At 42.9% G+C, this 144179-nt stretch overlaps 1 protein-coding gene and 1 pseudogene across 4 annotated transcripts; both read left to right on the forward strand.

The window, feature by feature from the left end:
• Nucleotides 1-1108: 1108 nt before the first annotated feature.
• Nucleotides 1109-53215, forward strand: LOC147446736 (methyltransferase FFUJ_09178-like). Of its 4 annotated transcripts, none has more exons than XM_086525911.1 (7): nt 1113-1442; nt 1539-1649; nt 1734-1874; nt 49413-49505; nt 51910-52038; nt 52121-52237; nt 52354-53215. In XM_086525911.1, exons 1-7 carry the CDS (start codon nt 1143-1145, stop codon nt 52489-52491), a joined length of 1029 nt encoding a protein of 342 aa, XP_086382037.1. In that variant the 5' UTR covers nt 1113-1142; the 3' UTR covers nt 52492-53215. The 4 variants fall into 4 exon arrangements, with proteins under 4 accessions (XP_086382039.1, XP_086382040.1, XP_086382037.1 ...); XM_086525912.1 differs by having other exon boundaries at nt 1114-1442; nt 51913-52038; XM_086525913.1 differs by lacking the exon at nt 52121-52237 and having other exon boundaries at nt 1109-1442.
• A 28958-nt stretch (nt 53216-82173) lies between these two features.
• On the forward strand, nt 82174-85395 carry LOC147446737 (uncharacterized; annotated as a pseudogene).
• Nucleotides 85396-144179: the final 58784 nt, after the last annotated feature.

The following is a 144179-nucleotide window of genomic DNA, read 5'->3' on the forward strand; positions in this document are numbered from 1 at the left end:
CAAAGAAACTATACAATATGGAAATTTGAAGGTCCTCAAGTGCCCCCCTATCAATTCAAATATTCATGAATGCGCTTATGCTTAACATATTACCTTGTATGATTGAGATTCCAATACCTAGGGCCACGATAAGCTCTCTAGTTTGAGGCATTAATTTTTTTATCATATTACCAATCCATAGCTTATTTGGAGGTCTCATAATTTTAACAAATCGTTAAAAAGTAAGGCAAGTAATATCTCATGTTGAAACTTTATTGGTTCGATGCCACTACCTAGCTGAGTTGGCTAAAGCTCAATCCTCACCAGTGCAAAGGCAAGGGGTCGAGGCTGCCTAAAATCTCGGGTATGGAGCTTTTTTTCGCAACCAGTGGTTTGGGTGTGTGCGTGCCGTTATTTCAAAGTTGTAGGTGATTCTCTTTTAAAAAAAAAAGTGAGACGTGGCAAAAGTTTGAGCTTTGCATCAAAAGGCTCATAAATTACGCAAGTAGGTGTTACACATTGTGAAAAAGAAATGAGAGAGAGAATCTTCAAAGATGCTCTCAGCTCTCTGAGTTAGAGAACTGCAACTCGTGCATGAGGACTACATCGAGTTCCTTGTAGCACGCGCTCTTTCGCTCCTCGATGGAGAGGGTTTCGTTGTTGAAGTGCGACACGAGGAGGATGGGCCAAAGAAGGAAGGAAGATTTCTCTCTCTCTCATGCAGGGCTGTTCGCCTCTTTCTCTCTCGTGCGCATAGGCTGTTCGTCCCTCTCTCAATCCGTATGTGGAACAAAAATCGCAAGCAAGAAGAAAGTGTGGGCAGGCATGATAGGAGGTGAGGCTATGTAGAGACAGTGGAGGAGAGTGATGGAGGCTAGGGGTTGAGACGCTGCGGAACAATGGAGGCAGGGTAGTGCGGCGACACAGGGGGAGGGAGGTACAAAGGAGTTTTGTTTAGGAACTCGCCGCGTGAGGGGAGCCGAATAATCAGCGTTAATCAATAATTTTTTAAAAGTAGAGCGAGTAGGGAGTAGTAAATGCGGACAATTTGGTCTCGCTCCACTTTTTTCTTTTTTTCTTTGGGGGAAAAATGGCCGCCCACTACAAATTACAACGGATAAAGTTTATTCTCGAGTAGAAGTCTCCTGGCAAAACAAGCACGTATGAGATTGCATTACCTACAACGCAGCGATCCTTCCCAAGCACTCGAAAGCGATTCTGTGATGGAAGCTGCTACTATTCCTGGAAGCCTGTCTCCAATGAGCATTGCAACTGGCGCTGTCAATGCGCTCTTTCGCTTCAAGCCTTTCTTCAACTTTGCAGCAAGTCAGGCTAAAAGTATGATTGTGAAGCGTGGCACAGAAATTGGATATCCTTGGGCTCCTGAGCTTGCTCGCCTGCAGCTCCACGACTGGCCTTCAGAGCTTGAAGCTGTTCAAAATCAAGCCCTCACTTATCCAGACGTAAGTGGCCCTGCAATGCTCTAGTACATAAACCCCCTTTTTTCTCTTCTGCATGTAATGCCATTGCATGGTTTCTTCTCTCAATCATGTTTCCAGTATTATTTGAAACCTTTTCACGCATATGAGACGGGAAATCTGTCATGGGATGCAGCTCTGGAGGTGGAACTAGCAGCCAAATCTGTTCATGCTAATGTTTTTGATCCAGAGGTCTGTGCGTAAATCTCATCATGCTTTTGCTGAATAGAGAAACAGGGAGTGATCTTTATGCATGTGCTTTGCCTACTTGTGCAGAGGAAAAAGCTTGATCCAAATGGTGATGTCAGATTACGAGATGGTTATCACGAAAAATTGCTCTCAATGCTAAAAATAAGGCCAACAAATATTCTTGACATTGGATGTGCAACGGGTCTTAGCACCTTTGGTCTGTACGAGGTTAGTAATGCTCTTATTGTCTTACAATAAGTATATGTAATGCTCTTGTTGGTTTTTGTATCATATGGTGAGTATATGCAATCTTGTGAAGGGAGTGATTTTAATGCAGTTTGATCAAACCATCTGGGCCTTTAAATGTTAAACAATTGGCTTAAAGCCTAGGCAAATGAACATTTTATATTCCTGTGAGCGTGCAGAAGTGGAGGGAGTTAAGTGCAGGTAAAGATTTTTATAGGCTGGCCAGTCATGTCAAACAGATTTTGTTAAGGACCGTGTTCTAATGGTGCACAAAAAAGAGAGACGAAAAAGTACATTTTACGTGTGGACTTCGTCGTTCTCTTCCAGAAAATTCACGGACAGCTTGTGGAAAATCTTTCAATAATGTCAAAGAAAGGAGGCACAACAAGGATCCATGGGGTGAAGGCTCATATTTGAAGGGTGACCTCAATCCTTCATTTGAAGCATTAATGTCACTCTACCTGTCATTAAACTGTATTGAAGCTAAATTTAGAAGGTTACCTGAAGATATTTCACGACCTTACCCTTCTTTTGAAGTTTGATATTTCTTCTACTCTTCCTGTAGGGTAAAAGTACCAGACAAGGGCAGTGGGAGCCTTCAAAAACTAGCCGTACATGGAGTCAGTTGATGCACGAAATGTGACTTATTGACCTTATTGATAATGTAGGCAAGAGATTTTCATGCTTGGGCTTTCATTTTGTTGCGACATTGATTGTTTTGCCATACTTTTGCACCATTGGTCTTGCACATAAGTTTTCTTTGCTCTCATACAGGCCAATAATACATGGCATGATACCCCTCCATAGTGGTTCATGCTCCATTCATCCTTTGTGCCACCTTGTTGTACGTGTATTAGTCTTGATCACCCACAGCCATTTGTGCCTTTCTTTAGTCAGTGACTTGGTCTCTTTAGCAATGGCCTCATGTGATTTCCTTTTAGTTCTGTTTTAGAATGCTTATGTGAGGCTTTCACTTATTTTACATAACCCGAACATCTCTGATCCTCAAATTGCATGATCGGCTGTAGTGCCCCAAAACCCTCCCAAAACAAGCATTGGTATCTCCCTTCGATGTCATAGTACACCATACATGTATGTTGTGCCTATGTAATGCTTCTCCGATTGTGGTTCTCTCTCTTATATTTGGCTTATTTGATTCGATGTATCTATACTCCCATCTATAGCTAAAGTTTGTAGCATCTCAAGTGAATAGCCCAACGTGATCCAAATATTTATTTTGGCTTTAGGTATCTTTTTTACTTATTTGTCAAATCTTGGGTAGGGTATATTCTCCACCTCACAGGAGATTGGCTTGTGATTCGACCCAGCTACATGGATACACTTATGTCTCATGGTTTGCAGTGTGCCATTGGTCAGATACGCACATCCTCACATCAGCTGGAGATTGAGAGTCGGACCAGCAGACAACAGGATATGCCGCTTATGCTAGCTAGAGCCAGAGACAGAGCTACATTGAATATGTCATTGCTGTACTATGAGATTCGGGGCCGTTTCCACTGCTTATTCAGAGAGGGGTTTGGTCCTTTCTCTAGGGTCATGAGTTATGAGGATTAGAGATGTCTTGGGCTTTATCTACTTGAGTTACACAGATATAGAGACACTGTACTGGGGAGAGCTAGAGAGAGACAGTCCCAGAGACAGATTACAGATTTCTTTTCACTAGATATGGGACAGCCAGAGGAGCAGCCATCACTGCAAAGCTTGGCCCACACTCATTCGACCACTACCGGCACTCTCATTGACCGAGCACTGGAGCTACGGAGATCCAGACGGCCACGATTGAGGAGAGGGGCTACACAGCATCGACGGAGACTACAACAGAGGATTCGAGCCATACTCTCTCAACATCCAGAGTGCAGATGAGGATGGATTCTAGTAGTAGTAGTACTTTTGTTCTAGTCTTTTTGTACCCCTACATGGTATTAGATTCACAATTTTGTAACAGTTTGGTCTCATAGGTCATTTTGGCCTTTTGAAGACGTTAATATAATAGTTCATTTCATCTCTCTCTCTCTCTCTCTCTCTCTCTCTCTCTCTCTCCCCTTGGTTCAATGCTTTTGCATCGTCAACTTTGACCTGATATCAGAGCCTTGGACGAGATAAGCCAGCGTTCAAAAGAGAAGGCACTCCTCTGAAACCGGCCCGTTTAATCCAAAAAGGGCGGTAGACTTTAAACTTAAACCTTATTTGCTTTCACCCATTTAATTTGTCGTCCACTTTACCTGTACTTTCAAGACACAACAAAGGGGAGAGGGATATAGGCTGCTAGATTGCACCTGTATGCATAGACCGACACCAGATTGGCCCCTTGGCCCCTAACTTAGGCTCCCCTTTCGGTATTTCTTTATTGTTCAAAAGAGGGAATAAATGCTGTGGTTCTTTCCAAGCTGCCCCGCACAACCTTGGCTGAATTTTGACTGTTCTGGCCTGATTTCGGCAGCATAACTGTGCCTGATTTCGGCAGCATAACTGTACTAGAACCCTTCACGGTCAGTATTCCCACGCATTAAATGACTTTCCCGACGCATACGGGCACTTTGCAAAACCTGACGAGAATCTGCAGCACGCTGAATTCTCTGTTTTCAGCCCTGAAAATGCGCCAGATCGCCTGTACAACGGTCCCCTTGCGTCCCTGAACGTCCTGGGGGTATTAGGGTCCGTTTAGGGCCAAAACCCTAAACCTGCAAAAATACATAGCAGGCTGTAATTCACTGTTTTGGGCTCCGTTTCGCGTGCCGGTCGCATCCGTAGCAAGTCCTCGAGCTCCCGCACCTATAGGGCTACTTGCCCTTTGAATCGGACGAGATTTCTGGCGTGAAACCTCTCCGAATTCACCTGTACCTGCGGGGGGATTAGCCGCTAGCTAATCCAGTACCTGTGCAAGAGGCTCTTGCCTCGGCAATCGCGCATGAACCCACACAACTGTACATTGGTCAAATGAAGAGCCCACTAGAGGGGCATAACATACTGCCAAAGGGGAGAGAGAGGGCAGTGCCTAGCGTGCAGGGCATCACTCCTGGCACCGCATTGTACATAGGAGGGAAAGCAAGCACTCCATAGCTCTTAACCTGTGACAAAAGCTGAAAACTGAGCCCTCCCTCTCTAAATTCAGCGCCACTTCTTGTTGCATGAGGAAAGTGCACCAAACTGTGCCACTTGGCACATTTACAAGCATTTTCCCGTTTCGGGGTTGCCGCCTAAAAATCTCCCAACCGGTTGCCCAGTTGACTTCACGGCAGAGTAAGAAAATGTTCCCGTTGTCATTCCGGAGGTAATGACGCAAACACATTTTCAGGTCCCAAAATAGCAGTTCCCTAAATTTTAGAAGATGCTGCCATTGTATCTTTCTAGGTCATCCGACCCTCTTTGTACACTACGGCCACATCCAGAACTGAAATGTAGCCTCTGTAGCAAAGGATTCCACTTTGGCTAGTCAATGACCCCACTTGGCTAACCATAGTCCTTGTCCAACCTTAGTGCTCTCTTGCCCTCAGGCCTGGACTCCCTCTGAACAGTTCCACACTAGCTATGCAATGCAGGGCAGTTAGATTTCCCGAGGGGTGTTTCCAAAAAGTGAAAGTAAATAGATAATAAGAAAGAAATCAACAAAGAGGATAGATAATAGTCACACGCTGGTGACATACCCCCCTCTTGAAATCTCAAACGTCCTCGTTTGCATCTATGTCGTTCATGCTCCTAGTCAACACTGATGTATTCAACACCTGGCAACACATGTACGACACATACATGCTCATTGTCAACCCTGGTGTATTCAACACCTCGTCGACTCATGTATTGCCTGCGTGTGAACCCTGTCCCAATGACATAGTGGTAGCTTCGCACTGTGCCATTGCTTTGAGTCACTAACTTTCCAATGACAAAATGGTAGCTGCACATTTTGCCACTGTCTTATAGTACACGTTGGATCCCGTAACACTTTCAAGCATACCCAAACCGACAGTTTAAGAATGCAGTTACACATGTACTCATTAATAGAAGCAATTACTGTATCCTTGACAATCTGACAAGAAATACTCACTTCTATAGCACTAACCAAACTTTTGGACATTCCATAAGAGCAATTGCCAAACTGACAATCTGTACAGCTCTAACATTCATGTAACATGTATTTTATTTGAGCTCACTTTAAATACCATGTACATCATTTGTTTCAAAGGCCATTGTCACACTGACAATCCATGTAGCTCTGAAACTCAAGGGGTCAAGGTAGGTTGCAAATCGAAGGCTTCAAGGTAAAGTGATAACACAGTTGGTGACTCTGCAAGTTCACCTTCTTCCATCCACTTAGCATCCATTGGTGGATAGTTTCTGAACTTTACCAAGTAACGCCTAGCAACCTTGCCTTTCACTTTCCTTTCTTTGTGTGCCAAAATCTGTTCAGGGACCAAGATCTCGTCAAGTTCTTTGACTTCCGGTTGATCTTCAACTTGCATATCTTCTGGCACATCACCCACATAGGGTCTGAGAAGACTCACATGAAACGCATTGTGAATCTTCCAACTGTCAGGCAATTTCAGCCTATATGCAACATCACTGATTATGTCGCACACTTGAAAAGGCCCATAATAACGCATGCTGAGCTTTAAAAACACTCTTTCCTTGCCCTTCATCTTCTTTAACCTTGCCTTTTCAAAGCGTAAAAGCACCCAATCACCAAGTGAATATACCACTTCACGACGGTGACGATCAGCTGCTTTCTTTTGCTTTGCCTGAGTCCTTTCCAAGGCCACTTTGACCTTCTTGTACATTTCAGCCATGTCCTGAACATACTTATCTGCTTCAAATATCTTGTCTTTTGTATGCAGTATGGGAGGAACTTTCTTGCCACCTTCAACTATCTCAAAAGGTGCCTTGCCAGTTGATGAATGCACTGTATTATTGTATGCATACTCCACCAATGGCAAATACTGCTCCCACTTTCCTTTATGCTCTGACACATAACACTTTAGCAGATCTAGGACAGTAGAATTTGCCTCTTCTGACTGCCCATCTGTTTGAGGATGAAATGAAGAAGAGAATTTGAGCGTGGTGCCCATATTCTCAAACAAGCGTCTCCAGAATAAACTTGTCATGCGTGGATCACAGTCGCTAACAATCGACTGTGGCATGCCATGATACTTGAAAATATTGCTCATAAACAAGCGTGCCATCAGATCTGGCTTTATCTTCTTCCTGACAGGAATAAAATGAGCCTGTTTGCTGAATCTGCAAATAATGGTCCAAATACCATCATTTCCTGTCTGCGTTCTCGGAAGATCAAAGATAAAATCCATAGCAATACTTTCCCATGGTTTGTCTGGAATAGGTAGTGGTTGCAATAACCCAGGTGCCTTTTGTGATAGTAGCACCAATGCTACTACCACAGGCATCACACTGGACCACAAATGACTTCCTAAGATCTGGCAACACAATGACTGGATCTGAAGTCATCTTTTCCTATAAGAGATTAAAAGCTGCAATCTCTTTCTGTGTCCATCTAAAGGTGACTGCCTTCTTTTGAAGAGCATGTAAAGGTGAAGCAATCTCAGCGAAATTTCGGGTAAACCTTCTGTAAGAGGAGCATAGTCCCAAGAAGCTTTGGACATCATGCACCGTCTTCAAATCTGGCCATGACTTGATCGCTTCAACTTTTGCAGGATCCATTCTGACATCATCCTTTGAGACAATGTGTCCCAGAAAGTGAATCTCTTCCAGAAAAATCTCACTTTTCTTTGCATTGATGAGCAACCTATGACTGAGTAGCTCTTTGAACACAATGGCCATGTGATGCCTATGCTCCTCTTCATTCTTTGAGTAGACTATATGTCATCAAAGAATGTACCAACAAACTGCTGGTGTGGACGGAAAATTCTGTCCATCATCCTATTGAATGTAGCAGGAGCATTTGTGAGACCAAAGGGCATCACTAAAAATTCGTGAAGGCCAAACGTCGTTCTAAAAGCAGTCTTGTGCACATCATCTGATCTAATGCGGATCTGATGGTACCCACTCTTTATATCTATTCTGCTAAACATAGCTGCTCCTTCTAATTTGTCCATAATATCATCAATTCTAGGTATAGGGAACCTATTCTTGATGGTATTCTTGTTCAGTGCACGGTAGTCGATGCACATACGCCATGAGCCATCCTTTTTTTGCACCAACAACACTGGAGAACAGAATGGAGATGAACTGGGCTGAATCAGCCCCTTTTCTAGTAGCTCCTGTACTTGGCCCATTATCTCTTTCTGCTGAGCCGCACTAACCCTGTACGGAGGCTTATTTGGTGGGCTACTGCCTCGCACCAAATCTATCGCATGGTCCTCGGGTCTCTCTGGCGGTAATTGAGACGGTAATGAATCGGAAAAACAGTCACTATACTGTTGTAAAAACATTGACCTTTTTTTATCTAGCACAGATGAATTTGACTCATCACAATCTGACACTTCACGTGCAAAAACCAAGTACGCAGAAAGATGCTTTTTCATTACAAAAGTAATAGCAGAAGCTGATACAGTGGGAATAGACTCTCCTTTAAGCTTTACATTCAGAATGTGAGTCTTTCCCCTGCTCTGTACAGTGTTCTTTTTGTTGTAGGCATCCATGATTCCCTGTACACGAAATAACCAAGGAATACCTAACAACACATCACATCCATCCAGTGGCATGATGTAAAATTCTTCAACATCTACATAGGACTGGATATGCAGACGCAACTTTCCAATGATGGGTGTCACAGCCTCTGTATGGCCAAGACATGCCAAACCTGCCTCTGCTGTATACCCCATCTCTTCAGGTCTGATTCCCAACTTTGAAGCCAATTCTGGGGAAATGAAGTTGGCTTTGGCCCCTGGGTCAAAGAAGATAAGCACTGTTTGATCCCTGACCTTTCCCCATGCTCTGCAAAGCTCACTTGCATCTGAATTTGGCTTGTCGCCCACCATATCTGGCACTAGACTAGCCATGGGCTTCTTTCCTTTCTTGTCTTCCTTGTCATAAGAATCAGCTGGCCTTTTCTTTGTAGGACAGTTGTAAGCAATGTGGCCAGGCTGCTCACATATAAAGCATTTCTTCTCTGTCCTCAGGACCTTCTTTTGCTCTTCTGACTTGCGAGGAAAACGTCTTTTCCATTTCTTTGCTGGTCTCTTTTCTGATTCAGCCGTAGCTTTATCTTTCCCTGCGTAAGCTGACTCTCGAGTCCCTCTAGGAGCCTCATTGGGAACGTGCTTCTTGGCTGAATTTTTCTTGCCTGATCTTGCCTTGACGCCAGTGTTAAATTCACAATCTTCTCCCTTGAGCAAACCATTGCCAGTGTTTGCTACCTCGATGAGCTGCGTCAAAGTAGTGACTTTTGTCTGCGTACAGTACTTTCTCAATCCTTTAGGTAGGCCACAACAATATTTTTCAATCCGTTCTGTCAATGGCACAAACCTATAGGAAGTTACTGGAAGTAGAGCTTTCCAAACCTTCCGATTGTAATCATCCAGATTTTTGCAAGTGGCAGCATTAAGCTGGTGCCATTCTGTCATGACATCTGCTTCAAAGTCATCAGATAACCATGCTGCTGCAAAAATCTGCTTGAAGTAAATCCATGTGGACGGAGCTTGCCCTTGAAGCAATAAAGTTGTCCACCATTGTCCCGCATTCCCTGTCAAGAAAGTGGCTGCCTTGCGGACCTTTGAAGCCTCTATAAAGTTTCCCCCTGCATAGGCCTTGTCAAACTGCTGGAGGAATGAGAGAGCCTTCTTCCTGTCATCAAACCCTTTAAAGGTCGTGAAAGACATACCTTTGCCACCTTCTTTGTATGGAGTTGGCCTCTCCAGCGGGGTTAAATTGTCATATGGAAGTGACTGAAACATGGGAACATTGTTAGGGTTTATTTGTGTTCCCTGACCGCAATTAAGTGGACCTTGAAATGCCATACTTGGCTGCTGATTTGTAATTCCAGCCATACCAAAATTTGCCTGTGGCATCCCAAATTGGCCCTGAGTGCTCTGAAGCCCTGGTTGCATACCCATGACACTGTACATGGGGTTAGGCATTATCGTTTGAGCACCCCCAAACACTGTTCCTAGCGTGTAAAACTGATTTCCAGGTGCATGACTAGCCATCCTCTGGAATACCGATCCACCTCCAAAATAGCCAGGGTGTACTGAAGGTGGTGGGAAGACCTGTTTCATAGCGTGTAGGTTGCTTCCCTGCCCTTTAGAACCAGCTATAGACTGCTGAAAGGTGGTGGGCTGAACTGGTACAACTTGAAAGACTGGCATCTCAGCCACGTGTTCTTGCACCTTAGGCACAGGTTGTGGAGACTGCATGTTCTCCGTAAAGTGTACAGGTGTTTCCATTGACTGTGCAGTATGAATTACATGTGCTCGAGCCTTAACAGGCTTTTGAATATGATCCAATGACCCAACTTGCTGAGACGGAAGAGGAGGTTGCAGAAAGGCTAAAAACCTCGGGTTCTGCATTACTTGTGTGAACATAGCCACTGCAGTAGCCAACTGGGTCCTGAATATATCATCATCCGTCTGTGGTGGTCTTGAATACTCACCCACTTCATGTGTTTGTTGACCCTGTGAAGAGGAAACCTCTTCAGTCACATCATTTGGTCTGTCAGCCATAATTGCAATTCCCTGTGTCTGCTCTATGATCCCCTGTGTCTTCAAGCCCAAACTGACCAAGGCTCACTTCTATGGGAAAAAGTGATTTAATCCTGTCGATGGAACCATGAAACCGGCCTGTTCAATCCAAAAAGGGCGGTAGACTTTAAACTTTAACCTTATTTGCTTTCACCCATTTAATTTGTCATCCACTTTACCTGTACTTTCAAGACACAACAAAGGGGACAGGAATACAGGCTGCTAGATTGCACCTGTATGCGTAGACCGACACCATATTGGCCCCTAACTTAGGCGCCCCTTTCGGTATTTCTTTATTGTTCAAAAGAGGGAATAAACGCTATGGTTCTTTCCAAGCTGCCCCGCACAACCTTGGCTGAATTTTGACTGTTCTGGCCTGATTTCGGCAGCATAACTGTACTAGAACCCTTCACGGTCAGTATTCCCATGCATTAAATGACTTTCCCGACGCATACGGGGACTTTGCAAAACCTGGCGAGAATCTGCAGCACGCTGAAATCTCTGTTTTCAGCCCTGAAAATGCGCCAGATCGCCTATACAGCGGTCCCCTTGCGTCCTCGAACCTCCTGGGGGTATTAGGGTCCGTTTAGGGCCAAAACCCTAAACCTGCAAAAATACACAGCAAGCTGTAATTCACTGTTTTGGGCTCCGTTTCGCGTGCCGGTCGCATCCTTAGCAAGTCCTCGAGCTCCCGCACCTGTAGGGCTACTTGCCCTTTGAATCGGACGAGATTTCTGGCGTGAAACCTCTCCGAATTCACCTGTACCTGTGGGGGGATTAGCCGCTAGCTAATCCAGTACCTGTGCAAGAGGCTCTTGCCTCGGCAATCGCGCATGAACCCACACAATTGTACATTGGTCAAATGAAGAGCCCACTAGTGGGGCATAACATACTGCCAAAGGGGAGAGAGAGGGCAGTGCGTAGCGTGCGGGGCATCACTCCTGGCACCGCACTGTGCATAAGAGGGAAAGCAAGCACTCCATAGCTCTTAACCTGTGACAAATTCTGCAAAACAGTCCCTCCTCTCTTCAAATTCAGCGCCAACTCTTCCTTGCATTGGAAACTGCACCAGAATGTGCCACTTGGCGCATTTACAAGCATTTTCCCGTTTTAGGGTTGCTGCCTAGAAATCTCCCAACCGGTTGCCCAGTTGACTTCACGGCAGAGTAAGAAAATGTTCCCCTTGTCATTCCGGAGGTAATGACGCAAACACATTTTCAGGTCCCAAAATAGCAGTTCCCTAAATTTTAGGAGATGCTGCCATTGTATCTTTCTAGGTCATCCGACCCTCTTTGTACACTGCGGCCACATCCAGAACTGAAATGTAGCCTCTGTAGCAAAGGATTCCACTTTGGCTAGTCAATGACCCCAATTTGGCTAACCATAGTCCTTGTCCAACCTTAGTGCTCTCTTGCCCTTAGGCCTGGACTCTCTCTGGACAGTTCCACACTAGCTATGCAATGCAGGGCAGTTAGATTTCCCGAGGGGTGTTTCCAAAAAGTGAAAGTAAATAGATAATAAGAAAGAAATCAACAAAAAGGATAGATAGTAGTCACACGCTGGTGACACTCCTCTCCCCTCTTTGCCCGCGGCGGTCCTCTCCCCCCGCCTATGGTGGCGTTTTAAAACGTTGCGCGTGTGGTGTTCTTTTGCCTCTTTCCCGTTGCTGCCTATCTGTAAGGTGCAGCGGAATGAATGTTGTATTTTCTCAAGATTAGTGATCTTTATTGCTCAAGGTTCCTTTTAGTTCTTAGGGAAGGAGAGAGCCTTCCCTCTATATGGAGTGCTATGATCACGAACAAAGTGAGTGGATATTGTGCGTGCAAGTGAATGCGACTGAGAGAAGGAGAGAGAAGATATACGACACCGAGAGGTTGTAGAACCCTCCTCCGAAGGCCCCACTCTCGTCGGCGAGAGTGGTCTACTTTGAATGCACAAAGGTGTACAATGCGTATGCAATGGATTGATGCAACTTGGACTATGCCGATGACGACGACGGTGATGACGACGATGACTTAGGCTGAAATCTGTGGTCTTTTATTTGCTGAATTTCATGGCTGTTTCGGGGCTGAAATTGACTGTTTTTGTCGATGGTTCTTGGCTGAATATAAACGCTGATGTCAAGGGGATCAGGCTGCGTTTTTATATGGCTGTTGCAGGCTGAAAACGCTGCAGATCTGCAAGTCAAGGCTGCGTTTTAATGGGCTGATTACCTGCTGCAAAAACGCTACCAAAGGCTGATGTCTGCTGGCGTTTTTGGCTGATATCTCTAATGCTCTGATGAGGTTGAAAAACGCTGGACTGCAGGCTTTTCCAATGCTAAAAACGCTGAAATTGCTGATGGTGATGGCGATGGTCTGCAAATGAGGAAACGCCAAGGATGGGAACTTGCCCGGCGAGGATGGGGATCCAAAACGCTGGGGGTGCTGGGGGATACTGCTGAGACGTTGCTTGTTGAGCGGGAAGCTTCTGCTGCCTCTTCTGCCAAAAAGTGCTAACTTGGGTTTGCTTATATATTAACTTAGCAAAATTTCCCTACCTACTTTTGTTGGAAAGTCACTTAAAGATAATAGTTGAAAATAACCAAAAATAGGAAAATAGGCTAAATGCACTCGAAAATTCCCCTGACTGAATCTGATGGATTCTGAAGGGAATACTGATGATCATGCTATGTGCAACCGGAGGATATGAATCTATGCTAAGTGACTGGGCATGCACGGTCTACGAATAGACTCACAAAAGTGCCAGATCACTGCTAATCTAGACTTGACTGAACTGACTGAACCTTGCTATGGTGTAGCTTGTCCACGGACACATAGGGTTGGGATGTGTCACGTGACACTATCTCCTTTTCAAAGTGAGGTACTGGTACCGAACTATATGGCGTCGAGGGAGATCGCCAACAGTATCCGGAATCCTGGAAGGGACTCTTCGCCGGTCCACTCTGCTGTGGGGGTCGAGCGGTACTTGAAGTTCATAAAGGTCTGCAACGCTTGCTTCTATGGGCCGCACCGAAAGCGACACAAAGTCTTCTGTGGCTCCTTTGATGCGTCAACTTTGTGTAGAGTCCTGCTTCTTTCGTCTTCAAGAATCTCCATGGCTGAAAATTCCTGACACCATCTCCAACACAAAACCATGAACATACCCATTCCATGTAAAGTGAAGGAAACAAATCTTGTCTTCTCTAAAGACTGTGTATGCAATGTAAATGAACATAGAGACGGAGTGACAACCCGTTCATCAAACACATGCAAACAATGCGCTTGAATCTTTTCTGTTTGATCGAAATCAATCAACTGTGGCAAATCACAATGGAAATGCCCATGCTTGGTGCTCATACTATCATGTGCTCTTTCGAAAAATGTGTCATGCCAAGGAAGAGACATGGAATGTGACTTCCTTACATACAAACTTTTCAGCTTTTCACGAAAAATCCGTATATATTCGTGCTTATCCATGAGAGAAACGTGCTCAACATACAATATGTCATGTCTAGGAAAAGGGATCACATAACGATGTTGACTGAAATACAGGAAACCGTCACGAATGAAACACTCAAACAATGTGTGCGTATCAATCATGCGAACACATAATACTTCCTGTGATGGTTTCTTGGACCAAGGCTCGAGAGCCAAGATCACTTCTTTCTGAATGATCGAATCGTCTTGTGGGGGTTCTTTGGACCTCGACTCGAAAGCCAAGATCGGTTCTTCGTGATTGATCGAATCTACAACAAGGTTAGCTTCGCTAGGAAAAGCATCCACTAACACATCATCCTTGTGAACAATCACATCATCTTCATGCAATTTATCATGCTGGTTCTTTTTATCCTAATCATTATGCAAATCATTATCATTCAAATCATCATGCTTGTCATAATCATGCAAATTCTGTGTGTCATGCTGTGGAGAAAAAGAGATTGAGAGAATCTCCTTATCCCGAATCCTTTCAACCTTGTCCTGCATATTAGCAATGAGAGATAGAGAAGGAGCAATGTCCACTCCATGAAAGACACTAGGAGAATCACTTTTGGCATTGAGAGTTAAAGTGTTAGCCTCAAAATCAATGAGAGCGTTAGTCTCACGAAACCATCGAATCCCCAAAATCATATCACATCCTGAGAGAGGAAAAACAACAAATATTCTAGTGAAGGCAGTCTGTTGAATTGCAAACAACACATCAAGGCACTCCTCCGTAATGAGAGCGTCCATACCAGGACGAAAGCCAGAGACCTCGATAGGAGATCTCAGACTAACTTCGAGGCGGGCTCTCTCAACAAGAGAAGAACTGATCACATCATGCATACTACCTGGGTCAAACAATATGACAAAACGGTGCCCTGACGTATGACCATAACATTTAACGTTCATCAATGGGAGGGTCCTGCGAAACTTGGCGCACACTCGTGTTATCATTCATTGCATTGACAGATGTAGTGGGTGCTCTGGGTTCTTTAGATTCATTCGATTCAAGCTTAGGACATGTTCTTTTTATGTGACCCTTAATGTGACAATGAAAACAACGACCTTCCTTAGAATAAGTGCTTTGTTCTTCCGAAGTGATGTATCCTCCTACAATTCCTTGTGCTACCTTTTCATCTGGAGTAAGCTTAGGTTTAGCAGTTGTGTTAGCCTTACCCTTAGATCCATTGGAAGAATTCTTTGATGAGAGACTGTTGGAAGATTGGTTATAAGAGTTATCATTCTTACCATTCTTACCGTTCTGAGAAGTCTGTGAGGTACTTGTGGAAGCCTTGTTCTCCTTAGGCTTTCCCTTGTTGTGCTTCATCTCTTGTGTGAGAGCAATCGCTACCGCCTTGTTGAGATTGATTGGATCAAGTACCTCGACATCGTACTTGATATACTCGTCCAATCCAAAGAGAAAAGCTTCTTTGCACTCATCATCCGACATGCGTAGTTGTGCGAGGTACTAAGGTGGCATAAACCGCGCCTTGAGCTTGTCTTGGAAATCAGCCCAACTAAAAGAGAGGGGCGTGAAATCGTCGGCTGCCTCTAGGTGCGCAGCTAGCTGTGCCTCTTGCCATGCGTGTACCAATTGATGGCATCACCGGCAAGGTACATAGCTGCCGTCAAAACTTTGCTATTTCCTGTCTTCTTAGTTGTCGCAAAATAAGCATTAAATTGATGCAACCAGGAATGAATAACCTTAGCATCCATCTTACCGTCATACTTACTGAAAGTCAACTTTTCTGTGACTGGATGTTTGGAATCCAGTCTTGGGCAAGCAATTCTTGAGTGCGTAGCTCTCGTCGAGCTTCACGCTCAGCCTCCAAGGCTGCAGCTCGTGCTGCCGCTTCCTTCTTTCGTAGTTCTTTTCTTTCTTTTCTTGCGTCGCGTTCGCGGTCTAAAGCAATGCGATTTTCTTCTTGTTGTGCGACAAATCTTGCATTTCTGTCGTCGCGCTCGCGGTCCTTGGCTGCTTGGTCTGCGGCCATTCATGCAATTCTGTTGTCGCGCTCACGGGCTCTTTCGGCGTGCTCATGGTCCTGAGCAAGGCAATTTGCTTCTTGTCTATCCATCATGGCCATCATCTGCTTGACCATTGCCTCCATAGGGTTTGGTGCACTTGGTGGCGTAGATGGCGAAGGGGGAGGGAAATCATCTCCGGGTGGGGAAGAGTCTTCGTCGCCTCTCTCATGCTCATCACCTGTATGCGAAGTATCCATTCCGCTTCGGGTGACGACCATGCACTATGATCTTTGGTTCTTAAGTTCACGAGGAACTTGGGTTCTTGAGGGTCTTGGTTCTTGGGTTCTTGAGGTGTTCTTTCGCTTGCAAATCGCGTTGGAGAAGGATCTTCTCTTCACCCGAGTTCTACTCCTTTCTGCGGGCGCTCCCCTTGGCGGCCTTGCGCTCACACCAAGGTTGCTTTTTCCCACCTCACGTCGATTGGCCGGCCGCTAAGTGCACGGTCCGCTCTCAATGAGTGAAAAGAGACACAAGGGGAGGCTGGACAAGCCCTTCTTTCTTGGGATTCCTGTCACTCTTCAACAAAACATGATTAGGGATCGCCACGCCCAAGCGAAGTTGGGTTCGTGCGACCGCAACAAGCAAAAAAAAATTCTTGTGGTTCCTCCCTTGAGTAATGCAGAACACTTCCAAAGCTCTGATACCAATGTAAGGTGCAGCGGAATGAATGTTGTATTTTCTAAAGATTAGTGATCTTTATTGCTCAAGGTTCCTTTTAGTTCTTAGGGAAGGAGAGAGCCTTCCGTCTTTATGGAGTGCTATGATCACGAACAAAGTGAGTGGATATTGTGCGTGCAAGTGAATGAGACTCAGAGAAGGAGCGAGAAGATATACGACACCGAGAGGTTGTAAAACCCTCCTCCGAAGGCCCCACTCTCGTCGGCGAGAGTGGTCTACTTTGATTGCACAAAGGTGTACAATACGTATGCAATGGACTGATGCAACTTGGACTATGCCGATGACGACGACGGTGATGACGACGACGACTTAGGCTGAAATCTGTGGTCTTTTATTTGCTGAATTTCATGGCTGTTTCGGGGCTGAAATTGACTGTTTTTGTCGATGGTTCTTGGCTGAATAAAAACGCTGATGTCAAGGGGGTCAGGCTGCGTTTTTATATGGCTGTTGCAGGCTGAAAACGCTGCAGATCTGCAAGTCAAGGCTGCGTTTTAATGGGCTGATTACCTGCTGCAAAAACGCTACCAAAGGCTGATGTCTGCTGGCGTTTTTGGCTGATATTGCTAATGCTCTGATGAGGTTGAAAAACGCTGGACTGCAGGCTTTTCCAATGCTAAAAACGCTGAAATTGCTGATGGTGATGGTCTGCAAATGAGGAAACGCCAAGGATGGGAACTTGCCCGGCGAGGATGGGGATCCAAAACGCTGGGGGTGCTGGGGGATACTGTTGAGAAGTTGCTTGTTGAGCGGGAAGCTCCTGCTGCCTCTTCTGCCAGAAAGTGCTAACTTGGGTTTGCTTATATATTAACTTAGCAAAATTGCCCTACCTACTTTTGTTGGAAAGTCACTTAAAAATAATAAGTGAAAATAACCAAAAATAGGAAAATAGGCTAAATGCACTCGAAAATTCCCCTGACTGAATCTGATGGATTCTGAAGGGAATACTGATGATCATGCTATGTGCAACCGGAGGATATGCATCTATGGTAAGTGACTGGGCATGCACGGTCTATGAATAGACTCACAAAAGTGCCATATCACTGCTAATCTAGACTTGACTGAACTGACTGAACCCTGCTGTGGTGTACCTTGTCCACGGACACATAGGGTTGGGATGTGTCACGTGACACTATCTCTTGCTGGAATCTTGGGCGCTTGAAACGCTAGGGTTTGCAAGTGCGACGATGACAGCTAGGCGACTCTCCCTTGTGTTTCGAAACGCTACCCGAGCTCCGCTTGACGGCGGTGGATCTCCCCCCCCGTTTTGTCTTAGCGTTTTTAAATGTTTTATGTAGAGAATGGTTCGTGCCTTAGGGAAGCGAATAGGTTGAAAGTCAACAAAGTCTAAAGTCAACAAAGTCTTGGTGATTTGGAAGTAAGGATTTTGGAGCCCCTTTTTTAGCAGAATCTTTTGGAGTGGCTTGGGAATGAGGTCTTTTGAAGTGCAAGAAGAAGATGGTTTTTTCTCCAGGTCTTGTACCTGCAACATGTCCCTCCCTTGCTTGAGCGCAAATAAAACGGCGATAATTACGCTCATTGGAATTTGATACTGCGACTCTTGTTCGCGCAGAAAGGCTTATGGGATATAGTCGACAACTCGAAGCTGTGTCATACAAGGAATATTTACAACAGGTACACCCCTCTTTAGGATGAGGAGCATCTAAAATCACGTGTTGATTGGGATGCGAGCAATGCGAAGGCAATGTCGGCCATTGCAGAATCTCCTACAAAGGACATGTTTCCATCTATACAGACTTTGGAGATTCTACGATGTCATATACTAGCAGCACAGAGAGAGGCCCTCCCCGCTGTAGCACGTCATTGGGAGGAGGGTCTCACAGTCGAGTTCTTGGCAGACTTTTGGTAGAGGTTGTGGGACTCCAGACAGCCGAGGCGAGTCACCTTGTTTCAGTGGCTGGTCGCACATAGAGCCACAGCAGTAGGGAGCTGGCTAGTGCATAGTGGTCTCTCGGCCACATGTGCAGCTTGTGACCATTTGGTGGAGAGTCAGCGTCACTGTCTTTGGGACTGTCCCTCAGCCCAGCAGGTGTGGCTACGAGCTCTTCGGCTGATGCCTGCTCTCTCCACGGCTCGACAATACACTTGGGGGGCAACGGCTTGGTCCACCCTCACGGGCCCGGCACTTCAGTTTGAGCTATCTTCCACTAGCAGGATGATAGTGATGCAGGGGGGGCCACCTACACTCCAGCCTGCTTCAGAGCTTACTCCACAGGAGTGGTGCAGTGAGAGAGAGGAGTGTTGGGAGCTCATTAGTGGCCTGACACTTTGGTTCATCTGGCGGGCCCGTTGTTTCCGCATCTTTGAGGCTCGCCCTGTGCCATCAGCAGAGACTGTTCGTGACTTTTGGTTAGAGCTGATCCATACTCTTAGAGGACAGCTTGAGGGACTACAGGGCAGCTCCGACCGCATGCGGGAGCGCCGCGAGGCTATCCTTCGACTCTGGCGCCCTGGGCCTTTCTACCATAGTTACCGGGGAACGCCCCCTAGCCCCCGTTCCGGCGTTCCGGGGGGCAGTTCCCTTCCCGAACGTTCCGGAACGTCCCGGAATGTGTGACGTTCCGGGTGGCCAATGCAAACCGGAACGGCCGTTCCGGAACGTTCCGAAACGCCCCCGGAGCCTGGAACAGCCAACGGCTACAAACAAATTTGGCAAAAATTGAAAAAATTGAAGTAAATGTTTGGGCTTCTTTTGAAAGTGTGCAAGGCCTCAAGGACTCATAAAATGCACCCCCCTCCCCCTTTCTCTTCACAAGCTAATCCTCAAGGCTCAAGCTCTCTCCCTCTCACTCTCAAGATCTCTCCCTCTCAAGACTCACTCTCTCAAGGCTCAAGGCTTCAAGCCTTCAAGCTCTCTTTCTCTCCCTCCCACTCTCTCAAATCTCTCCCTCTCCATCTCACTCTCTCTCTCTCTCTCTCTCTCTCATCATCTAGTCATAGCAAGGTTGAATGGTCTTCAAAACGAGTTTTTTGTGAGTATTAGAGTCAAAGCACTCTAATACTCCTTGTATTTAAACACAAGGAGCTAAAAATTACACTATTTGGGTGTTTTTTATACCTCCCGTTCCGCGACGTTCCCGTTCCGGACCCCTAGCCATTCCCCCGTTCCGCGGGGATCCCGTTGCCGTTCCCGTTCCGCGTTCCGGGTAACTATGCTTTCTACACCATAGTCCAGGGGGTGCTCAGATGGCACTACTGTCCACCTATGTGGCTCTTCCCTCCCCCCATCTCTTGATTTAGCCTCATTGTATATATGCTGTTTTTTCATTGGGAGAGTCTCCCCATCATGCTTGTTGTAGCCCTCTCTTGCAGAGGTGGTTGTAGCCCTATGGGCAGTTTTCATTCACTAATAGAAGGATCTTTTTCTCGGAAAAAAAAAAAAGTGTTCACCCTTCTTGGACAATTATTTATCATCAAGTTTTCAAGCGAAAGTTCCATGGAGGCTAAGGCTATTCATGATCAGCTATTGGTTGCTGGAATTTGATGTTCTCAGCTGTTTTCTCATTGAGGAGGAAGCCATGTTAATCGCTCAAGGCAAAGTTTGAGTTTTTGACAAATGTGGTGAAGCATTTGTTGCTTTGGATTCCAGAAAGAAGTCCACTAGCCGTGTTACAATTGTGGGAAGCGTGGTCATTTGTCTACAGATTACAGATCCAAGGCGAAGCCAAAAGCTCTACAAAGGACAAAGGCAAAGGAAAGCATGATGAGGAAAGTAGTGATAATGACTCAATGAAGGATGATAAGGAGTCTTTTCCTTGACGATAAGGAGTCTGTTGGTGTGACTACACTAGCAAGGACTCCAGCCTTCTAGTTAAGTGGATGCCGTTGCTGCCACTAGCTTCAGCCAAGGAGAAGCTTGTGAGTGGCAGAGAGAGGCAAACAATGCTCCCTACAAATGATTTGGGCCCATGTGTTGGAGTTCAAGTTATCGGTGTTTAAACTCGCGGGTTAGAGTTCAATGCACATGCATTTGGCAAGGAACCAATGCGACGTATCTAAAACACTATGGATGTGCGCGCCAATCCATTGTTGTTGGCTGTATTATGGACAGGATGTGTTTCAAAGTTCGTTATCTAGGATAGTTTGGACGTGATGTGTTCATAGTTCACAAATGGGGATTCTTGGACGTAGAGTGGTCTACGGTTCAATATTCTATGAGGCAACAGGTGCTCAAGATGGCATTCTTCTTAGGTGACATTGTTGGGTGCAACGGAAGTGTGTAAGGATTTAGCTCGGATCTAGTACTCCACACAAACACAAGGGACACTTTACTTCACTAGAAAGAACTGAAAGAAAGAGAGAGACAAAAGAGAGAAAAGAGACGACACAGGGATGTCGGGTCCCAACCCTCAAGGGCCCCCTTGCTTTGTTGTCAGAGCAAGTACTTTCTTTATTCTTGCACAAATGCTCATACAATGATTGGATGTTGAGATGCTAATGCTAATGGGTATTGATGATGTGGTACTTGATGACGACGACAAGCCGGAAACCTGAAAACGCTAGGTACTTCTGCTAGAGATCTGTTACTGCGGCGGTACTGTGGCGAGGATTCGCCACCGTCAATGCATGCGAAGCTGGAACGCAAAAACGCTAGCTGATCTGGGCCGAATCTGCAAAGCATTGGCTGCTTTGGGCGGAAACCGAAAACGCTAGGCTGATCTGGGTGATGATTGTGGATGTGGCGAGGTTCTACAACCGGGAAGGGTGCGATAGGGCGAGGTTCAGGGCTGATCTGAAAACTCTGGTTTTTTGGGCTGCAAACGCTGGGCTGATCCTGGAGAAAACGCTAGAGCTCCTGAGGTGTTCCCGATTGGGCGCGTACCTCCTTGTGTCTCTGCATTCATCTCCTTCTACTGAGCGCCCAATGGGTTTCTTTTATAGTTTCTCTAGCCATTTGCCCTACTACATTCCAACAAGGGTATTAATGAAAAGTCACTTATTACTTGTCGTTCAAACATTGCGGGTGAAGTTGAAAGGTAAGGGTGCTCAGAGAAAAATCCAAGGGTTTCTTGTCGACGGAAGTGGATGCACATTGCACTCTACATGCGAATGTGAATGCGAATGCAGGAGAGGTTAGGGATCCTGTCTCCAACTCCTTCCATATCCGCATAAGAGGCAAGTAGATCTTGGTACTCAAGATCGGAATTCTCGTGTATCCAATGTCGATCTTCCTTCAAAGGCATGGCAATGCTCAGTGGCCAATCATCGAGAGGAAGTACAAAAGTGAGGTAACAATGTGTAGGCTATGTAAACATCAAGGTGGTATGTACGATGAGTGTAAGATGAATTAGTGGGTGGGTGCATAATGTCCTGTGATGTGGGCATGGTCTTTGCTGAAAAGAGCTGATGGTCTCACCCATGTGTGAAGGAAGATGCATCGATGCTGCTGCGTTGCATTGCCGGCTGAAGAATCCCACTGACTGCGAAGAGTATTGAGTAGCTTATGTTGGGGGTAAATGCCCAGAGGTCGCTCCCGACCTCCTCCGGAACGTCGCGTAGCTCTACTCGAGAGCTTCGCAAATATATTTTCAGTATATTTTTAGCTCGCCATTGCCTATATAGGATTTATACTCGTAGTCACAAGGGACGCATTCTGGGATGGGAACGGGGGATGGGGCTCAAATGGATTTTTAGTGTAAAAAAGAGGGCGGGACGGTAAGTGGGGACAGGAAGCCCGAAAAGGGGCGTCCCCTGTTACTATGATTATACTTTATTTATTGGCCTTTGGGCCACTTGGACTATTTTTAAAGGTTTCACATTGTCCAAGTGACCAAATGACACATTTTAATAAAAGAGTCCCAAAAACCTCATCACTTGAGTTTTTGGACTTCACAAACTTACGTAGCATAAATTGGGTGAGTTTTTTGTTTTTTGTGCATAAAAGTGAATGCAGCAGGGCATTCTTTTCTTAAAAGATTGCGATGGTGCATTGCAAGATGCAAAGCCTGCAGCTATGACAGATGAGGTTTGGCTTAATTTAAAGGAACGATAAGATTTTTTGCAAGCTCAGCCTGATTGTTTCTCTGAAGGCTTACCAGGAGAGTTATCTCCTCCGCGTCTTGAAGATTACATGATTGATTTGATTCCAAGCTGTACACCATTGAACCGGCCACCTGACCGAGTTAGCTGAGCCCAGATGAAGAAATTATGAACTAGGTGAGAGAGCTTCTTGAGAAGAGTCTTATCCAGCCCAGTACTTCACCATTTTGTTCGCCTGTGTTGTTGGTTCTTAAGAAAGATGGATCTTGGAGAATGTGCATTGACTATAGAGCTCTCAACAAAATCACCTTCAAGATCAGATTCCCTATTCCGAGGATCGATGATATACTAGACAGGCTTCAGGGTTCTACTTGCTTTAGGAGAATTGATATGAAGATTGGTTATCATCAGATCCGAATTGCTTCTAGGGATGTCTACAAGATATCTTTCAGGATGTCTTTTGGTCTGTATGAGTATTTGGTGATGCCTTCTGGTCTCACGAATGCTCCGGCTGCATTCAACCACATGATGGACATGATTTTCAGAGAGTACAGTTCATTTGTGGGCACTTTTTTTCACGATATCATCATCTTCTCCAAGAGAGGCAGATCACAGAAACCATCTGTTACAGGTCTCCTGTTAGGTGCAACAGAAAGAGTTTTGCTCGGATCTAGTACCCCGCACACAAACACAAGGGTTACTTTACTTCACTTGAAAAGAGAAACTGAATTGAAACTGAACACAATGAATGAGAGAGTCACGAGAGAGAGAGAGAGAGAGAGAGAGAGAGAGAGAGAGAGAGAGAGAGAGAGAGAGAGAGAGAGAGAGAGAGAGAGAGAGAGAGAGAGAGAGAGAGAGAGAGAGAGAGAGAGAGAGAGAATGAAATGTTATATTAACGTCTTCAAAAGGCCAAAGTGACCTATGAGACCAGGAAGTTACAATGCGGTGTATCTGATATCAAGTCAGATTAACAAAATAAATTAAACTAAACTAGGGATAACAAGATATAAATACTGCGGAATCCTAAACTAAGCGGATAGGTATGAAAGCCGAGAGGCGTGAAACGTGTGAACTGAGCTATACAATGTATAGACAATTTGGGAGGGAAGTAGAGATCTATCTGCATAGAGATCCATCTTCATCTGCACTCTGGACGACGAAAAAGTATGGCTCGAATCCTTTGCTGTAGCCTCCTTCGAAACTGTGTAGCTCCTCTTCTCCATCGGTGTCATCTAGATCTCCCTAGGTCCACTGCACGGTCTATGAGAATGCCAGTAGTGCGGGGAGACCACTCCACTGTTGGTTGCTCCTCTGTCTGTTCTTCTGGGTGTTCAGTATCTAGTGTAAAGAAATCTGTGATCTGTCTCTGGGGTTGTCTCTCTTCAGCTCTCCTCAATAAAGTTTCTCTATGCCTGTGTAGCTCAAGTAGATATAGCCCAAGACATCTCTGATCCTCATAACTCATGACCCTAGATAGTGGCCCAAAACCTTCTCTGAATAGACAATGAAAACGGCCTCGTATCTCATAGTACACTGTGCAATGACATATGTAATGTACCTCTGTCTTTGGCTGTAGATGGCATAAGCGGCATATCCTGCTATTTGCTGGTGTCCCTCTGAATCTGCCAGTCTCAATCTCGAGCTGATGTGAGGACGTGCGTATCTGGCCAATGGCACATCGGACACCATGAGAAAGATGCCTGTCCATATAACTAGGTCGAATCACAAACCCATCCCCTGTGAGGTGGAGAAAATGCTCTCTATAGAAAGCCATCTTTGCGCCCAACTCCTGTATCGGCTCTATCCATGTCCTCCTTGTGTCCAGTTGAATCAGATCCTGACGAATGAGTCTATTAATCTCTACCCGCATCAAAGACCTCAAGGGTGCCTGTAGAGAGTATTGAAAAGGAGGCAACCTGTCCATGGTGAAACCATGTGTCTGAAACCATGATGCCATCTGTGCATACCAGCATGATGTATCCCCATTAAGAGCTAATTGTCTGGAGGACTCTAGAGCCACCCTAGCATATCTGTCTTTGGTAGTATCCCACAGACTCTGTACAAAAGAAACTGATCTAGCAAGTGCCTCAATCACCATAGGGGGAGCAACTAATTCCGCTCGAATGATATCATGTGGTACGGAAGCCTTGGCTCTAATCAGCCGAGAGATCATAGATACCAGGGGCTTCTCCATACGCCTCCAACCCTCCTGGCCTACAGAAGGTCCCCAAACCTGCACCCCATATAACATAGTAGAGGCAACCAGAGTATCAAAGAGCCATAACTTTGTCCTAGGTTCCTGGAACTGAACCTGCGAACACATCCTCTCCATTCCTCCCAGAGCCGCACCAGCTTTGGTTAGTCTAGTCTCTGCCGCTCTTCTCAAGGAAAATCTCGGCCCAGTAAAGACTACCCCCAGGTAAGTGTATGCATCTGTATACTCCACAATCTCCTGACCATATTTGAAAGTAGGTACTGATCTCTTGACCCATTGCGGTGTGGTGTTAAACACCATAACCTTGGTTTTACCTAGGTTTACACACAATCCACTATCCTTTGCAAAACTGCGTAGTGCATCCAACTGTCGTTGCATACCTTCTGGTGAGTCGGATATCAGCACAATATCATCAGCATATAGCAACAATGGGATCCACGTCCCTGCCAGCTGTGCACCTCTGTCACCCTCTCTGTCGATGTAATCAGACACCTCATCAACATACATACCAAAAAGAGTAGGAGACAATGAGTAGCCCTGTTTCACTCCAATAGTAGAGTGAACTAGATCAGATACCCCTTCCGGAGTGCGTACATGTCCCATCACTGATCTGTACAAAGCCATAATCCCCCAAATCACCTCTATGGGCACCCCCATCTCCTGTAATCTGCGCATCAATCGAGCTCTTGGTACCATGTCAAATGCTTTACGAAAATCCACAAAGCTATAGTAGATCCGTCTCCCATGTGCTCTGCCCTCCTCAATGATGGCCCTGAGTGTCAGAATATGATCAAGAGTGGAGAAACCCCTCCTGAAGCCGGCTTGACCTTTCGCTCGTACCCCCTCGCCCTCTACCCAATTACTCAAGTGTTGCCCCAGGATAGATGCATACAACCGTGCCAATGTGTGTCCAACCATAATAGTGCGGTAGTTCCCGGGCTCTGTAGGGTCACCAGCCTTGAAGATGGGCACAATATTAGACAACCTCCAAGTCTCAGGTAATCCCTCACACATGGCACGATTGAACAACACTGCGAGAACCTCCATCAGCATATCCCTGGCATGTATAAAGTGCTCCGCTACTAGACCGTCATGATCATATGCCTTTCCGGTCTTCATCCTGTCAATGGCCTTTTGTACCATCTCAGGAGTAAAAGTGCTCGTAGCTGGGCAAGGCTTGGTAGGGTCTGGAAGGGGTTCCTATCCAGGGACCGTATATAATGATGTCGCATATTGGCCCCACACCTCAGGTGAAGTAATCACTGGGGGAGGGGAGTGTTCATGGAAGAGTCTCCATGCCTCTCCTGAGTCCCTGCTCAAGAACATCTGATACAAGTCTCGCTCCATCTAAGCTAGGTAAGCTCGCTTCTTCCGTCGCATAAGGCGTCGGAAAGCAATCCAAGACTGTTTGTAAGTGATGCCTCCTAAAAGAAGATCCCTCTGAAACTGGGCTCTCATCTCTCTGCACTCCTCATCATACCAACTATTCTGGGGCATGCTCCCAGAATGTCGTTTCTTGCCCGGCTGAGTGTGTGGGTATACCACTGATGCAGCCCCATGCAGTGTCTTAGTCAGTAGAGTGGTGCACTCTTCCACGGAGAGGCATGTACCATTTGTGCCAGCTGTGCCTTCCAATAGACGGTCCTAGATCTCCTCTGAATAAACGAAATCAGTCTCTGGTGTAAATGTATAGCGGGTGTGTGACCTGCCTCTTGATGTCTGGGTTGTACTATACTTAAATTTAACGGATAGTGTCAAGAGAGCATGATCTACTGCTATGCCCACTGGCCTGGCTCCCACTGTGAAGTCCTGAATGCAGGGGACAAAGCTCGGTTGTGTCATAACATAATCCACAGTACTGGCCCCATGTCTATGTGGAAAGCATGTGAAACCGGCTGCTCCGGGAAATCGCTGTAAGCCATTAAGTATGGCTAATCCATGTGTAGTCGTCATTTCCATGAGGTATCTCCCATACTCCTTTTGCTCTCTGTCATCTGAGCATCTGTCAAGTCTCAACTCGCCCACATCCAGCTCTCTAAGCATCTCATCTGAAGTGTCGTAGAAGACTGTCTGCAAGTTGCCTGTTCGGGCATTAAAGTCCCCTAGGAGAATGATATCACCATCCCTAGAGAACTCCCAAATGTCATCATCTAGGATAGAGAAAGGCGACTGCCCTCAGGGTGCGGCATACATTGATGTACTGGGAGGAAAATAACATATGGCAACATATAGGAATCGACCTGTGTCAGCTCTCAGTCTCACCCACATATATCTAGCATGATCATCTCTTCGTACAATATGCAGTAATGGTTGTAGTTCCTCTCTGAATAGCACTGCTACTCCTCCTGAGCCTCTACTCCCATGCTCAGATCTCGCATTTGTCCTGTGAGCTGTTTCCCATCTGTATCCCACCACATGTGGCATTACTTGTCCAGGGGCCTGATGAGTCTTTGAGAAGAACACAATATCCTTGTCTTTGAGACTCTCCTCAAATGCACCCACGTCCAATCTCATAGACCCATTACAATTCCAGGTAGCCATCTTCAATGTGGTCCCATATGTCTCGCACCGTCATGCAGTACGCCGCTCTAAAATCACCACCCGTCCATCTCTGTAGAAGGCTATCTTTCCCTTCTCCCTTGCCGTTGTAATCTCTGGCATTACCTCTCTCATATGTGTGAGCCGTGAGAGAGTCAGGTCATCACCGAGGAAAATACCTGTCTTTTTGAGAGTAAGCCTCCTCCTCAAGAATTCCTTCTTCTCTTCCAACGAGGGGAAGCGTAGTATGAGAGCTCTCCCCTTTGAAGACTCTCCCGTGCCATCACTTTTCTTACCTACCCTCCATGCCTTTGTGTGCAAAGGCTTCTCCATCCCCATCATGGATGTAAGGCTTGTGAGCTCTTTCTCCACATTGTTTATGTCCTTGAGACCGGTCACTCTCACATGCAATGCTTGCATCCGCCTTCTTTGTTCCTCTTCGAGAGTCATGTTTATAATCGTCGGTGTACAAGGAGGTTCTTGACCTTTCCCTTTCTTGGCGACCTCAATCCATTTTTCAGCCTCGTCCGCCATTTTCTGTGTCCTGGTTATCATCTCCGCCCATGAAGATGTCTTTCCCACACTCAGTTTCTCTTCCTCTGTGATCATCCTTACTTGTTCCTTAATTTCCTTGATTTCATCTATTACCGAGGGTTGAAATTCGCCTTCCTCTATTCCATTGCTTACTCTATCAGCAAACTCCTGTTTAAGGGCTGAGACTCCTTTTTTGAGTGCTTGTATCTCGGCATTTGGGTTCTCCTCTTTGAGGGCTGAGACTTCTTCTTTGAGTGTCCGTATTTCTGTTTTAAGGCTCTCTTTCTCCTTCTTCCATTGTGCGCCTTCATTGAAGACCATCTGCAGGAGGTTGGCCTTCTCCTTCCACCATCCTTCCATCTCTGTTTTCCACTCCTTCATTTCCCTCTCCATCAGCGCCATCCGCTTATTCGTGAGCATGAAGGTTACCTTTGCTCTTGGCTTGCAAACAGGTGAGACATTGGCGGCTTGCGTGTCCTGTGCAGGGTCTTCTTCAAGTGTGACAGTTTGTGCAACATCCATCAAGCATTCATGACCTTGACGTTGATCCATTACGGTGTGGCTCAAAGAATCATTTTCCATTATAAAATTATAAAATTCAAGCTGACCTGCCGAGGCTGCGCGCTCTGTACGTCCTCAGTCATTGCAGTCCGCCATGTGTTCAAAGATGGGCGCGCTGCTGCACAAAGAGAGGGATTAAAGTCCTGACGATGCTCCTGCTGTATTGCTGCGTGAACAGAGGGAGGCTGGGCTGCTGCTACAGTCCCGCGAGGGAGGTTGGGCTTGCTGCTACAGTCCCGAGAGAGAGAGAGAGAGAGAGAGAGAGAGAGAGAGAGAGAGAGAGAGAGAGAGAGAGAGAGAGAGAGAGAGAGAGAGAGAGAGAGAGAGAGAGAGAGAGAGAGAGAGAGAGAGAGAGAGAGAGAGAGAGAGAGAGAGAGAGAGAGAAATGAAATGAAATGAAATGTTATATTAACGTCTTCAAAAGGCCAAAATGACCTATGAGACCAATCAGTTACAAAATAGTGAATCTAATACCATGTCTGGGTACAAAAGAACTAGAAAAGAACTAGAAGTGGAACAAAATACTACTACTACTACTACAATCTAAAACTACGTGGGTGTAGCAGCTGATACAATAGGTACCCGGTAAACTGGATGTAACAGTGTGTGAAACAATAATGGAAGAAATGGTGCCAGTAGTGGTCGAATGAGTGTGGGACGAGCTCTGCAGTGGTGGCTGCTCCTCTGGCTAACCCATATCTAGTGAAAAGAAATCTGTAATGTGTCTCTGGGACTGCCTCTCTCTAGAGAGAGAGAGAGAGAGAGAGAGAGAGAGAGAGAGAGAGAGAGAGAGAGAGAGAGAGAGAGAGAGAGAGAGAGAGAGAGAGAGAGAGAGAGAGAGAGAGAGAGAGAGAGAGATTAAAGTCCTGACGATGCTCCTGCTGTGGCGCTGCGTGAACAGAGGGAGGCTGGGCTGCTGCTACAGTCCCGCGAGGGAGGTTGGGCTTGCTGCTACAGTCCCGCGAGAGAGAGAGAGAGAGAGAGAGAGAGAGAGAGAGAGAGAGAGAGAGAGAGAGAGAGAGAGAGAGAGAGAGAGAGAGAGAGAGAGAGAGAAAGCAGCCTGGGGGGGGGGGGGGGGCAGAGAGAGAGTGTGAGAGAGAGAGAGAAGCAGTCGGGGGGGGGGGGGGGGGGGGGGGGCGGGAGCGATAGGCGATAGAGTGAGGTGGGGGGGGGGGGGGAGTGGGCAATAGACTAAAGGCAATAAATCAAAACTTAAAAGGCTGAAAATTAGCCCGCGATAGACACAAAGGGGGGGGCGCGCGATAGACAGGGGGATTAACCCGCGATAGACAAAGGGGGGGTGGGTGCGTGATAGACAGAGGGGGGGGGGGGGGGGGGGGGGGGGGGCGGGCGGACAGCGCGAGAGATGAAATGAAATGAAATGTTAGCGGGAGCGCAAGGCAGAGGGGGCGATAGACAAAGCAGGGGGCAGCGCGCGCGAGAGAGAGAGAGAGAGAGAGAGAGAGAGAGAGAGAGAGAGAGAGAGAGAGAGAGAGAGAGAGAGAGTAGAACATGGCATGTTGGGTTTCAACCACCCTCAAGGGCCCCCTTGCTTTGTTGCCAGAGCAAGCACTTGCTTTATTACTTGCACAAAATGCTAATACAATGACTAAATGCTGAGATGCTGAAATGCTAATGGATACTTGATGCTACTGATGCTGGGTATTGTAACAAACTTGGACACCCCAAGTCTAGATTCTGTCGCGACACAATAGAGATTCACTTAAAAACAATTCACAATTCAAGAGAGAATCGACACGGCCCAGCGTGTTTCCGTGCCAAGAGAGATTGGCCCCATAGAGTGACGCCCCTTTCGGTATTTCTTATATTAATCTTTGAGAAAAATACAACCCACGTAAGGGTCCTGTGCTCTCAAACTCTATGTCCATATAATTTGAGAAGTGAGACCCTTAGGGCTCTTTTATTTTTAAAGGAATGCCAAAAGCAGAGCCCCAAAAGCAGTAAACTCAAAAGCAACTTGTTCCAAAAATCTGCCAGAAAAGCAGTCAGCATAATTTGCGAAAATCCGTAAGCCTGCCACATCAACAACTGTCAACGCAAAACGTGGAAATCGGTACTGTCTGCCATGTCAGCAATGAGCATGCAATCGCAAATTCCAAAAATCAGTACTATCAATTGCCACATCATCTATCCGCCCGCGGGTGGTAATGCCACGTCATCAGTTTTGTGACAGGTACTGACGAGGTGTAGTGGTACTGTGAGGCTAAGGACTGGGTAATGCGGGTACTTGGTGCTTGGTACTGTGGGTACTTGGTACTGCGGGTGCTTTGGTACTTGGTACCGTGGGACGGAAGGTACTTGGGTGCTGAGGACACGGAGGTCCTGAAGATCCCTATGCTAAGCTAGGTAGGCGCCAAGCTGTAACAGACTTGGACACTCCAAGTCAAGAATCAATCGCGACAACACCAAATAACCACTTCAAAACAGTTCACAGTTCACAATAGATTTACACTGGCCCGACGGAGTTCCGTGCCCAGAGATATTGGCCCCAAAGGCTTGCGTCCCTTTCGGTATTTCTTTTTGTATTAATCAATGTTCAAAGTACAGGAGTGGTTGGGTCTCACTCTCAGACTCTGCGTCCAGATGCTTTGCAGAGTGGGAGCCCAAATCACTTATTTATCTGTTTACAAGGATGCCAAAAGCAGAGCCCCAAAAGCTCAAAATCAAAAGCCTAAAAATAAAGCAGAGGCTCTTTCTCTCTCACAAGCTCTCTTGAGCTTCAAAAATAAAGCAAAAGTGTCTTTCTCTCATCCATTGCGTAGATAAAAGCAATGTCAAAAGCTGCCGTCGACAGCCCGTAATTTCCGCCGCAAATTCCGCGTTCGTACTGTTGCCACATGGCATTTTTGCCGCAGGGAAATTAGGGTTTCCAGCAAAAATTAGGGTTTCCAGCAGTTAGGGTTTCTGGGAGAAATTAGGGTTTGCAGGTTTTAGGGTTAGGGTTTCCAAAATTAGGGCTTCAGCAGTTAGGGTTTTTGGCAGAAATTAGGGTTAGGGTTGCTGCTCTTGGGCAGCCACGTCATCACTTTGTGACATACCCCCCTCTTGAAAGCATTGTAATCGCCCTCGATTACGCTTGCAAAACAGACAGAGGCTATAAACCGTCTTAGCAGACACTGGCTGTTAGTACCTACGCACTAGGAACACATATCTAGCACATGTACCAATCGACAGTCACATCACACGACATCACGGGACATCACTAGACATCACAGGACATCACATGACATTCAACATTCATTCGGATCTTAGACCATGATTTATTGGCAATGTAGCTAGCAATCGCACCTAGATCCAGTCGGATCCTCATCGATGTCCGATTGGCTAACCCCTATTGCAACCATGTCTAGTCGAGATCAAGTAGACCAAAATTCTGCAGTCATTTTGTCTATCAGTTCCTGCACTTACAAGAAGTCAAGAACAAATCAGTATCATATTCAGGAATTCCATTTCATAAAGTCATACAGCAAAATACTGTCAGCTTTCAGTATCCCTGAAGCTCAAAGAGACATCAGTGACTCTAGTATCAAAATCGAGGCATCTGTTGACAAAGGAGCGGAGTAACTCCCCTCTTGTGCATCCCACTGCACCAGATCTCCGGCCAAGCTGAATTCTGGGTTCCATTTGGAGTAGACTATGCTAAACCAAAAGCCTCGAGGTAAAGTTTCACAATCTGAGGAGTATCTGCTAGGTCCTCCTCCTCCATCCACTTCGCATCCAATGCAGGATAGTTCTTGAACTTAACCAAGAACCGCCTTCTGAGTTTACCTTTATTCTTCGTATCCTTATGTGCCAAAATCTGTTCAGGAACAATGATCCCCTCGTTTTCTTCCACTTCGGGTTGCTCATCAGGCTCCCCATCATCAAGCACATCACCTTTAAAAGGTTTCAAGAGACTCACATGAAATGCATTGTGAATCTTGCAGTTTCAGTCGGAAGGAGACATCATTTATCTTTTCAGAGATCTGGAAAGGCCCGTAGTATCGCATACTAAGCTTTGGAAAAAGCCTCTCCTTTCCCTTTTTCTTTCTCAGGCGTGCCTTTTCAAAACGTAAGAGCACCCAATTATCGTCCTTCAATTTCAAATCGCGACGATGGCGATCCGCTTCCTTTTTTTGTCGTTCTTGAGATTTCTGCAAAGCCTCATGGACCTTGGCAAAAGCCGTGTCTAAGTCTCACGTATACGCATTCGCTTCAAAAATCTTATCTTTCGTGCTTAGGAAGGGTGGAACCTTCGCAGCACCTTCAACAATCTCAAATGGCGCCTTCCCCGTCGAAGAGTGTATCGTGTTATTGTAGGCAAATTCCACCAAAGGTAGGTACTTTTCCCGTTGAGTCTTTTGATCAGACTTCAATAAATCTAGAACCACTGAATTGGCAATCTCAGATTGCCCGTCAGTCTGCGGGTGGAAAGATGACGAGAACTACAACCGCGTGCCAATGTTCTCCCAAATTGTCTTCCAAAACAAACTCGTAAATCTGGGGTCTCTGTCGGAGACAATCGTCTCAGGCATGCCATGTAATCTGAAGATCTGGGCCACAAATAGTCTCGCTAAGTGATTTGGCTTGATTGTTTTCTTTACTGGAATGAAATGAGCCTGCTTGCTAAATCTGTCAATAACAGTCCAAATACCATCGTGACCACTCTATGTTCTCGGGAGATCAAAAGTGAAATCCATTGCAATACTTTCCGAGGGGCGGGTGGGTATGTGTAAAGGCTGTAACAATCCCTGTGCTTTATGCCTGTCAAACTTGACTTTTTGGCATACCAAGCAACTGCGCACAAACTCTTCCACATCCTTCTTGAGTCTCGGCCAAAAGAAGTATATCTCTACCCCTTTCATGGTGGTAGCAATGCCGCGGTGACTCGTAAAAGGTGGATAGTGGCATTCAGTCATAACCTTTTCCCTCAACGGCTGTGTAACGCACAACATGGTTTTTCCATCAAGTAGCCATCGCGAATGGAATATCCCGCTACTCTCTCCCCATCCCGTATCCGTGTGAAAACGTCTGCAAAATCTGTATCTGTGGCATACTGGTCGACCATATCCTTGAAGCTCCTATGATGTATCGCAGAAAATAGCCAGAACCAACGGCTTCTGAGACAAAGCATTTGCCACCACATTCTTCTGTCCCTGCACATGGACAATCTGGAAGTGAAACTGTGACAGGATGTTCGCCCACCGCATCTGCTTTTCCGAAAACTGCTTCTGTGACAAGAAGTAGCGCAAACTCTGATGGTCTGTAAAGACAGTAAAATCCGCTCCGAGTAGGTAATGCCGCCACTGAGTAAGAGCATGGATAACCGCCAAAAGCTCTTTCTCATAAATCTGTGCTGTCATTTTCGGCCTTGAGAACAATCGGCTCTCGTAAGCAATGACATGGCCTTCTTGCATTAAGACCGCACCCAGACTACGACCACAAGCATCACAATATACTTCAAATGACTTCTGCAAGTCTTGCAAAGTCAAAACTGGTCCCGTAGTCGATCTCTCTTTCAATGTCTGAAAGGCAATCACCTCTGTGGGTCCCCACGAGAAAGGGACTCCTTTCTGTGTGAAGATATGCAAAGGGGAAGCAACCTCTGCAAACTTTTGAATGAACCGCCCGTGGTACGAACACAGTTCCAAGAAGCTTCTAACTTCATGGACATTCCTCAAATCGGGCCAATCACGGATAGTCTCCATCTTGGCCGGATCCATTTGCACTCCCGCTGCTGAGACAATGTGTCCCAAAAAGTGTATCTCTGGTAGGAAAAATTCACTTTTCTTTGCATTAATCACTAACTTGTGATCTCGTAATGCCTAAAAGACCTGAATCAGATGATCTCTGTGTTTTGCCTCATTCTTGGAGAAAACAATGATATCGTCAAAGAAAGTGCCAACAAATAGCTTGTACTCTCGAAAAATCCAGTCCATCATCCGGTTAAATGTCGCAGGAGCATTGGTTAAGCCAAAAGGCATCACCAAAAACTCAAATAACCCAAAAGTCGTCCGAAAAGCTGTCTTGTAGACGTCTCCCGACGCGATTCTGATATGATGATATCCACTCTTCAAATCCATCCTGCTAAGGAACGAGGATCCCTGTAATCTGTTGAGTATATCATTGATCCTAGGAATCGGAAATCTGTTCTTGATGGTGATTTTGTTGAGAGCTCTATAATCGATGCACATTCTCCAAGATCCGCCTTTCAAAACCAACAACACTGGAGAGCAATACGGTGAAGTGTTGGACAAGACCCTTTTCCAAGAGGTCTTTCACTTGGTTCATAATCTCTTCATTCTGTGCTCGGCTCACGCGGTAAGGTGGCCGGTTCGGTGGTGTGCTTCCCGGTATCAAATCAATGGTAAGATCTTCAGGAAGAGCAAGTGGTAACTCGCCTGGTAGGCCCTCTGAGAAGCAATCGGCGTGAGAGTGGAGAAAATCTAAATCTTGGCGTTCTTTATCAAGTTTAGACATATTTGTCCTATCCTTATCACTCAGTTCTTTCATAAAGATCGAGTAAACAAACAGACTGGATTTCTTTAATTTAGAAATGGCCGAAGCCGATATAATAGGGACAGACTCGCCCTTCAGTTTAATGTCAAGTACAATGGTTCTGCCCTTCTCTGTAGTCAATGTCGCTTTCCTCGCCCGATAATCGACCACGGCGTTGTTCTTGTGGTACCAGGGAATCCCCAAGAGAACATCACAACCTTCCAAAGGCATTATGAAAAAATCCTCATGCCCCAACTACCCCTGACAATGCAACCAAAGTTTGCCAATGAGAGGTGTAATGCTTACGTCCCTGCCGGGTGCCTCTAGAACAGCCTCCGCAAGTGGTCCCATCCGATCGGGAGTAATCTCGAGCCGCGCCGCCAATTCTGGTGAAATGAAGTTGGCCTTGGCTCCTCCATCAGAGAAGATCAGGGCCTCTTGGTCTTTCACTTTGCCCCAAGCTCGGCAAAGTTCTGTACTCTCGTCCATGGTGTTGGGATCGGTACCCACACAATCTGGAACCAATCCTGTTTTCATCTTGCCTTTTCTTCCACGTTCCTCAACTGCTCTCGAACTCTCAAGCCTTTCGTCGTCCTTGTCATTCTGTGTCTTTTTAGGGCACTTCGCGGAGATATGTCCATGTTCCCCGCATCCAAAGCACTTCCCCTCCCTGATGAAGCGAGCTCTCTCCTAAGGAGTAAGCTTGGGTTGTGCATGCTTCTTTTCTAGGTCGCTCTTTCACTTTCTACTTTCATTCGCTGAAGTCTGTTCGGCTCGTTGTGTCATGACCTCATTGGTGGGGTAGGTCAGACTGCTAGAGTGAATGACAAAGCCCCGTTTCGCACGACTCATCAACTACTGAATAGAAGCTGACTTCTGTTCTAAACAGTGATCTCGGATCTCTGTAGGTAGACCCAAGGTAAACTGCTCAATCTGTTCTCTGAACGAAATCTTCTTGAATGAAGAGGCGGGTAGAAAAGAGCTCCAGAATCTCTCGCAATAAGTGTCCACTGTATCTCTCTTGGTCATCCGAAGATGGTTCCAAGCAGCTCGTATATCGCGTTCATACTCTTGAGTTAGCCAAGAAGAAATAAAAAGCTTCTTAAATTTCAGCCATTTAACTGGCGCAGTCTTGTTTAAAAGAAGCGTGGACCACCAAGTTCGAGCATTCCCCTTAAAATAAGAGGTAGCTCTCCGAATCTTGGAGTGCTCTAAGTAGCGTCCTCCCGCGAAAGCGATGTCAAACTGTTGTATAAAAGACAAAGCCTTCGAAGCATCTTTATATCCTGAAAACGTGTCAAATTTAATTAACTGTCCACCTCCTTAAACTCTTGGACTTTCTTGCTTTTGTCTTCTAGAAAGTCATACTGGTTGGCTTTATAAAAATTCTTCTTGTTCGCATAAAAGTTGCCGTCGTCAGAGTCTGAACTGTTTGTAGACGAGTCCTCTGCAGAATTGTCACTCACTGGGCGAGATTTAGACTTCCTTGCCTTTTTCTTGCCCTTTCCGAAGCGTTGTTTCTTGCTTCGCTTTTTGCCTTTTCTGTCTTCTTCGCTCGAGTCAGAAGAGCTAGAAGAACTGTCAGAAGAAGAAGAAGAAGAAGAAGAAGAACTGGGTACTCCCTCAAATCGAACACGCTTCTTCTGTTTCTTTGCCTTATCAAATGTCGACTGACGACCCAAATATCCCAAGAAGTCAGTGCCTTTCTTTTGCTTTTTGCCGTGCTTTTTAGCTTTGTTCTGCGCGTCAAAAAGCTGAGCAATCCGTGCATCAACCACCTCTTCTAATTCCTTCTCTGAATATTTCTTGTGAGCAGAAGGTTTCTTGAGAGCGGGTTTCGGGGTTGGTGTTGTGGTTTTCTGCCACTGCTCGTCCACTTCCTGAAAAGAAGTCTCGCTCATATATTTTGCCAATTTTGGGTCCTTCGCAAAACTGAGCATCATCTTTGTTGCATTGCCGATCAATTGACGACGCTTTATCTCTCGTCGCTCCGCCCGAGTAGGCTGATGCGGGCCATACTCTCTGCCGGAATCTTCGTTGTGATCCCTTGCCGCATCTCCGGATGCAGAGGGAGTCGACTTGTTCTTGCGTGAAGCCATAGGTGCCACGGAAAAAAAATAATTTGGGATCGGATTTCTTGCAGAAGAGAAATCGGCCGTGCTCTGATACCACTGTAACAGACTTGGACACTCTTAGTCAAGAATCAATCGCGACAGCACCAAATAACCAATTCAAAACAGTCCACAATTCACAATAGATTTACACTGGGCGGCGGAGTTGCGTGCCTAGAGATATTGGCCCCAAAGACTGGCACTGTCACGTGACACATCCAACCCTATGTGTCCGTGGACAAGCTACAACACGACAAGGGTTCAATCAGTCCAGTTAGTCTAGATTTAGAAGTGTTCTCGCACTTTTGTGAGTCTGTTCGCAGACCGTGCATGTCCAGACACTTAGATTAGATGGAGATCCTCCGGTTGCACACAGCATGACCAGCAGATTCCAGTCAGAACCCCTCATGAGCATTTTTACAGTGCATAGACCTATTTTCCCTATTTTTGACATTTTTCACTTATTATTTTTAAGTGACTTTTGTTGGAAAGTAGGTAGGGAAAATTGAGTAAGTTTGTATATAAGCAAACCTAGGCTAGCACTAATTGGCAGAAGAGGCAGCAGGAGCACCTTGCTCAACAAGCAACTTCTCAGCAAGACCAACACCCGCAGCAGCCTAGCGTTTTCTCTCCACAGAAGACCTAGCGTTTTTGCATCACATCAGCCCCGGCGTTTTGTGCATAGCAAATCAGCCCCGACGTCATCACGACACAGTAGATCAGCTTAGCGTTTTGCATCTGCAGAACAACCGGCGACAACAAAAGACAATTTCAGCCCTTGTGTTTTTGGTTTGCATCACAACCTCAGCGTTTTTGCAGATCATCGCGACTGAACATCAAGAACCACCAGCGTTTTCAGTTTTCAGCGCGGCGTTGTCGCATCGTCGCCATCGACATCGTCACCGACATAGAGGTAGAATTCAGCAGATACAAGATTTGCAGATTTCAGCCCTTAGCATTTTCAGTTTTCAGCCCGTCTCGTCCTCGTCCTCATCGTCGTCGACATCATCGGCAAGTCCAAGCATTGTAGAGATTTGAGCAATCATAGGTAGACCGCTCTCGCCATAGAGAGTGGGGCCTTCGGAGGAGGGTTTTACAACGTCTCTGGTGTCGTATTTCTCTTCTCTCTCTATCTCTTAGTCTCATACACTCTCATGCATAGTGTCCATTCACTTTGTTTGTGATCATTGCACTCTCTCATTAAGAACGGAAGGCTCTCCCTTCCATAAGAACAAAAAGGAACCTTGAGCACAGTTCGGAGCACTCATCTTGAGCAAAGTTCAAACATTCATTCCGCTGGACCTTACGTTGGTATCAGAGCTTTGGCAGTGTTCTGTATTACTCAAGGAAAGAACCACAAGAACCACAGATTTTTTTTTTCTTGTTGCAGTCGCACGAAACCCAAGTCCTCTTGGGCGTGTCGATTCCTAATCGTGTTTTTGAAGAGTGATAGGAAACCCAAGGAAGAAGGGCTTGTCCAGCCTCCCCTTGTGCCTCTTTTCACTCATTGAGAGCGGATCGTGCACTTAGCGGCCGGCCAATCGACGTGAGGTGGGAAAAAGCAACCTTGGTGTGAGCGCAAGGCCGCCGAGGGGTGCGCCCGCGGAAAAGAGTAGAACTCGGGTGAAGAGAAGATCCTTCTCTAACACATATTGCAAGCTAAAGAAGAACCTCAATAACCTCAAGACCCTCAAGACTCCCAAGAACCCAAGTTCCTCGTGAACTTAAGAACCCAAGACCACAAGAACCTACAAGAACCGAAGACTTCAGTGGATGGTCATCACTCGAAGCGGAATGGATACTTCGCTTGGAGTTGATGAGCATGAGAGAGGCGAAGAAGAATTTTTCGCACTAGGAGGTTTTTCCGACCCTACCCCTTCTCCATCTACGACAAAGATTGCACTAACTCCTATGGAGGCTTTCGACAAGATGATGATGGACAGTAAGCTAGAAAGCGACGAAAAAATGTTCGAAGCTTTTTGGGTTTGTGCTCTTATTACAAGCAGTTTATTCGAAAGTTTGCAGAGATAGCTTCTCCATTGCATGTGTTGATTGGGAAAGGGGCTCCCTTTTCTTGGGGACCGTCAGAAATTGCAGCCTTTCGGACTCTCAAGGAAAAGTTGACAACGGGTCCAGTGTTGGCTTTGCCAGACTTGCAAAAGCCCTTTGAGGTTTACTGTGATGCTCGTGGTCACAGTTTGAGAGCAGTCTTGATGCAGGATGACCATGTTATAGCTTACGCGAGCAAGATTTTCTCACGTCTTGAATAGGTTGCACAGATTTATGAGAAAGAGCTTTTGGCAGTTATTCATGCTCTTACATAGTGGCGACATTTTCTATTCGGAGCCGATTTTACTGTGGTCACTGACCATCAGAGTTTATGCTACTTTCTATCTGAGAAGCAGCTTTCGGACAAGTAGATGCAGTGGGCTAATATTCTGTCACAGTTTCACTTCTAGATTGTCCATGTTCAGGGACAGAAGGATTTAGTGGCAGACGCGTTGTCTCCCAAGCCATTGGTTTTGGCTATTTCGGTGATTCATCATAGAAGCCTCGAGGATATGCTAGATCAGTACGCCACCAATCTTGATTTTGCAGACATCTTTAACCAGTTACTGAGTGGGGAGACAGTTGTAGGCTATTCTATACGGGAAGGCTATTTGATGCGGAAAACGATATTGTGTGTTACACAACCGTTGAGGGAAAAGGTTATGACAAAGTGCCACTGTCCACCTTTTCTGGGCCACCGCGACATAGGTACCACCTTGAAAGGTGTCAAGCGTTACTTCTATTGGCATAGCAATGGACTTTATTTTTGATCTACCCAAGACTCAGAGTGGGCATGATGGCACTTGGACAATCATCGACAGATTCAGTAAGCAGGCTCATTTCATTTAAATAAAGAAGACAGTTAAGCCTGATTATTTGGCTAAATTGTTTGTCTTGCAGATTTTTCCGATTACATGGTATGCTTGAGTATATTGTTTTCGGACAGAGATCCTCGGTTCATAAGTTTGTTTTGGAGGTAAATCTGAAAGAACATTGACGCAGTTCCAGTTCTCGTCCTCGTTCCACCCACAGACTGACAGGCAATTTGAGATAGCCAATTTAGTGGTTTTGGACTTGTTGAAGTCATATATTTCGGATCAAAAGGCTCATTAGAGCATCTGGACGCAGAGTCTGAGAGTGAAACCCTAACCGCTCTCTTGTACTTTGATGATTGATTAATACAAAAACAAATACCGAAAGGGACGCCAGTCTTTGGGGCCAATATCTCTAGGGACGGAACTCCGCCGGGCCAGTGCAAATCTATTGTGATCTGTGAATTGTTTGAAGTGGTTATTTGGTGCTGTCGCGATTGATTCTTGACTTGGGGTGTCCAAGTCTGTTACAGTGGTATCAGAGCACGGCCGATTTCTCTTCTACGGGAAATCCGATCCCCAATTTTTTTTCCGCGGCACCTATGGCTTCACACAAGGATCAGTTGACTCCCTCTGCATCTGGAGATGCGGATAGGGATCACAACGAAGATTCCGACAGAGAGTATGGCCCGCCTCGGCCTACTCAGGCGGAGCAAAGAGAGATGAAGGGTCGTCAATTGATCGGCGATGCAACGAAGATGATGCTCAGTTTTGCGAAGGATCCGAAATTGGCAAAATATATGAGCGAGACTTCTTTTCAGGAAGTGCATACGCAGTGGCAGAAAACCACTACACCACCCCTGAAACCCGCTCTCAAGAAACCTTCTGATCACAAACAATATTCAGAGGAGGAGTTACAAGAGGTGGTTGATGCACGGATTGCTTAGCTTTTTGACGTGCAATAGAAAGCCAAAAAGCACGGCAAAAAGCAGAAGAAAGGAGGCATTCACTTCCCGGGATATTTGGGTCGTCAGTCAACATTCGACAAGGCAAAGAAACAGAAGAAGCGCGTTCACTTTGAAGGAGTACCCAGTTCTTCTTCTTCTTCTTCTTTTGACAGTTCTTCTAGCTCTTCAGATTCGAGCGAAAAAGACAAAAAAGGTATAAAGCGAAGCAAGAAACAAAGCTTCGGAAAGGGCAAGAAAAAGGCAAAGAAGGCTAAATCTCGCCCAGAGACTGACAGTTCTACTGAGGACTCGTCTACAGACAACTCAGTTTTCTATGACGGAAACTTTTATGCGAACAAGAAGAATTTTTACAAAGCCAACCAGTATGACTTTCTCGAAGATAAAAGCAAGAAAGTCCGAGAGTTTAAGGAAGGTGGCCACTCGATCAAGTTTGATACTTTTTCAGGATACTCAGATGCTTCGAAGGCTTTGTCTTTTATACAGCAGTTTGACATCGCTTTCGCGAGAGGACGCTATTCAGAGCACTCCAAGATTCGGAGAGCTGCCTCTTACTTTAAGGGGAATGCTCGTACTTGGTGGTCCACGCTTCTATTAAACAAGACTGCGCCAGTTAAATGGCTGAAATTTAAGAATCTTTTTATTTCTTCTTGGTTGACGCAAGAATATGAACGAGATATACGAGCTGCTTGGAGCTATCTTCGGATGACCAAGAAAGATACAATCAATGCTTACTGTGAAAGATTCTGGAGCTCTTTTCTACCCGCCTCTTCATTCAAGAAGATCTCGTTCAGAGAACAGATTGAGCGGTTTACCTTGGGTCTACCTACAGAGATCCGAGATCACTGCTTGGAACAGAAATCAGCTTCTATTCGGGAGTTGATGAGTCATGCGAAGCGGGGCTTTGCCATTCACTCTGGCAGTCTGACCTGCCTCACAGATGAGGCCATGACACAACGAGCCGAACAGACTTCTGGGAATGAAAGTATAAAGAAAAAGAGCAACCTAGAGAAAAAGGATGCACGACCCAAGCTTACTCCTGAGGATAGAGCTCGCTTCATTAGAGAGGGGGAGTGCTTTGGATGCGGGGAACATGGACATATCTCCGCGAAGTGCCCTAAAAAGGCACCAAAAGAACAGAATGATAAGGACGACGATAGGCCTGAGAGTTCGAGAGCAGCTGAGGAACGTGGCAGAAAAGGCAGATAGAAAAGGAGAACTGGTACCACATGGTGTGAGACCTGCATCGAATCAAATGAATGAAAGTACAAACTTTGCCGCTTTTAGGGCAAAGTGAAGGATCAGGAAGCTCTATTGAAGGAGCCAAGGCAAACTTCTTTTCACTTGAAATTGGCGGCTCGATTTGGAATTACGCCCGACAGACTGACGCCACAGGCCGAGGTAGTTCGACTGGCACGCGGATACGGGATGTTGCCATTACACCGAGCATTGGCAAACTTCGTTTGCAAAGACAGGGGTGTTCAGTGCACGCGAGTGACGTTCTACTCGGAATCCCTTGGTACCACAAGAACTACGCCGTGGTTGACTACTGGGCCGAGAAGCGACTTTGACAAATGAAGGGCTCAGTGATTGTACTTGATGAACTTCAATTTCTTTACTCAATTCTTTTGGGAAAGAAGTGAACGATGGATAAAGGGTGAATATGTTTTGACCTGAACAAAAGAACGCCAAGATTTTTTCCTCCACACTCATGCCGATTGCTTTTTAGAGGGCCTGAAGATCAGACCATTGACCTGATACCTAGAAGCACGTCACCGAACTGGCCACCTTACCGTGTGAGGCGAGTACAGAATGAAAAGATTATGAACCAAGTGAAAGACCTCTAGGAAAAGGGTCTTGTCCAGCCTAGTACTTCAGCGTATTGCTCTCCACTGTTGTTGGATTTGAAGAAAGACGGATCTTGGAGAATGTGCATCGATTATAGAGCTCTCAACAAAATCACCATCAAGAACAGATTTCCAATTCCTAGGATCGATGATATACTCGACAGGTTACAGGGATCCTCGTGCTTTAGCAGGATTGACCTGAAGAGAATGATATCATCAGATCCGAATCGCGCCGGAAGACGTCTGCAAGACAGCCTTTCGGACTACTTTTGGGTTATTTGAGTTTTTGGTGATGCCTTTTGGCTTAACCAATGCTCCTGCGACATTTGACCAAATGATGGACATGATTTTTTCAAGAGTCCAGGCTATTTGGCGGAGACTTTCTTTGATGATATCATTGTTTTCTCCAAGAATGAAGCAGAACACAGAGATCATCTGCTTTAGAGATACATTTTTTTGGGACACTTTGTCTCAGCAGCAGGAGTGCAAATGGATCCGGCCAAGATAGACACTATCTGTGATTGGCCCGATTTGAAGAATGTCCATGAAGTTGGAAGTTTCTTGGGACTGTGTTCGTACTACAGACGGTTCATTCGAAAGTTTGCAGAGGTTGCTTCCCCTTTGCATATCTTGATACAGAAAGGAGTCCCTTTTCTCGTGGGGATCCACACAGGTGACTGCCTTTCAGACATTGAAAGAGAAATTGACTACAGGACCAGATTTGACTTTGCCGGACTTGCAGAAGTCATTTGAAGTATATTGTGATGCTTGTGGTGGTAGCCTGGGTGCGGTCTTAATGCAAGAAGGCCATGTCATTGCTTACGAGAGCCGATTGTTCACTAGGCCGGAGATGACAACACAGATTTATGAGAAAGAGCTTTTGGCGGTTATCCATGCTCTTACTCAGTGGCGGCATTACCTACTCGGAGCAGATTTTACGGTCTTTACAGACCATCAGAGTTTGCGCTACTTCTTGTCACAGAAGCAGTTTTCGGAAAAGCAGATGCGGTGGGCGAACATCTTGTCACAGTTTCACTTCCAGATTGTCCATGAGCAGGGACAGAAGAATGTGGTGGCAGATGTTTTGTCTCGGAAGCCGTTGGTTCTGGCTATTTCCACGATACATTATAGGAGCTTCGAGGATATGGTCGACCAGTATGCCACAGATACAGATTTTGCAGATTTTTTTTCACACGGATACTGGATGGGGCAACAGTAGCAGGATACTCCATTCGGGAAGGCTACTTGATGTGAAAAACCATGTTGTGCGTTACACAGCCGTTGATGGAAAAGGTTATGACTGAATGCCACTGTCCACCTTTTATGGGTCACCACGGCATTGCTACCACCATGAAAGGGGTAGAGGGATACTTCTGTTGCCGAGACTCAAAGAGGATGTGGAAGAGTTTGTGCGCAGTTGCTTAGTATGCCAGAAGGTCAAGTTTGACAGGCATAAGGCACAAGGATTGTTACAGCCTTTACCCATACCCACCTGTCCCTGGGAAAGTATTGAAATGGATTTCAAATTTGATCTCCCGAGAACACAGAATGATCACGATGATTTTCCGATTACATGGCATGTCTGAGGCGATTGTCTCCGACAGAGACCCCAGATTTATGAGTTTGTTTTGGAAGGCAATTTGGGAGAACATTGGCACGCGGTTGCAGTTCTCGTCATCGTTCCACTTGCAGACTGACGGGCAATCTGAGATTGCCAATTCAGTGGTTTTAGATTTCTTGAAGTCTTGTATCTTGGATCAGAAGACTCAATGGGAAAGGAACTTACCTTTGGTGGGATTTGCCTACAATAACACGATACACTCTTCGACGGGGAAGACGCCATTTGAGATTGTTGAAAGTGCTGCGAAGGTTCCATCCTTCCTGAGCACGAAAGATTAGATATTTGAAGCGGATGAATATTCATGAGTTTTGGATATGGCTTTGGCCAAGGTTCGCGAGACTTTGCAGAAGTCTCAAGAACGATAGAAAAGGCAGCGGATCGCCATCGTCGCGACTTGAAATTGAAGGAGGATGATTGGGTGCTCTTACGTTTTGAGAAGGCACGCCTAAGAAAGAAAAAGGGAAAGGAGAGGCTTTTTCAAAAGCTTAGTATGCAATACTACGGACCTTTCTAGATTACTGAAAATGTCTCCTTCCGATTGAAACTTCCAGATACTTGGAGGTGATGTGCCTGATGATGGGGAGCCTGATGAGCAACCTGAAGTGGAAGAAAACGAGGAGACCCTTGTTCCTGAACAAATTTTGGCACATAGCGATACGAAGAAGGTAAAGTCTGAAGGCTGTTCTTGGTTAAGTTCAAGAACTATCCTGCATTTGATGCGAAGTGGATGGAGGAGGAGGACCTAGCAGATACTCCTTTTATTGTGAAACTTCAAACTTTACCTCGATGCTTTGGTTTAGCATAGTCTACTCCAAACGGAACCCAAAAATTCAGCTTGGCCGGAGATCTGGTGCAGTGGGATGCACAAGAGGGGAGTTCCTCCACTCCTTTGTCAACAGATGCCTTGATTTTGATACTAAAGTCACTGATGTCTCTTTGAGCTTCAGGGATACTGAGAGCTGACAGTATTCTGTTGGATGACTTTTTGAAATGGAATTCCTGATTATGATACTGATTTGTTCTTGACTTCTCTTAAGTGCAGGAACTGATAGACGAAATGACTGCAGCATTTTGTGATCTCGAATAGACATGGTTGCAATAGGGGTTAGTCAATCGAACATCGATGAATCATGAGGTCCCGATTGGACCTAGATGTGATTGCTAACTACATTGCCGATAAATCATGCTCTAAGATCCTAATGAATGTTGAATGTCCTGTGATGTTGTTTGATGTGACTGTTGATTTGGTACATGTGCTAGATGTGTGTCCCTAGTACGTAGGTACTAACAGTCAGTGTCTGCTAAGACGATTTATGGCTTTTGTTGGTTTTGTAGGTGTAATCGCGGTCGATTACAATGCTTTCAAGAGGGGGGTATGTCACAAAGTGATGACGTGGCTACCGACAGCAGAAACCCTAATTTCTGCCAGAAACCCTAAAAATCCTGCAAACCCTAATTTCTGCCAAAAACCCTAATTTTGCAGAAACCCTAATTTCTGGAAACCCCTAACTGCTGGCTGAAACCCTAAGTGGCTGGAAAACCTAAAATCTGGCGCCGGTGCCACGTGGCAGTAGGTACGGAATCCCGGAAATTGCATAGGCTGAAAAAAAAAAAAAAAAAGCTAGCGACGCAAATTGAAGCTTTTGGGCTTTTTTTTTTGGCTACGCTTTGGAAGATAGAGAGAGAGAAAGGCATTATTGCTTTATTTTGCTCTCATTGAGAGAGAGAGAGAGAGAGAGAGAGAGAGAGAGAAACTGCTTTTGACTGAAAGCTTTTGGGGCTCTGCTTTTGGGTATCCCTTGTAATCTTTAAATTAGTGGTTTAGGGCTAACTTCTCAGAGCATCTGGACGCAGAGTCTGAGAGTGAAACCCTAACCGCTCTCTTGTACTTTGATGATTGATTAATACAAAAAGAAATACCGAAAGGGGCGCCAGTCTTTGGGGCCAATATCTCTAGGCACGGAACACTGCCGTGCCAGTGGAAATCTATTGTGATCTGTGAATTGTTTGAAGTGGTTATTTGGTGCTGTCGCGATTGATTCTTGACTTGAGTGTCCAAGTCTGTTACAATACTCCTCAGATTTTGGAACTTTACCTTGAGGCTTTTGGTCCAGCTTCGACTATTCCAAGGTTCCCAATGATCAGCGAATTGAATCTGGTGCAGTGGGGACTGCACAAGAGGGGAGTTACTCGGCTCCTTTGTCACAGATTACTCAGATGGAATAAAGTCACTGACTTCCTTTGTGATTTCAGGGATACTGACTGGCTAACAGTATTTTGTTGTATGACTTTATGAAACAAGTACTTCGAAATGGGAATTCTTGAAATGAATCTGTTATATGTGCTCTCTCATGTGTGCATTATTTGAGTGCATTTGAAAGACGAAATGACTGCAACATTTCGGTCTTGTTCACCTAAGAGGTGATGTGGATATGATAGTAACAAGATTTAGTTAATCAAGACATTTGCGAGAGATCGGTGATATCTGGATGTGATTGTTAAATACGTTACAATAGATCATGATTCTCATCCAAGATCTCGACGGGGATAGTGATGTGAATGTGATTGAATGTTCAGTGTTTGTCGTCTTTGTGCAAGTGTTGGATATGTGTTGTCTAGTGTGTCAGTACTAAGAGTCGGTGGTCTACTGAACTAGTTTCTGGCTTATGTTGGTTTTGTAGGCATAATCGAGGGCGATAATAATTCTTTCAAGAGGGGGTTATGTCACAAAGTGATGACTTGGCATGGACAATTGGATACACTGATAGAGGGAGGTCCAAACCCTAGTGAAAGATACAGATAAAGTTATAACAACTTGCAGAACCAATTCTGAGAGGCCAAAAATGAAAGATTCCATTTTATAAGTTGTTCCAACGTATAGGGTCCTGTCCCATGGGGCCCAAGGGACAAATAAAACAAGGATCCCAATTTGCATAAGAATTGATGGCGTGGTAGCGCTGTACGAACATCCTGCAAATCGTGTTGGCTGCTGACGTGGCACCTGTACGGATTTCCGTGATTTGCGTTGGCAGCTTTTGGCGCTAGGCTTTGGGACCATATGCTTTTAGACTTGAAGCTTTTTATGTACACTGCTTTTGAAAGGCACAGACCCTCGGACATTCTACTTTGTGAAGCATCAATAATAAAGAAATACCGAAAGGGACACCAGTCTTTGGGGCCAATCTCTCTACGCGCGGAACTTCGCCGTGCTATGTCGTCTCTCTCTCAGTTTTGTTCAGTTTGTTAAGTTGTTTTCAGTTTCTCTCACGTGTTGCATCAGATTCTCGGCTCGGGGTGCCCAAGTCTATTACAGCTAGCTCCCCTACAAACGTTCATACGGACTGCTACGTGGTAGCATGTAAAACATGGGAAACTTTACTTTTTTTGCATCAGGTTTTTTTTTAATGTTGTGTCCAGCCTCTTTAACCTTAGTGTGCAAGTTGACAACTAGATGGTCATGCCACATCATCACACTCGTGGCAGACCATTGATTTAGCCAATCTATGCAAGCCGCAAAAGGTACCTCTTAAGTTGGGCTTACCCCAACAGGAATCTTACAATCTATGCGTCAATCTCACTTAGGTATCAAAAGCTTTGCGGAATTTCACAAAGCAGCAATAGGTACGGCGTCTATGTGCTCGACCCTCCTCAATGATAGCTCGAAGTGTAAATTTATGATCATGAATCGAACCTCTTGCTGTGCTTGGACACCCCTATGTCTCTGCTCAATGACTGAGCTCATGCTCAAGCAAAAAAGCATAAAACTTGGCCAATGTGTAGCCTATCATGATGGTACAATAGTTACTAGGGAGCATAGGATCCCTAACCTTCAATATCGGAACACTAGTGTTAGTGCTCCAGCACTCTGCAAAGCCCCTTTGCACATGGCTGTTGTAAACGTGTGCTAACAAAGGTGCCAGTCTTATCTCCAGCATGACATAAATTCTCGGTACCTAGCCCATCATGGTCATGTGATCTGCCTGTGTGTACTATTAATAGAATCATGTACTATGCTGACATTGAAGAACGTGGAAGACTCAGGTCCAAACCCTGGCGGCAACGGTAGGGGAGCCTGAGCTGGCACTGTACATAGACTAGCCACATATTGTCCACATGTGTGTGCAGTAGGAATGGGCGTAGGTGGGGGTGGGGTTTTTTTTGGGGCGTGGCGGTCTGATACCTCCCAAGGTGCCCTCAACAGGGTTGTCACCGTATGGTCGCATGCCAAAGTACAGTACAGTTTTGCACAGGAAAATACAGTGTATTACAATCTACAATGTATCATTCAGATTTGTATTGTGTGTTTTCTGAAAACCCTTTAGAACGATTAATTTTACACAGTACGGTCACAGAGGCCGTGTTTGAACTTTGTTTAATATGGGCCTTCGTACACCATACAAAAACTTCATGGCCCTCAATAGGGCAGCCCACGACCTTAAATACTAAAAGGCGGGGCATCGAATAAATCGCGAGGTGAAAGGTTACCACCTAAATGGTTGACTATCTCGTGACTGGGTTCATCCTGGAGATGGTGCATGGTGTCATGCAAGCACATTGCTGGAGGGTCAGCCTTAAAATTTATGAAGGTGTGGTGCCCTATTCTATACAAAGTCAACTATTTGCTGAGTCAGAAAGAGAGAACGATCTGTTTGTCTTTAAGAAGGGCAAAATTGCCTACAAGACCAACTTGGAGCAAAAACCTATCAGATGACGACCAGGTATGAGTGATAAAGAAGGAAGGTATCTAACTGTAGGGATTTTTAAAAATTCTGTTCAAAATGTGTAGCATCCACTCAATGGTGCTGGTGTTCTGAGTTTGAGACATAATAACCAGATATGGACTAAATGTATGGTTTGGAAAAGTTGCTGAATTGAAGTAAACTGATTGATAATAATGCATGCCATAGCATTTCTGGGACTCAAATTGCACATAATCCTGCAGATCTTTCCAGGTGCTCAAGTGGTTGGGGTAGACCTCTCACCTTATTTCTTATCCGTCGCCAATTTCTGGGTCAAAGAAAAGCAGAGTGAGGAGGTACGTTTCTATTGTTTAGTATTGATATTTGCATGATTGTATACTCTCTCTGTTAATCCATGAAATTGCAAGATAGAAATACAATTGCTACCCTACTGGCTAGTTGTGTTTGATTAATTTGATTTTCTTCATAGAAGGAGTGTAAGGGCATCCAGACACAAGTGGTTCAATGGTGCTTAAGCACCTCTGTGTAATGGGAAGAAAATCAGATTGAAGAGTCCAATTACAAGACGGTGATAGGATCTGAAACCACTGGTGACGCAGGCTACCATTATGATGGGCATACTTGACTGTGTTTGAAGAACTCTCTGTTCTTAACAAATGTATAAATTTATCTTGGTCTCTGAGAACCAATCTCCCTCTGCAGGAGCTGTAGTATGCACTTCAAGCTTCTTGTCTTTGGGTTTGGAAGAGTCTGCCTGAGAGTTGAAACACATGTATCAAATTTAGTAAGAAAATCCGTAGTCTCGCAGTGCGTATACGATTGAGGATCTTACATTCACTCTGTTATCCTTGTGGGTCTAGAATGCTAGTGAGTGGCGTTAAGAGAAGTCATTACTGCATTTTAGTTGCGAGTAACAAAGTTCTGGCTCTAATCTTATCCTTGCTTTAAAGAAAGGTGCCTTGGATTCCTCTACCTTGTATGGAAGCTAGGACCTAGGCCCATCTAGGCGCTTCCTTACTACTACTTTTCAAGCTAAAATTGAGTGTGGGTAGGCTCAATCAACATTGTGCAATTTCATTTGCTTCAGTGTCTGTATACGAACTAAAGAGTGGCTAGGCTCAATCAGGGATTGTACAAAGCTCATTGCCACATCATTTTAATCCAAATAGCGTGAATCCTGTATGCCAGGCTATCTTAAGGTCTTTTAGATTGTGTCCATGATGCTTACATGGAGAATACATGAAGTGAATGATTGGAAAAAACGTCTACTGCAATTAAAAACCCCGGATGCCCGCACAACTAAGAATAGGTGACTTGCTTAAATATAAAGAACTAAGCAAAAAAAAGTATGATGGCATAAAAATCTGGTGCAGTTCCCTTTACAAGAAGTCCCTCCACTTTCTGATACGCCAGTTCCAGAGGGAAATACTTCCTTTTCGAACCCTCTCCATAATCAAAGCATGCCATAGGGAAAAGCATTTGCTACATTTTTTCAAGTCGCACATGTTTATGTGGGCGCTTAAAATTTGTGGAGCGCATACGGCCCACTTAGTGCTCAACTTACTGATTCACTCGTTTGTAATTCAACTCTCTTTATTAAATTTGTAAAAACCTCTTACTTGGCATGGTTCCTAGGTTTGTTGGTTTTTTACATTAAGCTCTAAAGAGGGTCCATCCATTACAGAACCTCATTTCAGTTTATAGTTTGTTATAGAAATTACATATTTGCACTTCATCTTGTGTTTAGTGTCGTTGAATCAGTTTAAGTTGAGGAAAGTTTTACAGTCTTGTCCTCGATATAAATTACTTGCAAGGTGATTTTTTTATGAAAGTAGACAAACTTCATTCAAGTAAGTTTCTTCCATTTATTGTGGCCATCTCTTTTAATTAATGCATGTTCAAGTTATCGCTGTCCTTATTGCTTTCTAACTCATTACCGTAAATGGGTGCTTTTGTTTGGTTCAATGTCCTCTCTCTTGTAGGGTTATTTCTATGTCTTGATCGTGTGTTTTGTACTGTTTTGGTCCTCTTATAGTCCATAGTTCAGGACCTTTCTGACTGTACGAAGGTATTTTGTTGAGGTTCATCTTGCCCATATCCTTCACATCTGAAGCAATCCTCACTGCCCTACTAAGCACTCATATTTCTACGTGCCTGTCATCCCTTCGAGATGATACACTATTGATCCTGCCTGAATGACAGGCTCCAAAAGACTGTGATTCTTGTCCTTCTGAAGTTTCTTGTATCTTGGAGTAAAGGCTTGAGAAAGATAAGGCTTTGGTAAGGAAAGCTCTCCCGAAGCCTGAAGGTCATCGGCCGTGCATCTAGTCTAGAAGTCACGTAGCCCTCATGCCAAAGGCTCTCCTTGCACTCATGGATGTTCAACATTGGGTTGAATTTCAACTCCTCCACTCGTAATTATGGACACTTTGTGTCTTGGGATGCTTCAACAACTCTCATATTCATTTAGTGAAACCAGTGGATACGGTTGGAAGCCTTAAATCATCTAAGGCTAGGTCATTGCAAGCGCATTGTTACCTTTATTTAAAGAAATAGTTAAGTTGTAGATTTGATAATATGACTGGCTCCAGAATTCCCGAGACTTGATACACATTGCACTAGTCAGACAATCTGCCAATACTTTTCAATCCTAGTCCTGTGATTGTTTTCAAGGCAGAAGGCATCAATGAGATTTTAAAGGTCACACGGTATGCGATCAAAACTGAAATGTTATTTTAGCAGGAAAGAATAGGAGCAGTAGAGTTCTTGCATGCTGCTGGTGAAGACACGGGGCTTCCAAGTGGATCGTTAGACCTTGTGTCACTCAGTTTGGTTTGCCATGAACTTCCTCGCAGCGCCACGAAACAGGTAAAATTTTCTGCCAGCACTTAAAGATCTTCATATGTGCACAAACTTATCATAATTAGCATTGTTGCATTTGGCTTGAAAGATAATTGAAGAGGCACACCGGCTTCTTAAGCAAGGTGGTGCGCTAGCAATCATGGAGATGAACCCATACTCTCCACTTTTGCAGAAAATGGTCAACAACATCTTTGCATTTACTGCAGTAAGTCTTAAAAGTGATATGCAGGGTTGCACACTTTGTTGGCAAGTCAATTTAAGAGCAGTGTCATATTTAGTGATGTGGGATTGATTGTTTTTTATGACACCATGGATGCGCAGTTCAAGTCGACGGAACCTTATTTTGATGACTACAGAACCTTCTGCATAGAGAAGGCCATAGAAGAACGGGGTTTTCAATATCCTAGCCAATTGGAATGCTCTCCAAGGCACCGGACCATTGTGGCTCATAAAAAATAGTTCCTATATTTCTGGCTATCAAGGAGCTCTGCTCTACCCCACAAGATCGTTGCGGAAAAGACCTCCGTTCAGAGTCCCTTCTCTTCTTCTTAAATTTTGTGAACTTTGAGACAAAGCTGTAAGACAGCCTTGAAAACCCGTAGATAGAAGGGTGCTTGGAAAGACCAGTTTTCTGTTGCCTAGTTGCGTGAGCTCTTTCCAGCATATCATTGGGCAATGGTAATTGATATCCTGAAGGTGATGCTCAAGGGCCAGTTAAGGCAAAGCCCAAGACCCATGAGCTTGCTACTTTTTGCTGCCTTGTTTCAGTGGATGCAGTGCTTTCAAACACAAAACTTTGCTTACATGGCAGCTTTGACAATGTAACATGTATTCTTGGACTTCTTCATGCAAGTTTGGCAAGTAGAAGTAACTGGCTTCAAGTCGGAGATGATCTCAACCATGAAAATCTGTCGCAGCTGGCAAAGAAATACGGCGGGATGGCCCTTGAGATGTGCTATTTCTTTCAGTAGAGAATCTCAACTTTGCAAAAAGCTTGCAGAATCAATATTTTTGTGGAGATGTTTTCCTTTCTTATTCATAAAAGAGTCTCTTACTTAGAAAGGGTTGTTTTAATTGTATTGAAATCTACTATTTCCACGAGTGGTCGAAATACAATGGTATTGAAAGATTTTGTATTATTTTTATTTCCATAAGTGGTGAATTTATGTTAGAGAGAATCAAAGGTTACACCTGATTAGCCACAAAGGGCTAAATTGGATACATAGGGGGTGGGGGATGTAACATGGTGTACTGAAATCTACTATTTCCACGAGTGGTCGAAATACAATGGTATTGAAAGATTTTGTATTATTTTTATTTCCATAAGTGGTGAATTTATGTTAGAGAGAATCAAAGGTTACACCTGATTAGCCACAAAGGGCTAAATTGGATACATAGGGGGTGGGGGATGTAACATGGTGTACTGAAAGATTAGTCCTGTAAGTTTACATTAAAGTAATTAAGATAGTCAAAAGCTGTGCAACTAAAATCCTTGGATAGAAAGCTATTCAGAGGAAAACCCTCCCCTAAAGAGACTAGAAGCATGTTAGCAAAGCTAAAATTGCGAGGAGATAACCCATAATCGAAAGATAGCAGAGAGTGCACCAATTAACTTACCCATAATTGACAGCTTTTGAAAGATAGTAGAGAGTGCACCAATTAACTGAATGCTAGAACATAAAAAGGTCTATCTCTTTGGGCACAAACTTTATTCGTCAGCATTGACCAAACCAAATTGTCTTTTAAAAGGAGTGTAAAGAGGTAGGAACTAGGTAGGGCAAGGACAACTTTGATAGGAGGATTGTTGTTTGTAAACTTAGGATGAAGGCAAAAGCCTATGTTAGCATTGGCAAGGAAACAACACGAACATTTTACATGCAAGAATTGCAATTTTGATTTATTGGCACTACCTTTTGAGAGGAAGGCAGGGATTGTGTAAAAGGTTTTTGAGCTTGTGTTCAATGGACTTAAAGATAGCCAGACATGTGCTTCTCTCTCTCTCTCTCTCATAACGCCATCTCTCTCTCTCTTTACCATGCTTTCGTTTAGGGTTTGTTGTTGTATTTTAGGGTTCGCGACCTGTATTTTAGGGCTCGCGATTTTTTTTTTTTTTTTTGGGGGTTGTTGGACAGATCTGCGTTTTAGGGTTTGCTGCATTTTCTGCACTTCAGAAACATCAATCCTCTCTTCTCTCTCTCTCTCTCTCTCTCTCTCTCTCATGTCATCCCCAACCTCACCTATGGCAACAAGCAAACTCAAATATATGCTTCACTCCAAACGAATTTCCATCATTGAATTGGAAATGAAAGGATGGAGAAAAGAGATGGAAGATTGGAGGAACGCGAAGACCGTTTTCCTCCGAGAAAATGAAGAAAAGGAGAAGAGGTGGAAGGACGAGAAGGATCATCTTCTCAACAAGATCGCCGCCACATGTGGTGGGATACAAATGGGAGACAGTCCACAGAACAGTCACGAGATCTGAGCATGGGAGTAGAGGTTCAGGAGGAGTAGCGGTGTTGTTTAGGGAGGAGCTACAGCCACTACTACATATTGTACGGAGAGATGATCAGGCTAGATACATGTGGGTGAGGCTGAGAGCTGACACAGGTCGATTTCTATATATTGCTATATGTTACTTCCCCCCCAGTACGTCAGTATATGTTGTATCCAGAGGGCAGTCGCCTTTCTCAATTCTAGATGATGATATATGGGAGTTTTCTAGGGATGGTGATATCATCCTCCTAGGAGACTTCAATGCTCGCACGGGCAACTGTCAGACAGTCTTCTACGACACTTCAGATGAGATGCTTAGAGAGTTGGATGTGGGTGAGCTGGGGTTTGACAGATGCTCACATGACAGAGAGCAGACTGAGTATGGGAGATACCTCACGGAGATGACAACTACACATGGGCTAGCCATACTTAATGGCTTACAGCGGTTTCCTGGAGCAGCAGGCTTCACATGCTTTCCACACAGACATGGGGCCAGTACAGTGGACTATGTTATGACACAGCCGAGCTTTATTCCTTGTATTCAGGATTTCACTGTGGGAGCCAGACCAGTGGGCGTAGCAGTGGATCATGCTCTCTTGACACTGTCCGTATCTTTTCAGTTTAGTACAGCCCAGAAATCAGGAGGCAAGTCACACACCCGTTATACATTTACACCAGAGACTGACTCGGTTTATACAGAGGCGACGATCTGGGATCGTCTATGCACAGTTGCTCCAGGCCTCTCAGTAGAGGAGTGCACTACTTTACTGACTGAGACACTACATGATGCAGCATCAGAGGCATACCCACACACTCAACCGGATCGGAGGCGACATTCTGGGAGCATGCCCCAGAATAGTTGGTATGATGAGGAGTGCAGAGAGATGAGAGCCCAGCTTCAGAGGAATCTTCATTTAGGAGTCATCACCTACAGACAGTCGCGGATTGCTTTCCGGCGCCTTGTGCGAAAGAAGAAACGAGCTTACCTGGCCCAGATGGAGCGAGACTTGTATCAGTTGTTCTTGAGTAGAGACTCAGGCGAGGCATGGCGACTCTTCCATGAGCACTCCCCTCCCCCAGTGATTACTTCTCCTGATGTGTGGGGCCAGTATGCGACATCGTTATATACGGTTCCTGGGCAGGATCCCCTTCCAGATCCTACAGAGCCATGTCCACCTACGAGCACCTTCTTTACCACTGAGATGGTAAAGAGAGCCATTGACAGGATGAAGACCAGGAGGGCTTACGATCATGACGGTCTAGTAGCGGCGCACTTTATACATGCTAGGGATATGCTAATGGAGGTTCTTGCAGTGTTGTTCAATCGTGCCATGTGTGAGGGATTACCTGAGACTTGGAGGTTGTCTACTATTGTGCCTATATTCAAGGCAGGTGATCCTACAGATCCTGGAAATTACCGCACTATTATGGTTGGACACACACTGGCACGATTGTATGCATCCATTATTGAGCAGCAGTTGAGTAACTGGGCAGAGGGTGAGGGTGTACGGGCAAAGGGACAGGCAGGTTTCAGGAGGGGTTTCTCCACTCTTGACCATATTCTGACACTCAGAGCTATCATTGAGGAGGGCAGGTCACATGGGAGACGGATTTATTGTAGCTTTGTGGATTTCCGCAAAGCATTTGACATGGTACCGAGAGCTCGACTGATGCGCAGACTGCAGGAGATGGGGGTGCCCACAGTGTTGATTTGGGGGATTATGGCTTCATACAGATCAGTGATGGGACATGTACGCACCCCAGAGGGGATATCTGACTTAGTTCACTCCACTATCGGGGTGAAACAGGGTTGCCCATTGTCTCCTACTCTATTTGGTATGTATGTTGATGAGGTGTCTGATTACATTGACAGAGAGGGTGATAGAGGTGCCCAACTGGCAGGGACGTGGATCCCATTGTTGTTATATGCTGATGATATTGTCTTGATCTCTGACTCACCAGAGGGTATGCAGCGACAGTTGGATGCATTACACAGTTTTGCAGAGGATAGTGGATTGTCTGTAAACCTTGGTAAAACCAAGGTCATGGTGTTTAACACCACACCGCAGTGGATCAGGAGATCGGCACCGACCTTCACGTATGGTCAAGAGATTGTGGAGTATACAGATGCATACACTTACCTTGGGATAGTCTTCACTGGGCCGAGGTTTTCTTTGGGGAGAGCAGCAGAGACTAGACTGACCAGAGCTTATGCGGCCTTGGGAGGCTTGGAGAGGATGTGTTCGCAGGTTCAGTTCCAGGAACCTCGGACAAAGTTATGGCTCTTTGATACTTTAGTAGCCTCAGCTATGATGTATGAGGTACAGGTATGGGGACCTTCTGTAGGCCAGGATGGTTGGAGACGTATGGAGAGGCCCTTGGTATCTATGATCTCCCGATTGATTAGAGCCAAGGCCTCCGTACCTCACGCGATCATTCGAGCAGAGCTAGCTGCCCCCCTCATGGAGATTGAGGCGCTTACGAGATCAGTGTCCTTTGTGCACAGCCTATGGGATACTACTAGAGACAGATATGCTAGACTGGCCCTTGAGTCTTCCAGACAGTTAGCTCTACAGGGGGACACTTCATGCTGGTATGCACAGATGACTTCATGGTTTCAGACGCATGGCTTCACCATGGACAGGTTGCCCCCTTTCCAGTATTCTCTTCAGGCACCCTCGCTGTCTCTTACACGGGTGGAGATCACTAGACTCATTCGTCAGGACCTGATCCAGCTCGACACCAGGAGGACATGGATAGAGCCGCCTCAGGAGTTGAGCACGAAGATGGCTTTCTATAGAGAGCATCTTCTCCACCTCACAGGAGATGGGTTTGTGATTCGACCCAGCTACATGGACACACATATGTCTCATGGTTTGCGTTGTGCCATTGGTCAGATATGCATATCCTCACATCAGCTCGAGATTGAGACTGGTAGATTCAGAGGGATACCAGCAGACAGCAGGATATGCCGATTATGCCAGAGAGAGCCAGAGACAGAGTTGCACTACATATGTCATTGCACAGTGTTCTATGAGATACGGGGGCGTTTCCACTGCTTATTCAGAGAGGGTTTTGGTCCTCTATCTAGGGTCATGAGTTATGAGGATCAGAGATGTCTTGGACTATATCTACTTGAGTTACACAGGTATAGAGACACTTTACTGGGGAGAGCTAGAGAGAGGCAGTCCCAGAGACACATTACAGATTTCTTTTCACTAGATATGGGACAGCCAGAGGAGCAGCCACCACTGCAGAGCTCGTCCCACACTCATTCGACCACTACTGGCACTCTCATCGACCGAGCATTGGAGCTACAGAGATACAGACGACCGCGACTGAGGAGAGGAGCTACACAGCATCGACGGAGACTACAACAGAAGATTCGAGCCATACTCTCTCGACATCCAGAGTGCAGATGAGGATGGATCCTCACCATTTCTTCCATCTTTGTTTCACACACTGTTACATCCAGTTTACCGGGTACCTATTGTATCAGCTGCTACACCCACGTAGTTTTAGATTGTAGTAGTAGTAGTAGTATTTTGTTCCACTTCTAGTTCTTTTCTAGTTCTTTTGTACCCAGACATGGTATTAGATTCACTATTTTGTAACTGATTGGTCTCATAGGTCATTTTGGCCTTTTGAAGACGTTAATATAACATTTCATTTCATTTCATTTCATTTCATTTCTCTCTCTCTCTCTCTCTCTCTCTCTCTCTCTCACACACACACACACACACACACACACACACACACACACACACACACACACACACACACACACACACACACACACACACACACACACACACACACACGTGCGCGCACGGACACACTTTTTTTGTAAAGTTGAATTTAATTTACAAGTGGGAAACTTCAAAATGAGGAAACCCCACAATTAAGAAGAGGTACAAAAGGTATGTTGTTTCCATATGGTCCACATAGCCCAAAATTTGACCCAATTGAAAAAGATCTCAAATGGAGACTCTGGCGGTTGGAGAACTCTAAAAACTAGAACCATCTGTGAAAGATTCCGGAGAGGAAACGAATGCACAAAGGAGAGGAAACTTGCCTGATGAATGTTTAAGAGGAGCGGCAATCCCAAAGGAAATGCACAGCAGACTCGTTAGCTCCATGACATCGGACACAACAAGAGGGGGCAATGCATTGTACATGCAACAAAGTACCAACCGTGGTCCAATTATGATGTTCCTTTCAATAGAGTTCTTATGTTTCCCAAAGGCTAAGATCGCACCCAATTTACATTTTCTTTCTTGTATTACTAATTTGCATTTTCTTTCTAGAGACTTTATACGATGATGTCTTTTTTGCATGCATACATTCTAGGAATAAGATTCTAGACTCCATGGTTTGATGAGATCTCTATATTCTAATGGTTACAACCTTGAGCTTGGGTGAGCCAAGTTGTCTAGGGATATAGTAGATAACTTCTCTTGGATTATGTGGATACTAGATTAGTCTTGAGTAATTGGGAGGTAAAAGGAAACCTTTTCTTGGTTATGTTAAATTTTGGATGCCTGATGGCCCAGCTTCTTGATTACTCTTGAAAGTCCTTTGGTCATCTTTTTTATGGGTACAATTCCTCCTTGGTTATTTGTGTTGTGTTGCAACATTACTCATTTGTTCTAACGGGGATGTTCCTAAATTAAGAAGGCATAATTTAGGCATAATTTGTGTATCATTCATAGTGATTAAGGAAATGATTAATGTTACAGGACACAAGAGATATCCCATTACCAATCGATACTCGAAAGTGGCTACAAGAAGTTCTCTTTAGTAGAGATCAATGGGGTAGTACAACTAGGTAGTACAAACATGTGAGGGTATCCAAGAAGCTTCCAAATTGTGCTTGTTTATGTGTATATCCTTCTCACATTGTCAATGATTAGTATATGACATATGTACGATCTTGACGAATACTTCCGAGTACACTCCTCGGGGTGCTGATTTGGCATTTATATGACATTTTGAGTCTTGAGTCTATACAACCTTTCGTGAGGGTTGTGGTGAGGTTTTTTGAAGCCGAGCATGGGGCCGGGTTACCTAATGTGAGGTGGATTTGGTATTCTAGAGATACCCTTTGTGACTTTGCCATAGGATATGTATAGAGAGGATTAGATGCATTGTACACCCTGTTGTCGAGTCAATTGTGATCAACAATTAGGTCAAGGATAATGCACTTGGTCATATAGACATTGTCTATGTGCATGGTCATTGTATGAAAGTTTTTTTGGACTCTCTATTGGTTGAGATATTTTATTGCATTTATAGAGGAGACGCACTCAAAATTTTGTTAGTTTTTTCATCATAAAATTTGCTTTTGGCTGCAGCTATAGCATCGTCTTTTAAAGATGATATTTATAATATTTGTAAGTTTGATGGTACAAACTTTTCCATCTAGAAGGAGAAAATCCAGCATATTTTGAGTCAAAAGAGCTAGGTAGCACAACTACTTGAATTCCAAGAGGGTGATGGCATGTTTGAGATAGGGTGAAAATCACTTGATGCAAATGCAAGGTCTACCATATGCTTGCATCTTGCAAAGTTGGAATGAGCTTGGTCAGCTAGAGTTAGTTGTGACTAGGTAAAGACTTCAATATCAGATTGAATAGATTGAAATGAAATTCAAATACTGGAATTGAAATGGAGATTGGAATTGGAATATATATTCATATAAGTGTAAACAAAGTACAACAGTATGAGTCAAGTATGCTCTAAGCTTAATGATTAGAGTTACAAGAGTAGAAGAGCATGAAGAGCTCCAAGACACTAGACTATGATAGTGGAACGATGTAACTTGCAAAATCAATAGTGGGTCCTTTTTATAGATGCCAGACTGCGCCTTTCACCAACTATATACGGTGTCAGTTATTAGAGTAACTGGCCTTGGTAATTACTAACCCAATCGTCCATCTAAATCCTTGTCTGGAGGCTGTTCCCACCGTTTATATTTCCTTCCACCTTTTCTTTGAATTTTGGAATATTTCCAAAATTTCGGAAAGTTCCCTATCAAGCAATGTCAGTCCACCTACTGTCTTTCGTTCATCAAGAGCTTTCTTCCTTGGAGGCTTGTAAAGAACTTGTGGTAGTGCACTGAGACTCCCCTTGAGCACCAAATCCAGCGTTCTCTTTCTGAATTAAACGGTAGAGAGCTTCCCACTCCAAGTGGTACTTGCGCACAATCTTCATTTCCATTTCATACGATGTTAAATCATTCCAAGTCTTTGTGTCAGGATCATATAATGTCCTTCTGCCTCTGATCAATCTGGCCCTGCAAGCTTATGAAAGTAGGAGGTTGTATGAATCCATCCTTCAGGGAGCCGCTGATTGACTTTGATTCGGGTCTCAAATAAGATTTCAGCCATCTCTCGAAAATGGGTTCAGAGGCTGCCCTATTTGCCATTTACTTTTATGGAATTTTGAAAGTCTCAACTATTAATTAAAGGAGGTCGTTTGTAATCTTGATGAGCTGTCTAATCTAGACATGCCATTCATCCATCTTTAGACGAAATGTCAGTGTTTGATTATATATGGCAATCTCAACACATGGGAGATGGATGATGTTATGGACTATATTGACCTTCCATTAATTTCAACAACACCAATATCTAGATCAAAAGTATCAACCACCCATTGAATGATCCTAGCATCAAAATTCATCCTAGTGGTCTCCAACACCACCTTTAAATCCCAAAACTTCAGAAGATTTCTTTCTAGTGGTCTCCAGCACCACTGCTAAATCCTAGAGCTTCAGAAGAGTTCCTTTTGCTTGGTGAAATACATACTTCCCTAGGCTGTTATGGGGTACATAACATTCTTGTTGGGCCTGATTGATTTGTTTCTCCATTTGCTATGTAGCTTGATCGATGTCTTTAACAGGTTCTCTCATAGTTTCTTGGTCTTGCCCATGATGGAGTCCTATGAACAGTTGTGTGAGGTCACCTGTAGTAGTTGACGAATAAACATAGGAAACCCTTAAAGTTTCGGGCTTGGTTGCAAACACAATCGAAGTGGAAGGAGAGGGCAAGGATGTTGCATGCCGCTCTGGATGCAAGTTGGCAGGTAAAGGCACAGGGACCTTTGTGGACCAAGGAGAAAGGTGAGCGAGGCGTTAAGGGTAAAGTGCGGGATCGTGCACTCTACACATAGTTATATGTATTCTCGCCATGAATGCTCTACACTCTTGCTGCCTTGGGTTTATGGCCATCATCTGTGATGTGGCACTCATGCATTGGTTGGACCGCCTAATCATTTCTAGCAAGATTTCTCTTATGATTGTGCCCTTCACTTTATACCAATTTACCATTATAGTTTTTAGACTCTACTTGTTTCTCATGTATCGGAGTATGAACTAGAGTTACACCCAAGCAGTCTACTGGTTTTGGAAAATCCAATGGCTTCTCTTGAACTGGTCTGGTGTGGAACATATTCAGTGGTTCTTGATCTAATTTTGAGATGATCTTTGGCATTAGTGTCACTAGTATCTGATCTGATTTTGTGTAGTATAGCTTTATCTTTGCCCCATTGTAAACACTTGGCAACAATAGCCCTAATAGATCTCTCGACCTTACCGTGCCATTGGAAAATACCCAATCTATCCCATAAGGTTCTGACCATGCAATTTTTAGATTAGGCTTATTGGGTCCCAACTTAGACTGATAAAGCAATACGAGATCACCCTTTTTGAACTCCCTAACTTTGATCTTGTTGTCATGCCATTGCTTCCTTTGTTGTTGAACCACTTCTTATTCCAACATGGCTCATTGTGTAATCTCATCTAGGTGCAATAGTCCATTCAATCGTTTCTTTAGATTCTCATTGAAGTCCATGCCATGCTCCACTGCTAATTTGAGACTGATAAAGCAATACCAGATCACCCTTTTTGAACTCCCTGACTTTGATCTTGTTGTCATGCCGGTTGAACCACTTCTTATTCCAACATGGCTCACTGTATAATCTCATCCAAGTGCAATAGTCCATTCAATCCTTTCTTAGATTCTCATTGAAGTCCATGCCATGCTCCACTGCTAATCTGAGACTTGGAATTGCAAACTCCATTGGAACCACTGCCTCTGTGCCATATACCATTACCAAAGGTTTCATGCCACTGGTGACCTTAGGCAGTTCTATAATCCCATAATACTATCTGAATTTTGCATTCCAATGATGTGGCCCTTCCTAGACTATCTTTTTCAAGATTGTCTTGATTGTCTTGTTACTGCTCTCTGCCCATCCATTGCACCTAGGATAGTATGGTATGTATTTTCGGTGCTTTATTGAATTCAAAATATCTCCGTCAGTATCTGAATTATTTCATTCATGAAATGTGACCCCTGAGACTATCTCAATGGGACATCAATATCTGCAAATGATATTTTCATACAGAAATATTGTTGCTGATTTTGCAGTGTTATCTGGAAATGCTTTGGACTCAACTCACGTGCTCACATAGCAAGGAGTCATTATGATGTGTCTGCTTTTCCTAGGAGTGATCTTTTTGAATGGACCCATGAAATCTGTCCAGAGTAGAGGATTGGAGAGAGCTTTTTCAGGGAGCTTTTTTCTTGATTTTTACTTGCAGTATAAAAAATTAAAAAAAAGCTCCCTCCAATTGTTTCAACTGGAGAGAGCTTTAGAGGGAGCTCTCTCTCTCTCTTTCTCTCTCTCTCTCTCTCTCTCCCCCATCTCTCTATCTCCCCGTCTATCTATCTCCATCTCTCTCTCTCTCTCTCTCTCACAGAGAGAGAGAGAGAGAGAGAGAGAGAGAGAGAGAGAGAGAGAGAGAGAGAGAGAGAGAGAGAGAAATTTTTTCAGGGATAATTATGGTTGAATGCATCAAAGTTATCAATAGACTAAGTCCTGTCACACACCTGGGGCATAGGAAGCTTGACACAGCCATGTACCCTTACTCTATAATGATTGAATCACATATATAATAGGAAGGGCCTCATGGGTGGGTTACTTCTCATAAATTGAGCAGTCACTCGGAGCTGTCTAGTAAGATCACATATAGTATTGATATACATGATACACGACATGTCTTTTCATGCTTTGGAAGGGTCAATGAATGGATCATGATTGTTTTGAGTTAGTTATATTCAAACATGGTGCATCGATGCCGGGTTTGTAATTTGGTTTCTTGAAAATATATACCTAACACACAGGAAAATAAAAGGATTTTTTTTCAGTGGTAATTCTGGATGAACGCATCTAATTAAAACATGTTATCTAAACTTTATTTTTTAAGCATAAACGAATATATGGATATTCATGCATCTCATGAATATTTTTGTTTATAGATTGACTTGGCACCTAAACCTGTCAGATACAAGCAAACCGCTAGGATGTCAACAATTACTTGCCCAAAGAAACTCAAGATTTTAAACCAGAAACTAGCAGTTCATCATTCAATTGCAAAATATCCCCCATCGAGAACTAGACCATTTTTGCCTAGGAAAGGTAAAAACCTTGAATTAAGTACACAATATGAAGGAGTGTGTGAGTGAGTGAAAGAGACAACGATAAAAAAGCGGTTGGGGCTTGCCTGGTACCTGTCTTTTCAATAGGGGCATTCCAAGTTCTAACTTGATGTCGTTTTTGGATGGTGACAGGTATAGTTCTCAGTATTCTTCCTCTAGGGACACCGGAACCTCTTCTTCATCCATTGTATCGGTCTTGTTGGTTTGTGGAATATAATAAAAGCAATCTTGGTTTGAGAAGTCTTTGTGTAACAAAAATTGTATACATGATGTCGTTGATAAGTTTTCTTGATAAGGTATTTTTTAGTTATTTTAACTATGCAAATCATATTGATGGGGATAATCAATCATAAAAACACACACACACACACACACACACACACACACACACACACACACACACACACACACACACACACACACACACACACAAACACACAAACTTACCTTCTGCATGCAGTCATAGAAGTATCTCTTTCTTTCTCTCTCTCTCTCTCTCTCTCTCTCTCTCTCTCTCTCTTTGGACTCAACTGCTGCAGTCCATTCCAAATATCTTAATTGAGGGTCTGCGTTCCAATTGACACACACACACACACACACACACACACACACACACACACACACACACACACACACACACACACACACACACACACACACACACACACACACACACACACACACACACACACACACACACACACACACACACAGAGTAGAGAAGACGCCTACTCTGCACCCCTGTGATGAGAGGCAAATCCGGATGAGTTGAAGGGTTGAAAGAGGGTAGGAAGAGAGCCTAGCATATACATGCGGAGGAGGGGCTCTCGACTTGCAAGAAAGTGGTATTGGTGCTCTTTGGTTGTGGGCAACAATGCACTACCTGTCCCCATTGTGAAGCTAGACGCCCCACAACTCAAGGACCCACTGCCCAAAGGAAGGTGAGAGGTTAGTGTTGTTTGAGGGTGGAAACATGATGTTCAACGAGTATCACATGTTGGCGTACCGTTCAAGAGGCAGCACCCCAATGCTTGCAGCCCACGGGATCCCCTTCTCTTCCTCTCAACTAGGCGCTTCGGCACTCGACTGCCAACCCACACAATTTTCACATTGACTATCTTTAAATTTAGTAAGTTTATTTGATTATATCTTTAAATAATTTCATTATTTGACGATTTTCACATTGAATATCTTTAAATTTTGTAAGTTTTCTCACCTTCAAGATTAAAATTCAGTGATAAATCTAAACATTCATAGGTTGAATCACACTAAGCCTAGGTTTGTGCGAGTGTTGGCATATCGAGCTTCTGCCATGCCTGACATTTCTTTCTGAGTTTGTTTGTTTATTACACACCATGGATTTTTGCTATCGGGTCGCTACTAGTGTATTTGTCATGGCCAAGGAAAGCTAGCACAACATGGGAAGTTAACAAGGAGAAAAAGCCCGTGTCCCTTTTTTTTTAGAGAGAGAGAGAGAGAGAGAGAGAGAGAGAGAGAGAGAGAGAGAGAGAGAGAGAGAGAGTCATGTTAACTAAATTTGACTTTGTAAATGCTAGCAAGGAGCGGCCACCTTGCAACAACCACCCTCTCAAACGTAGTGACTACTCTCCACACCTTCAAAGAGTTAACCATTTTTTTAAATTTTGTTCTTTATACAATAGACTAGAAGAGAGAGAGAGAGAGAGAGAGAGAGAGAGAGAGAGAGAGAGAGAGAGAGAGAGAGAGAGAGAGAGAGAGAGAGAGAGAGAGAGAGAGAGAGATTTTATTATCGTACTTGGGAGGTCAAATATGACCTATGGGACCACCGATTCATGTAAAGTACTTAGAGGTCAAATATGACCTACGGGACCAATGATTCGTGTGAAGTACTATGTATGGGGCTAATAAGTGATTCTTGATGCTCCAGGATTGTGCAGATGAGAACTCACACACACACACACACACACACACACACACACACACACACACACACACACACACACACACACACACACACACACACTTCATTACTTGCTTGCAGTTTTTCAGCATAAAATTAGGCTATAATAAACCATAGATTGTTGACACTCTAGCTCTGAAAAGTCCCACACCTTTTTACTAGATGGGTATCCATTGTGGGATAGAACCCTTAAAATGTTATGATAGTTACAAAGCCCTTAGCTGGCAAACAAACGTGGCTAAAATATTACTTACTGCCCTCATTTACTATGCCGTGAGGCGCTATGGTAGCAAGATGGTGGTTATGTTGTGCCGGACCACATCACAGGCGGCTACTCATCCTCGAGTCCCCAGGAGGTGCTCGTTCTACTCAGTACGCTCTGCAAGCAACTAGCCATGAGTGATGGCGTCCTTCCTTCTTGTATTCAAGAGGTGAGGGTGCATTCTGCCCCTCACTTAGCTTTGTGTGTGTTCTACTTGTGTTAAGTGTGAGGCTGTGTGTTTTATCTCTGTTGCACCAAACATGCTACACAACCAACTCAGGTTGGCCACTAAGCGTAGCATTAAGGGTCTCCTTTCTGTCTTTTTTGCCTTGATATAAATGGTAATCACTGTCGCGTAAAAATCTTGATAAAGGTTAATGTTCGGGTTGGCTATACTTAGCAATACATGATAAAATGTGGATGGTTGGTATGGACCACTATGTGGTTAGCTTGATTTGACAGTGAGAAACATTATTGAGGGGTGTTGTTTCTCGTCCCTTAGCCTGGTCAGGCCCACTACGGTGGTCGGCTATGATTGACATCATATGGTAATAGTTGAAAGGGTTTTTTGGGTGCATGACTATGTTCTTGCTACTGGTTTTTAGCTGCTTCGCAAAAACTGTTCATTTTATTGTTCATAACAAGTTGTAGGTACATATTGTTCAAAAAAATCTTGGGGGATAAAGGGGTTTTTTACATGGTATTTTACTGTTTTTTACTTGCTAATGATGACGGTACATAAACACATGGTTGAAACAAGTATTGGGTGGCATAACTTGCCGCTTAGCCTGGTAAGAACCACTGTATGGATGGCTTTGCTTAACAGGTAGTGGCACTACTATGGATTGTTGTTCCTTATTGCTTAGCCGTGTAAGGCCCCCTATGTGGGTAGGCTAGGTTTGATGGTATATATATTAGTTGTATGGGCTAGCAAACATGTGCTAGGATATGATCTTGCTACTGCTTTTGGTGGCTCTGCATAAAATTGACCATTGGTTGGAGGTTATTGAGTACTGCCGCTTGGCTTGTTGGATACTATAACCTGTTATTTCTTTGGAAAAAATACTGGAGCATACTGTATTTTTTTTAAAAAAAAGGGGTTTTCTGTTAACCTATCGCTTACTGGTTTTTTGACTTGATAATGGTACTAGTTGTTTTTCTTTCACTTAGCGCATGAATTATTGGCAAAAAATGGGGGGTTTTTGGCCCGATTGCGTACTGACTTTCTGGACAATAGTTGTTCGATGGAATATGTTGGGTGGGGTCCCCCCGGCTGCATACTGCCGCTAGACTTAGTGGTTTACTGGTTTTTTTGGGGGTAATGATATACTGTTTTAGCATTCATATGGACGGACTTGGAAAAAAGCACATAAAAACATTTATTTCTTTTATTTTTTTGAGCACCCGGTCTGGCTAGATATTGTGTTTATTGTTAAAGTTCTTTGCTACTTGGCTTCCTCAAGAGGTAAGGAAGGTAAGTGACATACAAACTTGAGGAAGGAGAATGGCATAAACCCTAGTTGCGGATAAACTTTATCTTTCGTAAATAATCAAAAATTTGTTTGATAATCTTAAATGGAAATTTTCTTTAGGCTCCTTTTGCTTTATGGTAAGTGAAAATGGAGCTTCATCAAAAAACATAGGGTTAATTGATACAAATGAGGAGATGATTCACTTGGATTAGAAGGTGGAATGGCCTTCTAAACAGAATAAATACCTTAAATTTTGGATGATTAGAATTTTTTTTTGGAATATAAATACTTTGGACAAGGCTTGAAAGTCTTTTTTTAAAAAACTTTTTAAGATGGACATGGATAACAACTGGTGTAGTCCATTTGATACTCGTAAAACACATCCAAGGCTAACATATATGTTGTCTTGTTTGGATGGATGCAGGTAAGGACTTTATCTTATCTTGGAAGGTTTTATTTTGCTTTAAGCAATTGCCCATGATTACAAATACACCTACGGCAAGGGAAATACTTTTGATATCTATAAGGCTTCATTCATATAAACATTGTACAAAGATAATTCTAAGATTGAGTTGTTTTTTTACTTATCATTCCTTCTCTCTGGAGCCAACTGTCTTTTGAATGTAAAAATTCAATTATGTCCTATTATTTATGTTAAAACAGATACACACTTACATGGTACATGATCTCTTATGGGTTAGGTTGACTGGGCCAATGGGTTGGAGCTGTTGCATTGTCAGCAAATGCTGGATAGTCTAAGCTCTTAAAAATTTATGATGATGAAGATCCTCATGCCCCAGATGAAGCACAAGCAAGAAAGCCATAAGGGAGGCATTGCAAGATGTCCATGTTATTAGCCCATGTCAATGAGCTGGTAGAAGCAACCCACACAATCATGTACTGAGTTATAAGTAATGCACAATGGGTGCCTACATTGGGTACATCTCTCGACTATATTGGATACATAGGTTGGGGTGGCATTTCCCACTTTTCTGGCAAGCATGAAATGTTGCATCATTGGTGTGTTATTGTCATGTGTAACAAGTAGGCATGCCAGTAATACTACCTTACCCTACCAAAGATGCTATAGAACATAGGCATTAAAGTTGAACGTGCAACATTGTGTTGTTCCTTATCACTTGCCGGCTTCATGGTATCGCTTTCAATTTGTGCAACAAGGTATTGGCCATTGCTCTTGCAAGGTATTTTCATTTCTGGCATGGTTGGGTTCATCAAGAATATATATGTTGTTAGAGATATTTTTCGTTGCACATTACCAACATTGCTCAAAGGTTATAGATGTATCCAAGTCTATTTGTGCAAACTCTATGACATGTATGTGTTTTGTTCAAAACCTCTCTCAACTAGCCTGACCTCTTTGTCCTTTAGATATTGAGTGATGACATAGCAAAGGCATTGACACTAAGGAGTTGCTTAGAGAAGATATTGCAACATTACCTCAAGTTTAGTATACCTAATGAGACCTATCTTGAGTGCCATCTTGCTACAAATAAAGCCTCTAATTCATGAAACATTTCTCTTTTTTTAACACAAATTTTGCTTTAATGCTATGATGACATTCTTGATGTGATTTTTGCATATGCATCCAATGCATATGTGTGAGACAAAAAGAACAAAAAAGAAATATTCCTTGACATTTAGTCAATTTGATAGTGCGTTTCACAAAGAGAGAGAGAGAGAGAGAGAGAGAGAGAGAGAGAGAGAGAGGAGAAGAGAAATAAAATGAAACTCCTTTAGGGAGTGGCTGATTGAATTTGATTTGCCTCAAATAAGATTTCAACCATCTCTCTGAACTGGGGTTCAGAGGTTGCCCTGTTTGCTAGCTCCTTTTCTAGAATTTTGGAAGCCTCAACATTTAATTGAAGAAGTGAAGGGGATCGGGGAGCACCACAGACGGAGAGGGAGAGAGAGAGAGAAGGAGACACACACACGATGTGGGTGGGGAGACTGTGAAGTGGCAGCTCCCCCTATACAGTATACTCACTATAAGTACAGGGTAACAGTGAGCGGGCGCCCATGACCTGGGCGACCAGTCAAGGCACATAGGCCTTAACCCCAACAACCTCCCACTTAAAGGCCAATGTGCCTTTAAGCAAGATCTACTAGTGTAAAACCAATAGACGGTGAGAGATTCTCTCAACCTATGCCCACTAACTCTTGATGAGCTAGTGCATCCGGCTCTACTGATAGAAAAACATCCCGCTGCGGAAGCCACACAAAGCTAGCTCCAAGCTCTGCAAATAGTCTACAAGAGCTCATGCACTCCTGCAAGTATCGGTCCAATACCTGCAAACCTCCCCTATGCTCTATGCCAAGATCAGTCATCGAACAACTAATCAACCTTGCTGCAAATGCTCCCACTGCAGCTGCTATATCGGGCCTCGAGATCAGCATCTCGTACATGAGGACACCGAACGTTGATGCAACCCTGGCAATCTCTGCCACCTCCAACTCAGAACTCAACTCATGGCAATCCTGTCCCCTATCATAGAGACCATGGCACTCTGACTCTGAGCTCTGGAGTGACTCCTCATGCCCACCACATATCACATGTGTACCAAGAGTATCCATCTGTCCTGAATTTGCATCAAGCTCTGGCATAAGCATATCAAGAAATGACTCCACAATAGCGGACATCTCAGCATCCATGTGAGTCATCTCTGTCATCACCTCTGATGACTCATCCTGCTGTGACTCACTAGAGTTGTCCCGCTCTACCTGTGCATCAGTAGACGCAACCTGCACAACAAGGTCACTGCTCTGCACTCCATGCAAAGCATCATGCAACCCACAAGCAAAAGAGACTCGCCTGCTCTCTCGCTCTCTACCTGGCTGCATGATCACAAAGACAACACCGTCTCTCCCGTGATCCACATGCAATGGGTAACCTGTACCACTCCTCGCACCTCTCGCAATCACTAGCGAACCCAAATGCATCACAAAATCTCACTCTCGTAGCGAAATCTGACATTGGCTGGTGGAGCAGTATCATGGCGTTCTAGATTACAAGATTGTGTTACTCAGTCTACTATAGAGGCTGAATATGTTGCAGCATCAGAGGCATGCAAAGAATCAATTTGGCTTAATCGACTAGTAACAGATTTGGGAATCAAAGAAGAGATGCCTGTGTTTTATTGTGATAGTCAAAGTGCTATACAATTGGCTCGCAATCTAGTTTATCACTCAAAGACAAAGCATGTGGATGTGAAGTATCATTTCATCAGGGAAATGCTCGAGGATAAGCAACTTTAGCTTGTCAAAGTTCACACCACAGAAAATCCTGCTGATCTACTCACAAAAGGACTTTCCTCAGAGAGCTTTGCGCATTTTCGCAAGCAGTTAGGTGTAGGGTAGTACATCACTTCTCTACATCTCTTGTATATTGGCTTGTATAGTAGCTTCTCTCACACTTAAAGTATCACATTGGACTTTAAGTGGGAGGTTGTTGGGGTATAAAGCCCAATGTGGTCGCCCAGGTAAGTGGGCGGGCCGCCAGGTATGTACACATATTCTTTTGTAAAAACCTAATAAGAACTCACTATGCTCTACACATTACAGTAGAGCGAGTTCACCATATCGTCGTGCTCTTCGTCTCGCACTCTCTCTCGCGTCACACTTCCGCTCGTACTCCACAGATGGAGAGTGACAGAGAGAGAAGGAGACTCACACACGATGTGGGTGGGGAGACTGTGAAGTGGCAGCTCCCCCTATACAGTATACTCACTATAAGTATAGGGTAACAGTGAGCGGGCGCCCATGACTTGGGTGACCGGTCAAGGCACATAGGCCTTAACCCCAACAAGAAGCTCGTTTGTAATCTTGATGACCTGTTTAATCTGTACATGCCATTGACCCATCTTTAGCTCCAAAATGTATGTAGGGCATCGTGCAAGTCTTCTACTTGACCCTTCTGCAATGCTTCATCAACAAAATTCTTCAAAGCAGTACATTCTATGGTAGATCTTAGAGTTGATCCGATTCGTTGGCTTGTACTAAAAAATAGCGTGCTGGGTGCCTTGCTGATTTTGCTATTGATTTGGATTAGATTGGGTCTGCTTCGGATGTTGTTGCTAATTGTCAGCCTCTCCATCCTTCTATCTATTTGGCCCAATGCCAATTCATCATCATCTTCATCATCCTCGTGTGGGTCCTGGTTCTTGATATAATCCATCAGTGCTTGGTTGACTAGGGTTTCTGTGTACTTCTTCGCTTTGTCCTCCATATCAAAGTTCTATAAGTCTTTCATGTATAGTAGGGATTTCACTGACGTGATCATGATTGTGTAATGACATTAATAACACAAGCAATTACACATAAAAAGACGTGATCACGTTAATTGTTAACGCGATTTTGATGGTGACCTGCAAAAACCAATAGAGCTGGTAAGCCTGCTGGATTTTTTCATTTTCTCTATAGGCCTGCCGGAAAAATGAAAAAGCATGGCGGGATAAATTGTATATAGTAAAACCTCTTCTAACTTTGGTATTTTGACAAGGCAAATCCCTGGGGAGTGTATCAGAGCATCGGGTGCAATTATCTCCTTGTGAATTGACCTGAGGTTATAGAGTCATAGGTCCTTTTTCTAGGCCGAATATGATTCTTAATACGCTAACCACTTCTAAAAATATTTAAATCCTTCATGGAAAACGAAGGTACAAAGCCAGAACAATTGAATCTTTGGAGAGTCGTGCTCATTGCATATTTAAATAACGAGTTGATAGTCAATGGTTGGATGCCCTATACTAGTGTACTAAGTATATAAAGATCCTTGAAGTCTTGCATTTTAGACCATCATAGGTTTGAAATGATATACGTTGTCACTGCACAATATGAGAGCTATAATCCTTAACTGGGTGAAAATAGCTTTTCTATATTAAATTGGATTCATAAGGGGGCTACAATCCTTGATTAGGTTCAAGTAGTCCTCAACTGTGTAATTGTATTGAATATTTTCATTGTCTTGTTTTATGCATTGGTTTACATAGGGAGTGCACTGTATATTATGAAAGATTGTTAGTGCATGTGAGATGGCCAATCATAGATATTATTGCTTTTATTAGTGTTTTGCAAATTATTATCATCGTTTCAATGTAGAAGTTGATTATTGTTTGTAGCATGTGAAAGTAGATGTGTCTTATTGTCTACAAATTGTATAGGATTTATAACTAATTCTCATAGTTATATAATTGAATTGACAAATTCATAGCGTTGCTGTATTCATAATGCCAGGTAGAGAGTGCATTGCAATGTGTATATTTACTCATGTGATCGATATGTAGAGTGACAAGTCTAGTGCACTGCAAATCGCACAATGTGTAGATTTGATTGCTTTCTTAATGATTATTTTTCTAATATATATTGAAAAGTAAAAAAATGCTTTTATAACTGGACATCTAGTTCTAATGCCTTCAGCATTAAATTGAAAGCAATGGAGTAAAATGTCGGCACAAGTGGTACAAAGAAGGCAAATAATAAAAAAGCCCTGGCAAAGAGTGTGATTATGCTCACAACATTTGCGGTTGATATATGGAGTGGCAATGTAAATTTTGCTTCACCACAAAATTAGGCCGTGCACCACATGTATTAGGAACCATTTTTTGGATAGCGTTACAAAGAATTGTAAGAAATGTGATCATCCTCATATGCCTGCAATTGCAAAGCGTTTGAAGAAGAGCTCGCCAAAAAGGGTGGCAAGAGACATCGGGTACATAAATCTGTTATGGATGCATGTTAAGAGCAGACATAGTTAAAAATCAACTCTCCTAATTTTGTGGTGACAACAACCAACCCTGTACGACAGCCTGTGCAAGGAGAGGAAATGCCAAGTAGTGGTCCTTTTAAGCGCCACAATGAAGGTGGACTTGGGCAAATGCGTAAAAATTCATTGCATCAAAGCTTTTAAATGCAGTCGCTAGAAGAAGCACAAACTGCACTCGCCAAAGCATTTTTTTTCACTGGGAGTGCTCTAGTCATGGTAGACAACAATAATTGGAAACATTCATGGAAGAAAATCGGTGAGTTCGGCCTTGGACTTTTAGCCCCTTCGTATTACACAATATGAAATGATCTCTTGGACAAATTTTACATCAAAGTCAAAGAGCGTGTTTCCAAAATAATACTTGGAAATATATCGCTTTTAGGATGCACATATGTGAATGATAGTTGGTCTAATGTTCAAAGAAGACCACTGCTCAATGTGATGTTGGGTTGTTTGAGGGGAGAAACATTTATAAAGGCGGTTGACAGTTCTGGTACGATTAAAAGTGGCAAATACATTGCTGAGGTCTTGATTAATGTAATTAAAAAAATTGGTGCTGAACATGTCGTTCAAGTAGTCATGGACAATTCAAAGAACTTGCAAAATGCTAGCAAATTAATAAACAAGTGCTTTCCACACATATTCGCCAATGGTTGCAGTATGCACAGTTTAAACTTGGCGCTAGAGAATTGGTATACTAGTGAAGAAACCACATGGTTGCAATATGTAGAGTTTAAACTTGGTGCTAAAAGATTGGTATACTAGTGAATAAACCACATGGTTTGCCAAAATAATTGATATACTGCGACAAATTGTGAAGTTCATCTTGAAACGACAAAGAGTACTTGATTTGTAAATGATGTGCATGTCAGTTATGGTAAAATTACTTGCTAAAACTCGTTTTTGCATGCACTTTTATAGATTGGAATCACTCATATGCGATAAGTGCGCTATGATTGACACTTTCAACTGCACGGCCTTTGGCGAATGGCAGCTTGAGCAGACCAAAAAAGTGAAAGAGAAAATTACATGTCTATGTGGGTCTAAACAAGCTTGCTTGGTGGAGGAGTGTAATGGATGCATACCATGTAATGATGCCCGTTATGTTCGCGATTCGCAACCTTGATCAGAAGGTGCCAAATATGGGCATTGTGTGGATGACCCGGTGGTTAGTCCAACAAATCCTAGAAAATTCTAAGGATTTAAAAGAGTCTGTAGTAGAGAAAGAGTGGTGACTATCATTCTCTGCAAAACAACAAATAATATTGGCCAAGTACTTTCATGCAAGGTGGAAGAGCGCTCATAGTCCACTCCATAGTGTGGCTTACATGCTTGATCCAGAGTATCGTAATTTAAATATGATGTCCAATACAGAGGTGGTTAGTGATTTCTATCACATTGTCAATACGTTCTAGTCCAATGTTCAGGATCGAATTGATTGTATCAAAGAAACGAGTGCATTTAGACTAAAAGAAGGACCTTTTGCAAATGATTTTGTACAATCAATGGCAAAAGAGAAACCTGCATGGAAGTGGTGGATGATGAATGGTGGAGATCATTACTCGACCTTGCGTCCTCTTGCAATGGAAGAATTGGTGCAATGTGCAACAAACTCAAGCTCAAAGAGAAACTTGAGTATGTACAAGTATGTTCATAGCACTATTTGAAACAAATTATTGGTAGAAAGCGGAAAAATTAATTTACATGTTCTGCAATGAAAAGACATCGCATCACATTGAAAGTGTTGGCTACAAGGAAGAAATGCCTTTTTTTGGGTGTATGATTGTCAAAATGAAGACAAAGAAGAGTTCAATGTCGGTGTATCTCAATGCACTATAGACAAAATCAAAGAGAACTTGACAATAAATGTGGAAGTTCAATAACAGGAAGACCCCTTACTTAGACTCAAAACAAGATAACAATTACACAGATCCAACATAGCTTGAGTGTAGAATGAAGATTGCAAAATTATGAAATTCAAGAGCTCGTATTCAACGTGTTCCAACGTGTTCTGATTGTATATAATGCTTCATAGAAGAAGTGAAATTACAATATATGCTACTATCAATTGTTGTGCTCAGAGCTTGCATCTTCATTACTAAATAGATTTCTAATTTCTCTAGGGGTGTCTTGACGGGCTTGCTTGAAATTTATACTCATTTTCCATGCCAAACATATAATATATCCCTTGTGGAATCTCTTGTGAACAGATTCCATGTTGGCTATTTTTTTTCATTAAACGAATCAAACACACCAAGTGATAATAATGGCCACATGTCAATGTATAGTATCCACTCCATCCATCAAAATTCTTGTAGCATACTAAACATTGAGAAGATGAAGATACATCTGACTGTGATGCGAGAACTAACTCTGGATGCAAAACAAGGTGACTAGTGCGCATCCCTTGTACAAATGGAGAATTCACTCGTTATGTCAAATTCTGAACTCCTCGCTTGAGCAATGAATACTTTTTTCCATTTAGGCCTGGGACACTTGAGGTGTTTGGGTTGCTTCAAGCAACTATGTTATGTTTGCATCTTTCTCTGCCAGCTGTGCATTAAAATATCTTTCTCCTTTTTCAATTTTATATCAACACCTTACACTATCAATGCTAGTTCCTCTTGTGTGAATGTGACACAACTCTCTCTTATTTTCATGGGTGGACATTGTTGTCCCTTCAAGGAAAAGTCTACTGGTTGTTGTTGGACAAAATGTACATACAATATTTTCACAAAATATAGCACACAATCTGCATTGTGTAATGGATGGCCAAAAACCTCTTAGTAGATTCTCTCAATGTTATCTTTGTGCAAGCACTTAAAACTTTCCACCGTCCTTTGTTTATCTCCGTGTCTTCACATGGCTGTATTGGTTTAATCATATCCTTCATCACTTTTTTGTTGATGTATTTCCATTGTGCATGTTTGGATTTGCCCATTTTGAGCTGTGCACATCGCTTGTTGTGCCGACATACCGTGCGCTAGAGATTTTATGCGCTAAAAAGCGTTAACATCCATTTGTTGATCATCTGGCACCATATGTGTACCATATTCTTGCTCTTCATCAGCCATGGTATCTTAGAACTGCAATGGGACAAATACACAAATATTAAATATCTTTGATAAACATTTATTCTCTTGATTCAATACTCTCAAAGATACCACAATTGACTAAAGACAATTTAGTCAAATATTCTACAATTGATGTAAAAAACATATCATAATTGACTAAATAAAGACAATTAATCCAAATGTACCAAAGACAATCGACTAAAGACATCTAATCCAAATATACTTCAAGTGAGGTGAACCACAAGTTACAAGTGAGATCTTTAATGAAGACATCACTTTCATTTATTTGCTGTATGTGACCATCTGCATAAGAAGATATTGCAAATATACACTCTTTTCAAATGGCATGTATAATAATTTTCTTTTTCTCTGGCGTCATTTTTGCATTGGACAGTAAAAAACAACATATTGAATACAGTTTTAGGGTGCACCTACACTCTCACACTAGTTCAGACAAACCATAACCATGACCTAAAGACTTCAAAAAACTGTGCAAGATTATATAAATACAGATTGATAACCATTTTACTTTAAGAAGCTATTTTTGATCGTGCAAAATGTATTGAAAATAATTAACTCTTAAGAAAACCACCTGGATTGAACGATACAGGTTAAAAACCCTAAACGTTTCAAAATATTGTGATAGACCATAAGACGCGAGTTCACATTTTGGACGTTAAACAATGTTACAATAAAAGACATGTGCATCATAATGTACATATTGCCAATCTCATTTTAGCTCATTTTTAAATATTAATATTGTTTAATTTAGTGGAAAAAACATTGTTTGAGTGGACACACTGTTACCATATACTTGTGGTAGTGATGTGTGTGAACACACTAGAACCACCGAGGCATTTTTTCCCTCTTTAGGAGTTTTTTTCCCCCGTGCATTGTATATACGCCCATCACTCTAGGGCTATCTATCTTTCCATTGCACACTAAGTAAAACACTCTCTATTGTGTGCCTTAAGCTTCCTTGGTCTTCTCCAATCTGTGTGTATTTTCTTGCAACCCTAATTCCAACAATTAGTATCAGAGCAGGTTGCGTCCTCTCGGGCTTAGTCGTCAACAGCTCCAGCACCATGCCTACTCACTTTCTGCGATTTTAGTGAGCTTTGGCCAGCGTTTGCAGGTTGACAAAAATTTTGGGAAGGCTCATAGAGCTTAGTCTGCTGAAATTTCTTATTCGGGCTCATTTCGGCCTCCGTTTCCACTACAAGTAGTGCTCCATATGCTATTTTGTCGTTTTGTACAGAAATTTTGTCAGTGCCATTTTCTGCATAACAAGTCCCTTACAGTCTTCTATGGTTTGTGCTTTATAGCATGTGTTGTTCCCACTTTGTTTATCCTCTTTTTGGGCAGTTTTCACATCAAGTGCAGCATTTACCATGGCTGACAACAACACAGATGTGTTCAAGATGTTTACTGTTGAGGACAGATTGGATGGGGACAATTACCCTATGTGGCCTTACATGATGCAACATGTTCTTGTGTCAAAGAGCGTTTGGAATATTGTGCAGGGCATTGATGTAGTCCTCGTTCTGAGGATGTAGGCGATGTGAGGATATTGCAAGTCTTGCTGCAAGGATGTTAACCCTCACGCACATTCCTATCACCTACAACGGATGTCGTATTATTTATTTGGTAGAGTCAGGTACCGGGCTTGTCGTTCCAATAGAAAAAGGGTAAGCGTGATCGTCGATGAGAGGCGCACTCTAAAACCGGAACGTATAACATTTGGGTAAGATTGGCTAAGTGTGGGCACCCAAGTGTGAATGGGGCGAGCTCATATAAAAATCAACTAAACCTAAAATTCACTCATTCTCTCATTTGTGCAATTGAAGAGTGCTCTTGCTCCATCTCCATCTTCTTCTTCTTCATCTCCTTCTGTGTGTGTATGCGTGAGAGAGAGAGAGAGAGAGAGAGAGAGAGAGAGAGAGAGAGAGAGAGAGAGAGAGAGAGAGAGAGAGAGAGAGAGAGTGAGAGCGAGCATTGCGGCGGCACGACGGCAGCGAGGCGGTTGAGTGCGGCATAGTGGCGTCTCCCTCTTCTTCCCGGCGAGGAATCCTCCACGAAGCAAGCGTAGAGCGGTGTTAACCCTCACGGCTCACAGACACCCTATCACCTACAACGGACGTTGTATTATTTACTTGTAGAGTCAGGTACCGGGCTTGTCGGTCCAATAGGAAAAGGGTAAGAGTGATCGCCAATGAAAGGCGCACTCTAATTGGAACATTCAAGGGATTAGTTGGTTAAGCATGGGCGTCCAAGTGTGAATGGGGTAAGCTCATATAAAAGTCAACTAAACCTAAAATTCCTTCATTCTCTCATTTGTGCAATTGAAGAGTGCTCTTGCTCCATCTCCATCTTCTTCTTCTTCATCTCCTTGTGTGTGTGTGTATGCGAGAGAGAGAGAGAGAGAGAGAGAGAGAGAGAGAGAGAGAGAGAGAGAGAGAGAGTGCGATTGAGCATTGCGACGATGGCACCGCGGCGGCAAAGCGGTTGAGCGCGGCGAAGCGGCGGCTCCTTCTTTTTCACGGAGAGGAATCCTCCACGAAGCAAGCGTAGAGCGGTGAGTGACACACCATCGCCTTCTTTGAGCTTACTAGTTTAGGCTTGTTGTGTGCTTGGAGCCATTTGTGGCTCGAACACAGTGTATCGGCAAGTTCCTTGCATTGACACGTGCGACATACGCGCATATTTTTGGCGCCGTTGCCGGGGAATGCCATACACTAAGCTCGAGTAGCACTCTGTGCTTCTTTTGTGGTGCAATTTCAATTGTAGGAAAGGTAAGGAAGGAGGGTGTATCTGTTGAGAAGAAGGATTTTGTGTTATAGTGTGTATTATTTTTGTTAATGGAGTTTTCAAAGGTATTGTGTTTATTCTCTGTGTATTAAGGTTGTTAGTTTTCTTTGTTAATGGAGTTTTCAAAGGTACTCTGTTTATTCTCTGTGTATTAAGGTTGTTAGTTTTCTGTGTACAGTAAGTAGGAAGTAGATCTGTGAGAGCTAATAGAGTGTGTTAGTGTGTAAGAGTAGGTGTATTAGTTAGAAGTAGGTAGATAGAGTGTGTGTGTGCTCTCGTGCAGGCTGCGGCGACCTTATCCTTTAAAAATAAAAAAATTTAAAAATAAACTAAAATAAAAAATTTTAAAGGTAGGACCGGGATCGGGAATATCTCCCAGACCCAAGCCCAGACCTAAGCCCAAGCTCACCCTCATGCCTAGGCCTCAGTCGCCTTTAAAAAAAACGAATTTTAGCTTCACACGTAGCTAAAAATCGATTTTTTGAGGACCAACAGAACGTCAGATGCCCAAAAATTGTGTTGTAAAGCACACAACAACCCTCTAAGTGATACACTAATTTCGAGCTATCACACACTTTAATAAAAAAAATCAAACATTAAAAAACCATTAAAAACGTAAAAAACACGAGTGAAAACGGACGCTTAAAAAAGGTAAGCGGTTAACCTTCGAGGTTATTCGTCGACGTTTGTATGGTGCCAAAGGCACATGCATCTGCGCTCTGGTTGTGTTCTAGAGACGCAGCAACTAGAGAGAATTTTGACTTACGCGAGTTCTCAATATCCACCTACTTTAGGTTCTGGACCCTCGGCGGGGACCCAAGGTAGTACAAACCAAGACCCGAGCATAGCGGCTAGTGACTCTTCCTCTGACTACGACGTCATGGAGGGTTTTCCAATGCCTAATCTTGATAGCTCGAGCAGAGACATGCATGCCATGGGCCCTCGGTCCGGGCCGAGTGTGCTTAGCCTCCTAAAGGAAACCTTTAGTAGAGCCACTCGCTCCGAACATGGAGCTAATGATGTAAATGAGGGGGGTGGGGAAGTAAATTCTCCATTTGTGACAAACGTAGACCCTATACCGTTAGAGAATGTGCACGTGAATACTTCATTCACTGCACTTCCCGACTCTTCAGAGTTATTTCCCTCCGAGGTCATATTACCCAATGGTAGAAGCCTTGCCGAAGTGCAAGAGGTTGAGCGATATATCCCTGCAGCGAGGGAAAAGGAAGTCGAGAGCTTACGCAAGGCGGAGCAACGAAGAGAGTTAAAAGAGAAAGCTCCTATGTCAATATCCTTGCTAAGAGAGCAATCAAGTGCTCCTGATTTAGCAACCGCTAAGGGCCAACCCCTAGAAAGCAACATTGAATCCAGCTCAAAGGACACCCCTAGCACCTCAATCCTAGATGGAGTGTTCTTAAATGAGAACTGGTAGTACGAATTACAAACAGAGACTCTGACCGACCTATACACAGGTCAGACCTATCACGTGGGTTGGTTAGATGTCCTACAATCCACAATGGGTGCTACTAGTGTGGAGGATCAACAACAAAGAGTTTGTGAGGTCATCCATAGGGTCATTGAGTTAGAGAGACAGAACAAGGGGATCAACATGCCTTCAACGGGTCTCATGAGATTCTTGGATACAGGGAAGGCTAATCAGCCGACCTTATCGCAAATGGAGACTCCCTCGGTAAGTCCGATGGATCCCCCATATGTTGTTTCTCCAGGGTTCTCAGTGCAATCTGAGCCCACAAGTGACAGCTTCACCTTTCCAAGTCTATCTCATCTTTCCGTTGATGACACCACGGCTACCATGCCTACCCCAATGATGGACATGCCGAGAAACACGCCATGGACCTCATTTGTTAGTAAAGCACCACTACATGGTAGCTCAATGCCTGCAATAGTACCTACAAGTGTGTACCAATCGTATGCACTTATGGGTCATCACACTCATGTAGTCCCTACCCCTCCCATTGTTTCAACTACCTATGGGCCACAACCACAATACACAAGTTCTTATTTCCATGGGAGTATACCGGCTAGCATTAGCATGTCACATCCGACGTCTGCTATGCCTAGGGCCACCCATATGAACTATGGACCACCACATGGCACAACATCATACCCAACGTGGAACCCAAGGGCTTCCTATGCACCAAGCCCAATGCCAATACCTACTCCACATGTAGTCTCTGGAGCGCCTTCACCCACGATGCCTGCGCACTTAGGTGACTTGGCAACATTTGCTCAAGTATTGGTCGATCTATTGCTGAGAATATGCGTAACACGCCTGATAGAGAGCCTAGAAGTAAGGCAGTACAAATAGCCAAGCTCACACAAAAATTTAGTGGAGACGGGGATGTGAGAAAGCATATCGAAGTGTTTGAACAAATATGCGATTCTCTAGGAGAACACAATGACCTACATAAGAGCAATGCTTTAAGCCTAACCTTAAGTGGAAAGGCTGGGGATTGGTATAGAACCCTAAGGGTGGAAGAAAAAACGATTTACCCTACTCTTAGGAGACTGTTCTTAAAAGAATACATACGAGAGGGAGTGCTTTGGGATGTAGCCTCTCAGCTCCAGAAAGCCCAACGAGAGGAAGGAGAGTCGGTGAGAGACTTTATAAGTCGCTTGAAGCATTTGAATTCTCATTGTAATCCAAATGAGCACTTCAACAATAACCAATTGCTTGATAGATTCATTAGGGGATTACGACATGAGGATATCTACAATGGCTTAGTCATTAGAGGTATCACTACTTGGGAAGCAGTCACCACCAATGCGATCCAATTGGAGGATAATTTAATGATTCAAGGAGAAAGAGTGTTTGTTGAGTCTAAATCTATTAGCTCACAAGCATCAGGGCATCAGCCAATGACCCTAAAGCCTATTGCTAAGGAGCCAAAGATATCTCAGATGATTTTAGCAGATCTCACCAAGGCTATTCAAGAGAGTCTTAGAGACAATCGTGCTCTCTAAAACAATCATATGTATCCAAGAAGGGAGCAACAATGGTGCTCAGTATGCTATGGAACGCATAGTACCAGTGAATGCCCTACTTTTAGAGTACAATTCAATGGGAACTGCAATGCATGTGGAAGGTATGGTCATCAAGCTAAGGATTGCATAGTATTTAAGCGCACGATGGCCAAAAGACCAACCTTAGCATGGACAGACACACCTTGAGTGCCTGCATTGATGTCAGCCCCACCTCTTGAACAAACAGCACAACACATGGTCTCTAGGGCCCAAAATGTTGTTCAAACAACACCCTTACCACCTCCAGTGCTAGGACCGCAACCACCACATCCGAGAATCACTTCAGTGAATCAAGTGGGTTGTGAGTCATCTATTGCTTGTTTGGAAGGATGTGAGGAAGATATAGATCCTAATATCGCCTATGGGATGGATATGCTTAAAGAATATCCACAATACTACATGGAGGACTATTGGGGACAAGTCAAACTGGTATATCAAGTAGCTGCTCTTGCAGCAAGAGGCCAAAATATCAACTACACTGCTAAGAGACCACCTCTTCAATGCTATGAGTGGGGAGGTCCACATCGTGTACCCGAGTGTCCTATTAGGGTACAAAAGAACGCCACACTAATGCAAACCAATCAAGTGAGTACGTCTACAATGCCGATACTCATGTGTAATCGATGTGGCATAGATCATTTGATTGCCCAATCTCCAAATAATCCAAATGCACCAAAGATCACGCCATTAAACTTGATTGAAGTTACCGAGGAGACATCACCAAGTACACCCATGGTACCAGTAAACGTACTCACACGATCGATGCTCCAAAAACAAAATTATATTCTTGAGGAAAGAGACACGGCATCAATTGCCCAATCTCAGAAAAAGAAGAAAACACGAAGAAAGAGATCGCAAAAAGCAGCGAAGTCAGACCCCAGTTCAAAGACCAACATAGGGACTGGTGATGACCCCGTATATATGAACGACGTTGAAGAATATTCTGATTTAGGTGAAACCATCGAGACCAAAACGACCACTAACATAGAAACCAACAAGGAAGATCTTTATGAGCCACAATGGCCAGGATCCAAAAAGAAGATATAAACTTACCCAAACCCTACAGAGGAAATTGAGCGAGTCAAGCAATTAAGGAGTTTGGTAGAAGATACCCAAAGGGATCTAGAACCAGCAGCTAGGAAGATCCAGATTATAGACACCGTGTTCCCTACGCGACAACAACCTCACCAAGTCCATAGACCCTTGGACATACCTAGTGTCATCCAAGAAGAAAGTGACTTAAAGTCATGGGAAAGTGGGCGTACTCACTTCTTGATGGAAAGAATGTTTACAGAGGGACTACCTGATCCTATCGAAGAAATGAAGATCCCATCTTCCCCACGTCAAGGGACTCAAGGACAAAAGGTGCTGTTAAACATTGCCAAATTGATGGATTTCATGTCTTCAGAAGTTAGAACCACCATCATGTCCAAACTATATAAAGACCCTGAGCTAGTCTCAGCTCTTCAAGCCTTCCTCAATGGAGAACTGAAGTTTGGGCTACCACAATTTGCACAGATGGATGGAGCTGGGGAGATGCCAATAGAGGAGGGATACATAGATCCACACCCCAACCTATATGAGAACCTTGTTATAGAAATACCTGTTAACAAGTTGGGACAATACTTTGAGGGTGATGAATCCAATGCGACTATACCAATAACTACTAAGGGATTAACTGTGAAGGGAATCCTTGATGGTGGCGTTGGGGTTAGCATTGTGACTAAAAATTGTCGGGAAACTATGGGAAGACCTCACCTTGCAACCACAACCATAGTAGTAAAGATGGCCAATGGGTCTATTGTTAAACCTATTGGGATGCTAGAAGATCTCAAGATCAAGGTCTTTGGACATAAAATAAGGATTACCTTTATTGTTATGGATTTCTCTAAGCACACTATGGCATCGGAGATGATCTTAGGACGTCCTTTCATGAGGGAAGCAAAAATGGTGCATGACTGGTCTAAAAACCATGTCTACTTGCAGTTCCAAGATTCTATCATTCAAGTGGATGTTGTGACGGGTCGAGCACATCCTCTAGGAAACAGGTTTATAAGTGATCATAGATCTGACACCACAGTTCACTCGGCCCCATTGCAGTATTGTTACACGTGTAAAGCGGACACTGATGTTGGGGAAGATTCTCCTTATATGGATGTACTACCTGGGATGACTGAGTCGGACAATGTGGATTGGATCCACCTAGCAGCAACCATAGACACTTGGGGAAATAGGGGGACGACCTGGGTAACACCTGAGGGGGATGAAATGCCCGTACCCTTAAATATGCGAGAAGCAGTACATATAGCTTATGACAAGACTCAGCCTAATATAACAAAGCAAACATACAAGTGGGTCCCTAAATCTTCTTTAGCGACCATGGCTGATGCTAAAAAACAGAAGCCTTGTAAGAAACGTCCCACTCGCTCCAAAAAATGTAAGGAAACGTGGCGGTGGATACCTAAACGACTATTGGAAGCCCAAGGCTACTATCAAGGAAATGATCAAATCTGGGTGCCAAAACGTAGATTGTGTTCTTACCTGTCATCTGACCCATGTGCGCCCAATCCTATAGCTCCAAAACGAATTGACGATCACGGAAAGAAAAAAATCACAGAATGTTACACACCCGCTCCCGAGCTAGTTTGGGTACCGAAGAAAGAATGATTTGTTCCATCTAGCTCAGGAAGGGGGGAGTCCCATGAAGCTTCTAGCTCCTCATGTAATACATCCATAGAGGTAAAAGCTTCTCCACAGCCTCCACCTACAATAATGAACCTCCATGAAGCTACAAAGGAATACACACCTCCCAATGTTCAAGAATCACCTGATGAACCACTTCAAGTTCGATCCTGGGAGAGTACCTTACCACCCTTGTAACTCGATGAGGTACCTAAGGTAATAGAAAACTACTCGCAGAAATCCCCACCTATTACCAACTGGAACAATTGGTTTCAAAGGGTGACAAGCTCATTTCAAACGGTATGATCTACCCAAGGAAGGGGGTAGTTTTTGTTGACATTCATCATTCACTCACTCTCCTCTCAACCTTCCTCCCTGACCTCTCAATCTCCCAATCTTAGGGAATGTATATATAAAGCCTTATACTCATAAAAAAGAAAAAAATAATAAAGAGCAAGAGCAATTAGCAAAAAGTATGCACAACAAAAGTCAAAACATTGACTCAGACCTACACATTCACATCCGATACACTGAAATAGAAACCTATGTCATCAAACACCTTTGATCCTTATCACTCGAGTGATGGAGGGTAGGAAGGATGAGTACAATAGGAGTGTTTCTATTTTAAAGTTGAGTGATTAGCAAAGTTATTTTTTTCCATTGATGTGCCTCCTAGAGGTATTCTTTGTGTTTCATAGTGTGTACAGGAACATGTTGCTGTTGTTAGGATTTGGACCTTCATGGGATCTTTCTCTCATTCACAGTTCAAATCAAGCGTGACCATCAACACAAACAGGTGTTTCTTGTCCATTAGCATTGCCCCTTATCTTTTTTGCATCTATGATTGTCCGCTTTGATTGTGATTGGTAGCATAATATCCAACACATTTTCTTAGTATCAAACATTTAATTCAATGTCATTTTTTGTCATAATCACTTGTCTAGGTTTAAACATCAAGCAAGTCCAACTAAGCTAGTTTGACCAAGTTAGGTGTTAGAGATCTTCTCTTAATACCATGGGGAATGCCTTCCTAATAATCAATGGTTACTTAGGTTCTTAATCCGATTTAGGCAGCATTGTGTGAAATGTACTAGGACTTTCTAGTGGGCTTGACCCTATTGACCTTTAGCTTAAGTATTATAAAGGGAGTTTACTAGTGTGATGAGCCTGGCGAGGTGTAACAGTGTTATATGACCCCCCAAAAGTTACAATAATAAAATGCTGAAAACGATCAAACAAAAAAAAATCAAAGTGCCACAATGTAAAATCTTAAGCTGGAAGAGAAATCTCAGCTTGATTTGGTACTTCACTCACATGTATCGCCTATGGTACTAGAGCCCTAGAGGTTCCCAGTGTGGGCGCTTTTTCTTGAAAAGCAAAAAACCCAAGGCATACAAAATAAGCACACACATCAAAATTTATTCACTGTGAAAAGACTTTGGGGGGTCAAAGAAAAGGTAATCGGTTAGGCGATGATTTCATGAGAAATTCCTTTTATCGTAGCTTAACTACAAGGTCTTCTAGGTATAGCCTCTAGTCAGCCCTCGAACATGAAATACTTGGCTCTCGCGATTAAACAACTTAATTGACCAGAGAAATTTAAGAAGCTTACCCATGGTATTAATAGTCGATCTCTAGTGCCTTTTGATCGTTAAATTAGCGACCCCAGGCTTGTTTAATTTTTACCTCTGTTTATGCATTTGATTATATTGAAATTTAATGTTTATTGCTGACAAATGGTTTAAAATTTTGTTACCAATCAAATTGTCTGCCTACAACTGCATATGCGTTTTAATTCTATATGAGAATGCAATTACTCTGCCAATGTTGTTTGATTTTGCAGTGACTGAAGAAGGCTAAATTCATCTCAAATGCTCTTCCACCTCGACAAAGGGGCTTCAACTCAATAGATTCTGAGGACGGAATCTACATCAGGAAGGGGGGCATGTTAACCCTCACGGCTCACGGACACCCTATCACCTACAACGGACGTTGTATTATTTACTTGTAGAGTCACGTACCGGGCTTGTCGGTCCAATAGGAAAAGGGTAAGAGTGATCGCCGATGAGAGGCGCACTCTAACTGGAACATTCAAGGGATTAGTCTGCTAAGCAAGGGCGCCCAAGTGTGAATGGGGCAAGCTCATATAAAAGTCAACTAAACCTAAAATTCCTTCATTCTCTCATTTGTGCAATTGAAGAGTGCTCTTGCTCCATCTCCATCTCCTTGTGTGTGTGTATGCGTGTGTGTGTGTGTGTGTGTGTGTGTGTGTGTGTGTGTGTGTGTGTGTGTGTGAGAGAGAGAGAGAGAGAGAGAGAGAGAGAGAGAGAGAGAGTGCGATCGAGCATTGTGACGACGGCACGGCGGTGGCGAAGCCGTTGAGCACGGCCAAGCGGCGGCTCCTTCTTCTTCGCGGCGAGGAATCCTCCACGAAGCAAGCGTAGAGCGGTGAGTGACACACCATCGCCTTCTTTGAGCTTACTAGTTTAGGCTTGTTGTGTGCTTGGAGCCATTTGTGGCTCGCACACAGTGTATCGGCAAATTCCTTGCATTGACACGTACGACATACGCACACAAGCGGTGAGTTACACACCATCGTCATCTTTGAGCTTAATAGTTTAGGTTTGTTGTGTGCTTGGAGCCATTTGTGGCTTGCACGCGGTGTATCGGCAAGTTCCTTGCATTGACACGTGCGACATACACGCACATTTTTGGCGCCACTGCTAGGGAATGCCATACACTAAGCTTGAATGGCACTCTATGCTTCTTTTGTGGTGCAATTTCAATTGTAGGAAAGGTAAGGAAGGAGGGTGTATCTGTTGAGAAGAAGGATTTTGTGTTATAGTGTGTATTATTTTTGTTAATGGAGTTTTCAAAGGTATTGTGTTTATTCTCTGTGTATTAAGGTTGTTAGTTTTCTTTGTTAATGGAGTTTTCAAAGGTACTCTGTTTATTCTCTGTGTATTAAGGTTGTTAGTTTTCTTTGTTAATGGAGTTTTCAAAGGTACTCTGTTTATTCTCTGTGTATTAAGGTTGTTAGTTTTCTGTGTACAGTAAGTAGGAAGTAGATCTGTGAGAGCTAATAGAGTGTGTTAGTGTGTAACAGTAGGTGTATTAGTTAGAAGTAGGTAGATAGAGTGTGTGTGTGCTCTCGCGCAGGCCGCGGCGACCTTATCCTTAAAAAAAAAAGTTTAAATTTTTTTAGAAAAATGTTTTTTAAAAAAAAAAGGTAGGACCGGGATCGGAAATATCTCTCAGACCCAAGCCTAGACCCAATCCCAAGCTCATGCTCAGGCCTAGGCCTCAGTCGCCTTTTAAAATTACGAATTTTAGCTTCACACGTAGGTAAAAATCGATTTTTTGAGGACCAACGGAACTTCAGATGCCCAAAAATTGTGTTGTAAAGCACACATCGACCCTCTAAGTGATATGCTCGTTTCAAGCTATCACACACTTTAATAAAAAAATCAAACATTAAAACCGTAAAAAACACGAGTGAAAACGGACGCTTAAAAAAGGTAAGCGGTTAACCTTCGAGGTTATTCGTCGACGCTTGTAGGGTGGCAAAGGCACATGCATTTGTGCTTTGGTTGTGTGCTAGAGACGGAGCACCTAGAGAGAATTTTGACTTACGCGAGTACTCAATATCCACCTACTTTAGGTTCCAGCCCTCGGCGGGGACCCAAGGTAGTACAAACCAAGACCCGAACATAGCGGCTAGTTACTCTTTCTCTGACTACGACCTCATGGAGGGTTTCCCAATGCCTCATACCGATAGCTCAAGCCAAGACATGCATGCCATGGGCCCGCGGTTCGGGCTGAGCGTGCTTAGCCGCCTGAAGGAAACCTTTAGTAGAGCCTCTCGCTCCGAATATGGAGCTAATAATGTAAATGAGGGGGGTGGGGAAGTAAATTCTCCATTCCTGACCAACGTAGATCCTATACCGTTAGAGAATGTGCACGTGAATACTTCATTCACTGCACCTCCTGACTCTTCAGAGTTATTTTCCTCCGAGTTCATATTACCCGATGGTAGAAGCCTTGCCGAGGTGCAGGAGTTTGAGAGATATATCCTTGCAGTGAGGGAAAAGGAAGTTGAGAGCTTACGCAAGGCGGAGCAACGAAGAGAGTTAAAATCAAAAGGGCCTATGTCAATATCTTTGCTAGGAGAGCAATCCAGTGCTCCTGACTTAGCAACCACTAAGGGCCAACCTCTAAAAAGCAACATTGCATCTAGCTCAAGGGACACCCCTAGCACCTCAATCCTAGATGGAGTGTTCTTAAATGAGAACTGGGAAACTTTGACCGACCTATACACATGTCACACCTATCACGTGGGTTGGTTAGATGTCCTACAATCCACAATGGGTGCTACTAGTGTGGAGGATCAACAACAAAGAGTTTGTGAGGTCATCCATAGGGTCATTGAGTTAGAGAGACAGAACAAGGGGATCAACATGCCTTCAACGGGTCTCATGATATTCTTGGATATAGGGAAGGCTAAACAACCGGCCTTATCGCAAACGGAGACTCCCTCGGTAAGTCCGATGGATCCTCCATATGTTGTTTCGACAGGGGTCTCAATGCAATCTGAGCCCACAAGTGATAGCTTTACCTTTCCAAGTCTAGCTCGTCTTTCCCTTGATGACACCACGGCTACCATGCCCTACCCCAATGATGGGCATGCCAAGAAACACGCCATGGAACTCATTTGTAGTAAAGCACCGCTACATGGTAGCTCAATGGCTGCAACAATACCTACAAGTGTGTACCAATCGTATACACCCATGGGTCATTGCACTCATGTAGTCCCTACTCCTCCCATTGTTTCAACAACCTATGCTCCACAACCACAACACCCAAGTTCCTATTTCCATGGGACTATACCGGCTAGCAGTAGCATGTCACATCCAACGTTTGCTATGCCTAGGGCCACATATATGAACTTTGGGCCACCACATGGCACAAGATCGTACCCAACGTGGAACCCAAGGGCTTCCTATGCGCCAAGCCCAATGCCAATACCTACTCTAGATGTAGTCTCTGGAGCATCTCCACCCATGGTTCCTGCTCACTTAGGTGACTTGGCAACATTTGCTCAAGCTATTGGTCGATCTATTACGGAGAATATGCGTAAGACGCCTGATAGAGAGCTTAGAAGTAAGGCAGTACAACTAGCCAAGCTCACACAAAAATTTAGTGGAGACGGTGATGTGAGAAAGCATATCGAAGTGTTTGAACAAATATGCGATTCTCTAGGAGAACACAATGACCTACATAAGAGCAATGCTTTAAGCCTAACCTTAAGTGGAAAGGCTGGGGATTGGTATAGAACCCTAAGGGTGGAAGAAAAATTGATTTACCCTACTCTTAGGAGACTGTCCTTAAAAGAATACATACGAGAGGGAGTACTTTTGGGTGTAGCCTCTCAGCTCCAGAAAGCCCAACGAGAGGAAGGAGAGTCGGTGAGAGACTTTATTAGTCGCTTGAAGCATTTGAATTCTCGATGTAATCCAAATGAGCGCTTCAACAATAACCAATTGCTTGATAGATTCATTAGGGGATTACGATATGAGGATATCTACAATGGCTTAGTCATTAGAGGTATCACCACTTGGGAAGCAGTCACCACCAATGTGATCCAATTGGAGGATAATTTAATGATTCAAGGAGAAAGAGTGTCTGTTGAGTCTAAATCTATTAGCTCACATGAATCGGTGCATCAGCCAATGACCCTAAAGCCTATGGCTAAGGAGCCAAAGATATTTGCGATGACTACAACCCAACCTATATGAGAACCTTGTTATAGAAATACTTGTTAACAAGTTGGGACAATACTTTGAGGGTGATGAATCCAATGCGACTATACCAATCACTACTAAGGGATTAACTGTGAAGGCAATCCTTGATGGTGGCGTTGGGGTTATCATTGTGACTAAAAATTGTTGGGAAACTATGGGAAGACCTCACCTTGCAACCACAACCATAGTAGTAAAGATGGCCAATGGGTCTATTGTTAAACCTATTGGGATGCTAGAAGATCTCAAGATCAAGGTCTTTGGACATAAAATAAGGATTACTTTTATTGTTATGGATTTCTCTAAGCACACTATGGCATCGGAGATGATCTTAGGACGTCCTTTCATGAGGGAAGCAAAAATGGTGCATGACTGGTCTAAAAACCATGTCTACTTGGAGTTCCAAGATTCTGTCATTCGAGTGGATCTTGTGAGGGGTCGAGCACATCCTCTAGGAAACAAGTTTATAAGTGATCATAGATCTGACACCACAGTTCACTCGGCCCCATTGCAGTATTGTTACACGTGTAAAGCAGACACTGATGTTGCGGAAGATTCTCCTTATATTGATTTACTACCTGGGATGACTGAGTCGGACAATGTGGATTGGGTCCACCTAGCGGCAACCATAGACACTTGGGGAAACAGGGGGACGTCCTGGGTAACACCTGAGGGGAATGAAATGCCTGCACCCTTAAATATGCTACAAGCAATGCATATAGCTTTCAACAAGACTCATCCTCATATAACAAAGAAAACATATAAGTGGGTCCCTAAAGCTTCTTTAGCGACCATAGCTAGTGCTAAAAAACAGAAGCCTTGTAAGAAACGTCCCACTCACCCCAAGAAATGTAAGGAAACGTGGCGGTGGATTCCCAAAACACTATTGGAAGTCCAAGGCTACTATCAAAGAAATGATTAAATCTGGGTGCCAAAACGTAGATTGTGTTCTTACTTGTACCTGACCCATGTGAGCCCAATCCCGTAGCTCCAAAACGAATCAACGATTGCGGAAAGAAAAAAATCACAGAATTCTACACACCCGCTCCAGAGCTAGTTTGGGTACTGAAGAAAGAACAATTTGTTCCACCTAGCTCAAGAAGGGGGGAGTCCCATGAAGCTTCTAGCTCCTCATGTAATGCATCCATAGAGGTAAAAGCGTCTCCACAACCCCCACCTACAATAGTGGACCTCCATAAAGCTACAAAGGAATCCACACCTCCCAGTGTTTAAGAATGACTTGATGAACCACTTCAAGTTCGATCTTGGGAGAGTACCTTACCACCCTTGAAACTCGACGAGGCACCTAAGGTAATAGAAAACTAATGGCAAAAATCCTCACCTATTACCAACTGGAACAATTGGTTTCAAAGGGTGACGAGCACATTTCAAACGGTATGATCTACCCAAGGAAGGGGGGAGTGTTTGCTTGTTAGGAAATAAGATGTAGCTAAATAGATAATTGAGTAGATTACTTAATGGAGAGAGACAGATTTATATACACGAGATTATAGAGTAGAGAGAGAGAGAGAGAGAGAGAGAGAGAGAGAGAGAGAGAGAGAGAGAGAGAGTACACATGATATACGTGGTTCACCCAATGTGGGCTACGTCCACGGGAAAGCAGCCACTCAATGGCTTTAGTACTTCAAAACAAGAAGTAGTTTACAAAGGGATTATACCCTTAATGGAGCTCCCGCCTTGCTTCACTCTCACCACCTCACACTCACCTTGTTGCATCAACTTCACACTATGAAATGTGTGTAGAAATGGCCTCCTTTTATAGGCCAAAAGGGCTGCCCTCTCTTATGAGAGACAGCCATGTGTATCCGCCCTTGTGCGAATAAGTCCAAATCAGACCCTCCAATCCGCCCATGTGTGGCCGCCCTTGAGAAGACAAGTCCGCTTTTGAATTCGGCCACTGGCCACCGGCCATTGACTTCCGACCACCGGCCATCGGCCATTGACTACCGGCCACTGGCCAACCGACCGGTTGTTTTCTGACCACTTTCCGGCCGCCGTCCGGCCATAATATTCCGGCGAAAAAGAATATTCCGACGAAAAAAAAGTCTCGGGGGCCTCCGTCCCCGAGGCCTTTAAAGTTGCCCCTAATTCTTGTCCGTGAAAATTTTGGTTTCCGGTGAGTGATTTTCCTTCACGCACGATGGCTTCTCCTCATAATGGGGGCCTTAGTAATGCGCGCTTTTACCACAGAAAATTACAAAGGGTAAATCAGGCTCCATACTTAACATTGCTGACAGTCACCATTCACTCACTCCCCTCTCAACCTTCCTCCCTGACCATAAAAAACAAAAAAATATAAAGAGCAAGAGCAATTAGTGAACGAGTATGCACAATAAAAGTCAAAACATTCACCCAGACCTACACATTCACATCCGGTACACTGAAACAGAAACCTATGTCATCAAACACCTTTGATCCTCATCACTCGGGTGATGGAGGGTAGGTAGAATTAGTACAATAGGAGTGTTTCTATTTTAGAGTTGAGTGATTAGTAAAGTTCCTTTTTCCCACTGATGTGCCTCCTAGAGGTATTCTTTGTGTTTCCTAGTGTGTACAGGAACGTGTTGTTGTTGTTAGGATTTGGACCTTCATGGAATCTTTTTCTCGACTCACTCTTCAAATCAAGTGCAATCATCAACACAAACAGGTGTTTCTTGTCTATTAACATTGCCCCTTATCTTTTTGCATTCGTGTTTGTCTGCTTTAATTGTGATTGGTAGCATAATATTCAATGCATTTGCTTAGTATCAAACATTAAATTCAATGTAATTTTTGTCATAATTATCTAGGTTTAAAAATCAAGCAGGCCGACTAAGCTAGTTTGACCAAGCTAGGTGTTAGAGATCTTCTCTTAATACCATGGGGAATGCCTTCCTAATCATTAATGGTTACTTAGGTTCTTAATCCGATTTATGCAGCATTGTGTGAAATGTACTAGGGCTTTCTAGTGGGCTTGACCCTATTGAACTTTAGCTTAAGTATTATAAAGGGAGTTTACCAGTGTGATGAGCCTGGGGAGGGTAACAATGTTATATGACCCCCCAAAGTTACAAAATTAAAATGCTGAAAATGAACAAACAAAAAATCAAAGTGCCACAATGTAAAATCTTAAGCTGGAAGAGAAACCTCAGCTTGATTTGATACTCCACTCACATGTATCGCCTATGGTACTAGAGCCCTAGAGGTTCCCAGTGTGGGCGCTTTTCCTTGAAAAGCAAAAAACCCAAGGCATACAAAATAAGCACACACATCAAAATTGATTCACTGTGAAAAGACTTTGGGGGGTCAAAGAAAAGGTAATCAGGCAGGCGATGATTTCATGAGAAACTCCTTTTATCGTAGCTTAACTACAAGGTCTTCTAGGTATAGCCTCTAGTCAGCCCTCGAACATGAAATACTTGGCTCTCACGATTAAACAACTTAATTGACCAAAGAAAATTAAGAAGCTTACCCATGGTATTAATAGTCGATCTTAGGTGCCTTTCGACCGTTAAATTAGCGACCCCATACTTGTTTAATTTTTTACCTTTACAGCTGTTTATACGTTTAATTATATTGCAATTTAATGTTTATTGTTGACAAAAGGTTTAAAATTCTGTTACCAATCAAATTGTCTGCCTACAACTGTATATGCTTTTTAATTGCTTATGAGAATGCAATTACTGTTCCAATGTTGTTTGATTTTGCAGTGACTGAAGGAGGCTAAGGACATTCATCTCAGATGCTCTTCCACCTCGATGAACGAGCTTCAACTCAATAGCTTCTCAGGACGGAATCTACATCAGGAAGGGGGCATGTTAACCCTCACGCACATTCCTATCACCTACAACGGACGTCGTATTATTTATTTGGTAGAGTCAGGTACCGGGCTTGTCGGTCCAATAGGAAAAGGGTAAGAGTGATCGCCAATGAGAGGCGCACTTTAAAACTGGAACGTAGAACGTTTGGGTAAGATTGACTAAGTGTGGGCGCCCAAGTGTGAATGAGGCGAGCTCATATAAAAGTCAACTAAACCCAAAATTCACTCATTCTCTCAGTTGTGCAATTGAAGAGTGCTCTTGCTCCATCTCCATCTTCTGCTTCTTCATCTCCTTGTGTGTGTGTGTGTGTGTGTGTATGCGTGAGAGAGAGAGAGAGAGAGAGAGAGAGAGAGAGAGAGAGAGAGAGAGAGAGAGAGAGAGAGAGAGAGAGAGAGAGAGAGAGAGAGACAGAGAGTGAGAGTGAGAGAGTGAGTGTGTGCGATCGAGCATTGCGGCGGCACGACGGCGCCGAGGCGGTTGAGTATGTCGCACGTGTCAATGCAAGGAACTTGCCGATACACCCCGTGCGAGCCACAAATGGCTCCAAGCACACAACAAACCTAAACTAGTAAGCTCAAAGATGACGATGGTGTGTCACTCACCGCTCTACGCTTGCTTCGTGGAGAATTCCTCGCCGTGAAGAAGAGGGAGATGCCGCTACGCCGCGCTCAACCGCCTCACCGCCGTCATGCCGTCGCAATGCTCGATCGCACACACACACACACTCTCTCTCTCATGCATACACACACACACACAAGGAGATGAAGAAGAAGAAGATGGAGATGGAGCAAGAGCACTCTTCAATTGCACAGATGAGAGAATGACTGAATTTTAGGTTTAGTTGACTTTTATATGAGCTCGCCGCATTCACACTTGGGCGTCCATGCTTAGCCAACTAATCCCTTGAATGTTCCAGTTAGAGTGCGCCTCTCATCGGCGATCACTCTTACCTTTTTCCTATTGGACCGACAAGCCCGGTACCTGACTCTACCAAGTAAATAATACAACATCCGTCGTAGGTGATATGGTGCCCGTGAGCCGTGAGGGTTAACAAAGGATTGCTGCTATTAGAGTTGTTTTACCTACGACAGAACAAGCTCGTTGGGATTTAAAGGATGCATAGGCTCATGCACTGATTGTATTGTCTGTGAAGCGCACCATTACTCCCCACATTTGTTCATCAAAATCTGCAAAACATGCTTGGGATATTCTGGCTGGTCTTTATGCAAGCCGCAATGAGGTAAAAATTGCATTGCTACGTAAAGAGCTGGAGTCAAAGATTATGCACGAGGAAGATGATATGGACACTTTCCTTGCTGGTGTCAAGGATATCAATGAGCAACTTATTTTGGCAAGTGAAGTCATTGCATACAGTTCCCTTGTGCAGATTTTTCTTGATGCCTTACCAGATTCTTACCAGATTTTTTCTAGTACTCGGAGACTTATGACCCAAAGATATTGTGAAGTTGTCAAGTTTGATGCATTGTGCACATTGCTATTACAAGAGTCACTTTCCAGAAAAAAACAAGACGATACAGTGTGTAGTTGAACATGCTTTTATTGCTTCTCAAATGTAGCCACTTCTTATGGTTCTTCTACAAGTGGAAAAGCATATGTTCCTAGGACTTTTGCTGGCAGTAATATGTCTCGAAGTTCTGGTGATAAGGGCAAAAAGAAGATGCATTGCCATTATTGTAAAGCTAATGATAACTTCATCAAGTAGTGTCCTAAGCTGAAGGCCAAAGAGGCTAAGAAGAAAGAGGGTGATTCCACTGCAAATGCTGGTTCCACTACAAATGCAACCATGGTTGTGTCTTCTGTGAAAGGAGACTGTGATGCTGACGTTGATGCAGAATGGGCTTTTAGTGCACAATGCACTTACAATCTTGCTGTCCATGATGCATGCATGTCAGTTGTTGCACATTCACATGTGTGGTATTTCAACAGTGGTGCTACAAAGCACATTACCTCACATCGTGAATTATTCACCTCTCTCGAGTGTGTCCCTCATGGGAATTCAGTCACTTGTGCCAACAATGCCTCTTATCCGGTTCAAGGAGTTGAAAAGATTGTGCTTACTGTTGCAAATGGCAGTTCTTTCACACTTGTTGGTGCACTTTATGTACCTAGGATCAAGAAGAATCTTTTGTCTGTATCTGCACTGTTACCATATACATGTGGTAGTGATGTGTGTGAACACACTAGGACCACCGGGGCATTTTTTCCCTCTTTAGGAGGTTTTTTCCCCCGAGCATTGTATATACGCCCATCACTCTAGGGCTATCTATCTTTCCATTGTATACTAAGTAACACACTCTCTATTGTGTGCCTTGAGCTTCCTTCATCTTCTCCAAGCTGTGTGCGTTTCTTTGCAACCCTAATTCCAACAATTGGTATGAGAGCAGGTTGAGTCCTCCCGAGCTTAGTCACTAGTTGCTCCAGCACACGCCTGCTCACTTTCTCCGATTTCAGTGAGCTTTGACAAGCGCTCAGATTTTTGATTCGGGCTCATTTCGGCCTCTGTTTCCACTACATGCAGTACTGCACAGGCTATTTCGTCATTTTGTGCAGAATTTCTATCAACGTCGTTTTTTGCATAACAGGTGCCTCATAGTCTTCTACGGTTTGTGCTATATAGCACGTGTTGTTCCCACTCCATTTCTCCTATTTTCCGGTAGTTTTCACATCAGGTGCAACATTTACCATGGTTGACAATAACAGAGATGTGTTCAAGATGTTCGTTGCTGAGGACAGGTTGGATGGGGACAACTACCCTATGTGGGCTTATATGATGCAACATGTTCTTGTGTCAAAGGGTGTCTCGAACATTGTGTAGGGCATTGATGTACGTCCTGGTTCTGAGGGTGTAGGCGATGTTGAGGATGTTGCAGGTCTTGCTGCAAGGATTGCTGCAGTTAGAGTTGTTCTACCTACGGTAGAACAAGCTCATTGGGATGTAAAGGATGCGTAGGCTCATGCATTGATTGCGTTGTCTGTGAAGTGCACCATTTTTCCTCACATTCGTTCAACAAAATCTGCAAAACAGGCTTGGGATATTCTAGAAAGTCTTTATGCAAGCTGCAATGAGGCTAAAATTGCTTTGCTGCGTAAAGAGCTGGACTCGAAGATTATGCATGAGGAAGATGACACGGACAGTTTCCTTACTGGTGTCAAGGATATCAATGAGCAACTTATTTCTACAGGTGAAGTCATTTCAGACAGTTCCTTTGTGCAAACTGTTCTTGATGCCTTACCAGATTCCTACTAGACTTTTGCTAGTACTTGGAGAGTGATGACACAAGGAAATCCTGAAGTTGTCAATTTTTGATGCATTATGCACATTGCTATTGCAAGAGCCACTTTACAGAAAAAACAGAACTAGGCAGCGTGCAATTGAACAGGCTTTTATTGTTTCTCAAAGAAAGGGTGGTAACAGTAATGCAGCCACTTCTTATGGTTCTGCTGCGAGTGGCAAAACTTCTGTTCCTAATGCTTCTGCTGGCATCAATTCGTTCGTAAATTTTGGTGATAAGGGCAAAAAGAAGATGCGTTGCCATTATTGTAAAGCTAATGATCACTTGATCAAGTCGTGTCCTAAGTTGAAGGCCAAAGAGGCTAAGAAGAAAGAGGGTGGTTCCAATACAAATGCAGCCATTGTTGAGTCTTCTGTGAAAGGAGACCGTGTTGCTGATGTTGAGGCAGAATGGCCTTTTAGCGCAGAGTGCACTTACAATCCTGCTGTCCATGATGAATGCTTGTCAGTTGCTGCAGATTCACATGTGTGGTATTTCGACAGTGGTGCTACAAAGCATATTACCTCACATCGTGAATTGTTCACCTCTGTGGAGTCTGTCCCTCATGGGAATCCTGTCACTTGTGCCAACAATGCCTCTTATCCAGTTCAAGGAGTTGGAAAGATTGTGCTTACTGCTGCTAATGGTAGTTCCTTCACACTTGTTGATGCACTTTATGTACCTGGGATCAAGAAGAATCTCTTGTCTATATCCGCACTTGTTAGACTTGGACTTGTAGTCAAATTTGTGGATGACAGATGTATAGTTCATGATCTCAGTTTTGGTGATAAAATTGTTGCATCAGGCCTTTTGTGTCGTAGGCTGTATAAGCTCACTTTGTATGACAAGTGTGGACATAATTTTGCAAATGCTATTGCAGATTCAAGGGCTATTTCAGATGCAAAACTTTGGCATGCACATTTTGGTCATCTGAATTTTGCCAATTTGCTGCGTTTGCAGAAATCTGATATGGTTGCTTCTTTGCCACCTCTTGAAGCACCTGTCAAACATGTTTGTGAAGGCTGTATTTTAGGTAAAATGCAGCGTTCTAAGTTTCCAAAGGATGGTTTAGTTTGGGCCACATGCAGGTTGCAGCTTGTGCATAGTGATGTTGTGGACCCATGCAAACTCCGTCCTTGGGCAATTACCTGTACTTCGTGACTTTCATTGATGATTACTCAAGCATGCATTGGTATTTACGCTTAAAGCGAAGTTCGAAGTTTTTATGTGCTTCAAACAATTTCTGGCTATGGCTGAAAATGTCTCGAAATGTACTATGGGCACCCTCCATTCCGATCGAGGGGGGGAGTATATGTCTCATGAATTTAATGCATTTCTGGCTAGTCGTGGGATAAAACACCAATGTAAAGTGCCTTATACACCTCAGCAAAATGGTGTTGTTGAGAGCAAAAACAGGTCACTGACGGAAATGGCATGATGTATGGTCAAAGTCAAGCTTTGCCGCATTCTTTTTGGCTTGAGGCCATCATGTGTGCCACTTATGTACTTCACAGGTGTCCTATGAAAGCTTTGCAATCTATTACTCCATATGAAGCATGGCATGATAGAAAGCCTTCTATTGAGCATATGCGTGTTTTTGGCTGTTTGGCATATGCTTTGGTGCCACAAACACATCGCAGAAAATTGGATGATAAGGCTATCAAATGTTGAAAGCAAAGGTTACAGGTTATATCATCCGCAAACAAAGCGTATTCTGGTTTCACGGGATGTAGTGTCAGTGGAAGATTCTGTTCAGCCCTTGCTGTCATGTACTTGAGACAGTAATGTAAGCTCAGAGGACGTTTATGACACTTTTTTGCCTCTTTTCAGTGGTGGACATACGAATGTAATTTCCGACGAGGCAAATGTACAGCCTATGGGGGTTTCTGAAAATGTTACAGATCAACCTATTACTGATGCAGATGTACATGATGTACTTGATGAGGAAAGGGCTGAAAATGAGCACGCTAGAGGTATGCCAAAATGGCTGGTGCACACTTTGTGTGACAGAAAATTGGATGCACCTTTCTCTAGTCGTAATCGTTCAGGCTCTTGCCATGCATCTTATGCATCAGATTGTTATGCTTTGGCTGTGTCTAGCTTACATGATGTTGAGGAGCCTCTATCTTTTAATGAAGCACAGAATTCAGAAAATTGGATGGCTACCATGCAATCAGAATATGATGCACTTATAGAAAATGACATATGGACTTTATGTGATTTGCCTCCTGGCAAAAAGGCCATCGGTATAAAGTGGGTTTACAAGTTGAAATGCAAGCCGGATGGCGAGATTGATCGCCATAAGGCTTGACTTGTTGCAAAGGGTTATGCACATCAAAAAGGCATAGATTATGAAGAGGCTTTCTTTGTCTGATTGATGTACATCCCAACCAAAATGAGTTGCCAATACACATAGAAAACGCACAGTAGTCATACGACATTGTTACCGCTTTCTTGAATAATGACATATTTAAGGAAGTTTATGTAACGCAGCCTCACGGTTTTGTAATGAAAGGCCAAGAGGACAAAGTGTGCAGATGTAAGAAGGCTTTGTATGGGTTGAAGCAATCTCCTCGTGCTTGGTATGAGAAAGGTGACACTCATTTGGTTAAACGAGGCTTTCGTAACAGTCCAATAGAAAGCACATTGTATGTAAAGCGTGAGGGTGATGTACTTCTCATTGTGGTTCTTTATGTCGATGATTTGCTGATCACTGGACCAAATGAGAGACATATTGTTGAATCTAAGGCTGATTTGAATGCTACTTTCAAGATGAAAGATTTGGGGCTATTGCATTATTACTTGGGTATACAGTTTAAGCAGTGTGATAGTGATATTGCCTTGTGTCAAAAAAGTTACATAGAGACATTGTTATGTAAGTTTGGACTTGAGGATTGCAAACCTATTGCCACTCCCATGGAAACAGGTTTGAAGTTGAGTCTACATGATGTTGGCGATCCTGCTGATGTCACTTTTTACCAAACTGTTGTTGGTTATCTCATTTATGTATGCAACACGAGGCCAGATATTCAGTTTGCAGTCTCACAGGTCAGCAGATTTATGTATAGCCTAGGGTCTAAGCATTGGCAGGCTGTCAAGAGGATTTTCTGCTACCTTAGTGGCACTTTACATCTTGGCTTGTTTTATCCCAAGGGGGGATCATTGTCGCCAGGCATACATGATTTTTTGGACTCAGATTAGTTGGTTGTTTTGACACGCGAGTGTCCACAAGTGGTTTTTGTTTCATGCTTGGCAGTTCATGTATATCATGGTTGAGCAAGAAGCAACCTGCTGTGGCCACTTCAAGTTGTGAGGCTGAGTAATGGGCAGTCTTCACAGCTACGATTGAGTGTGTATGGCTCAGACGCCTTATGGCTGATTTGGGTGTTGGACAGGACACTGCCAACACTATCTACACTTACAGTCAGAGCGCATTGGCAGTTGCAAGGAACCCAGTTTTTCATGCTCGCACAAAGCACATTGAGGCGCATTACCACTATGTCAGGGTCTCGTGAGAAGCTTGAAGCTTTGCGCAAAGCTTTGGGCTTACTCCCCTTTGTGGACTGATCATGTCCTCAGGGCATAGCACTTCCCTTTACTCATGTGCCAGCTCTCGTTCACCACATCACTCCAGGGGGGATTTGTTACCATATACATATGGTAGTGATGTGTGTGAACACACTAGGACTGCCGGGGCATTTTTCCCCTCTTTAGGAGGTTTTTTTCCCCGAGAATTGTATATATGCACATCACTCTAGGGCTATCTGTATTTCCATTGCATACTAAGTAACACACTCTCTATTGTGTGCCTTGAGCTTCCTTCGTCTTCTCCAAGCTGTGTACGTTTCTCTACAACCCTAATTCCAACATGCACTTGCTAGACTTGGACTTGTAGTCAAATTTGCGGATGACAGATGTACAGTTCATGATCTCAGTTTTGGTGATGAAATTGTTGCATCTAGCCTTTTGTGCCGTGGGCTGTATGAGCTCACTTTGTATCACAAGTGTGGACAAAATTTTACAAATGCAGTTGCAGATTCAAGGGCTATTTCAGATGAAAATTGTGGCATGCACGTTTTGGGCATCTGACGTTTGCCAATTTGCTGCAGTTGCAGAAATCTAATATGGTTGCTTCTTTGCCGCCTCTTGAAGCACCTGTCAAACATGTTTGTGAAGGCTGTATTTTGGGTAAAATGCAGCGTTCTAAGTTTCCAAAGGATGGTTCAGTTAGGGCCACATGTAGGTTACAACTTATACATAGGGATGTTTGTGGGCCCATGCAAACTCCGTCCTTGGGAAATTATATTTACTTTGTGACCTTCATTGATGATAACTCCAGGCATGCATGGGTATTTCTGCTTAAAGGGAAGTCCGAAGTTTTTATGTGCTTCAAACAATTTCTGGCTATGGCTGAAAATATCTCGAAATGTACTATGGGCACCCTCCGTTCCGATCGAGGGGGGGAATATATGTCTCATGAATTTAATGCATTTCTGGCTAGTCGTGGGATAAAGCACCAATGTATTGTGCGTTATACACCTCAGCAAAATGGTGTTGCTGAGAGGAAAAACAGGTCAGTTACGAAAATGGCACGATGTATGCCACATTCTGTTTGGCTTGAGGCCATCATATGTGCCACTTATGTACTTGACAGTTGTCCTACAAAAGCTTTGCAGTCTATTACTCCATATGAAGCATGGCATGAAAGAAAGCCTTCTATTGAGCACATGCGTGTTTTTGGTTGTTTGGCATATGCTTTGGTGCCACAAAGAGCCAAAACAGTTGTGGAAGTTTGAATGTAAATTCCAATGAGGCAATTCTACAACATATGGGGGTTTTTGAAAATGTTACAAATCAGCCTAATTACCGATGCAGATGTACATGATGTACTTGATGAGGAAAGGGATGAAAATGAGTAGGTTAGAGGTATGCCAAAATGGCTCGTGCACACTTTGCTGTTGGAATTAGGGTTGCAGAGAAACACACACTGCTTGGAGAAGACGAAGGAAGCTCAAGGCACACAATAGAGAGTGTGTTTCTTAGTGTGCAATGGAAAGATAGATAGCCCTAGAGTGATGGGCGTATATAAAATGCACGAGGGAAAAAACCTCCTAAAGAGGGAAAAAATGCCCCGGCGGTCCTAGTGTGTTCACACACATCACTACCACATGTATATGGTAACAAATCCCCCCTGGAGTGATGCGGTGAATGAGAGCTGGCACATGAGTAAAGGGAAGTGCCATGCCCTGAGGACAGGATCAGTCCACAAAGGGGAGTAAGCCCAAAGCTTTGCGGAAAGCTTCAAGCTTCTCACGAGACAATGCCTTTGTGAAAAGATCTGCAAGGTTGTCCTATGTTGGCACATAAGCCAAGCTGATCTCTCCTGCTGAGAGCCTCTCCCTGACATAGTGGTAATGCACCTCAATGCGCTTTGTGCGAGCATGAACAACTGGGTTCCTCGCAACTGCCAATGCGCTCTGACTGTCAGTGTAGATAGTGTTGGCAGTGTCCTGTCCAACACCCAAGTCAGCCATAAGGCGTCTGAGCCATACACACTCAATCGTAGCTGTGAAGACTGCCCTGTACTCAGCCTCACAACTCGAAGTGGCCACAGTAGGTTGCTTCTTGCTCAACCATGATATACATGAACTGCCAAGCATGAAACAAAAACCACTTGTGGACACTCGCGTGTCAAAACAACCAGCCCAATCTGAGTCCGAAAAAGCATGTAAGTCTGGCGGCAATGATCCCCCCTTGGGATAAAACAAGCCAAGATGTAAAGTGCCACTAAGGTAGCGGAAAATCCTCTTGACAGCTTGCCAATGCTTAGACCCTGGGCTATGCATAAATCTGCTGACCTACGAGACTGCAAACTGAATATCTGGCCTCGTGTTGCATACATAAATGAGGCAGCCAATAGCAGTTTGGTAAAGAGTGACATCAGCAGGATCGCCAGAATCATGTAGACTCAACTTCAAACCTGTTTCCATGGGAGTGGCAATAGGTTTGCAATCCTCAAGTCCAAACTTACATAGCAATGTCTCTATGTAACTTTTCTGACACAAGGCAATACCACCATCACACTGCTTAAACTGTATACCCAAGTAATGATGCAACAGCCCCAAATCTTTCATCTTGAAAGTAGCATTCAAATCAGCCTTAAATTCAGCAATATGTCTCTCATTTGGTCCAGTGATCAGCAAATCATCAACATAAAGAACCACAATGAGAAATACATCATCCTCACGCTTTAAATACAATGTGCTTTCTGTTTGACTGTGACGAAAGCCTCGTTTAACCAAATAAGTGTCAGCTTTCTCATACCAAGCACGAGGAGATTGCTTCAACCCATACAAAGCCTTCTTACATTTGCACACTTTGTCCTCTTGTCCTTTTATGACAAAACCGCGAGGCTGCGTTACATAAACTTCCTCAAATATGTCACCATTCAAGAAAGCAGTAACAATGTCTGATTGATGTACATCCCAACCAAAATGAGCTGCCAATGCACATAGAAAACGCACAGTAGTCATACGACAAGTGGGAGCAAAAGTCTCTTCATAATCTATGCCTTTTTGTTGTGCATAACCCTTTGCAACAAGTCGAGCCTTATGGCGATCGATCTCACCATCCGGCTTGCGTTTCAACTTGTAAACCCACTTCGTACCAATGGCCTTTTTGCCAGGAGGCAAATCACATAAAGTCCATGTGTCATTCTCTATAAGTGCATCATATTCTGATTTCATGGCAGCAATCCAATTTTCTGAATTCTGTGCTTCATCAAAAGACAGAGGCTCCTCAACATCATGTAAACTAGACACAGCCAAAGCATAACAATCTGATGCATAAGATGCATGGCGAGAGCCTGAACGAGTACGGCTAGATAAAGGTGCATCCAATTTACTGTCACGCAAAGTGTGCACCAGCCATTTTGGCATACCTCTAGCCTGCTCATTTTCAGCCCTTTCCTCATCAAGTACATCATGTACATCTGCATCAGTAATAGGCTGTTCTAAAACATTTTCAGAAACCCCCATAGGCTGTACATTTGCCTCATTGGAACGTACATTCGTATTTCCACCAGTGAAAAGAGGCAACAAAGTGTCATAAATGTCCTGTGAGCTTACATTACTGTCTCTAGTACATGACAGCAAGGGCTAAACAGAGTCTTCCACAAACACTACATCCCGTGAAACCAGAATACGTTTTGTTTGCGGATGATACAACCTGTAACCTTTGATTTCAGCACTATAACCAACAAAAATACATTTGACAGCCTTATCATCCAATTTTTTGCGCTGCACTTATGGCACCAAAGCATATGCCAAACAGCCAAAAACACGCATGTGCTCAATAGAAGGTTTTCTATCATGCCATGCTTCATATGGAGTAATAGACTGCAAAGCTTTCGTAGGACACCTGTTAAGTACATAAGTGGCACACATGATGGCCTCAAGCCAAAAAGAATGCGGCAAAGCTTGACTTTTGACCATACATCGTGCCATTTCCGTTAGTGACCTGTTTTTTCTCTCAGCAACACCATTTTGCTGAGGTGTATAAGGCATTGTACATTGGTGTTTTATCCCACGACTAGCCAGAAATGCATTAAATTCATGAGACATATACTCCCCCCCTCGATCGGAACGGAGGGTGCCCATAGTACATTTTGAGACATTTTCAGCCATAGCCAAAAATTGTTTGAAGCACATAAAAACTTCGGACTTCGCTTTAAGCGGAAATACCCATGCATGCCTGGAGTAATCATCAATGAAAGTCACGAAGTACAGGTAATTGCCCAAGGACGAATTTTGGATGGGCCCACAAACATCACTATGCACAAGTTGCAACCTGCATGTGGCCCTAACTAAACCATCCTTTGGAAACTTAGAACGCTGCATTTTACCCAGAATACAGCCTTCACAAACATGTTTGACAGGTGCTTCAAGAGGCGGCAAAGAAGCAACCATATCAGATTTCTGCAAACGCAGCAAACTGGCAAAATTCAGATGACCAAAACGTGCATGCCAAAGTTTTGCATCTGAAATAGCCCTTGAATCTGCAACAGCATTTGCAAAATTTTGTCCACACTTGTCATACAAAGTGAGCTTATACAGCCCACGGCACAAAAGCCCAGATGCAACAATTTCATCACCAAAACTGAGATCATGAAGTGTACATCTGTCATCCACAAATTTGACTACAAGTCCAAGTCTAGCAAGTGCGGATACAGACAAGAGATTCTTCTTGATCCCAGGTACATAAAGTGCATCAACAAGTGTGAAGGAACTGCCATTAGCAGCAGTGAGCACACTCTTTCCAACTCCCTGAACTGGATAAGAGGCGTTGTTGGCACAAGTGACTGAATTCCCATGAGGGACAGACTCGAGAGAGGTAAACAATTCACGATGTGAGGTAATGTGCTTTGTAGCACCACTGTCGAAATACCACACATATGAATCTGCAGCAACTGACAAGCATGCATCATGGACAGCAAGATTGTAAGTGCACTCTGCACTAAAAACCCATTCTGCATCAACATCAGCATCACAATCTCCTTTCACAGAAGACTCAACAATGGCTGCATTTGTAGTGGAACCAGCATTTGCAGTGGAACCACCCTCTTTCTTCTTAGCCTCTTTGGCCTTCAACTTAGGACACGACTTGATCAAGTGATCATTGGCTTTACAATAATGGCAACGCATCTTCTTTTTGCCCTTATCACCAGAATTGCCAGACGAAGTGCTGCCAGCAGAAGCATTAGGAACAGAATTTTTGCCACTCGCAGCAGAACCATAAGAAGTGGCTGCATTATTGTTACTACCCTTTCTTTGAGAAGCAATAAAAGCCTGTTCAACTGCACGCTGCCTAGTCTTGTTTTTTCTAGAAAGTGACTCTTGCAACAGCAATGTGCATAATGCATCAAACTTGACAGCTTCAGGATTTCCTTGGGTCATCAGTCTCCAAGTACTAGCAAAAGTCTGCTAGGAATCTGGTAAGGCATCAAGAACAGTCTGCACAAGGGAACTGTCCGAAATGACTTCACTTGCAGAAATGAGTTGCTCATTGATATCCTTGACACTAGCAAGGAAAGTGTCCATATCATCTTCCTCATGCATAATCTTCGACTCTAGCTCTTTACGCAGCAAAGCAATTTTAGCCTCATTGCGGCTTGCATAAAGACCTGCTAGAATATCCCAAGCCTGTTTTGCAGATTTTGCTGAACGGATGTGAGGAATAATGGTGCGCTTCACAGACAACGCAATCAATGCATGAGCCTGCGCATCCTTAACATCCCAACGAGCTTGTTCTGCCGTAGGCAAAACAACTCTAACAGCTGCAATCCTTGCAGCAAGACCTGCAACATCCTCAACATCGCCTACATCTTCAGAACCAGGATGTACATCAATGCCCTGCACAATGTTCCAAACACCTTTTGACACAAGAACATGTTGCATCATATAAGCCCACATAGGGTAGTTGTCCCCATCCAACCTGTCCTCAGCAGGAAACATCTTGAACACATCTGTGTTGTTGTTGTCAGCCATGGTAAATGTTGCACCTGATGTGAAAACTGCCCGAAAATAGGAGAAATGGAGCAGGAACAACTTGTGCTATATAGCACAAACCGTAGAAGACTATAAGCCACCTGTTATGCAGAAAACGGCACTGACAGAAAATCTGCACAAAATGACGAAATGGCCTGTGCAGTACTGCCCGTAGTGGAAACGGAGGCCGAAATGAGCCCAAATCAAAATTCCAAAATGAGCCCAAAATATTTGTCGACCTGCGAACGCTCGCCAAATCTCACTGAAATCGGAGAAAGTGAGCATGCATGTGCTGGAGCAGCTGGCGACTAAGCCCGGGAGGACGTGACCTGCTCTGATACCAATTGTTGGAATTAGGGTTGCAGAGAAACACACACAGCTTGGAGAAGATGAAGGAATTTCAAGGCACACAATAGAGAGTGTGTTTCTTAGTGTGCAATGGAAAGATAGATAGCCCTAGAGTGATGGGCGTATATACAATGCACGGGGGAAAAAACCTCCTAAAGAGGGAAAAAATGCCCCGGCGGTCCTAGTGTGTTCACACACATCACTACCACATGTATATGGTAACATTTGCGTGACAGTAAATTGTATGCACCTTTGTCTAGTCGTACTCGTTCAGGTTCTCACCATGCCTCTTATGCATCAGATTATTATGCTTTGGCTGTGTCTAGCTTAAATGCTGTTGAGGAACCTTTGTCTTTTGATGAAGCACAAAATTCAAAAATTTGGATGGCTGCCATGCAATCAGAATATGATCACTTATAGAAAATGACACATGGACTTTATGTGATTTGCCTCTTGGCGAAAAGGCCATTGGTACAAAGTGGGTTTACAAGTTGAAATGCAAGCCAGATCGTGAGGTTGATCGCCATAAGGCTTGACTTGTTGCAAAAGGCTATGCACAACAAAAAAAGGCATAAATTATGAAGAAACTTTTGATCTCCTTTTTTGTATGACTACTATTCGTTTTCTATGTGCATTGGCAACTCATTTTGGTTGGGATGTACATCAATCAGACATTGTTACTGCTTTCCTGAATGGTGACACATTTGAGGAAGTTTATGTAATGCAGCCTTGCGGTTTTGTCGAGAAAGGACAAGAGGACAAAGTGTGCAGATGTACGCAGGATTTGTATGGGTTGAAGCAATCTCCTCGTGCTTGGTATGAGAAAGCTGACACTCATTTGGTCAAAGAAGGCTTTCATAACAGTCCAATAGAAAGCACATTGTATGTCAAGCGTGAGTGCGATGTACTTCTCATTGTTGTTCTTTATGTGGATGATTGGTTGATCACTGGTCCCAATGAGGCACATATTGATGAAATTAAGGCTGATTTGAATGCTACTTCCACGATGTAAAATTTGGGGCTATTGCATCATTACTTGGGCATACAATTTAAGCAGTGTGATGGCGGTATTGCCTTGTGTCAGAAAAGTTACATAGAGACATTGCTATGTAAATTTAGACTTGAGGGTTGCAATCCTATTGTCACTCCCATGGAAACAGGTTTGAAGTTAAGTCTACATGATACTGGTGATCTTGCTGATGTCACTCTTTACCAAACTGTTGTTGGTTATCTCATTTATGTATGCAACATGATGCCGGATATTCACTTTGCAGTCTCACAGGTTAGCGGATTTATGCATAGCCCAAGGTCTAACCATTGGTAGGATGTCAAGAGGATTTTCTGCTACCTTAGTGGCACTTTACATCTTGGCTTGTTTTATCTCAAGGAGGGATCATTGCCGCCCAACTTACATGATTTTTCAGACTCAGATTGGGCTAGTTGTTTTGACACGCGAGTGTCCACAAGTGGTTTTTGTTTCATGCTTGGCAGTTCATGTATATCATAGTTGAGCAAGAAGCAACCTACTGTGGCCAGTCTTCATAGCTACGGTTGAGTGTGTATGGCTCATACGCCTTATGGCTGATTTGGGTGTTGGAGAGAACATTGCCAATACTATCTACATTGACAGTTAGAGCACGAGGAACCCAGTTTTTCATGCTCGTACAAAGCACATTGAGGTGCATTATCACTATGTCAGGGAGAGTCTCTCAACAGGAGAAATCAACTTATGTGCCAACATAGGAAAACCTTGCAGATCTTTTCACAAAGGCATTGTCTCGTGAGAAGCTCGAAGCTTTCTGCAAAGCTTTGGGCTTAGTCCCCATTGTTGACTGATCATGTCCTCAAGGCATGGCACTTCCCTTTACTCATGTGCCATCTCTTGTTCACCGCATCACTCCAGGGGGATTTGTTACCATATACATGTGGTAGTGATGTGTGCGAACACGCTAGGACCACTGAGGCATTTTTTCCCTCTTTAGGAGGTTTTTTCCCCCATGCATTGTATATACGCCCATCACTCTAGGGCTATCTATCTTTCCATTGCACACTAAGTAAAAAACTCTCTATTGTGTGCCTTGAGCTTCCTTCATCTTCTCCAAACTGTGTATGTTTCTCTGCAACCCTAATTGCAACACACACACAACTAAAATTAAAAAAACATTATTGAGTGGACACAGACAGCTAAAGTGAATAAAAAATTTATAAATTGAATGGAACGTATTACATCCAAAAAGATTAAATAGAACGTCTTACATCCAAAAAGTGTGCATATAAGTTTTTAAATTGAATGTATATTAGCTATTTCTAGACACAGAGAAGTAGCAAAGTATGAATTTTAGTGAAACTTTAGCATTTGGTTTTGCAAAGATGTTATTCATTAGTGTAGACTGTATTGAGCTTGTATGAAAGTGATATCATATATGTTATAATTTTTATGACTCTATAACTGTAGCATTTGAAAAAAGCAACGATGATTGATGAATAAACTTCCTTTTGAATATAATTAGATAGTATAAATTCTGACAAGAACACTTAAAAATAACTATTATAGACAACTCAGACATTTGTATATGAAATACTCTTCACGGCCATGTTATTGACCAAGTATTTCATATATTTAATACTTTAAAAAATGAAATGCACATGCACATACAAATTATATGGAGTTCATACGTTCGGGTTAATGAACTGAACACCACATTTATGCAAAAACAAATGCTTCTAACAAATGACGCTCCATAGCCGCGTTACTAATCTAGTGCCGTTGAAATCTAAGGAGCAATAATGGTTTGCATACTAGCATCATATGGCCGCGTAACCGACTAATGTCCATATGTTTTTTTGGCAAGGGGATGTGAAGTTGACTCACCACAAGGATACCAATATTTCCACGTTACTGACATAGTACCCAAATGGTGAGCCAATACTTACCACAAGGACATCATATTTCCCGCTTAACCAAGGTGATGCACCCATGGTAAGCACTATCCATAGGATAGCTTACGCACACACTCACATTGTGTGGTAAGATACCTTATTACTATTGTACGATACGACAAAAGGCACAATACCACATAACACGCACACAACACAGACACTCGAGTAGTGTAGTTAGGTACTATGCTACTGCCGTGCATTATGATGCAGAGCACGCTCCCACACGACCCCCTCCCTCCCTCTCTCCTCTCGAGATACCTACGTAGGAGCTCGTCTCTCTCTCTCTCTCTCTCTCTCTCTAGGTGTGTGTGTGTGGCTCACAAAATAACACTCAACGAGTTCCATCTGTCGAGCTTCTTCATTTTCTTGGAGGGCTTTTTGTGGGTTTCGAAGGTTACCCTCAATCATGTTAAGTGTGATGATGTTAATAAACCTCGTGATCACACAAAATTTTACGTAATGAAGTAAATATTAAATCCCTACATTGTTCAGGGTAAGATTTCCCTCAGCATCAGATATATCAACCAAAGATTGATAAATGTACTTTTTAGTAATGGCCTTCTTAAAAGTAGCATGTACTCCTTGTAGGGACTTCAAAGCACTCTTCTATTTTTTGAGAACACTTTTAAGTGCTTCCTTTGCATCATCAACTGCTTGTTTCTCTTCATTTAGGTGCATGTTGTCATTTTTGAGTGTGCCAATCTCTTTCTCATGTGTTGCTACCAGTCTGGCATATTTGTTTTGCTCAATAGTAAGCTCTAACATCATTGATCCCATTTGATCCATTTCCTTCTTGGCCTTTTCCACTCCAGTGTTTGTTTCTTGGAGTTCTTTTTGTAGAGGAGCTACTGCTGAACTAAAAACAGATTTTTGAGCATCCATCATTTGTCCCATGACATTGGCTATAGTGTTCAATCCAGACATCATTGCAGCCACGCATGCATCTGTAATGGTGTCTACATCATCTTGGGCACTTTCATACACTATCAAAGGAGTGGGGTAAGGCATAAGTGCCTTATCTGCTTACTGAATGAGCTTATTCTCATGAAGAGGATTCTTTTGTAACCTCTATAGCCTATCCAATCGAGTGGGAGACTAAAGCTAGTTGATTGTCTTTTCCTTGAATAGTAGGTGGAACTTGTTTCTATTTAATAGTCTTCTCTTTCTTAGTAGTTGTCTCCGATGAGGCAATTCGATAGGTTTTTCTACTGAGGTGCCCTTGACCTGCCCAAAATCATCAGGCTTTGTTGGAGTCTACCATTTCAGTTTCAGCTGTGTTAGGAAGGCTACTTTATTTTGTTTTTTCATTGGTGGCTCGACTACCTCAGCTGCACCAACTTCAGATGTGCCAGTCTATGATTGTGTTGTTGTCCTTTTTGCACCAGTAGTGACTATTGCTAGTTCATTTCCTTGCTTTTCACTCTCTTGTCCTATCACTTGGCCCTCACTTGTGTCTTGCTCAATGGTTTGGGTACTTTCAGATGTTTTTCTTGAAGCCTTCTTCAAGACATTTTTTGCATTGGGGTGAGCTACAATGCATGTTGCCCAATATAGAAATTTCTAGATGGACCACGCTCTAAAGAAATTCTAGGTTTTCTCTTTGGATGTTTGCTAAATCAAACTATTATGCAAGAATGTGCCTAAATTATTATCTGCCTTTGAATTCTTGAGTTTGACCAATAGCATACCAATTTTTTTTTTTTGAAACATACGTGGGATTGGTTTTCAGACTGATGGCCTCTACTATGAACTTATATATTGGTTTGAATTCCAAGTTTGCTATAGGAGCTCCTTGAGCTCCCTCTTTGCATTCCTTTTTAGCATGTTCATCCTCTTTTTAGGTACTAGCTGACTTCATCACATGAGCATGGTTTGGCTTTGATAAAGTATAGCAATCTTGGCACATGGGAGAGGGCTGATGCTATGGCCTATACTGACCTTCCATTGATTTGAGCAACAGCATTATCTAGATCAAAAGTGTCAAACAATTGTTGAATCATCTTGACATCAAAATTCATCCTAGTGGCCTCTAGCACCACCTCTAAATCCCAGAGCTTCAGGGTTCTTTCTGCTTAGTGAAAGACATACTTACCTAGGTTGTTATGGGATTCAGAGTATTCCCATTGGGCCTAAGTGAGATGTTCCTCCATTTTCTTTGTAGCTTGATCGATGTCTTCCTACAACTTCTCTAACATTTCCTTGGTCTTGGCCATTCTAGGGTCCTATGAACAATCGTGTGAGGAAGAATGCTCACATGTAGTAGTTGATGAATAAACACAGGAAAACTTAGGAGTTTTGGGCTTGGTTGCAAATGTAGTGGAAGTGGAAGGAGAGGGCAATGATGTTGCCCACTCTGGATGCATGGTGGAAGGTGAAGGCACAAGCTGTGGTACAAGGATCTTTGGGGGCCAAGGAGCAAGGTGAGCGAGGCCTTGGGTTTATGGCCGGCATTTGTGATGTCACACTCATGTAGTGGTTGGGCCGTCTAATCATCTTCTATAAGATTCTGCTTATGATTGTGCCCTTCACTTTATACCAGCTACCATTAGTGTTGTCATACTCTACAGGTTTCTTATGTATCGGAGTTTGAACTGGAGTTACACCCAAGCAGTTTTTTGGTTTCAAAATATTATTTGGCTTCTCTTGAACTGGTTTGACATGGAACATATTCCTTGGTTCTTGATCTAATTCTAAGCCGATCCTTGGAACTGGTGTCACTAGTACCTGATTTGATTTGGCATAATATAACATTATCTTTGCCCCATTATAAACACATGACAACATTTGTTCTGATAGATCTCTCAACCTCACTGTGCCATTGGAAAATACCCAATCTACCTCATAAGGTCCTGACCATGCAATTTGCAGATTAGGCTTCTTGGGTCCCAATTGAGACTGATGAAGCAATACCAGATCACCCTTTTTGAACTCCCTGACTTTGATCTTGTTGTCATGCCAGTGCTTCTTTGTTTTGTTGAACTACTTCTTATTCTAGCATGGCTCGCTGTCTGATCTCATCCATATGCAATAGTTCATCTACTTGTTTCTTTAGATTCTCATTGAAGTCCATGCCATGCCCCATTGCTAATCTGAGACTTGGGATTGCAAAATCCATTGGAACCATTGTGTCTATGCCATATGCCATTTAAAAGGTGTCATGCAAGTGGTGATCTTGTAGGCAGTCCTATAAGCCCATAATGTTATTTGAAGTTTTGCATCCCATTGATGTGGTCTTTTTGAACCATCTTTGTCAAGTTTGTCTTAATTATCTTGTTATTGCTCTCTGCATGTCCATTGCACCTAGGATAGTATGGCATGGATTTTTGGTGCTTTACTGAAAATATCTCAATTATTATCTGAATTGTTTCATTCATGAAGTGTGTACCCTGATTTGAGACTACCTTAATGGGACATCTCTGCAAATAATATTTTCATACAAAAATATCGTTATTGATTTTGCAGTGTTATCTGTCAATGCTTTGGCCTCAACCACTTTCTCACATAGCAAGTAGCCATTATGATGTACTGTTTTTCCTAGGAGTGATCTTTTGAATGGACCCATGAAGTCCAATCCCCACTTCATGAACACTCCTAGTGTTTGTACTGGATTTAGAGGTGTCATGTCAGCTGCTGTCAGTCTTCCCATCCGTTGACAAATATCATAGGTTTTGCATAATGATTTGACATCTGCCATCATAGTTTTCCACAAGAGGCCTGCTTGTAGGATTTTCTTATAAGTAGTGTTAGTGGAGAAGTGCCCACGTGCATCGCCACTATGAGCCTTTGTGATAAGTTACATCCTTCCTTGCATAGGCACACAAAATACCTTATGAATACCTAATATGTATAGATTTATCAATGCCTTTTTGTTTACTGGGACAATCCTCTAAAAATCTTCCAAACTAAAGGAAGTCGTATACATCTTACCATTCCAAATCTAGTCCTTCTATAGTTGCATTCTAAAAAAGCTTGGCATCTACTGGTTGATCCCTCAGTGATGTGTTTGATATGCCCTCTATTCTTCTTGACAGAAAATTTGCACCACAATGTGTTTTTCCTGGCTTATGGAAAATCTCACATCCAAATTCCATAAAAACATGATTCATCTGATTGGCTTTCCCTGAATGGTTACTTTGTTGAGTAGAAAGAGGAGTGCTTGATGATCAACGTGGAAGTGCAATAGCTTTCCCAATAAGTAGCGTCTGAACTTGCGATGCTAAAAACCATTCCCAATGCTTCTGTTAGGGTAAGCCCAAGTTGTGGCACCATATGAGAAAGCCTCTAGCCACCTAGGAAAGATGATATGATGACATGATCCAATAGCAAGAGGATGCAACCTCTATAGCCAATGATTGTAAAGCACTAAGCCTATTTAAGAAGCTATTCCCAAATCAATCAATTGCACTTTGAACTCTATCATTGCGTCTACTCTCTCTCTCTCTCTCTCTCTCTCTTTATGCTCTTGCACTTGGCATAGCCTAAGCCTAATCTCCATATTCTAACCCTAACCCTAACCCTAACCCTAACACCATGGTTAAGCTAAGCCTTCACACTCCATAGCCTAATTCTAAACCATTGGTGATTAGGGAGCATGCTTTGCATCCGGCCCAATAAGTGGTATCAGAGCCGACGGTTTGGTACCTAGGCCTATTGTTCTACTAATCTATATTGTGTTGGTATTCTCAATAATTCCACTCTCTAATCACCATTTTGGCACAAGCATGCTCCACTACCCTTTGGTGATTTGGTGAGGAGGGACTCACAATTAGCATTGTTTTTCTTACATTACATTTAGATTCACATTATTTCATTGTGTGTGCACAATTTTCTTCGTTTTATTGTGCTCATTTTTAGTTTGTTTCATTTCATCATAGCTTTCACTATGAGCATTATAATTTGGAGCAACTTGTGTGTCTATGGAACATTTCTTGAGAGCTTTCTATAGAGCCCTTAGGTGTGTGATTTGCTCAAAGTTCAAGCTATCAACTGAGTGTGCAAAAATTTCTTTTCTTTCATCTTCATTTTGAGCCCTTAAGCTCTGAAATCCGAGCCCATTAAGACCTCCTAATTGCATCCTTATTTTCAAGTGTGTATGGATGGAGTGGCATGTGTGGAGAAAAGGCCTGCCAAGCTAAAGATAAGGATCTATTTTTGGCTACTACACACAAGGAATGTGGCTTAGCACTTGGTCTAGAGCACTAAATAGGTTTTTGGGCCTCTCCCATCGCATGAGTTCAAGGCCAATTTTGGTGCATATTGGACAAACTTCAGGTGTGCAATTAGTTGTAGCCTAATTTGGATTTGAGTCCGCTCAACAACGGTTTACATGCATAAATGTTTTACCTACGGCCAAACGTCAAAGCTCACACAATTGGATTCATTGGTTGCTTTTGGATTCACTAGCAAAGGGTCCCACGAGCTTGCTGACTCAAGCCATCTAAGGCTTCATTGCCCAAGCTCCTTTTCCCACCATGAAATTCCCTTTTAGTTTAAAGCTCCCCCTCTTTGGAGGTCCTTCTCACAGAGAGTCACACACAAGCACACAAAAAGAAGTGTATGTGTGTCTTTCATCATTTTCCAAGAAGACCGGACCCTCGACATTTTGGACTAATGAAGCAAAAAATGACATGAAGATGAAGATGATGACAACAACAACAACAAATGATGATGATGACAATGAAGATGAAGCAAACAACAACAAATAATGACAAAAACAACAAGATGAAGACAATTTTGAAGAGAACACACATGATGACATCTTCACATATGAATGAATAAATGAAATGAATGATTTTTGTACTACCTAGGACTACTAGTGTACTACTAAGTCCCACTTGTGAACCATAGTGATGAATATGGTAGAGACCGGCTATGATGTATCATGGGACATTTAACCATGGCTGTTGAATCCATTGAGAATCATTCGGATTTATCCAATTGGGAACCGTGAATTATTAAATCCACTAAGAACCACCATGATGTATCAGGTAGATGAATCATGTTAGCCTAGGAGTACACCATGACATGAATACATAAACACATGTGAAGTATTTGTAAAACCCCAAGATTGGCTTAAGCGGGTGTTTGTTAGGGTAAGCCCAACTTGTGGCACCATATGGGAAAGCCCTCTAGCCACGTAGGAAAGATGATATGATGACATGGTCCAATAGCAAGAGGACTTACTTCAGGATCAATGCCTTTTAGGTCAGTATGTTCCCAAGCAAATACATCCTTGTATCTTGCATATAAATTCTAGGTCCTTTCCTTAATATTTGGCTTCAGATGCTTATTGATCTTAACCATTCTAGGGTTCTCATTAGTGCCAAGATTCCATTCTTCTACCTCCTGATCATTTGGGAGCAACCAATTTGAACCTCCTTTTCACTTGGCCAGTGATTTAGCTTCCTTTTTTGTACAAATTTCTTGATGCATATTCATTGAATGGTTTTGCCTAGCTTTGCCAGTCTAGGCTGCATTTCTATTCTTTCAACAACTTGACTTGAACTTCCTACATTCATCTGACTAGAATCTGCTGCTAGTCTGCATTCAATTTTTTCCTGATATGATTGTTCTGGTGCATGCTCATCTAGCTGAATCATCCTTCCTCCAGTGTTTGACTCAGTGAAATTGTGTGGGTACTGCTTTCTCTACCGTTCAGCTTTCTCTTTGTCCATCAAAATAGCATTCAAGTCTATTTTGTCAAAGGAAAAATGTTCATTGAGGCTAACAACCTCTCAATTTTCTTTTTTCCATATTTCTTACAAAGATCCTCTGGTCTAATACCCTTTTTCTAGCTTCTTTTATTATCTGTCTGATTTGGATTCTTCTATTGGACCCTTGGATTGTTAGTGTTTGGTTGTTGGCATAATCATGATGCACCAACAGTTCTGAGCAATGGTCTCCCTCGAAGCATCCCATATACTCCCTGTACATCCAAAACTAAGAAACTAGTTTTAAATTTTTCTTTACCCACCCTGATTTTCATATTCTCAATGAGTCATGTGGCATGGGTTACGTTGTGGTCAGCCATTGTCACCCTAAGTGGTGGTAGTTTTAAATCCTAAACTCCCAATTTTTGCCTCAGATACTCTCTAAGGAAGTTAACTCGAGCTCCCCCATCCATTATTACTCCAGACAATAGTTTCCACTAGTTCCTTAACTTGTAATCAACTTGAATAACTAGAACTTCATTATCCCTTATGGCTGCCAAGTCCACTGCTCTTGCTTTTGCTTTTGACTTCCTCCTCTGTCTAATAAACTTTGCAGCTTCTAGTAATGTGCGTATGATGTTATCCAGTTCTACTATCAACTTCTTAATTCTTTCACAAACTAGAGTCATTACCAGAGTTACGATATAAATTGGAAGATCTTTTCTCCACTTGTCCGTCTTCACAGTTTCATTGAGCTGACCTCCCTTGTCTGGTGGTTGGCCGACGCTATGATGGACTCTCTGACTGATCCTTCACCAGTTCAATATTTCCAGCCTCAACCAGGTTAAATTTGACTTACCTTACCTCTTCAACCAGACTCTGAACTGCAACTATCATGGATTGGTTCAATCCAGATGCTGCTTCTCCCCTAGTTACATGAGCTGCTTCTCTTCTTGAGCCCTTGAAGGCTGAGGTTGTAGTTTTTGAGTTATCCGAGCATCTGAACACTTCGACTGTTTTGGCATCTTCTTATCAAATTCTTTGTAAGCTTGGTTGCTAGCTCTCATTGTTCTTGCCATTCATCAACTACTTTCTCTTTGCCTTTTGCCTTCCATGTGGCTCTTTGCTACTCACACTACTTGGTTTTAGAAGCCTGCTTCTTCTCAGGTTCTTCTAGAATTTCCTCAATGATTACACCCCTGCTTCTGGTTACTGCCCTTACTGGCACTGATTCATGTGTTTCTTTGTTTAGATCCTTCTAGTTTGGCAGACTCCGAGAACTGAGTTGAAAAATGGTCATATTTACCACAAATATGGAAATTAAAACTCCTTTTTCCAAAGTCAGCTCTACCTCTACTACAGCCAGTACCCCCTTGGTACCTGCCTCTACCCCCTTCAACACTTGTGCTGGGTCATTCTCTTTAGAGACACTTGCCCCATCTATCTTTGTTGCTTTTGAATTCATCAGTGCAATCATGGATAAGTCCTTCCCTTTCTTGAAATGGTGAATTCTTATGCCACAATTGTTCCAACATGCCCATAAGTTTACGATACACTTGGAACATTTATCTAATCTATGATATCTTGGCTAGCACTTAAAAGACCAGGTTTCTCCCTTTATTATTGAAGATTTGATTGTTAACCCTCACGGCTCACGGACACCCCATCACCTACGACGGACGTGTATTATGTATTCGGTAGAGTCAGGTACCGGGCTTGTCGGTCCAATAGGGAAAGGTAGAGTGATCGTCGATGAGAGGCACACTTTAACTTGGACATTCAAGGGATTAGTTGGTTAAGCATGGGCGCCCAAGTGTGAATGGGGTGAGCTCCTATAAAAGCCAACTAAACCTAATTTTTACTCATTCTCTCATTTGTGCAATTGAAGAGTGCTCTTGCTCCATCTCCATCTTCTTCTTCTTCTTCACCTCCTTGTGTGTGTGTGTGTGTGTGAGAGAGAGAGAGAGAGTGTGAGTGTGTGTGCGATCGAGCATTACGAAGGCACGACGGTGGCGAAGCGGTTGAGCGCGGCACGACTGCAGCTTCTTCTTCATCGCGGCGAGGAATCCACCACGAAGGCGAGCGTAGAGCGGTGAGTGACACACCCTTTGTTTTCTTGAGCTTGCTAGTTTAGGCTTGTTGTGTGCTTGGAGCCTTTTGTGGCTCGCACGCGGTGTATCGGCAAGTCCCTTGCTTCGACAGTGCGGCAAGGAGCGCACATTGATCTTTGCCATCTCAGATATCTGTTTTGACATTTCTTCCAGCTTCTTAGTCCACGATCCTTTCTTCTTGCATTTGGCCTTTTCATCCGAGTCATTATTATCTGATGAACTGGTAGTTGTGTTGGAATCTGAGCCTTAAGTCGAGGTTTTCTTCACTGGGGCCTCTTCTCTTGTGGCTCTTTCTCTTTTTGGCTTGCTGTTCCAGTTTCAAAGCTTGTTGTACCAGATCATTGAATTTATTCATAGGAGATGGAACTTCCTGCTCCCTTGGTTCCTTACTTCAAAATACATTTAGAAACTAGGCTCTCATCTTCTTTTTTGATGGAGGTTCATGTAATTGTCTGGTCAATTCTTTAATTTTTTCAACATAAGTTTTGTGTGACAATTTGCATTGTATTATCTTGTCTAACTCGCACAATATGTCTTCATCTCCTCTGTTTTATGAATACTCCATGCAAAATGATTTAATCAATTTATTGTACAACCTGAGATGGCATGTTGGATAATGGTAATACTATTTTTTGACTGCCTCCTTCAATAATCTCCCCATTTCATCCTCATCTATGTCCTTAGTTCAGCGTATTGCTCAAATGCGTGAATGTATACATCTAGATCTTCTTTCCTTCTCCCTTTTTGGTCAATAGAACATTCATGATGAGTAGATCTAGCTTTTTGAACTAGTTTCCTCTCTGGAACATATCTTACTATAATGATGTGTGTTTGTTCCCATTTATCATGTCGGCAATCTCAATCTGTATCCATTTCAAGCTTCTTTATTGAATTCTATCTGGCTAATCTGTGACATTGCTTAGTATCTTCACTGCCATTTGTATGTTTCCTACTATGATGAGATCCATTGGATCAAGTCTGTCAGTCTACTCTTTCTGCATGTCTTCTTCTGAAATGGGTCGAGTGCTGAGAATCCCTTGATTCATCATCTATTCTTGGGCCTAGAGGAACATTTGTCTCAGTGCTAGGTTTACTCTCAGTATCATAGAATCTCTCTCACTCTTCTATGATGGTGTTGTCCCGATCTAAATCATCCATGAATCTCGTTGCTGGTCTTATGTCTTGTGAAACTTGTGTGGGAGGCACGATGAATGACAATTAGCTTTAACACCAACTGGGAGATAGTTCGTCTTGTCAAGAGAAACTTAGCTCAAGCCACTGTGGTCGCCAAAATGAAATGAGCTTGTCACTTATGATAGTTATTCCAGGTTGGTCAATTAGAGTTAGTCCAAATCAGATAAAGACTTCAGATATTAGATCGAATACGATTAAAATAAAACACAAAGACTAAAATGGAGACTCAACTTGGAAACTAGAACTAGAATATATATTCATATCAGTGTAAACAAAGTACAACAATATGAGCCAAGTTTGCTTTGAGCTTAATGATTAGAGTTACAAGAGTACAAAAGCATGAAGAGATCCAAGACACTAGACTGTGATAGTGGAACAATGTAACTTGCAAAAAGAGTAGTGGGTCCTATTTATAGCTATCTTATTGGGCCTCTGACAATCCTTGCTATGTGGATTAAATGGGATAGCACTCAAAATATTCTTACGGTGTCTCAAGACACATACATTGAGAAGGTTTTGGATTGTTTCAATATGTAAAGGGGGAAGCCATTAAGTGCCCCATTTCTAGCCTATGTTCAAATTTGCAAGAGGAATCTCTTTAGTTAATGCTGAGTAGGAATTTATTACCCCATTTCTAGCATATGTGAAAATTTGCAAGAATATTATCTTAAGGAAGACCTTGAGAAGGAAGTGATGGAAAAGGTGCCATATCCTCAATAGTTGGTAGTTTTATGTATGCAATGGTGACAACAAGGCAAGATATTGCATCTGTAGTGGGGGTGAGTCGCTATCTGGAAAATCTTGGCAAGAAACATTGGGAAGCAATGATGTATATCCTCCTATATTTAAGGGTACAACAAGAAAGTCTTTACACCTTGGGAACAGTGGTGTGTGCTTCCTTGGTGCGTGTGTCTATTTGATATTTGAAAGATTGATGACCCTTCTTTCGACAACTTGTACATGTTTAAAATTCCAATAGTCCCTAGCAACATGCTCTAGTTTTCTACATTCATAGCATTTCCTTATAGCTTAATTGGATGAAAAGCTAGATGATTGTAACATTGATGCAAGATTGGGTTATGTTAATAATGTTCCTCGTCTTAAAGGTGATTTTTTTCTTTCTTGGCCCTGAGTATATTTAGCCAAGGGTTTATTAATCAATATCTTGTATCTGGCAAAGATTACATGTATTCAACAAGAATTATTTTGCTTCTCAAAATGGGACATGGGTTCCACAAAGTCCATCTATTGTATGCTAATTGCTTCTTCAAGTATGGATTTTAGCAAAATTTTGTTCCTAGAGGAAGTGCTTCTATTGTTTTGATCAACAAGCAATTATATCAAGGGGTACCTCCCACTGATATTTTCTTTAAGATCTAGAGGTACCGATGCTACGTGCCAACTTTCAGGTCTTTTACATGTTATGATAAGTTACTTTTTGACTAAGGTAGTCTACAAATATCAGTCTTTATGCATTTTTGGTACTACGGGATGCCAAATGTGTATGAGCTTTTATGATGTTAGGATATGTTTTCACATTGTAGGTTTGCACTTTGAGTTAGCCTACTCATAGGTAGGGTCACTTTTTGGCTACTAGAATTAGAAGCATGGTACAACCACATGGGGAAAGATTTTCTTTTTAGAAATGTGGATTCAATTGTTTGTAGACATGACTATGCACAATGTCACATCCGTTTGATTCTAGAGTTAAGAAGTATTTGGGATCTCATTAAGTTTAGTTAGGTCACTCCACAAAAGGATCTTCTCTTTTCAAGAACATCAACAATTTTAGAATTTACCCTAATTGTGGACACTAGATGTACCCATTAGCTTAGACACATGGTGCCAAACTATTTTATGTATCGTAGGCAAGCCTAATTTCCAATCATTTCCTTGTGACTAATCTGCACTAGTATGTAAGCCTTTCATGTTTCTGAAAGGAATTACTTCAGGAGTAGGAGCATTAAGTTTTGCTTAGAGGAACACCTTGACTAAGATAGACTCTATTATGAGTTTGAGATCCATTTTAGCCAAAGGGACAATCGTCTTAGAGATTCTAATTTTCACTTTGATTGCAATGGCATACAATTTTACAATGTTCAAACTTTGCTATGAGCATATAGCTAGACCAAACGTCTGTTTATAAGACAAACATTGGAGCTTTTAGAAAAATATTTTTTATTGATGTTTCCAAAACAAGAATCCTTCTTCAAGGGGGAGTACTGTTGGGACAAGGATACTTATACTTGGGCATGGTCCCTAAGATAGGTAGATAAGGCCAAAAATTTGAATAGTGCCATGAGTCAAGGGATTCCTAAAGATAGGTGCTATGAGCCGAATAAGAGGAAGTGGTTCTGTGGAAAAGAGGCATGTTCATAGTTCTTGGATTTACATTGCCACAAGCACCATTACTTGGTACAACCCCCTTGAGATTCATTGATGTCAAAGGGGAAGAGCAAGGTCAATACATATAGTGTGAGGTTTCCTAGTTACTACTAGGTAATTTTGATGTGAGCGCACCCTCATATGAGGGGTATGATGCCAAGCTACGTATGGAGGCACAAACCTTAACGGAAATTGAAAAAGGGAACTTTAGAGCAAGAACTCCTAGAAGATACACACATCTGAGTAGTGTTGATAAGCCGCTAGCACCATGTTTTTTCTATGGTGGTGACCTTTGGCATAAAAACTATTCACACAAAGAACTAGGGGAAAATTGGCCTATAGAGATTGGATATTGCATCAAGGATAAAGCTGTTTGTCTCAACAATGATTTCCCAGACCAGCTATGAGAGACTTCTAAGGTGCGGAAACATGTTGAGAGCTGATAGAGATAATATATTCTCCATCTTCTTTGAAATAGAGTCAATCCTTCAATGTAGTCATAAGAGATCAAACTCAAAGGACAAAAGCCTAGGACGTGGATCACAAACCTAATGAATCTTCTAAAGAAAAGAAAAAAGAGGAGAAGGAAACCGATGAAGCTAACCCAATCGACCAAAGTTTTAGGACAGAACCCTAGTTAAAATATAGACAAACATAGATACAAAAAAATTTAAGGAAGGTATAAAAGTATAGGCTTGCCAAGATTCTTCTTCATGAGAAATTTATAAAGGATCAATTATTTTAGATTGAGTAGAAGATGCTTTGCAAAAACAACTGCTCCTCTGTTGGGTGTGTGGTCATTGTCCCATGGAACCAACTACTCTTTGTGAAGTCTTATTTATATTTTATTCTTTGTATGTAGTGCCTCTTGTCCACAACAAGATCCTATATTGCAACTAGGCATGTGACTTCCATGTGTACTTGATCTTGATGAGTTGTAGATGAGTCCAAATGAGGTGTACATCCTGTCGAGGACTCTCCTATCTTCATTTATCGACTCCACTTTCTAGGGGCTGATTTGAGAGCCTCACATGCTTTAACTACCTAGTTGTATTACCCCCTTGAACTCTACTTAAGACAACTTCTTGTAACCACTTCTATGAGATTAGTAGCAAAAGCGTGCTCCCTAATCACCACTGGTGAAGCATTAGGCTATGGAGGGTGAAGCTTTAGCTTAACCATGGTGTTAGGGTTAGGGTTAGAGGTTAGGGTAGGGTTACACCAAGAGCAAGAGCATAGAGAGAGAGTATAGACACAATGATGATAGCTCAAAGTGCAATTGATTGATTAGATAATAGCCTCTTAAATAGGCTTAGTGCTTTACAATCATTGTCTAGAGAGGTTACATCCTCTTGCTATTGGACCATGTCATCATCTATCCTTTCTAGGTGGTTAGAGGGATTTCCTATAGTGGTGCCACAAGTTGGGCTTACCTTAACATGCGCCCCCTTAAGCCAAATTTGGGATTTTACAAAGATTTTATGTGTTCATGTGTAGATGGGCATCATTTTGGTGAGTGTCAAGTGTAGCACCAAAAACACACAGTTGTCCTCCCACAGAATTGTCAATTGGGTGTAGGACCAAAGTCACAATATCCTCCCCAGAGAATTATCAATTGGGTGTAGGATGAAAGTGTGCACCTCCCCTGGAGATTTGTAGGCAACTAGATGGTAGGTCAAAATACAAAGGTGATTCTTTCAAATGTTTTTTTGTGTGTGTGTGGCACCGATGTCGAAAGGCCAGATGTGTTGTCGATGTCATCTTTAAATTTGCAAAGTTGTTTGTCGATTTTGTCGTCAAATTTTGCTTTCTCTTAATTTTGTTGTTGTTGTTGGTTTTCTTCATCTTCATTTGTATATGTTGGTCCGTTCTGTCAAGGATGTGGCCGCTTTCATGGCCAATGGTGTAAAACACACATACATATCTTTTTGTGTGAGTGCACTTAAGTGTGTGCAAAAAGTGATGCCTCATGAGGAAGGTCTTACCATATGTCATGGCAGTGTCTAATCCTCTTACATGGGTTGGCATGTTCATGAAATTATGCTCAAATATGTATATATAAACATACATTTCAATTATGATTCACATCATGTGTGTGTGTATTGTGTCTTCATAGATCTCATACATTTGTATCAAGTATGCTTACAACTAGCAAGAGACCTAAGGCCTTGGGTAGAGGTTGCAGTGCAGGAACATAGCTCTTTGTAACTGTGTATGGTGCTCGGTGTGCAACCCATGAGAAGGGGGGACTGATGGCAAGAGGGACTTGGCGTGAGATGGAGCCCTTGGGGAATTAATACACAAAAGAGGCTTCTAAATTTAGATTGAAGATCATAAAGGCTCAAAACTCTACCGATTGGCGTACGGCAGTAAGATCCAACCGTTGCACCTTTTTGCTCAGCCTCGTTGGCATCAAGTAGGTCGACAAGGATTTGATAGATTCTTCTTTGACAGTAGGTTCAACATCAGGTTCGACAATCGAGAGTAGCTCAGGAGTAACAGAAGATTTTCGCCATCCATTTTTGCAGTGAGGATGGCAATGATGTGTGAGGCTTGTGGCTATCGCCTCAGGACTATATGACACGGGCATGGGGGCATGGGATCTATGGTGAGAGCATCAAGCGCCGTAGATCTTGTCGGCACCGCAAAAAGTAATCTCGGGTACCTGAGATTACTTTTGGTCACATTTGGTATAAGAGTCATCTCGGGCCCATACCATCACAATAAACACGCGGGTGCTCGTGGTTAGGGCATGGGAGTCGCAAAGGTGAGGTCAAGGGCTCGAGGGTCGGCCGCGAAGTAATCTCGGGTGCAAAGTAATCTTGGGTACCCGAGATTACTTTTTGTAATCTTGAGTACCCGAGATTACTTTGCCACGATCTACGGCTCACCTTCATCCCACCGTAGATCCCACCCCCTCAATGCCCGTGTTAGATAGTCCCCAGGTGAGGCTATGGCTTCCTCGTAGTCAGCGCTATCTGCAACTTCCACGTGCTCTAAAGGCGAAACCAAAAATATTCCTCCACATGGAGTTCACACACACCTATTTTTAGTTGGGTAATTAGATGAGTCTAATGAACTCAATTTCAAAGATTATGCAACCTATGGAAATTTGAAAACAAAGGAGATTTAAGAGCTCAATATAATGGCTTAAACATGTGATAACTAGATGCTTGAAGGCTCTATACAATTGTCTTGGAGTGTACTTTGCACATACTCAAAATGCACAAGGCAATGATCCCTACATCGACAATTGGGAAACCATCCTGTGAGCCAACTTTTTTGAGCGTATGCAAATCCGAGCAACATTTGATAAGTACTTCAATATAAAATAGATTGTAGAGGATGTTAGCAAGGGTAAAAGCACAATTTTAGCATACAAGAAGCTTTGAGGTTTTTAGTATTGTACAAACTTGAAATCTTCTTATGTAACATAAAAATGATGATCAACGGCCTTAATTATAACATCTACTAGATATATCATGGCAGAAAACACCTTTTTATTGCTATTGTTTCACCCAAAAAATTCTTCGGAGCGGGTTCACATAACGATAACCATACTAGAAAAAAAATAAGTTGTGAGTAGCTTGCCCATGTCATTTAGCAACTCAAAAACAATGTGTCCATTAGAAGTAGGATAAGTGCATAAACATATTTTTGCTTGTCAATCATTAAAGAGATATGATATCAATAGATTTCATCCACAGAAAGTTCTAAAAATTACATAAATAATTTCTATTTGGCCAAAATTCTAAAAGCTGTCAACATGTAGTTGCTATAGACATAAGCTATCCTAGAGAGAGAGAGAGAGGAAGAAAATGAAAAATGTGTTGTCTCGTAGGAACAATTTCTAGAGACTCAATACGAGAAAGAGAGTGATTTCTTGCTCCTATATAATAGCTTACCATTGTGTACGCCTTGCTGCTCTCAAATACTCTTCCCTAGGTTCTGGATAGCAACCTGGCTCCTCAACTAAATCCTAAACGCTTATCAGATCTTAGGTACGGGGCCATAAGTTTTCCTTGCTCCTATATAATAGCTTACCATTGTGTACGCATCACTGCTCTCAAATACTCATCCTTTGGTTCTGGGCAGCAACATGACTCCTCAACTAAATCCTGATGAACACTTATCAAATCTTAGGTGCGGGGCCACAAGTTTTGCCAAATTTGAACAAGACCTTAAGCTTGTATAAATGGTGATTCCTTAAGGTTTGGGGTAGCTAGTACCATCTTGAGCATCAGAAACTTGCATTATTATTTTCTTCTATTCTTTCTAGCTAGCTTTCAAATTGGACGATTCATATTGTGTTCAGATTTCCCACTAAGACCTAAGTTTTCTATTATGGCTTCCATTCGAGCCCATGATAAGTGTCTTTAGCCATCCACGTCGACGTGGATGGCCACAGGTAGCTATCTTTCTCTCTGGGATTAACGATCCACAAGGCAAAAATAAGCATCTGCAGCTATCCCACTGGCGTGGGCAGTAAATATGGGTTAATCCTCCCCCCTCCCACCCTCTCTCTCTCTCTCTCTCTCTCTCTCTCTCTCTCTCTCTCTCTCTCTCTCTCTCTCTCTCTCTCTCTCTCTCAGGATCATTTCGCATAGTTATGTCTACAAAGTCTCAAGGTCTTTGGCCACGTGTAGTTGCTCAAAGCCCTCCAATATGCTCCACATAGAAGCTATTGTAGGGCTCCATGTCCATCGGTGTCAGATGCAACGGGATGTAGGTGTTGGTGAAGGTGAGGTGGTACATTGGTTTGCACACAGGTGGAGTGCAAAGCTGGTAATATGCATGTTGGTGGAACAATGTTGGAGTGACGACAGTAGGACTTATGGGCAAATCTGTGATCAGCATAAGTAGAGGAGTTGCAACGACACAAGAGCGGATCAAGCAAAAGAACCACAATGCTGATCTTTATTGGCATAGGTGAGGGGTGGTGGGGCATGCAACAATTAGGCAAGGTTGTCTCCCTGTGGACATAGGAGACCAAGGCCAGGGTTTCCATTATCAAAGGGTTGAAGGTGAAGTCGATTCTAACAATTGAATTTTTTAAATAGTATGCCAACAAGAAGGTATCAAAAAGGTACAGTGAATTACTATCATCGATTATTATTCCTCAATATTTGTACACACACACACACACACACACACACACACACACACACACACACACACACACACACACATGTTTACCTATACAGTAGTTTGATTTTATATATAGAACAAAAAAACATATTTTTTTTTCATACACAAATCCCTATTTACCTTGTTTAATATTCTCAAGCTGGAAACCAAATTAGTCGGTGTGGATTTTTTTAAAATGGGGGGTAACCCTCCTCCTAAACATCACATGGGAACCCACCCCTTAGGAGATTTTTAGCAAAGATAGTGGCTTTCATTACCTTAAACCTCACGTCCGTTGGCTCTCTCTGTCCCACTTAACTACACTACAACTTGTAGAAGCGTATGCTAACCCCTACACTTGATCTCTCTCCCTCTCAACTCCCCCTATGTAAGCAAGAGTGGCCATAGAGGCACAAAAGGTTTTGTTTGTTTGATAGCTTGTACATCGCCTGTAATTCATTTTGGATGGGGGTGTTTGGTAACCCATGCACAACAAGTATAGTGGTGCTTGATGTGGCAATATTTGGACAAAGAAATATGGGGGATCTTATGCTTGATATTGTCGTTTGTCTGGTCTGTCTTGAAGAAACGTAGTCTAAAGTTGGGGTTGTTTCACTTTGTATCTGACGCATGGAAATATCTGCATACTACTACGTAGTGTAATGGGGTTTTTTCTTCCCTTATGCCACTTTTGAGATTGTTACCCTTGCAAAGGATCTTGCTTGTTATCTTATATAGCATGACACTGACGGTGCCAGTAATATCTATGGGTTTTTTCTCTTTACTAATCTTCCTAGGTAGGGCTCATTTATTGTGTTTTTTCTCATTAAACTACAAACTCTAGTAGGTTGAAATCCGTATGCCCAAATGGGTATGAGAATTTTGATTTTGCTTACCAACATAAGCCGAGTTTTTTTTTTAATTTTAAGGGGGAGGTATCTGTCGTTGGTATTGTGGATATTTTATAGCTTCATGGAGCTTAGTAAAGCTAGTGAAATCAGTGGCTAACAAAATTGGCAAAGTTATTATGGTATTGAAAAGTTTATCTAAGAGATGATTGAGAAACTTGACTTAGGAGGGATTTTTGCCTTCTTGATCAAAATAATATATGCACTAATATCTATTTGAAGTCTAATTTTATGAAAAAAGAGGTTATATAAATACCATAATTATAAATACTACCTTTAAAATCCTTGGGGGTTGCAAAAAACAAAGGACTGAAAGACATGAACACTTTGGACAGTGGTTTTAAGTTTTTTTTAAAATTTGTAAGTTAAACGTGGATAACAACTAATATAGTTCATTGACACATGTAGAACACAACCAAGACTAATGTATTTGTTGTCTTGTTTGGATGGATGCAGGTGAGGACTCTATCCTTTCTTAGAATTTTTTTGGCTTAAAGCTATTGTCTACCAGATCGTACACTTGCTCCTACCACTTGGGAAGTAATTCTTTACTGGATCACTATCATTGTATACTAGAATGAGGCTTCATTCTCATATGCCATGAACAAAGATAATTCTAAGATTGAGTTGTTTTTGTACTAATTTTTGCCTTTTATCTGAAGCCAGCTGTCTTTTGAATGTAAAAGTTCATTTATGTCTTATTATATAACTTAAAACAACTACACACACGTCCAATACATAAGGTTTTTTCATTTTTTTTGAAAAAACCGGGACACTGGCTTTAGAGACTTTCTTGAATCTTGGTTGTATGTTTGGAGCCACTGCCGCCGTTAAATCCTTGATTGGTTGGCTGGTCTTAGCTGGTCCTACATAGGTTAAGATTTTGGTTTCCTACTCACGCCTTTCATTGTCTCTGACCTTGCCGGTTTAAGGATTGCAAGCCCAAACTACTAGACTAATCTTATATATGTTCGCTTTCAGGATCACAAACATTTTAAGTTGACAACGCGCATGAGGGTAAACCACGACCCGGAGAAACATACAAGGATTATAGAACAAATTAGATTTACCTAAAGGACCAGCCTCCTAAAAATGCCTTAGCTGTTAGAACTAGACCTTTTTTGGCTAGACGAGGCAAACACTGTGTTACTTACTACCATAAATAATCCATGACTTACTAACTAATTTTGTCTATTGCAGACCCTTGCTCTCTCAAAAGGCCCGAAACTATCTTCTGAACCCCCTTTTGTGGCTACCTCTCTAGTCCTCAAATGTATTGGCAGGTCTGGATTCTTCCTCTCTTAATATATGATTCGACTCTATCTTGTGACAAAAAGTTGTCTATCTTACACATGCTGTCCTTTAATGACTGGGTCAAAATTTTGGCTACCTTGGACAAGGACTCCAAAGATGGGGTGAATATGATTTCCCAATACATAGCCCAAGTGCCTATTCTTTCTATACAGTATCAGCAAGATTTATTTTCAACAGATTTATCGAACTTTTTTGAAAAAATTATGTGGGCTCAATCCATCTTTATTAGTGCCCTTGTTGCCCCTTCTATTCCTTAAACCGGTGGAATATTTTGCAGAGATAGCGTTGCACTTGAAGCTGTCAAGGAATTCCAAATTTTTTTTTTTGCTCCCTAAGTGACTCTAACCTTTTAGAAATGTTACCCAAGGTATCCAAGTTTTTTCCTTTCCTTCCTGTTAGACAGATTGAAATTGAATCCTTTGGTGTGGACCATCACCTTTGGGTTCTTCCTAACAAAGCTTTTTTTGGCACCGATTCGTAGCGAAACTTGGGTATATCTGGCTAACCTCCCAGGTGCCACTATTGAGGACTGTAGACTCAAAATTTTGAAAGGAGGCCAATTCTTAGACAAAGGAGAACTCATTAAAGCCCCCTTCAACCTCAACCTAATAGACCACTCTAATACAGGTCTATACATATGGACAAAAGGGAACAGGAGTTTGTTAAAAGTAATCCTGATTTCTACATAGAATCCATTTGGAATGTCTTTCGACCTTATGTTAAATGTGCTTGTAAATTTCTTGATCCTAAAGCTTCATGTGAATCTAGCATTATGTGGTTTGACCATGCTACCTTGTTTATCCTCAACCATTTGGACCAACTCTTTCCTAAAAAATTGGTGGAATTTCATTTGTCTCTCATGGCTAGGTGGCCATGTACTTTTGGATTGGGTACACCCTAGGACACTTTTTTGTGAATGTTTTGACTTATCGTTTGGAAACCATGAGATACTTGATAATGTTCTTATTGGTTGGAAGTATCAAAAACCTCTTAAGAATGTGGTCTACAATAATGATTTCTTAAGACACAGCACTATGCCTGTTTGTGATTATATAAATCTATCTCATACTGCAAAGATTTTGATACTTATGGCTTACATGTTTGCACTTGTAATCTGGATCTCATTGAAAATATCTCAATCAAGAAAATCCTTGCTAAAGGACTTAATCATATACCCACTTTTCCTAAAAACACATATCTTGCTTTAATAGCTTTGCTTAGCTGTTTAATTGACCTTGTCAGTACTCTCCAACTAGAGAAGACAATCCTACTAGACTTAGTAAAATTGGTTGAAAAATGCTTCTTTCAAAAGATCTCACATATACCTTTTCAATGGCTATCTACTAACAGCTCTTGGATCACACCACAACTAGCTGAGGACTTTCAAAAACTTTCACATAACTGGTGTATTGTTGGACTTGACAAAAACTCCAATTGTCCCACTCTCATATGAAAAAACTTGGCTTGGAATGCAACACACTCTAGGATTTTTGGGAAGGAATTCACACCACTTAATACTTCCCCCTATGAAGTCACTTATGAAATTTCAAAACATCTTGAAAGTATAGGGTATTTTGATCAAAATACCAAAGTCCCTGTACTTTTTCCCACCTATAAGTTACACAAGCATAAGTTTAGATGAATATCTAATGCCTCAAATAGTATTTTTTCTAATATTACCAAAGATATTACCCTTTGCCTTGACCTTATTCTTTCTGAATTTGAAGATATCTGTGCCTCTAAACAAAAAATATGCTCTAACTTTCTTCAAGTTTACTATAATCCTTTTTGGTTAGTTAAAAATGCCACTCAGGTTACTCTTAACCTACCAAAACAAATTTTTCATCTCTTCACAGTTGATATTACTCAAAGCTATGAGAATATACCTTTGGAAGGGGAATCAGGACTGAAAGATGTTCTATCTCAGATGATTAAGCTGGCCTTCAAGAATGCTAGAGTTAATGGCTTCTTTTACATATCGCTCTACAAACAACCTAGATGGATCAAAACGACACAATCTTCTCATCCCCTTCATTCTTTGATGATGTTAAAACTATTCAATAACATATCTTGGGTAATGGATAACTGTACCATTCTCTTTAAAGGATAGTGCTTTGATCAAAGCCATAGAATTTCTATGGGATTTTCGTGCTCACCTGTAATGTGTAATCTATGCTTAGCCTTCTTTGAATACAAATGGTTTCTAAACATAGGTTTACTTCACCATCTGGATTTTTTTCCACTACTATCCAATTTCTTAACCTTTCTATTGAACTACATAACCCTTGTGTAGGAGACTATGACCAGAAGTTCTCTTGGAAAAGGGACCTCTTAGATATCCCACCTACTAAATTCTTAAAAAAGAACAGTAATGGTTTTTCCTTCATGGCCGGCATCAATGCAGGAACTTGAGGTGTGTCTGTCCATGCTAAGATTGGTCTATTGGCCATTGCATGCTTAATTAGGCTATGCAATCCTTAGCTTGATGACCATACCGCCCAGAGGCATTGCAGTTCCCATTGAATTTTACTCTAAAAGTAGGACATTCACTGGTACTATGCGGACCATAGCATACTAAGCAACATTGTTGCTCCCTTCTTGGATACATATGATTCTTTTGCGGAGCATGATTATCTCTAAGACTCTCTTGAATAGCCTTGGTGAGATCTGCTAAAGTCATCTCAGACATCTTTGGCTCCTTAGCAATAGGCTTTTAGGGTCATTGGCTGGTGCTTTGATTCTTGCGAGCTAATAGATTTAGGATCAACAGACACTCTTTCTCCTCGAATCATTAAAGTATCCTCCAATTGGATCACATTGGTGGTGACTGCTTCCCAAGTGGTGATACCTCTAATGACTAGGCCATTGTAGATATCCTCATGTTGTAATCCCCTAATGAATCTATCCAGCAATTGATTATTATTGAAGCGCTCATTTGGATTACAATGAGAATTCAAATGCTTCAAGCGACTAATAAAGTCTCTCACCGACTCTCCTTCCTCTCGTTGGGATTTCTGGAGCTGAGAGGCTACACCCCAAAGCACTCCCTCTCGTATGTATTCTTTCAAGAACAGTCTCCTAAGAGTAGGGTAAATCGTTTTTTCTTCCACCCTTAGGGTTCTATACCAATCCCCTGCCTTCCCACTTAAGGTTAGGCTTAAAGCATTACTCTTATGCATGTCATTGTGTTCTCCTAGAGAATCGCATATTTGTTCAAACACTTCGATATGCTTTCTCACATCCCCGTCTCCACTAAATTTTTGTGTGAGCTTGGCTATTTATACTGCCTTACTTCTAGGCTCTCTATCAGGCGTGTTACCCATATTCTCAGCAATAGATCGACCAATAGCTTGAGCAAATGTTGCCAAGTCACCTAAGTGAGCAGGCACCGTGGGTGGAGATGCTCCAGAGACTACATGTGGAGTAGGTATTGGCATCGGGCTTGGCGCATAGGAAGCCCTTGGGTTCCACATTGGGTACGATGTTGTGCCATGTGGTGGTCCATAGTTCGTATGTATGGCCCTAGGCATAGAAGACATCGGATGTGACATGCTAATGCTAGTTGGTATAGTCCCATGGAAATAAGAACTTGGGTGTTGTGGTTGTGGAGCATAGGTTGTTGAAACAATGGGAGGAGTAGGGACTACATGAGTACAAGGACCCATGGGTGTATACGATCGGTACACACTTGTAGGTATTGTTGCAGGCATTGAGCTACCATGTAGCTGTGATTTACTAACAAATGAAGTCCATGGCGTGTTTCTTGGCATGCCCATCATTGGGGTAGGCATGGTAGCCGTGGTGTTATCAAGGGAAAGATGAGCTAGACTTGGAAAGGTAAAGCTATCACTTGTGGGCTCAGATTGCACTGAGACCCCTGGAGAAACAACATATGGAGGATCCATCAGACTTATCGACGGAGTCTCGATTTGCGATAAGGTCAGTTGTTTAGCCTTTCCTGTATCTAAGAATCTCATGAGACCCGTTGAAGGCATGTTGATCCCTTGTTCTGTCTCTCTAACTCAATGACCCTATGGATGACGTCACAAACTCTTTGTTGATCCTCCACACTAGTAGCACCCATTGTGGATTGTAGGACATCTAACCAATCCACGTGATAGGTGTTACCTGTGTATAGGTCGGTCCGAGTTTCCGTTTGTAGTTCGTACTCCCACTTCTCATTTAAGAACGCTCCATCTAGGATTGAGGTACCTTACACAGAGAAAACACAGTAACCTTTTAAAACGTCATTAACAAAGAAATACACAATAGCAACACAAAATCCTTCTTCTCAACACACACACCTTCCTTCCCTACGCTTCCTATAATTGGAATTGCACCACAAAGAAGCACAGAGTGCCATTCAAGCTTAGTGTATGGAATTCCCCGGCAACGGCACCAAAAATGTGGACGTATGTCGCACGTGTCAATGCAAGGAACTTGCCGATACACTGTGTGTGAGCCACAAATGGCTCCAAGCACACAACAAGCCTAAACTAGTAAGCTCAAAGATGGAGATGGTGTGTCACTCACCGCTCTACGCTTGCTGTCGTGGAGGATTCCTCGTCGCGAAGAAGAAGGATCCATCGTTGCGCCGCGCTCAACTACTTCACCGCCGCCGTGCCGTCGTCGCAATGCTCGATCACACACACTCTGTCTCTCCCTCTCTCTCTCTCTCACACACACATACACATACACACAAGGAGATGAAGAAGAAGAAGATGGAGATGGAGCAAGAGCACTCTTCAATTGCACAAATGAGAGAATGAGGTTTTTTAGGTTTAGATTGATTGTTATATGGGTTCGCCTACTCACATTTAGGTGCCCACTCTTAGCCAATCTTACCCAAACATTATACGTTCCAGTTTTAGAGTGCGCCTCTCATCGGCGATCACTCTTAACCATTCCTATTGGACTAACAAGCCCGATACCTGACTCTACCAAGTAAATAGTACAATGTCTGTTGTAGGTGATAGGGTGTCCGTGAGCCGTTGTGCGAGTATGTCGCACGTGTCAATGCAAGGAACTTGGCGATACACTATGCGCCAGCCAGAAATGGCTCCAAGCATACAACAAGCCTAAACTAGTAAGCTCAAAGATGGCGATGGTGTATCACTCACCACTCTACGCTTGTAGTCGTGGAGGATTCCTCGCCGTGAAGAAGAGGGAGATGCCGCTACGCCGCGCTCAACCGCCTCGCCACCGTCGTGCTGTCGTCGCAATGCTCGATCGCACACACAAGGAGATGATGAAGAAGAAGAAGATGGAGATGGAGCAAGAGCACACACTCTCGAGTCTTTCTCTCACGCATACACACACACAAGGAGATGAAGAAGAAGAAGATGGAGAAGGAGCAAGAGCACTCTTCAATTGCAAAAATGAGAGAATGAGTGAATTTTAGGTTCAGTTGACTTTTATATGAGCTCGCCCCATTCACACTTTGGCACCCATGCTTAGCCAACTAATCCCTTGAATGTTCCAGTTAGAGTGCACCTCTCATCGGCGATCACTCTTACCCTTTTCCTATTGGACCAACAAGCCCGGTACCTGACTCTACCAAGTAAATAATACAAAATCCGTCGTAGGTGATAGGGTGTCCGTGAGCCGTGAGGGTTAACATGCCCCCCTTCCTGATGTAGATTCCGTCCTCGGAAGCTATTGAGTTGAAGCTCGTTCATCGAGGTGGAAGAGCATTTGAGATGAATGTCCTTAGCCTTCTTCAGTCACTACAAAATCAAACAACATTGTCACAGTAATTGTGTTCTCATATACAATTAGAAAGCATATGCAGTTTTAGGCAGACAAATTGATTGGTAGCAAGATTCTAAACCATTTGTCAGCAATAAACATTAAATTGCAATATAATCAAACGCATAAACAGTTGGAAAGGTAAAAAAATTAACAAGTCTAGGGTCGCTTATTTAACGGTCGAAAGGTACTAAAGATCGACTATTAATACCATGGGTAAGATTCTCAATTTTCTCTGGTCAATTGAGTTGTTTAATCGCGAGAGCCAAGTATTTCATATTCGAGGGCCTGACTAGAGGCTATACCTAGAAGACCTTGTAGTTAAGCTACGATAAAAGGAATTTCTCATGAAATCATCGCCTGACTGATTACTTTTTCTTTGACCCCTCAAAGTCTTTTCACAGTGATTCAATTTTGATGTGTGTGCTTATTTTGTATGCCTTGGGTTTTTTGCTTTTCAAGGAAAAGCGCCCACACTGGGAACCTCTAGGGCTATAGTACCGTAGGCAATACATGTGAGTGGAGTACCAAATCAAGCTGAGATTTCTCTTCCAGCTTAAGATTTTACATTATGGCACTTTGATTTTTTTGTTTGTTCGTTTTCAACATTTTAATTTTGTAACTTTGGGGGTCATATAACACTGTTACACCTCCCAGGCTCATCACACTAGTAAACTCCCTTTATAATACTTAAGCTAAAGGTCAATAGGGACTAAGCCCACTAGAAAGCCCTAGTACATGTCACACAATGCTGTCTAAATCGAAGTAAGAACCTAAGTAACCATTAATTATTAGGAAGGCATTCCCCATGGTATTAAGAGAAGATCTCTAACGCCAGCTTGGTCAAACTAGCTTAGTCGGACTGCTTGATTTTTAAACCTAGACAAGTGCTTATGACAAAAAATTACATTGATTTAAATGTTTGATACTAAGCAAATGCGCTGAATATTATGCTACCAATCACAATCAAAGTAGACAAACATGGATGCAAAAAAGATAAGGGGCAATGCTAATGGACAAGAAACACTTGTTTGTGTTGATGGTCGCTCTTGATTTGAAGTGTGAATGAGAGAAAGATCCCATGAAGGTCCAAATCCTAACAACAGCAACACGTTCTTGTACACACAAGGAAACACAAAGAAGACCTCTAGGAGGCACATCAGTGGGAAGAAAGAACTTTGCTAATCAGTAAACTCTAAAACAGAAACATTGGTATCGTACTAATCCTACCTACCCTCCATCACTTGAGTGATGAGGATCAAAGGTGTTTGATGACATAGGTTTCTGTTTCAGTGTACTAGATGTGAATGTGTAGGTCTAGGTCAATGTTTTGACTTTTATTATGCATACTCGTTTGCTAATTGCTCTTGCTCTTTATTATTTTTGTTTTTTGTGAGTATAAGGCTTTACATATACATTCCCTAAGATTGGGAGATTGAGAGGTCACGGAGGAAGTTTGAGAGGGAAGTAAGTGAATGATAACTGTCAGCAAACACTCCCCCCTTCCTTGGGTAGATCATACCATTTGAAATGTGCTCATCACCCTTTGAAACCAATTGTTCCAGTTGATAATAGGTGAGGATTTTTGCCATTAGTTTTCTGTTACCCTAGGTGCCTCATTGAGTTGCAAGGGTGATAAGGTACTCTCCCAGGATCGAACTTGAAGTGGTTCATTAGGTGATTCTTGAACACCCCCCTTCCTGAGCTAGGTGAAACAAATCGTTCTTTGTTCGGTACCCAAACTAGCTCTGGAGCGGGTGTGTAGAATTCTTTGATTTTATTCTTTCCGCAATCGTTGATTTGTTTTGGAGCTACAGGATTGAGCTCACATGGGTCGGGTGATAGGTAGGAGCACAATCTACGATTTGGCACCCAGATTTGATCATTTCCTTGATAGTAGCCTTGGGCTTCCAATAGTCGCTTAGGAATCGAACGCCACGTTTCGTTAAATTTTTTGGGGCGAGTAGGATGTTTTTTACAAGGCTTCTGTTTTTTAACACTAGCTATGGTCGCTAAAGAAGCTTTAGGGATCCACTTGTATGTTTTCTTCGTTATATTAGGATGAGTCTTGTCAGAAGCTATATGCATTGCTTGTAGCATATTTAAGGGTACGGGCATTTCATCCCCCTCAGGTGTTACCCAAGTTGTCCCCCTATTTCCCCAAGTGTCTATGGTTGTTGCTAGGTGGACCCAATCCACATTGTCCGACTCAGTCATCCTAGGTAGTACATCCATATAAGGAGAATCTTCCCCAACATCAGTGTCCGCTTTACACGTGTAGCAATACTGCAATGGGGCTGAGTGAACTGTGGTGTCAGATCTATGATCAATTATAAACCTATTTCCTAGGGGATGTGCTTGACCAGTCACAAGATCCACTCGAATGACAGAATCTTGGAACTGTAAGTAGACATGGTTTTTAGACCAGTCATACACGAGTTTTGCTTCCCTCATGAAAGGACATCCTAAGATCATCTCCGATGCCATAGTGTGTTTGGAGAAATCCATAACAATGAAGGTAATCCTTATTTTATGTCCAAAGACCTTGATCTTGAGATCTTCTAGCATTCCAATAGGTTTAACAATAGACACATTGGCATCTTCACTACAATGGTTGTGGTCGCTAGGTGAGGTCTACCCATAGTTTCCTAGCAATTTTTAGTCACAATGCTAACCCCAGCCCCACCATCCAGGATTCCCTTCACAGTTAATCCCTTAATAGTGATTGGTATGGGCGCATTGGATTCATCACCCTCAAAGTATTGTCCCAACTTGTTAATAGGTATTTCTATAACAAGGTTCTGATCTAGGTTGGGTTGTGGATCTAAGTGTTCCTCCTCTATTGGCATCTCCCCAGCTCCATCCATCTGTGCAAATTGTGGTAGCCCAAACTTTAGTTCTCCATTGAGGAAGGCTCGAAGAGCTGAGACTAGCTCAGGGTCTTTATATAGTTTGGACATGATGGTGCTTCTAACTTCTGAAGACATGAAATCCATCAATTTGGAAATGTTCAACGCCACGTTTTGGCCTTGAGTCCCTTGACGTGGGGAAGATGGGATCTCCATTTCTTCAATAGGATCAAGTAGTCCCTCTGTAAACATTCTTTCCATCAAGAAGTGAGTATGCCCACTTTCCCATGACTGTAAGTCACTTTCTTCTTGGATGACACTAGGTATGGCTAAGGGTCTATGGACTTGGTGAGGTTGTTGTTGTGTAGGGAACACGGTGTCTGTAATCTGGATCCGCCTAGGTGCTGGTTCTATATCCCTTTGGGTATCTTCTACCAAACTCCTTAATTGCTTGACTCGCTCAAGCTCCTCTGTAGGGTTTGGATAAGTTCCTATCTTCTTCTTGGATCCTGGCCATTATGGCTCATGAAGATCTTCCTTGTTGGTTTCTATCTTAGTGGTCGTTTTGATCTCCATGGTTTCACCTGAATCAGAATCCTCTTCAGTGTCATTCATATATACGGGGTCGTCACCAGTCCCTATGTTGGTCTTTGAGCTGGGGTATTGAAGAGGTGGTCTCTTAGCAGTGTAATTGATATTTTGGCCTCTTGCCGCAAGAGCAGCTACCTGATAGACAGGTTTGACTTGTCCCCAATAGTCCTCTATGTAGTATTGTGGACTTTCTTCAAGCACATCCATCCCATAGGCAATATAAGGGTCTATATCTTCCTCACAACCTTCCAAACAAGCAATAGATGACTCACAACCCACTTGATTCACAGAAGTGATTCTCGGATGTGGTGGTTGCGGTCCTAGCACTGGAGGTGGTAAGGGTGTTGTTTGAACAACATTTTGGACCCTAGGGACCATGTGTTGTGCTAGGGTAAATCGTTTTTTCTTCCACCCTTAGGGTTCTATACCAATCCCCTACCTTCCCACTTAAGGTTAGGCTTAAAGAATTACTCTTATGTAGGTCATTGTGTTCTCCTAGAGAATCGCATATTTGTTCGAACACTTCGATATGATTTCTCACATCCCCGTCTCCACTAAATTTTTGTGTGAACTTGGCTAGTTGTATTGCCTTACTTCTAGGTTCTCTATCAGTGGCAGTTGAATTTCTCTCGGTGGAAGAGTTTTTGGATGCGATAACAAAATTTGCAGAGGAGAAGGGAGGTAGGAAGAGGAGGAAGAAGGCAAAGAGGACGATGGAACCTACTAAAAGTGCACATGAGGTTACAGGTGTAGAGGAGTCCAAAGGCATAGAGGAGGCTAAAGGTGCAGAGGAGGCCAACGCGGCTAAAGGTGCAGAGGAGGCTGAGGCGCAGAGGAGACCAAAGGTGTCGGGGAGACCAAAGGTGCGGAGGAGACACTTGATGTGACGTCCTTAGAAATAGATGATAGCATTGACTCAACCACCCTCTTGCAACTCTTCCTTATGAAATCTAAAAAGCGCCCCATTGGTCGTGGTCTTAAGGTGCGAACTTGCAAAAATTAGCTCTTGTGATAGAATTTTATACTTGCTTCTAGCTTTAATATGAAATACCATTCCATTTTGCTTATTCCAATGCATTTGGTGTCATGTCCCGGGGGATTCACCATGGAAAACTTACCGCACCACATAAGTGCAAGGGAGGGGGGTTTGTTTACAAGTTACATAAGCGTATAAGTTAGGAGCAGGCCCCAATAATCTATCTCCAAGCTTAAAATAAGGGAGGGGGGTATCATATTTGTTTGGGGGGGGGGGGGGGGGGGTGGAGAAAAGGGAGAATGAGAGGACGTTTTTGTGTTTCAAAATCATGGCTTCCCAAAAGATTTTAACCTCAAACTTGTGAATCAATAGCTACAAAAATACATGCAAAAACTAACAATGCTTTGTATCAATTGCTTGTTTTGTGATTATGGTACATTTGTTGAGGGATGAAAGCTATAAAGAGTTTGTATAGATGCAAATTTTACACGGAGAGCCTAACAAAACTTTAGAACCATGTTTTTTGAGTAATTTAGATGGGTTAGAATCGGACAAGTAGACAAACTGTAGGCTGATTGGGCACATAGTTTGAAAGTCAAACTAAGACACATTGACGGTACATCTAGTTATCAAAAGAAGCGGTTCCTTAGTACGTTGCCAGTCACTATGCTACACACTCTTTGACTAGTTTTACTTAGTTAGATCATGTGAGACCTAAATTTTATATGTAAGATAGGGGTATCATAGTTTTCTTCATTGGTTGTCGTATAAGCATAGAAAGGGGGGTCAGATTTCCTAGTATGAGTCGTATATAGGGGTTTTATCCAAGTTGTCCGCTTTCAGGTGGCGTTCCGTTTTGTATATAGAGTGAATCCCCCGGGGTCATGTCACTCTACTCTTGAAAGATGTCAAGGTGTTTGTAAATTTTTATGTCCTATTGTCAAAAATTCATAAAATTTATGGTGCCTAATGTCTAACTTTGTAATTGCAAAAAGCCGTGTTACTCTACTCATATATTTTAGTGGTACTACAACATTGGATAGTGGGTGGTAAATGAACAAAGATCGGATACATGGATGCTGACAGATGTGATGGTGAGCGACAGGCACCTTGTTTTTTTGAATGTCAATTGAGTGCTGTTGAAGAATTTTGTTGAAGGACCCAAAGGTTTGTGGAATATCCCATTCACAGCGAGATGTAGGCCCCAAGCTATGTTTATCCCTTAAACTTTCAAACTGGTTTGCTAATTTTGGTATTGTTTCTCACTTTATTATTGATTTGTAAACATTTTGGTACTTTGGTAATGTTTGTACAAGATTTGGTACGGTTTGGTCTTTGGTACTCTGATGCTATGGTGCTTTGGTACTGTGTACACAATTTGGCATTGTTTTGTACTTTGGTTCTTTGGTACTTTGGTACTATGTTGTACTAGGTTCAATACTGTGTCACTACTATGTATTGTTTGTTACTTTGATACTCTTATTTTGCATAGCTGTTCTAATTGCTTAGTTTACCTGTCATATATTTCTTTTTTCAGTCTCACTGTGAGATGTGGGCTCCCATACTAGAGATGTGCTAGCCCTTTTAGAGGAGTTTGGTGACAAGCCTATTTTTCTAAAGCTCCTAAGGAGAGTGTGGTGCAAGCATCCACAATTCAATGAAGTGAACACCCTCCTTCTGGACGACACGAGACACAAGTCCTTGAAGAATGATTGCAACTTGTGCCACTACATTTGATCATATGAGCCAAAGTATTATGACCCAAAAAAGCCGAAGTATCTTATGGAGGTCATTTCTCCATGGTTTTGTGGGTGGCTAGGTGAGAACTTCCCCACTACTTACAACCGTTGCAAACCCTTATTGAGGATGAAATTTCCTTGTGCGTTTCCAACCACTTTGTATCTTTGGAGGGATATTTGTCCCACTTTAGGGATATTTGTCCCACTTTGACCCCCCTGATGTGTAAAAGATTTTGTAAGTTGGTACATTGCCTGTGGAATTTGCATGATAATTATCATTATACGTGTACCTTGGTCCGTGGAAATTTTTTACTGGTGCACTTTCTCTTTTTGTACACGGACTTTTTCTTGCTACTACTTTGGTACTTTTTTGTTACCGCTTGGTTACAAGGGTGAGTTTGGAGTTAGTGATGACAAGTGGGAATTTCTAGGTTAGTAGTTCCTCCTCAAGGCTAGATGAGAGGAAGGAATAGGATGACAAGAAGCAAGGGGGGAGAGATGATGAGAGCAAGGGAAGGGAGAATCATTGAGAGGAAGTGAATAGTTATTGGAGAGTACCAGAAAGACTACTTATTACCATCATATTGTTGTGCTTTATAGCTCTGGTTGCAAAAGAACTGTACACATCAATTAGCTAAAACCATTTGGCACAATACCAAAATTTGGTACTATAGTACCAAATGTGGTGGCATATTACCACCAAAGATTGGTATTGTATAACACAGTAGTCATTGGATGATTGTACAAGTGGCAGATAGTACCAAAGTTGGGTAGTATAGAGTATCAAATTTTTGGTACTACAACAATCAACTAAAAAAAAAAAAGCAGTACGAAAAGTTGGTACTATAGTAACACAATAGTCAATGAAAATCTATAAAGCACAATCCCAAAGTTTGGTACTATATAGAGTACTAGCTTTGGTACTATGGAATACCAAAGTTTGGTAATGTAGAGTATGGGACTGATCATATAGCAATAGCATTAGACAGTATTGATCACAAGTAAGATTATATTCAAGAGAATTTTGCCAATGGTTAATATTGTAGTTGGAGTAAACATTGTATGGGTCCCCTCCTGTTCACCTCCTTCGTTATGTGGCATATTGTTGTAGATAGTTTCACATATCTTTGAGGATATTTAAAGTGGTTATGTAGGCGAAGGGTAGCCTCAATGGGGAACTGCATGGCTCTAAAAAGCTGGTAGATTATTATCGGTGGTTTTTCATTCATTAGGATATAGGTATCAACTTTGGGCATAGTACAAACCCTGAACTAGAATTCCACCTTGTACGATCTTGTTATGTTAAAGGTCCTTCATTGCTCTTGGTGACTGAAACATGGTTTTTTGTGAACTTTATAAGGTAGAATTCCTCTTTCTCCTCGGCTACTTTTACTCCAAAGTTGTTCTCCAATGGACAGTAATTGGCTCAACACCTCATGGTCTTCTTCATACATAGGCATGATGCTTAAATCCTGACTCATTTAAAAGGAAAACAGTTCATTGTATTTACCCCAACAATATCTCACTTAAAGGTGATGTGACGATAAGTGAGGGCTACTAGCTAAACTACTAGTAAGTAGAAGAAACTAGGTGAGAGGCTCTGTCAACCTATGCCCATTGGCTCACTCTGTCGATCTACACGTAGTCGTATCGGCTCTGGTGGTAGGCAAGCGTGCGTACCCACGCTAGAGCCTGCATGTAAATCCCGTAGACTACTATGTATGGTCTGCAAAACTCCACTATGCATCATGCT

This window comes from Adiantum capillus-veneris, chromosome 12 (genome assembly GCF_014529385.1).
Source record: "Adiantum capillus-veneris isolate H3 chromosome 12, ASM1452938v2, whole genome shotgun sequence".
NCBI lineage: Eukaryota > Viridiplantae > Streptophyta > Polypodiopsida > Polypodiales > Pteridaceae > Adiantum > Adiantum capillus-veneris.

Bases quoted from the DNA above. Each gene is read 5' to 3' on its own strand.
- LOC147446736 (XM_086525911.1), top strand. From the start codon at position 1,143: ATGAGATTGCATTACCTACAACGCAGCGATCCTTCCCAAGCACTCGAA. The intron at 1,875-49,412 runs GTTAGTAATGCT...ATAATCCTGCAG, and splicing joins GCACCTTTGGTCTGTACGAG to ATCTTTCCAGGTGCTCAAGT. The intron at 52,238-52,353 runs GTAAGTCTTAAA...ATGGATGCGCAG, and splicing joins ACATCTTTGCATTTACTGCA to TTCAAGTCGACGGAACCTTA.